The following is a 144,179-nucleotide window of genomic DNA, read 5'->3' as shown; positions in this document are numbered from 1 at the left end:
TGGAGGACATTATGTTAATTGGAATAAGGCAGGCACAGAAAGACAAGTACTGCATGATCTCACTCATATGTAGACTCTAAAAAACGTTGATCTCATGGAAATAGAGACTAGAATGGTGGTTACCAGAGGCTGCTACAATTCAGGGGGAGGGCAGGGGAGTTGGGGAGATGTTGGTCAAAGGATACAAAATTACAGTTAGATAGGAGGAATAAGTTCCAGAGATCTACTGTACAGCCCAGTGACTATAGTTAAGGATGACATATTATATTCTTGAAAAATGCTGAGAGTAGATGTTAGGTGTTCTCACCACAAAAATAACTATGTAAGGCAATGCATATGTTAAGTAGCTAGATTTAAACATTTCACAATGTATATATACTTCAAAACATCCTGTTGTGCACAGTAAATACATAATTTTATGTCAATTTAAAAAATAAATTTTTAAAGAATTCTATAAAAATATTTTACTGCAGTGTTAAGTATTATTTCATTTCCTTCATCATATAAATTTTGTATAATTATTTTATAATTATAATTTTAATGTTATATAATATAAAAATTTATATTGCAATATTGTGCTAATTATATACTCATACTAGAATTATATTATAAAATCTAATGAATTTATAACTATAATATAAACATTAAAATTATATTATTACTTAATTTTAGCTTTAAATGTTTATATTTAATATAATTATATATTTATATTAAGCTATGTGTTATACTGTTATAAATATTAAAATCACATATTATGATTTATAATATTATATTTTAGACTACTATATGATAATATGGTTTGATATCAGTTATACATAAATTCTCCCAGGTCTAAGAATTGCTTATATTTTGGTTTATGTTTGTTTTTTATTTGTCTATTCAACTGGTATTTCTTGAACTTTCTACGTATCCCCACTCTATTCTAAGCACTGGGGATACAGTTATGAACAAATAGGCAAAGATCCCTGATCCCTTGGCTCTGACTTCCCAGTAGGAGATAATAAACACAATAATAATTAAATTTAGAAGGTAGTAAGTGGTATAAAAAATCGATTTCCTTAGTTTTCCATGTACTATGCTTAATTTTTTCCCACATGCTCCATCGTATCTGTCAAATGCCTACCAGTATTATTTTTTAAGTGTCCAGATAATCTGGCTTTAGGCCAGACGCGGTGGCTCACACCTGTAATCCTAGCACTTTGGGAGGCCGAGGCGGGTGGATTGTTTGAGCTCAGGAGTTTGAGACCAGCCTGAGCAAGAGTGAGACCTCGACTCTACTAAAAATAGAAAGAAATTATATGGACAGCTAAAAATACATATACATAGAAAAAATTAGCCGGGCATGGTGGCACATGCCTGTAGTCCCAGCTACTCGGGAGGCTGAGGCAGGAGGATCGCTTAAGCCCAGGAGTTTGAGGTTGCTGCGAGCTAGGCTGACGCCACAGCACTCACTCTAGCCCGGGCAACAGAGTGAGACTCTGTCTCAAAAAAAAAAAAAACAAAAAAAAACCCAGATAATCTAGTTTTAAAAGATATCTCTCCACCAGCAGAGAGTTGTACATTCATTGAGAAATTCCTCAATATCAATATATGGACCTTTTATCCAAACAAGAAACTTCTGGTCTCCTCCCTGGCTATAGGTGTCCTGAGAACCAGCCTGTCCTGAGAGGAGAAACCGGAAGCTGCGTTCTCTATGCTGTTTTTCTTTAAACCTGTTGTATTCAACCATGAGCTTCACCCCTGCCCTGCACTGTGAAATACCCTTCAAGCTGCAGTGCCATCTCAGAGGCAAAACTCTGCGAGGATGGGTGTTCATCCTTTAGGGTGCAGTATGGACACTGAGTCAGAGACCTGTGGGCCCCCGTAAGAATATACAGATCCGAGAACCAAGGCATAGGAACAGAAACAGCCCCACTTACCCTCATTCACGATGTCCCACTGGAGCATTTTGTGCTTCCTGTCCCCACAACTCTGGGCTCTACAGGGTCAAAAGCTCCACAAATGAGGGCACACTCTTGCCAGGAAACACAACAAAGGTTCCATTGAACTATAAGCTATGACTGCAACCTGGGCACTTTGAACTTATTCTGTCCAGAGAACAACAGACAAGAGCAGTCACCATCATGGCAGGGATAATAGACTCTATCGGGTAGAGGTGGAGAAAAGAAGACATATTGTGGAATTCAGATGATCCACTTGGATGTCTCTTAGTACTCCCTTGCCCAATTTTGACTGTAAGTATACAAGCACAACAGCCCCAAACAGAGAAGGATAGACTTCTCAGGGGCTCAGACCCCTCAGGAATGAAGGATTTGGGTCACACAACCAGATATGCCACCAAGGCCAACAGAAGCAATAGCTGAAAGCAAGGAAATTTATAATGGATAGTGTAAAAGAGAAAAAGTGAGTACCAGGTGCAGCCCAATACCACCTGCTGTGAGAGTAATAGGTCATCTCACTAACTTCCCCTTTCTAAGTGTCCCCTCATGAAGAGAGGCCACCAGTGCCCTGACAGAGCTACTCCTTGAACATGTGGATCCACATGGCACAAGGTGTAGACTGTGGCAGCCATGGACACACGCAGCTGAACTCGGCCTCCGAGAAATAACTTGCCCTTCAGCTGCACGGAGTGCGTTTAGGTAACAGCCTCCCACTGTCAGTGCCTTCAAGCTTTGCCCCAGCTTTGAGTCAAGACCATCCTTTTCCCAGCAGCCCAGAGCCAATGACTAAGCATTTCTGCCTAGGGTGGGGCTCTAAAGTGCACCCATTGATTTTGTAATCTACAATGTGGGCCAAGTGGTGCCCTCCCAATCCTGCTTCCTCCTCTCTTTTCTCACAGATGTCAGATTGCATTCTAGTCTAAAAGCTTCCCTGCCCAATTCTGCTTCATCTCCCTTTAATCTTCCAAAGGCATTAGCCCCTTCCAATACCCTCTTGCACTCCTATTTCAATCTCAGCATTTGTTTCCTGGAGGACTCAGCTGACACCTTCAGTCCAGAAGCTTCTGAATGATGTGGGATAAAGTATGATCAGTGGATCCCATAGTCACAAATCTCCCATCACACCTTTTTTTTTGTAAAGTATGTCCCTTGGTCCTATGTGATGTTATGTGGGATTCCATGTTGATGAGTCAAATATTCTGTAAGCCCACTGATGGTGGTTCTGCAGGTGGAAAGAACAAACCTGAAACCAGAATATGAATCTATTCCAGTCAAAACAAATTGTTGCTCTTTCCACAGTAGAGGGGGGTCAATGTAGTCAATTGGCGCCAAGTGCCTGGTTGCTCACCTTGAGGAATATTGCCATCTCTGGAACTCAGCACCAAACTCTTGATAGCAGTAGCAGCAGCTAGATCAGCCTGAATGTGAGAGACCCCAGGCTGATGGGTCCATACATAGCCCCATATCTTCCCCCATAGTTACTCCATTCATAAGCTCATTGCACGAGCACTGGGGTGGCCAAGTTATTCTATCCACTGGTTGGTTAATGACTCGTCCCTAGTAGATGTTTTCTGTTGCATACTAACTAGCCTGTGATACAAAGATATTCACACTTCATTCCTTACTCCCATATGTCCATCCACTTGCCTCTATACAAAAACTCCCTATCTCAAACCTTTCAATCTTGCATATTCCAGGTCCCAACCAAACAGCTAAGCCATTTGTCACTGCTCAAGAATTCATGTATATCCTTATCCTAGGCTGCTTCTCCTTCCTCACAGTGGGTGACCATTTGCAAAGCCCAAGGCTCTGCCCATAGGTAGTGTTTCTCCTTATCGTTATCTTTCAAAACTACTCTTGAATAGGGATGAGGTACAATAGCAGTTAATTTTCATTTGCACCAATATACCAGGATACCCATCCATAGACCAGGCTTGGATTTTCCCATGTTCACCAGCTGGTAGTAGGAAACATCCCACCAAGCCATGGTGTGAGCTGAGGGAGGGGCTTCACTGCAGCTCCTCGAGAGTCAGGCATAGCAGTTCTGGAAGCCCAGTTTAATGGGGACCATCATTTTTTTCCAAGCTTCTAAGACCCATCACAGCAGAATATAAGAACTGTCTTTGTCCAGGTGTAGTGGCTCACACCTATAATCCTAGCACTCTGGGAGGCCGAGGCAGGGAGGATCTCTTGATCTCAGGAGTTTGAGATGAGCCTGAGCCAGAGCGAGATCCCATTTCTACTAAAAATTGAAAAAATTAGCGGGGCACGGTGGTATGCACTTGTAGTCCCAGTTACTTGGAAGGCAGAGGCAGGAGGATTGCTTGACCCCAGGAGTTTGATGTTGCTGTGAGCTAGGCTGATGCCACAGTACTCTAGCCTGGACAACAGAGCAAGACTCTGTCTAAAATATTAAAAAAAAAAAAAAAAAAAAAAAAAGAAACCATCTTTCCAAGGTTCTTTCCAGGGTGTTAAATCCTGTATCAAGAGAAAGTATCCCATATTTTTAAAAAATATTCCTTATTCACCTTGGAATTCCATCCTTCTTAATCTAGCACCCTCAGGATTCACTCCCAGGCACACTCTCCTAGATTTTGATAGGCCCTGTAGCTCCTTTTGCATATAATTTCTTCCCTCCAACAGCAAGCTTAGCCTTTCCCCAGTGAAGTCATGCTGAGATTTGACCTTAGTTATTGGTCTGGTGGCCAGGAAGAGAGATGGAGACAGATCCTGAGATGGCCATTATTGTTCTGAAGGCACTTCTATCAGATGCAGCTTCTCCATAGTATTCAAGCAAGTGGGGGCCTCTGTCTTCTAGCAAAGGTGACTACTGCAGTCTCGGGAGTTCAGAGGAATCTGAGGATTCTACGTACTCAAGTACCTTCACCCAGCTATCTCCATCCCAAATCTCAGAATTTCATTCCCTCCCTAACAGGGATCTGACTTGGAAGACTTGGATAGGCTGAGAATTCAGCCTTTTCAAAGTTCTGTCACTCTTAAAATTGGGTCCTGTGATAGCCTTTAACTCTGTCATCCCTCAAACAGTAGGACATGAGGGTCTCTTTAACTGCTGCCAAGGAAGCCCTTTGAGTCTCACACTTTAATATGAGCAGGTGATTGATTGCCACGAACATGAAGGGCATTTAGCAACAGGCACCCAATTAAGTCCTTATAATACTATTGCTTTTGAACCTCTCAAATGCACAAATCACTGCATCTTCCACCTGTATCCCAACCCGGTTCACCACAAGTAAAAGGCTTAACAACTGCACAGTTGCTACAAACCAGGGACTTCAGTACTTCACCAACAACCAGTGATAGAGACTCATTGTTAGCTGCCTGGGAAAGGATCCAACTGCAGAATCCCTTAGAGTCTGCTTCCCAGGACTACTCTCCAGGCCCCAACCATCATAGCTCAGGTTCTTTAGAAGCAGAGTCTGAACCAGGGATGTAAATTCATGATTAAAATAAATATACAAATTTTAAAATTGGTAGAAATTCAAAATAAAGCATGCCTACTAATAACTTTACATAAGGCTAAGCCTAAAACATATCATCATTAATTATATCATAAAATTAATGTATTCTGTACATTCTAAGGATAAAATGTGCAAAGAAGTATTTTAAAGACATTTTTAGATCTGGGCAGGACATCAAAACAGCGTCCACCAAATTCCCCATCAACTAAATGTTTCAAACATGAGCATTGCTTTCCCAGATTGATACTTATTGGATTTAAAATATCTATTTCAAAATAAAGATATTGAAATGGGAGTTTTGCCCACCAGAAACCAAAAACATTATGCCCAACCATAAAAAGAAATATATCATTTTTACCATATGGACTTAGATGAATCCAAATGGTGCTACAAACTCAAAAACTTTAGCTATCATAGATTTTCAACAAGGAATCAAGTCTAAGAAACTAGGAATTAATAGTCAAGGAGAAAGTGTGAGAAACCAGTTATAAGTCCCATCCCAACCCATTCTACCAATTTTGTAACAGAATGCAAATGATTAACATAAATATATAAATTTAAAAATAGGTAGATATTCAAATTAAAGTATGCATACTATTAATTTACATAAGGCTAAACCTAAAACACCTCATAATTAATTATATCAGAAAATTAATGTACTCTGTAAATTCTAAAGAGAAAATGTGCAAATAAGTATTTTAAAGACATTTTTAGCTCAAATTTCTCTGTTTGAATTCATAAAGCTCCCTTCTGGTTTCCAATCTGTCATAAGAAGAAGTATCTAATTGACTGCAACTTCAGAATTGGTGGAAAAACAGAAACAGTCCAAAGGCCAATAATAGAGTTGAAATGCCTTTCTTCCTTACCAAAAAGTAGGTTTCCATCCAAAGATACAGGCTTTGGAGAATGCATTATTTATTTAGCACTGAGAATAGGGAAGCCAGGCTCTGTTCCGGAGTTTTCTTGCTTTCTGTTATCAAAATGACATTCTGCTTTATAACCACACTTCTACATAATAGCCTTGCTATTTCCATTTAAAATATTTAGACCTTTTTCTTAGAGGGCAAAAGAGGAGTCACATAGTGGAGCATTTTGAGCTGTTCAATATGGAAATTGGCCAAAGAAGATACAAATTCACACAGCTATTTTTTAAAAAATGACCTTGAGCAAACATTGGTATTTCTGTATTTCAGCTGTAAAGATCAGAAATTTCCAGCATTTATAGGAAGAGTAAACTTTGCACAACTCTGGCATACTCCCAGGGTACCAACTATTATCAGCATTTTGTCTGGTCATATATTAAAAAAGAAACATAGCAACTGAGGTTAAAAAAAAAAAAAAAAGAACAAAAAATAGAAAAATGGATATAAGCAAAAGTTTAAAACCTCAAAGTCCTAACAATAAACACCTAAGTCATTGTTGTTAACAAATGCTTTTCCAGTAAAAAAGAAAAAAAAAAACTAGAAATATTTGAATTCTTATACTCTAATCTCTCAAACAAAGACTATAGTATAGAAACTATAAGATATCTTTGATATCAGTGTACATGAGTACAGTTCATTCAAAAATAAAAAGGAAAAGCTTTTAAGAATCCCAGGTCTAGAATCATGGGCTTTAGAGCTGAAGGGGCTAGAAAAGCTAATTTACAGATGAGGAGATTCAAAATTGGGATCAAGGGAATTTGAGTTGGGTGAAAACTTCAAACCCACAGAGATTTAACTTGAATATTTCTTATAAAAGGTAATGCTCACAAGATAACCATAGTTGTTCTTTAACAAATTTCTTTGCATAGTAGATGCCTGTGTAAATTAAAAATTTCTTGGGGGCAGAGTAATTTTCAACCAAATATCAACCTTAACCACAATGCACAGGAATTGCTGGCTATCCTGTGAAATCTGGATCTAGATTCTTAAGTACATTCACCAATTCTTTCACAAAAAATGCTAGTACAAGCAATCTAGGTATCTGCCATTGGCATTTCAAATCAGTGGAGAAAATATCTGTCTATTAGATAAATGGTGTTGGAACAAAAGGATAAACTTGGGGATAAAATTAAGTTAGACTTCTACTTCATTAAAATTATAAAAATAAAATACAGATCAATAAAAAAGCTACATGTTTTAAATTAAGAATTCTAAATAAATATAGGTGATTCTGTTGATACTGATTACTATACTTTACTTGATAGCTGTGTCATGAAAAGGAAGCATCCATGTACAGACCTAGGAAAAGAACATCCCTATAGAAGGAACAATTAGCACAAAGGCATTAACACTGGAATGGGTTTGGCATGTTAAAGACCAAAGAAATCCAACGTGGTTATAGTGAAGAGAGCAAGCAAGAGAGCAGAAGAAGATAAGGCCCCAGGGCTAGGAAAGAACAAGACCATGTGAGGCAAGGACATTGAATTTTTTCTATATATAATGGAAGTTTTAGAGTGGTTTTAATCAAGGGTGACGTGATTTGATTTATGTTCTAGAAGGATCACTCAGGGAGATTAATAGCAGAAGTACAAAAGCAGAGTCAGGGACTATAACACAGAGAGAGATGATGGGGAGTTGATAAGAGCATGAAGGTGTTAAGTAGTTAGCGAGGGATTCCAGGTCTCCTAGGGACAAAAGGGGGTGCTGTTGCTTTGGTGCAATTGCCCCACCTGGGAAGAAGGCCCCCATCTTGGTCCTGCCCCACCCTATTCTCCCAAGAGACTGCCATATCTGGGGGAGGAGGAAATATCCTACGAATCTGCCAATCAACTTAGCTCACCAGCTGCAAAAGAATGCAAAGGACTCTCTAGCCCATAGGCCAAGCAGCATAGGTACCACAGAGTCTGAAAATTGATCTAGAACAAGCCACATGCATAGTTAAGACTCAGGTCATGCAACTCCCAACTGTTCAATCAAAGTGATTCCATGGTGACCTCTGAACCATGAGGGAGGTCCCAATCCAGGCACCATAAAACAAGATGCAGACCATAACCAGGCCCTTTTTTTGGCCCCTTCCTTTTGCTCACCCTTTGTTTCCACAATGGGTCCAGTCATCATCCACAGCACGTGTATCTTGCTCTGTAAACCTATATCTTGCTCTTGCTCTATGGTCCTGTCTTTCTCTCCTCAATAAACCTCATTTTCATGCTCACCTTATTTTGATGTGTCTGGTCATTCTTCAGCCATGAGTGTACCAAGAACCAACATTTCAGACTGAAATCTGACAAAGGTAGGAAAGCAATCCAGGATGATTCCTAAGCTTGAGCCTGGTGCCATTTACCTGGGGGGAAGGAATTTGCAGGAGAGGAGTTAATAGCTCTATTTTGGGCATGTTATATCCAAGATGCCTGTTAGACATCCCTATAGTAATGCCCAATAATCAGCTCCATATCTGAGTTGAGGAGCTCAGGGAAAAGATTTGCACTGGAAATATAAATCTGAGGATTCACCAACATATAGATGTTATCTAAAGTTAGGCCAGATTGTTGTCAAAACCACAAGGGGGTTTCAGTCTAGGTCCAGTTGCTCATTGCACAAAAATCCAATTATTGAGACAATGAAGATTGCCAAGGAAGAAAGGAATTTTTAATATGACAGATGTTGGGAAAATAGGAGAAGCTGCCTCAAATCCATCTCTCTAACTAAGGGATATCATGGGCTTTTAAAGGAGGGGCCATGTGCCTTGTGGCAGGTCATGGTGTATCTCACAAGGGGCCACATGCATTGGGGGCAGGTTTGGGGGGATGGTGAATCTTGGTGGCAGGAAGTCTGCTCTGGGACCTTCAGAATCTCAACTCCTGTGTCTTGTAGAAAATCCATCATTTTAGGCCAGGTGTGGTAGCTCATGCCTATAATCCCGGCACTTTGGGAGGCCCATGTGGGAGGATCACTTGAGGCTAGGAGTTCAAGTCCATCATTGCTGGGAAACAATTCAAATGGTCAAGTAGTTAATTAAGGGAGAGGATTATAAAAAACATATAAGGTTCATGGAGCTGGTTACAAGATCAGATAGGACAAGAATATAAATAAAAAAAGAGTAGGACCAAAGACTGAGCCCTGAAGGACTCCTGCTGGTTAGATGTCTAGTAGAGGAGAGGACAGAAGCCATCAGAAAGACTGAGAAGCAGGGCCCCAAAAGGTGGGGGAAAACAGACTCATAGTGTCACTGGAGCCTAAAGAAGAAAGCATTTCATCATCCATGTCAAGTGTTGTTGCAAAGTCAACTGGGACAAGGAGAGAGAATCGACAATTGACTCAGACATGATATAAATCATTGGTGACCTTGGTAAGTGTGATAAAGCTGATTCAGGAGAGGGCTTTGGATAAAAGCCCTATTCCAAAGAGCTAAGCAGGGAAAGAAAATGAGAACAAGACAGCAAGTATAGGCAACTCTTTCAAGTAATTTTGCTATGAAGCAGGGATGAAAATAGGGCAATAGCTAGAGGGAAACTTCAGCCCAAGGGATATTTGTCAATGCATGATAATAAGGCATGTTATGTGCTTTTGCAAATGATTTTTAATAATGTGCTGATTAACATTTATTCAGCATTTACTGTGCCAGGCACCAGCCCACACACTTTCTTGTATTGCTCGTTGAATCATGAAAATATCACCGTTTCAGCAGTGAAGTTACTGAGGCACAGAGAAGTCAATAAATGTGCCCAAAGTCACACTTAACACAAGTTACAGAGCCGTGATTTGAAAACTGGCAATACGAGCTCTCTTTCCCTGCACCAGGAGATACAAGAAAGACAGCAAGTAACTGTAGAAACAGTGAGAGAAACCAGGCTCCAGGACACAGGCAGAGGGATTGGTCTTATATACAAAATCTGATGGAACACAGAATATATGGATGCTGACACAAGTAGTTAGAATTTGTTGTGGGAACTGATGTTTCTCCTCTAATCATATCTACTACTTGTATAATTAAAAATAAATAACTTTAAAATATTATTAAAACTTTCCTGCCCTGAAAGGGCTTGGAGTCCCATAGGGGAGACAGATATGTTACCAAGCAAGTGGCTTATGTAAAGTGCTTAGAATGGAGCCTGGAACACAGGGACTTTGAAGGTGAGCTTCTATTAAGCCCAATGGTATAGTGTTACCTAGTGCTCCAGGTACTGAGCACAGTGGGGACTTAGAGCAGTCAATTCTACTGTGGGAGAAGCAGGAGCAAGGAGGTCACAAAGGCTCCCCCAAGACAAAGGACTCTTGAGTTTGTTTTTATTTGTGTTTTGAGACAGAGTCTCACTCTATTGCCCGGGCTAGAGTACCATGGCATCAGCCCAGCTCACAGCAACCTCAAACTCCTGGGCTCAAGCGATTCTCCTGCCTCAGCCTCCTGAGGACCTGGGACTACAGGCATGCACCACAATGCAGGGCTAATTTTTCTATTTTTAGTAGAGACAGGGCCTTGCTCTTGCCTGACAGGGTCTCGCTCTTGCTCAGGCTGATCTCGAACTCCTGAGCTCAAGTGATCCTCCTGCCTCAGCCTCCCACAGTGCTAGGATTACAGGCGTAAGCCACCTTAACACTTGGGACACACTTTGTAAGATGAATAGGTGGAGTTAAGTCAGCTGGGTGGGGTGGAGGATGGCAGAGAGCATTACAGAGAGAGGGAAAACATGAGCATTAAAGGGCTCAGAAGAATCCAAGCAGCTGTGAAACTGAAAGATCTACAAATAAAGGCTGAAATGTAAGTTGGGAAGGAGACACAATGCCAGAGAGAGAACTGGAGAGACAGGTAGGCGGGTCCAGGGATAAAGGGCCTTGTATACTCTGCAAAAAGCCCCATAATCGGATTTGCATTTCAAAAAGATTACTTAGCTCTAAAGTGGAGGGTGCAAAACTGGAGCAGGAAGACCAATTATTAGCATGATAGAAAGAGGATCTAAATGTATGAAGTGGCAGTAACAGAAGATAAAAATGGACACATACTAAACAGAAAAATATGAAGTATGCAATATTAAACAGGGGGAAATAGAGAAGGGTGAGCAGTACAATAAAATATAAAAGAAAAAGTACCTAGAAACAAGTAGATATAAGCTCCCCCCAAAAGGGCCTCTACCAAAAAAAAAAGTATACGGAGAGTTTTAAAAAAAGAAGAAGGAAGCAGAAGAGGAATAGGAGCTGAGGAAGAGGAGGAAGAGAAGAAGAAGAAGAAAAAGAAAACAGAAGACTGAGCAGTTACAAACATTAAAATGATATACAAAGAAGGGCAGCATCTACTTCTTACAAAGTTTTGGTCACAAAAACAAATCATTTGGAAGGAAATAAACTGGCCTTTGGGTTGTAGAAGGTATAACCAAGGAACAGCTAAGTAGGCGCCAAATATGAATGGCTGGAGCACCAAGCCACAGCCTTTGTTAAATATGAAAACACAGGAAATTGGAAATAGAATCTCATATACAAGTAGGCAACTCTGTGAGACTACCCAGAGGGAGTCCCAGATGGGAACCGCCAGTGTGTTTGAGAAGTTCTGGGGCACTGCAGCTCTTCTGATGCTCTGAAGGATTCCAATCTAGTCCATGTCCATAAAAACCATACCCACAATACCAGGCTTACTTTACTAGTTGGTCTCATTGCATGAAAGAAACCAAAGACAGGGAAAGAGGAACGTTCCTGCTCCTAATGCCCTGAGTGGTTGCCCAGAGACTGAAGTCATTTAAGCAACCTGGGTCAGAAACAGAACCAGGGACCAACAGCAGCACTGGCAGAATTGAAAAGAAAGAGATAGATTTGAAAGAGCTATGGAGACAGAATCTACAGGATTTGATGATTGAATGGATTTACAGTATGAGGGAGAGGGAAAAGTCAAAGTTGATGCCCCTGCTTCCAGCTTGAAGGACTCAGTGGCCATTTATGGGAATGATCGGCAGATTGGGGCAGGTAGGGGAGGAATATGCATTCGATTGGATATACTGAGTCTGAGAGGTTGGTGAGGCATCAGACATGCGGAACAGGACCTCACAAGAAGGTCTAGACATTTTCCCTAGAAAGGTGTAGGGAAAGTGGTTTCTAGACATTAGGACACAGGTGGCGTTAAGTCATGCAGAGAGTACCCAGGTGCGGCAACACTGCAAGGGCAGGCAGAGGGAGAGGATCCAGCGAAGAAGGCATCAGTCCAAGAGGTGGAAAGAGTACCGGGGAGGACTGGATTCCAAGGAAACCAATTAATGAATTCAAGGTCAAAGCTGGTTTAGTATGTTAGCTTTAATTTAGTCAATGGACAGAAATTATTTTGATAAATACATCACTGTTTACTTAACACAGCTGATACAAAGGAGGCATAATGAACATTTCTAACAAGAACACAAGCAAATCTCACTGTAGCAATAATATGACCTTCACGGGAGAGAAGATCTTAGAGACAAATCCTCTCCCTGAACTCTCTTCACTTGCAATTTTCTCCCTTGAACAATTTTGAATCATTAAGAGGCACAGCTTCTAATTAACCTAGTAATACCTCCTAATTACTATGTGTACTCAAGTCAAGACTTTGAAATCTCTCTAGATAGCTGTCATGAAACTGCAAAAAAATTCTGTTAACTATAATATGACTTTTATTAAAAATTGATACCCTAAGCATAAAAATAATAATAAAGACCCCCCTCCTCAATTCCTTCCTCATCACCTAATTTCATTTCTTTTGCAGGAAATGAAGTGGAGGAAAAAATATTAAGGATCCATGGGAAAAGCTAATTAATGAGTTCACCGTTGACCGTTGTTCTTGTAAAGAAATATTTTGTGCATTGAGTCTTTAGAAAGAGATACACCATATTTCCTTCTACTTTCAATAGCCTGAGAAGCCACAGGCAGATGCTGAAGGCACTGAAGTATGTGCTTTCACTTTCTGTAATGAAATCAGATTAATAAGAAGTGGGAAAATTTTGTACCCCAATTGGCATGAGATTTAAGTTTCCTCAACAGTAGAATGAAAGCATTAGATTAAATGATTCCAAAGTCCCTTCCACATTCAAAACTTGTATGATTTTATAACTACAGCACATGACACTTAGTGACAGCTATTTTCTTTTGAAGCTCAGAAGCCATCCATGTTTGCTTTCACAGTTTCATGCGACCTCTAAACAGGGAAGCTCAAAATATTCTTCTCCCCTACCTCACAGAGGACTTTCAAGTTGATAATTTCTGATGCAACAATTCTGTGATTTTTGAAAAATGTTAGGCTCCCTAAGATAGCAGTTCCTTTTGGTTTTTGCCTCAATAAACATTCAAGAGCAACAGTTCTTAAGATCTTCTCCAATCCATATTCCTGAGGGATATGATCCAATCCTGTCTGTGAAAGAGCACATATAGAACTGATTCTCAAAGTGCACAGAATGTGTGCATGTGAATAGAGGAGAGAAATGATAATATGCCCTCCTGTCTCCTCCCCATTTCTAGGCACCTGTGGGACATGCTTTCTTAGAAAGGATAGATCATAGATAAAAGGGCTCCTGAGAGCTTAATGGTTCAGCCATCAGTTTGCCATTAGGAAAGAGCTCTCTGACATTCACCCAAATCATTGGGGAACAAAAACAAGTTGCATTCCATTATCATTTTCATTAGCTTCTGTCCTCTATCCCATGCATACTTTGACCAAGAGCCTACTAAGGAAACCAGACATGAAGGCAAACTAAATAGAAATGTTAGGTAGACAGTGAGGCATTCCTGGTCTCCTAGGGATGAAAGTGGGTGCCTTGCCTTGGTGCTGCCTCGAGCAATTGCCCCACCTGGGCAGAAGGACAAGGGCAGGCCCCAGGACCCATCTTGGTGCTGCCACACCTTAACTTTGCCCTGAGCGACTGCCATACCTGAGGGAGGAGGGAACACCCTATCAATCTACCAATCAGAACTTAGCACTCCAACTGCAAAAGAATGCAGAGGACTCTCTAGCCCATGGGCCAAGTGGCATAGGTACAATAGAGTCTGGAAGTTGACTTAGGACAACCTAAGACTAATTATCATGTCATTAACTTAAATCTAGGTTGCAGTTCACCAGCCCCCCATGGGCTTTCAGAGAGGCTCATGGGAGATCCACATGCGCAGTAAGACTCAGGTCATATAACTCCCAACTGTCCATCAAGGTGGTTCCATGATGACATCTGAACCACAGGGAGGTCCCTATCTGGACAATGTAGAACAAGACCCTGATCACAACCAAGGGCTCTTTTGCTATGACAAGGGGTCCGGTCATCATCTGTAGCATATACATCTTGCTCTGTAAACCTGTGTCTTGCTCTTGCTCTATAATTCTATCTTGCTCCCCCTCAATAAATTTCACCTTGTGCTTGCCTTTCTTTGGTGTGTCTGGTCATTCTTCCACCAAGAGCACACCAAGAACTGAGAACACAGAACGAGATTGCCAAACCCAACAGAAATACGGTAAATATCTTTACGTCTTCCTAGCCACATGATTTTATTCCTAAACAAAAGTTTCACATTACATCAAAACCAGAGATTGCATTAAAGGGGGACAAGATATTATAAATCACTGCAGAGTAAATACCATTTTTGCAACTGAGCAGCATAAACAATGTAATACATATAAATAAGACAAAAACATTCTGTGATATAAATCCTATTACCGGACACAACCTTGAAAGCATCCTTGGGAGCCGCAGCGTAACTGGATCTGACAGCCTGCACTCAATATTTACATGCTCTGAAATTGTGCATTCGGCTTTCGGAGGAATTATGAATAAATTCTAAATAAAACCCTTTCTCTGCCGATTTGAGCCCAAAAAAAGAGGGGAGGAGCTTTGGATGGAGCTAACGATGTACTCACCTTGGAGTGAAAGTTTTTCCCCCTTTCTTTTGCTCTTTAGAGAGGAAAAAGAGGCAGGCAATAGAGAGAAGTGGACTGTGGGATGTTGGAGAAATGTGAGAAGAACAATGGCTCTGCATTTATGGAAAAAGTCTTTCACCTGGGGTCCTCACCATCAGTGTGGGAGGGTGCAGTTAGTCTGCAAGCTACATTTTAGTCTCTGGATCTGCAAATCCTGGTATTTTAACTCCCTGTGGGCCAACACGGCTCATCCTTTGGCTCTCCTGATACTCTTCTCCCCACCCCTGCCTCACAGTTCAATAAATCACACCTTTATTGAAGATATACTGTATGCTGAAAAGTACCTATCCTAGCCACCCTGACTATTGCACAGACAGACATTCCTACCTACACTGGACCGACTGAGGTGACTCCAGTTCCCTAGATTCAGTGGAATCCAAACTGTGAAAGAGAATTAGAGGAGGATGTAGCGGTATTCCTTCTTGCTAAAAATGAGGTTTGTACATGTGCTTGCATATTCATATTTGTGCCTGCAAACAAATATGTATATGTAGGCAAATACACATAAATATATAGAAATAACCACAATTATTTATCTCCTTCTTTTAAAAAACTCTGAAACACAGCCAGCCCTACCCAAGCACCATTTCAGGACATTTTTTGCTTTCTTGTGGTATCTTCTTCCCTTCTGCATTATCCTTAACGCTCATCTTACCCAGATTTCATCCGTACAGAAACGTTAAGAAAGAAATAACATCTTGTAACGTACTGTAATTTGTCCCACATTGGAACCATGAATATGCACTGTTTCCCTGAGTAATTTATAACTAACCCAAGAAGCATCTCTAACATTGGAGGACAAAGGACTAAAGACATCTGAAAACACTCAGCCATTAGTGTTATTCCTCTGCTAGCAGGATTTGCTAATTCAACCAAGATTACTTTAACAGGTTATAAGCAACTTTAAGAATTCCGGGCCAGGCGCGGTGGCTCATGCCTGTTAATCCTAGCACTCAGGGAGGCCAAGGTGGGGGGATCACTTGAGGTCAGGAGTTTGATACCAGCCTGAGCAAGAGTGAGGCCCGCCCCCCATCTCTACTAAAAATAGAAAAATTAGCCGGGTGTGGTGGCGTGTGCCTGTAGTCCCAGCTATTCCAGAGTCTGAGGCAGGAGGATGGCTTGAGCCCAGGAGTTTAAGGTTGTGTGAGCTAGGCTGATGCCACAGGCACTCTAGTCTGGGGAACAGAGGAAGACTCTGTCTCAAAAAATAATAATAATAAAAATATGTGATAAGAATTCCACTAAACTATTGTATTCTGCTTTTTATTTATTTTTTATTTTTTTATTTTTTTTTTTTTTTGAGACAGAGTCTCGCTCTGTTGCCCGGGCTAGAGTGCGGTGGCGTTAGCCTAGCTCACAGCAACCTCAAACTCCTGGGCTCAAGCGATCCTCCTGCCTCAGCCTCCCGAGTAGCTGGGACTACAGGCACATGCCACCATACCCGGCTAATTTTTCCTATGTAGTTTTAGTCGTCCATCTAATTTCTTTCTTTTTTTTTTTTTTTTTTTTTTTTTGAGTAGAGACGGGGGTCTCGCTCTTGCTCAGGCTGGCCTTGAACTCCTGAGATCAAACAATCCGTCTGCCTCGGCCTCCCAGAGCGCTAGGATTACAGGCATGCGCCACTGCGCCCCGGCCAATTCTGTTCTTTTTAGCTGAATCTTTAAGTAAATTTCCAGGTTTTTCAGATAGAAAATCATCTCATTCATCTGTCAAGGGTTAACTATCCAAAATGCTAACAGCACTTGTCAGACAGACCAAGGCTCATTCTGGTTTGGTCTTCATCCCATCAAAGCTTTGAAAAATGACAGATTTTAAAGACACAAACTTCCTAGGCAGGAAGTATGAAAAGACTGTAGACTGAGGATCCATCTTTCCAGCTCCACTCATATTCAACAACCAGAACTGTGGAAATGCCTCTCGATGAGCTCTGCCTTAGAAGAAAAATATTAGTGTCACAGTGGATAAGCCTTAAACAGCTCAGCCTCATACTGATCGCCACACTAAGGGGCACGTCATCATAGCAAGTCTCCTGTCAGGTGTCCCGATAGATGGGTAAGTATACCACACACGCACACACACACACACAGAGCTAAATGCATTCCAGAGGCATACACACTGTCCAAAAAGCTCATTTCTAACCACGTGTTGGGCTGCAGATTTATTTAGACTTTGCTCCATAGAATTTCAAACGTTTTTCAGCTGCTTGTCCATCAAATGGGAAGAAAAGTGCTTAACCTAAGACTTTAAGCTTTAAATCCCCATATATGAGAGAGAGAGAGAGAGAGACTGTCCTGTTTGCTTTTTATTGTATTGTTAAATTAGCCATAAAAGTCTGAATTTTCTATGAGAAAAGAATGGGTTACCAATAAGCTTTAAAGAAATAAAATCAAGCAATTGGAAGGAATCTCCCTAGTAAGTCCTGAGTGTTTTCTAGGGGCAGGGGGATTCACAGCCAGCGGGCAGAAGCAGCTGAATGGCTGAAGCGGGATTAAGGCGCTCAGGCCAACCCGGGAGAAGCCCGGGGACTGGAACGGGGACGGGGACGCGCGGGGTTTTTCCTCCGGCTTCCTGAATACCAAGCGGGAACGCTGCTGCCCTTTACGTGACCACCCTCCGATTTGCATCCTGATGTTTCTAACAGCTTAAATGTTTAAAAACAATTGTGTCCTTTGAAACATTTTGGCCACCAACAGGTGAATGTGATTAGCTAGACCGAAATAAGAAGGGGTGAGGGGGAGTGTTCTTTCCTTTCTCCGTATAAAACAACGGCTGTCCTGAATCACAAATAAAGTAAAAATGGAAATCTGCGGGTGCCCTGGTTACCTGGCAACCCAAACCCATGGGCCCGTCTGTTCGCATGCTAATGTCCCCCGCAGGAAAGCTGCAGTCAGAAGGGATCCCACTTATGCGGAGCCTCGCCACTCTGTCCGTTCATTCATCCCCAATTATTTGGTTTCCAAGTCAGTAACCCAGATTTCTTCGGCTCTAATGCTTGTCTCCGCAGGGAAGGAAGCTTCTGCTAGGGAATTTTCTATAACACCTTTTAAAATGAATCAATGTTTTGCAAACCTCCTGGGAAAAACTGTGTTAAAAGGAAAAAACATGGGGGCGGGAGGAGGATTGCTAAGGGCTGCCCTGCAGTTGCTTCCCGTCGCTCTAGGAAACGTGCAGTGTCATGCCTGTTTCGTCGGAAACCCACCGCCTCGGGCTTCACTGGAGAATTGCCTGTCACACTTCAGATCCATCTATAAATAACGGGCCCAAATTGGCAGCTGCCTGGAATAACAGCGACGGAGAAATACCGCATTCCACACCTTCACTCCCACTTCTGGAGGCTCCCGCCCCTCCCAGCGCAGGCCAAGCCCCTGTCAGTTACCGCAGGTTCCATTACTGGACTCAGAAATAATATTCTAGGATTGTTTTTGCTGTTGCTGTTTTGATTTTGTGGCTTTAAGAAATATTTTGGAGACTGCTCCAGAGCCACATGCGGAATTCCAAAGTAGAAGGCTTTAAAAAATTAACGTTTTTGCTCTCCTTGGAAGAAATATGCTGTATTATCTCCCTAGATTTTTAGATTAAATATCAATAATTCTTACAGTGATTCTGTTCATCCCCAACTAATCAAAACTGGTTTATCTGCTCTGTCTTTTAAAAATTTAGTTCTCTCAGGGCCTTATGTGTTCTACTGTTTTTATATTTCTATCAAAGGCTATACATTTTCAGTGAAAATCAAATCCAAATGTTTTTCCTATTTCTAAGCATATTTGTTGAAAAGTTTTATTAAGGATAGGAATTTTAACTACAGGTATTACAATATAGAAAGATAGTTAATTCCCCATAAGTTTCATTTATTCAATAAAATAGATTGAGAAACTAGCGTTATGTGATATTCTGCTAATATATACATACGTCTGTGTGAGATACAAAGGTGAACGCAGCACACTGTTCTTAGAGAACTTAAATTTTAAAGAGAAAGATGTTATGTATATATTTTACTATAATACAAGGAAAATATACTAAGTACCAAAAGAGACATGAGCAAAGTGTTATGAGAACCTTTTGAGACAGTCATTTCCAGTGCCAATGATGGAGAAGCCGCAAAGGCTTCAGGGAGAAAATGGCATTTGATCCAGTCCAGTGAATGGGTAGAATTTTGATAATAGAGATGGAAAGGGCATTCGAGATGGAGGAAATGAAATGACTGAAAGCATGGGGCAGGAAAGTGCTGGAAACATCCAGGAATTGGTCAATGGCCCAGTCTGGTCAATGCACAGGATACAGAGTTGTCAATTTCAAATGTGGTGTGTCCAAATCTATAAGGAGGCATTCCCCAATTCTTGTAATCATTCATTCAACAAATATTTACTGGGTACTCACTCTTTTTGGCAGGGACTTAAGAGTATTTAAAAGAATAATAGTGGTCAAGTGATGCCAAAATAAATTTTCGCAAAGTACTTTTGATGCAGGAGGTGCCCCAATAAAGGGAGGAAAGCCCCCTGAACTCACCAAGTGGGTTCTTGCCTTTGTGCAGGAAAAGAATTCAAGAGCAAGCCAACTAGCTACAAGGAAGGTTTGTAGAGAGAAACAGACAACAAATCCTACTCCACAGACAAAGTAGGGCTCCTCTCCCAAGCAGGATGGGGAGGGCAATAGTAAGGTTTTTAAATATTCAGAAGCCCTGTTAGGAAACAGCCTTATGTGACCAGCATTGTCTAAGGTCAGGTCATAAAGGTTAATCTGAAACTGCTGTCACAGAAAGGCAAGTACAGTTTGTAAGGCTTCTGGCTTAGTAACTCATTCATCTTCAGGTGGTTCTGAGCCTTTGACTAGCTGGCAACTCCCTTGCTCAGGGTGGTTAGGGTCTGGCATTGGTCAAAACGGCTGCACTCAGGCTCTCTCCACCTTCCTTTTCTGCCTTATCCCTACATTACTTTGCCAGAGTTGTTAATCAGAACTCACAGTGTCTGCTTTAAGATTACAATAACATCACAGTTTTGTTTTTTTTTTACTGATTGACAGTTTTCATGACATCACAGTTGATGTTGCTTAAAATATGCTGTGCATGTTTAATGTGACTCATTCATGAAGAAGTTTCATCATTTCAAGGGGACAACACAACAGCTTGTTGGAAAAAATTGGTTTAAAGCACAACATCAATATATAAGACATTGATAACATTACAACATCCCAACTACAGGCAATTGTACTTCCTAAAGTATTACATGAGGAGTTGAGTGTGTAAAGGGGTGAAGCTTAGCCATTGCATTTGGGACTGGCCACCATAACAATTCACTTAAAAGGTGGACATTTTACCTGAAGGGGAAGAAAAATTAAAAAGTGTAAGAATATTCTCAAACAATATTCTTCAACTTTATGGATAAAAAAATGAATAAAAACATTTCCTGGATCTACTTGGGGTTACTGTAAGGATAGGATGGGACAATATATGAGAGGTAACCTGTAACCTGCAGAGCACTAAACAAACATTAGCTCATTTTCCCACAAAAGTTAGTCTTTGCTGAGTCAGTGCCACTGTAACCCTCTCACTAAAATGGTCCCAGCATGCACAATAGGACACATATTGATGTTAATCCAAGTTAGAAGGCTATCCTGAATTATTTCTTGGAATTCAGAAGAGGGTTGGGGACTGTGTTGGTCACAGTCTGTCCAAGTAAGCAAGTAGCAACTGCAGGAGCAGCAAAACTGAGACAGTAGCTTTGAGAAGCTGCAAGCATTTGCTAGTTGCTAGGGAGCTTCAACAAGATGTGTCCCTGCTGCTAAAATTGAGTTCATGTGGCCTATATTATAAAAAATTAATCCAACTTAGGGCATAGCAGCAAAAGGTGCTTCTGGCCAAGTGGCTTGACAAGAGTCATTTGAGGTATGATCTTCGGTTTAGAGCCATCTCGTACTCAAATTTTGGCTACACTACCTGAGCTACCAAATGAAGCAAGGACATCAGGTCATCATAACTCATTAGATCATCATAATTGCTGAAAATGAGTTACCCAATATTTTCTAAACTATCTTTGCTGATCAAAAGGTTATTAAAGAAAGACAGAAACCAACAGTTATTAACTGCTTGCGTTATGCCACGCACTCTAATTATTATTTACACATTAATTATCTCATGTCACATCCAAAAGACAGATGTACCCCAAGGGATATGTGATTGAATGTAATGTTTTTGTATCTTGTAAGTTGTTGTAAACATAAATGTCTGGCTGGGACTAGCCTGCTGTCCCTGACCTCTTTTCCCGTTGCATTTTCTAGGACTTTTAGGAGTCATCCGTTGAGACTAGGACAGAATTGGGGATGCGGCAGAGTTGGGAAGACGTAGAACTGCTCTTCCAGGGCAGGCAGTAAGGACAGTCAGCAAACATTATTACTGAGGGCAAATAGAAGGCATTCATAGCAAACTGATCACGACACCATGACTTTCTCCAGGAGGAGAATAAAGGACACAGCGTTAGGATTCCACGCCTCCTTCTTGGGGAGAAGAAAGAGGTGGCTAAAACAATCACAGTAGATGTATTAAATAGCATGCAAATTAAAAGGGCTACTAGGACACATTCTCCAAATGCACATGGATAGACACAAAGGTTAAATTCACTTCATGAAAGAGTTTCCTTCCTTGAAAAATCCACTCAACGGAATTCCCTGGGTTGGCTCATACTAGACAAGGAGGTAGACCTTCTTGTTTGTAGGTACTGACAAATAGGCAGTCTGAGGATTTTTTTTTCATTAACTGCTTCTCTTTTTTATTCTTACCCACAAAAGACTTTCTCTTCCATTTTCAAACCAATGCTGAAAACTTAACTCCACTATGATAATGTTCCCCAAAAGTCACAAAGCCCAGGAAATGTATGAGATCTCTGAACCATACTGCCTTCTCCAAAATCAATATCCTCCTCCCCTCACTGGTTCAAGCATGCTTTCTTAAACACATTAAATCTCAGCGGGGTCTGTGAGTTGGGGATAGTCAGGAAAGGCATTTCATTTAAAGCACATGTTCTACGACATGTAGAAATCATTAATCAAAACCCACAATATGATTCACATAATGTTACTATCATCTCAAAGTATTTATTTATTTTTTTTAATTGAGACAGAGTCTCACTCTGTCACACTGGGTAGAGTGCAATGGCATCATCATAGCTCACTGCAACCTCAAACTCCTGGGCTCAAGTGATTCTCTTGACTTAGCCTGCAGAGTAGCTGGGACTACAAGGCACACACCACAACACCCGGCTAATTTTTCTATTTTTAGTTGAGAAGGGGTTCTCACTCTTGCTCAGGCTGGTCTCGAACTCCTGAGTTCAAGCAATCCTCCTGCCTCAACCTCCCAGAGTGCTAGGATTACAGGCCTCAGACACCAACCCGAACTGGTATTTCTTAATTATTGAACATTTTAAATATTTAGACTAACTAGAGACTAAATTTGAGGAATGTCCTGAATAGTAGCAAAATGGCTTTTCTAAAACTGAAGATTCCATTAAGAGATTATATTCATACATGTGTAGAAACTTTGTCCATTTTTAATTGTACCCCTGAAGGAACACAATATTCTTTTGTGAAATGGGTTTTAGGGCAGCATGAAGAGCAAATGAGCTCATACATGTGAAAGACTCTGTAAATGGCAGAACACAACACAAACCTAAGAGACTGACTCCCTTTCCATCTCCCCCATTCTTTAGGTAAGACTGACTCAGTGAATAAGGATGAACTCTGAGTCTTTCTCTCTCATAAATAATACAATGTCTCAATCACCATCACAGTTGCTAATACTGCTTTATGCCAAAGCTTTATGCTTGCATTTAAATTAGGTATGAAGTCCACAAACATAATTAGATTGAATAACACAAAATTGTCAACATTTGACCATTTTAACCTACAAAAATGATCATTTTATGTTCAACCAAAGCATTAGCTTTTCTTTTATGATCCTGTAAAATTACAGACACCATAAAAATAGCTATTATGATTCTGATAGGATTTGCATTTATAGAAGATGACTAAGAGCTATGTTGTTCCAAAGAATGGGGCCCTCCGTAAGAACTGGGAAGCAGATAAGAGCGGGGCAGTTTTAGCAACTGAGGCTGACTGGAACCATCATGCCAGGAGAGGACTAGCTACATAAAGTCATTCTCACACATAATACATCTTACACTGTGATTTGGAGACATTTGGCTTGCTTTCAGCCTGTAATGGGATATTGAAAGACTCTTTTGCTCTTATCTCAGAGTTTCAACTAAAACCCAAAGTGAAGGATAATAGGTGCTAAGAACCCCCACATTCTAAAGAGAACTGCCAGACATATCTCTGTAGAACTTATCAGTTATGCAGCTATCACCCACTACTCCCACCAGCCTGCATAAGTAATAGATCAGAAATTATAGAATTCCCATGTGTTACTGAGTTGTTGGCCTGGCAATGGATCTCAAACTGAGTGGAGGCTGGAAATGTGGGGAGGCGTTTTCTGGGGGTGCTATTGGCATTTAATGGGCAGGATCCAGCGATGCTAAATATCCTGCAGTGCAAAGGGAGAGCCCTGCTCAGCAAAGCATCGTCTCACCCAAATTGCCAATAGCTCTCCTATTAAGAAACACCAGCATAAGGTGACAGGCCTGTGGCTTTTCTGCTTCCCTCCAGGGACAAGTCTATTCTCCTATACCAAAGCCAAGTGACATGTGCTCAAAGAAAATAGTAATAACTGCAAGAAAACTGACATCCATTCTCCAAGTGGACTCTGTCTATGACTGAATTTGTTGGCCTATCTCTGTGCCTCTTTGAGCAGAGAATAAAAGGGAATTAACTGTGAGGAGGTGGCTGGCTAAAGAAAGAGCAGCAATGTAGTAGTCTGTCCTCCCACTTTTAGGTGCATCTCTTCCGGGCCAGGTGGACACCTTACCCAGGCTTGGGCTGTTTGAGCAGAGGGCTGCCCACTGGGGAATGAGGGAACTGTCATTAGGTGCCTGCCATACAGAGGATGTGGCCAGCCAAGGAAGAAACACAGGATTCCTCTTATGCAGGACACATTGGCCCCCTCCCCTTTCCTCCTCACAAACCCTAACACACTGGAGGAAAGAGGATTCCCAAGACAGGAAAAGGAGGAAGGTGCAAAAGGAGAAAAGGAGCGAGCCAGGCTCCCACAGCGCAGTTCCCTCACCAATGAGGCCCTTTGGGTCCCAGGCCAAGCCCGGTGAGAAGAGTTCCTCTCTTAGATGTGAGGATTTTGTGACTAAATAAATAAATAAGAGTTCTTTCTCTATTGGACACAAGGCTGATATTTTAAACCTATTAAATTAAGGGAGGTTGGAATTTTATGCCCGAAGTATTCACAAAGCAGTGGGATCCATCCAAAATGTTGTTGACATGGAAAATATTTCACAGCACATTGTTGATGACAAAAAAAAAAAAATGGAGAAAAGACATAAAAAAGACATAAAGCTGTTTCATAGTTGTATGTCACCAAACCTTGGTTAACAAGCAACATTCTCAGCTGATAACTTTTCTACATGAAATTATAAATGTAATCCTAATATATGAATGGAAATACTTTAAAAGTAACTAAAACTACTAAAAACATTTCGTAATAATACCCATCTCCAGGGCCAATAATTGCAAGCAACAAATAGATTTTAGCTCTTTAAGGCAAATAGTGAATTTACTGGAGACTAGAACAGGCTCATAGCGTTGATTCAGTCAATAAATATTTATCGAGTACTGCTATGCACCAGGTATTGTTCTAGGCGTTGGGACACAACAGTGAACAAGAGACAAAATCTCTTCCTTCATGAAGCTCAGCTTCTCATGAAAGAGTCAGACAAAATCAAATAAGAAAACTACCAAGCATAGTAGATGACGCTAAAATAAAAACTAAAGCAGGCATGGGGAGAGGGAGTTCTGTGTGGAGGGAGGTGGGTATTGCTCTCTGACATAAGCATGAACGATCGGAGAAGACATCACATGACGTTGCCATCTGGGCAAAGTCCTAGAGGAGGTGAAGGCACTGAGCAATTTTAACCGTAGATACAATGTCACCACCACTGGCTATTGCTGCCACTGCAGATGGACACTGGTAGGCTGTGACCACCATGAAATTCTAACCATCCTTTCGTCTTTGTCTCCCTCACTGATTCCATTCCCTTGCTCCAGGAAGAACATGTACGTGCCAACCCAGGACTCTGTGTCCCCCTGCCCTTGTCAGAGAGGGACAGAGGGATGGTGGGTTGCAGTTACACTCATTGAGGTTCCCCTCAAATTGAAAAGAGTGCATGGCTACCATACTGTTGTTTTCGAAAACCTACTCTGTGGCATTAGCCCACTTGAGACTCAATTGTGACTTTACGAGGTTCCATGGCTTGCTCTGCCAATGCCAGGTGGAGCAGGAACTCAGATTTAAGTCTCAGCTGACTCCAAAGCCTGTAACCCTAATCACAAAGACAACTGTGTCCCCCAGTGAGCAATTATTGCACTTGTTTTGTATTCTATTGCCAGGGTAGATAGGGCGGGACGGGGCGGGGGTGGAGAATGGTTGTCCCCAAGGTCAGTGTCACCAGTAGCTCCCTTAAAAGCATTTCACATCCAGGCTCACAATCTTCACTCTCATTGTAGGTGTTCTTCTAGCTTTCCTCACCTCCTGTTCTCTCTGCAAACAGCCAGCGAGTGGTTTGGCACTCTAGGTCAGCCTTTCCCAAAACGTGGTCTTTAGACAGCTGTATAAGCATCATTTGGGAACTTGTTAGAAATGCAAAATCTCAGACCCCACAGCCAGATCTACTGAATCAGACGCTGGGGGAAGGGTGGCAATCTTTGTTTGCACAAGACTTCCAGGTGGCTCTGATGGAGACCTGTGTTTGGGAAACACTGCTCTAGGTCATACTGCTATTCTGGGTGCTATGCCTTCTCAGCGTGGTTCCAGACACCTGAATGAGCCATCTCCCTCCCTCTCATCACACCCCTACTCATCTCTCAGGGACAGCCACCTGCTGACCCCCTACATGGAGCTCTCCGAGCCTGGGAAGAGGAAATCTCTGCCTTATAAAGCCCTTACCTCTAAAGTCTACATCAAGCCTATAAAACCTCAAGAGATTAAAATAAACATTCCTATAAATGCAAAGTGTATAGTATTATATTTTGACAACCAAAGGTAAAAAAGATACCATGATGGCTTGAATTATGAGGCCAGGAAGAAAAACCATGTCTTTTTCTCTATGTCTCCCAAGACATTGGCAGTGCTTAACATATATCCTTTAAATGTTTATCTACTTATCGGTTAAATAAGTAGTTGAATGCTAAGTATATTGTTGGGTAACTACTTCTATGGGTACAGAGTTGACCCACAATAAGGTGAAATCCATGAAATGGTGAGATGATTAAAAACACGGTTTTACTGAAATTTTTATAGCTTTTTATAAATGCAAATTCATACCCATGGGTATGAATTTCACACAGGTTTTTTTTGCCAAAGCAAAATGAGACTCCTCAGTTTCCATGGATTTATAATTCTCATAGGTGTTGAGAAAAACATTCAAGTATTCTTCCCCAATGAAATTTTACTTCATAATTCTTCATAATACAACTTTTTTTCCAACCTCTTCTCTCTAAATAGCTCCCACATGCCTTTTGACAAGTTAATTCCTTTATTAGCTTTTTTATAACATTTAATTTTTGTATTATAGAAACTATATATTCACTGTTGAAATAAATATTAATAGACTAATTTTCTAAAATCAGTAGTTTGTATTTTTTTCTAATTTTTATGATTTAATTTTATAATTGGCAGTATTTATCAAGAGAATGGAACCAGTTTGTAGAGATATATGCAAGAAAGCTATTTTGGACCCTCTTTTTCTCTAATGCAAAAATGGCAATCTCTATCCCTGTTTTTAAAAGATATTGGTTACCAATATTTAATACCATGCACACTGTATTTCAGTGAAAGTTTATGGTCCAGTTAGACAAAATATAGTTATTTAATATGTACTTAATATCTCACTACATAATGAACGAGGTCACATTATTGTCCAAACTTAAGTCAGTAGGTATAAAACTCCCTCCCACTTTTTCAAGGACTGAATAGAAGTAAGCAAGGTTCATGGATGTTACTCATGGGAAAAACCTGAAAGCAGGAAGGACAGGGGAGTAGGAGATTCAGTTTCTATTCATTGGTGATCCTGCCGAGCTACATGATAACTTCACCTTGCTGTTCACCGCTTCTATTGTTGCAATTTACTTAGCATCATCCCACTCCCTGTGTTAACAATAAATAGACTAGCAATTCTAATTAGATAAGAACAGAGTTCAGGTATAGCATTATAGGTATTTTTTTTTATATTTCGAACAAGCAAATGTACGTACTGTGTTAAGTTCCATCATCTTGATGTATCTACACATGCTTTGCTAGACATGTAATGAAAAGCAGGTTTGGCTACCCACCACTCAAAAGCCACACTCAGTAAAAGAGGGGTTGGTGGAAGGAAAGGCGGATTTATGTAAGAGCCGGTATCCTGAGGAGATGGCGGACTCATGTCCATGTCGCAAGGGCCATCTCCAGTTCCTCAGTCTGACAAAGGGTTTTACAGGGGGCAGGAGGCGGGGGAGGTGCTTGGGAGGGGCTGTGCACAGGGTCAGCTGGCCCAGTTCCTGATGGTTAGCTCGACCAATGGGCCCTCTGGGGGTCTGGCGGTGTGGCCGCCACCAGCCGGATTGCACTGGAATTGAAGGTTAACTGCTCAGCATTTTCCTCCAGGGGGAGTTCGGCAAACTTGGTTCTAGAGATAACTGCTCGGGTCCAGTTTCTGGAATTCTTAAACAAGCACATAATTAGCCATTGTAAAAAGGGTATTAGTTAGCTCAAGATGGAGTGACTGTTACTGTTACAGACAGACATGTTATTATTGGCACAAAAATGTAATTCATTAGATCAAACATGTAACAACCTCCAAAAAATAAAATAATTTAGCCTCATACTCACAGAGACAATGGATAATATAGTCTCAAACCTTTATTTTTAACAAACCCAGAGCTTCAGCAGCAAAGAACACAAGCGGAACCGCCTCTGTCAGGTAAGGGGACTCGTGACCGTGACGGCAGCAATGTGCCCCGGGTGTCGGGCAGCAGGAAGTCTTGGCAGCCTACAGACACCAGCTCAGGCTGAGGACTTCACGCGGAGGCCATGCCAGGAGCACAGGTGACTGGCCTTGCGGTCAACTCCACAGCTCTTGATGGAAAATACAGTCTGGGAAAAGAGGATGATTTTAAAATATAGCTTGGGTGGCAAATAGGGGAGCAGGAGTCTTATAAAAAATAAAGAGTACTCCATTGCCTGCTGCCTGAGTGTAGCAGACAGACCCTAGGGTGACCCCCAATAATTCCCACCTCTTGATGTTAATGCCTTTGTGAAGTCACCTCCATTTGAGCGTGGGTGAGAAATGAGAGAGGGTGTCAGTCTCGTGAGTATATCACACTAAAAAGACTCCGTGTTTGCAGGCCGGGGAGAGAGACGCCCTCACTAGCCTTCAGGAAGCAAACAGTCACACCGGGGACTGGCTATGGAGGGCCACATGGCAGGAACTGTGCTGACTCCAGAACCCAAGAGCAGTCTCCAGCTGGCAGCCGGGAAGAAGTGGGGTCCTCAGTCACTCAGCCACAAGGAGATGAATTCTGCCAACAACCTGAATGAGCCTGGACACAGATTCTTTCACAGGGAAGCCTCCGGCCGAGAATGCGACCTGCCCCACACCTCGATGGCTGCCTCGTGAGGGCCTAACCCATGTCCTGTCTCCTCAACCGTGATCATTGTAAAGTGAAAAATGTGTGGTATTTTAAGCCACTAAATTGTGGTACTTTGTTACGCAGCATAGAAAACTAATACACTGAGTCAGCATGGAATCCTTTTTACTTTGAATCAACCAAGGTTTAGTACCCTTCCTCTCTCATTTACTTGTAATAACTACAACCATCACGGTAAGATGCATGGGAGTTATCTATGCGAGGTTTTCCTCACTTCAGAGAAGATACAGTTTTAATTGAATGCCCTAGAGATACTTCTTAGCTCTTTCACAGAACTAAGGCTGGCCTCTGCCGGAAAGCAATGAAAGGAATTTAGTAAATATAGTCATGTGTCCTTTAACAACGGGGATGCATTCTGAGAAAAGTGACAGAAGTAGGTGATTTTGTCATTGTGCGAGCCTCACAGAGTGTACTTACACAAACTCAGATGATATAGCCTACTGAATGTGTAGGCTATGGTATAGCCTATTGCTCTAGGTTACAAACCTATACAGCATATCACTGTACTGAATACTGTAGGCAATTGTAACACAATGGTATTTGTGTATCTAAACACATCTAGACATAGAAAAGGTACAGCATAAAGATTTTTTTTAAAAGGTACACTTGTATAGGGCACTTACTGTGGATGGAGCTTGCAGGACTGGAAGTTGCTCTGGCTGAGTCAGTGAGAGGTGAGTGAATGTGAAGGCCTAGGACATTACTGTGCACTGCCATAGACTTTATAAACACTGTATGCTTAGGCTACACTAAATTTATTCTTAAAAATTTCTTTCTTCAATAATAAATCAACCTTAGCTTACTGTAATTAAATTTTTTACTTTGTAAACTTTTTTAACTTGACTCTTTTGTAATAACAGCTTAAAACACAAATACATTACACAGCTATTCAAAAATATTTTCTTTATATCCTCATTCCATAAGCTTTTTACTATTTTTAATTTTTTTTTAATTTTTTAAACTTTTTTGTTAACAACTAAGACAAAAACACACACGTTGGCCTACAAAGGGCTCGGATAGTCAGGATCGTCAAGTTGTCAACAGGCAACAGGAATTTTTCAGCTCCATTATAATCGTATGGGACCACCATTGCAAATGAGGTCTGTCATCGACCGAGACGAGACGTCATCATGAGGCACATGACTGTGTAGCTCTAGGTGTATATTAGGCTTATTTTAAAGAATGGAGAACTAGGAAAAACAACAATACAATCTGTGATGTACTCACTCTCTCATTCTATCTCCTGACCTCAAGCGATCCTCCTGCCTCGGCCTCCCGGAGTGCTAGGATTACAGGCCTGAGCCACCGCGCCCGGCCAGACTCTCTCATTCTATAAAGCAAAACCATGAGGATTTACTTAAGCAACAACAAAAACAAAAAAACAAAAAAAAAGTTAACTATTCTTCCAATATATGAGTCACAAAACATCTCAGAGCAAGAAAGAGTTCCAAAGGTATTTTTCTGTATAATTTTTGTATACTTTTTCATATAATAAATATATACAAAAACATATATTTACTAGGCTTGAGATACTACTGACAATTTTTCACTCATTCAACAAATATTTACTAAGAACAGTGTGCCAGGCACTTTTCTAAACACTTCTTTTTATTTCTTAGTGAAAACCAGAAAAAAACAGCAAAGAACGTTGCCATGTTCAGCAAGAGGAACAAACAATAAACAGCAAAAATAATAAAACAACCAAGTTGTATAGTGCATTGAAAGTGAGAAGGATGGAGGACAAAAGGGAAAGTAGAGAGAGGAAGAGACAGCTGAGCATGGGGAGGGAAAACGGGCAGGATGAAAGCGGGTGGTGAGTGAGGCCTCCGTGAGCAGGTGAGATTTGAGCAAAGGGAAGAACATGGTCAACCTGTTACCTGAGGGAACCACCTTCCAGGTGGAGGGAACAGTGAGAGCGAAGGCTCTGGGGCAGAAGCGCATCAAGCACTGCTCAAGCAACGTCAAGAAGCTACTTTGTGTTAGCCCGTAAGTTCCCAAACTTCCAAAGTTCCTGGCACCCTTAGTGTCTCAGCACCCCTAGGCCAAATAAATACATAACCATTCCTTTTATTAGGTAGGTGGGTCTAAAAATTCTAAGTATGTCCTAACAATTGAGTAGCCATTTTTAAAAATAATACACATAAATTGAAGGAAAAAAGTTTCATTTAATTCTTAAGTAAACACAATTACTTACAAATGAGGTGTTTGTGCCTCCTGGGTCCTGCACAGCCCCTCAGACACTGGAGTCAGATTGGACAGGGCCATCCTCATTAACTGTCCCACAATGATTTTTACTCAGTTCCTGATTTTTATCCCACCCATCTCCAAAAACTCAGTTTTGCAAAAATGCCATGTCATCTAAAGGAATGTAGTAAAATCTAATATTGAAACTCTAAAGTAGTTTGTTTGGTCTCTGATAGATGTTGCTGTTTCCCTCAAAAACGTAAAATATCCCAGGGCATCCCTGTGAGTTTGCTGTGCCAGCCTGGGGCAGGGGTCCCAGCATGGAATTTGGGAACTGCAGAGTTAGCACATACCTTAGCCTCTTTCCTTTTCTTGGACCAAGATACTTCTATTCTCTTGAGTAGCTTCTCTGGCTTCTTTTCTAAAATTTCTCCTTCCCAATTTCCTTTTTGAGTAGCCACAGACTGTCTTAATAAAGCATGAGTATATAGAGATATATATATATAGATATATATAGCCAGCATCTCATTATAGTAATGCAATCATTCAGAGGCCCATATCCTGGTGAAGGACTCATTTCCTTCCCTCTTGGGTTCCTTAAGGGAACTAACTCTTTTTGAATGTTTTAAACACCAAACAGATTGAAACACAGATTAACAAATTAAAAAGACACACAGCCTCACACCTATAAAAGATGGAAGGCTGGGAGGAACATTCTCTGTCCCCACAAAGATAATTCTATTCACAATAGAAGCCAATGATCTCTTATGCTAGAATTTGCTCTGATATATTACTCTAAGGCCTAACTGTTCCACTATTTTCAAAATCATTAACCGTTTGAATCATTACAAACTGTTTTTAAAGGGAAAAGGAACATTTTAGCCCATTATGGGAATTTCCAAGGACTGGGAGAAAACCAAGACTTTTAGTCTAACAAAAATTAGTCGTTAGCTTCCAGAGAAGGAAAGACTAGACAGCCTGTTCTCATTGTAAGAATCCATCATGCACCTCCATTTCTCCAAATCTCAAGTCACCTTCCGACTGCTCATGTGACACAGAGTCAGCGGCAGGAGGAATGCTGTCATAGCTCATTACCGACGCCACACACTGTGAAACAGAGCTGGTGGCAGCCTGGCATCCTCTCCCTCAAAGTGAGAATTAAATCAAATCGAATTTGCTTTATGCAGAGATAAAATAATGCAGTAGGCCCCTGTCCCCCTCCAAAATGAAAAGGTCATGGTTCTTAAAAAGTATAATGAGGGGGAAATGACTTAAATTGAACCTCTGCTTATCTACATTGTTGGCTAATTACAAAATTAGAGACCCACACCCCCCCCAACCACCACCACCCTGGCAGTCATCACGGTGACATGGCGCCATCTAGTGCCAATACTGTCTTAGGGTACTTCAGAAGCCCATGAGTAAAGGGGACCGAAAAAGCAATAAAATAAAATAAAATAAACAAATATTTATTGAGTACCTACTATATAAATACCATACGCCCAGTTTTTTCTTCACAATTCTTGGAATTGCACGAAGGCTTCCTAGGCAGGACTTGCTCTGACTTTTGTGGCAATTATTTACATTGCAGTGAGAGGAAGACAGAGACGCTCTGTGGGAAGTTTTGCCAGTGATTTCATCAACATTAAATACGAGTGTGGAGGCCGCTCGGCTTGAGCAGAGCCCTGATTACATTTACTGCACCTCTTCCCAGAAAAATATGGGGCTACTTAGCATTTATATTGCACTTTTCATCTCCAAACCACTTTACAGAACCTTTACAGAACCTCTCTGACTAATTCCCCCAACGCCTTTGCAAAGTAGTTATTACTCTCTACTATTAGCTCCTTTATGAAAGCGTTTGATGGCTGTTTCCACTGCATGTGAGTGAATTGCATTTACCAAAGAGAATTTCTCCAAAGACTCATGTCCCAGAGTCAAAGAACAATTACCATCTAAAACCTTAATGTTTTACAGAGGAAAAAGCTCATAATTAATTTACATAGTGAACATATTACCCCTTTCCTATTCAACGGTAAAACTGTAACAAAGGCAAACACTGTACCGTCAGCGTGAGACTCTTCCCTATTCTCTCACCAGTGCCAGCACACCGAGGGACTTGCCCCTAAAATAATAGCATCGTTGTGTCCTCAAAATAAAGAAAACCCAGGAGACAAATAAGATGGGCAGACTGCTAAACAGGGACAGCTTTATAAATTAGGACTCTGCGATCTATTAAGGAGCTGGCATTTTTTATTTAAAACGTAAGCATCCATCACTGCTAACTTCCTCACCTTTCATAAGCCAGCTCTTCCTTACAATATTTGGATTAGTGGTGTAATTTAGGACAAAAAATGGTACAGAAGTTGTCACTTTAATGAGTAATATTCACATTTTCAATATATAATTCAGGTTTGAACATCTTAATGGTGCTCTTCCCTTTTTTAAAAGAAAACAGTAAAAAAAAATACCATATTTTTAAAGACACAAAGTATATTTGCTACGTGTCTCCTATACACTATGTGAGAAATATGCTTCGAGAAAAAGGACCTACATTAAGACGCACCCCTGGGAGAAAGAGAAGACCAGGGCAGAAGAGTGAAGAGGCAGCGTCCTGAGCAAAGTGTAATGTCCGTGGTGGGAAAGGCCAGCACACAGCGACAGGGTCAGGGAGGGGCTGGTGCCCGCACATTCTTTTTTCTGTTTCATATTTATTTGTCTTCATCCGGGAGATAACCAGCCCAAGAAACACATATGACAGGCGTTTTAAAATGCACACTTTATAACTAAAAAAAATTTCACATTAGAAATAATCATCCAATATTTTCAGCTTTAAAAAATGATTATTTCATGATACGTGGGAAGCAGTAAGTTAGAATTAATGTATCACATGCCACTTCCAAAATCCTTTCTGTAGACCTAGGAGGATGTATTTGGTGATGTCTCAATGCCAGTTTTTTAAAAACAATCTCTAGTTATAACCACTTTATGTAAGGGGATTCATCACCATTCTGTTACCTAATGTATTTTCGTATATTTTAGGACTTAGGAAAAGAAGATGGTGTGAAATGGAATAACTCTAATGAGCACATTCATTAGGCCAGATTATTTTAGGGCTTAAGAGAAATCTCCCAACTATTCCCTAACATAAAACCTCATCATTTTCATTTAAAATAGATTTTATTTTAGATTGTTTGGGAAAGTGGAGGAGGGGTTCTTGTTCCAGAAGCAGAGTGTGTCTGTTTTGGAAGAGTTGGGAAGCTCAGGTAAGCAAGGAGGGAAAGGATGGTTCGTTTATGGTCTGTGATGCAGACAGAGCCACTAATACCGATAAAGGTTTAAAGCCACCCCATTGCCTACGAAGTGAAACCTGACCCCTTGGCTGGTTCACGTTGCAATCAGATGTGGCCAGAAAGCTTGGTTTCCTCTTTCTGTCAGACTGACCTGATCTTCCTGATCAACCCCCTCCTGGCTAAGTGGCACAGACCAGTGGTCCCCAATCTTTTTGGCACCAGGGACCAGCTTCATGGAAGACAATTTTTCCATGGATTGTGGGGGGAGGAGCTCAGGCGGTTCACAACATTGGCTAGTTTTCATGATCTCTTTTAGATGAATCAGACCCTTTGCCAGATATTCAGTCTTTCAGATTTTGCTCCCTCAATTCCAACTTCCCCGAGATGGCCACTGTGTACATAAAAGGGACGTACTGTGCCCTCCTGGCAGCAGCAGGAAGGGGTCCTCGGACCATCATGGCATCCTTAGGCCACTGCCTATGGCTACAGAGTGGATGGACTGACTGACCCTGAGATGCAACCAGCCACATTTGGCTGTTTGGGGTGATGTGAGAACATCCACCTCTGGTCCCAGTCATTTGTCCCCATCCTAGAGGTCCCCTCCACCCCGCGGTAATCTGTATTTTCTCCTTCCTTGTTTGTCGGGCCCCATCACAGTTGACAACTCCATGCCCTTTCCCTGGGGCCAATGGGAATTCCTGCATCCCTTGCTCACCACTCCAAGCCCATGGGAAACCAGAGGGATTGCTACAGACCTGCCTGGCCAGCTCTTCCCACCAATGCTGCTGAGCTGCCACCTGTGTTATATTAGTAGTAGCCACATGCAAGACTGCTTCATAAATCTTGCAGTACCCCACAGCATAACCAAGACAGTTTACTAGTCATCTCAGGCTCCTATGTACCTACTGAATAGTTCTGTAAGGTTTGATGCTTGATTTACTTAATCTACCTTCTTCCCTTAACCTCTCTTCTTTCTTTTTGTCAATCCTTCTCATTCTTTTCATAACAAACAAAAAATTTTCTAAAATTAGTCAGGCATGGTGGTACACACCTGTAGTCCCAGCTACTTGGGAGGCTGAGGCAGGAGGATCGCTTCAGCCCAGGAATTCGAGGCTGCAATGAGCTATGATCCCACCACTACACTGTAGCCTAGGTGACAGAGCAAGACCCTGTCTCATTAAATAAATAAATAAATAAAACCATTTTTTACACTGAATATTTTGCAACCATTCAAAATTTTGGAATTTTGCAAAAATTCACAATAGTTGAAATTACATTTAAATATAGCAGCTCTTTCTTTCCTTTCATTAACATATAGAATGTTGAAAATTTTGGTGATAATGCAGACACTTCAAGTGCAATCAAACTTTTTCCCACATCAAGTATTCAAAGCAATTACAGAGTTAATTTGCAGAGCCACATGCATTGTTAGAGCAGTTATTCTTCCGCTAGTTTTGACACCATAAAAGGGCTCATCTGCTGCACATGGACAAAAGTATCTGATATATGGAAAAACAGCCCCAACTAGGTCCATTAGGAGCCCCCACCAGGCATCTCACCTCTGAACTCTGACCAGAGGCCCTCAGGCTGCACTCCATGCTCCTGAGCACCTGGCAGATGAACCCCTCGCTCATTCCCAGCTGCATCAGAGGCCATGTGTCCACAGCGAGTAACAAGACATCCCACCTACCAGCCGGTTCCTGAAGTCAACCCAGGAGTGGAGCATCTCCTAGGCCATGCACAGGAAGAGTGCCTGGTTCCATTCTGCTCAAGCCCCAGGCAAACTGTTCATGTCCAGAGGCTCCCAGCTACGAGCCACAGTTACAATCAAAAGGCATGGCCACCTTGGGACAGGCTGGGCTTTTGTGAAGACCATGGGTCAGGAGATGCCTGTAACCCAGTGGTTGCACCCAGCTTGGGAAGCTCTGGACTGTCTTGTTCTTGATTCCACTTGGGCATTGAGCCTCCAGGCCTAGAGGGGAATCTTTCAAACACTTGTAGTGGAATCCTGTGATCTGAGCCCTCTGGGCTCTGTTCTCAGCTTATTAAAGGAATTCAGGGCCGGGCGCAGTGGTTCACACCTGTAATCCTAGCACTCTGGGAGGCCGAGGTGGGAGGATCGCTCGAGGTCAGGAGTTCGAGACCAGCCTGAGCAACAGCGAGATCCTATCTCTACTAAAAAATAGAAAGAAATTATTTGGACAGCTAAAAATATATATAGAAAAAAATTAGCCAGGCATGGTGGCACATGCCTGTAGTCCCAGCTACTCAGGAGGCTCAGGCAGGAGGATTGCTTGAGCCCAGGAGTTTGAGGTTGCTATGAGCTAGGCTGACACCATGGCACTCTAGCCTGGGCAACAGAGGGAGACTCTGTCTCAAAAAAAAAAAAAAGGAATTCAGAAAGTTCTCATTTTAAGACAAAACTGGTCTTGCTGCTAAATCTTATTTGAATGTCACAAGCTAAATATTAACAGTTGCTTTGCATTTGCATTCTAACTTTAAGAATTATAATGTCTCTGTTTTCAAGGACATTGTATGCCTTGACTGACTATGGAGAAGACCAAGAACATGGAAATAAAAAAGAGAAATGTGCTCATTACTATAATATCCTTTAATACACTGACCTTGGTACATGGGCATTCAGTGCCCTCCCTCAAATAGCCTCAACCTAACTTTCCAATCTCATCTCTCCCTACCCTTCTCCACACAGGAATTTGGCCAACCTAGACAACACAGCATTCTTTGAACAGATACCCTCTTTGCTTGCGCTATTCATTCTGCCTGGAAAGCCCTTCCCTTCCTGCCTCCACCCACTTAAAAAAATTACCCATTTCCTTCAAAATCCGTCTTCTGCTGAGTCACTCACCATATTTACTAAACTTGATGTATCGCTTTCCCCTCAGAACTCTTATAGCATTGGCTCATCTCTTCTGTACGTCTGCTTTACCTGGTGCCAGAGGTGGGTGTGCAGGGTCTTCCCCTCACACTGGCTCACGACATGCGTGAGAATAGGGATGATACCCTGCTTCTGTTTGTGCATACTCAACCCTTACACACTCAAGTTTGGAACAATAAGAATAGCAATGTCAAGTAGAAGTAAGTTTAGCTACATATAAAGAAAAAATATTAATACATAAAAGAAAAAATAATAGTAGCTTAAATACAAAGAAAATATTCTCTGACAAAAGAGAAGTCCAGTTATAGAGTCACTTGCCTGCCCTGGTCAGGCAGCCCAGGGCACGGATTTTTGCTTCACAAAGTTATCAGAGACTCAGGCTCCCCTTAGTTTCCTGCCCTGCCATCCTCAGAATCTGATTTACATCCTCAAGGATACCTTGAGGTTGCTCCAGCTGTCACATATGAATTATAGGCAGCAAGAAGGAGAAAATAGGAGAAAGAATAAAAAATGCATACCTATATCTCCAAAAATAAAATCTTGAAAAAGAAAAAAAAACAAGCCCACACACATTCACAATCTACCTCACAGAAAGAGAAGTCAAATGAATTATGCCCACTTTTTCGGGGGTGAAAGAACACGAGGGGAACCATGAGAACCAAAGGATTCGAATTATTTGGCTTTGATACTTTTAAATTCAGATATGAAACAAATAGAAGGCTAGAAGACTACTTGCAGCAAGAACTTTTTTTTTGTTAATGTCACTCCCTCTATGCTAGCAGCAAGAATTTTCCACCCACAAAGGAGGCTCTCTCAGCTGCAGGAGCAGCCAGTGGGAAGCGAGGGGCCCAGAGGCTGGTGGGATAGCAGCCTCTGCCCTCTCAGCTGAAAGAACCCACTGCAGATTTGGGATGCGAGACCAGAGGAAATCTGAACCCCACTTCCTACACCCCGCAGTGGTAGAGCACACAGGGTGACCAGGCAACAGGAGCTGCAGACAGCCCCACTGAGTTCTCATGACCCCAAGGTCACGTGGAAGAACATCAAAAGCTTTTCTTGACCTGAACCTATGGAGGCTCAGTATAGCAAAGAGGGTCCAAGGACCTGAAGAAGGCTCGATGTCAGTCAAATCAGAAACAGAGAGTATTCTTCCAGAACTTGCCTTTGAATCCATTTGGGAAAGCCCATGTTTCATGGATGCCAGCAGGGATAAAAGCCAACAACTAAAACAGGAAAGGATGAGCCAACAGACACCAGTAGGTACCAGTGACAACCAAATGTAGATGCCCCTTCCTCCTGGGTGTTGAGAGAGTCCCCAGAATTTAGATGCAACCTCCCTGTAAAAAGAAGCAGGACATCTCAGAATAAAACAAATGGAGCTCAAGTTAAATGTTAAATTCAGTTTAAAACAATTAAGTTGCAATTTTGCATATATATGGTCTTTAAAGACCATGCCCATATTGTTAGTGATAAAAGTAACTGACCAGTTATTCCAAGACAGGGGATGATAACATAATGGTGTGGCTGAGCTGAGAAGGCTTCACAAAGTGCTGGATCTGAGCTAGGAGAACTAATAATTTACTCTGCTGACAAGGTGGGGGTCACTGGAAGACCTTGGCAGAAGGCCCTTGTACACAGAAGTGGTGGCATCTCAGGTGAAAGCAAGAGCCCTCTGAGAGAAAGGGTCTGGTCTGCTTGGATAATTCCCACCTGTTTCCTTCCATGGGTTTGCTCTATTCACACTTCAGGTAGGTTTGTGTTATGTTGTGATTATTACTTTAATATATAAGTATTACCTCCTTAGTAGTATACTCAATGGTTCTAGAGAAAAAGCAAAATCTTGGTGGAATAAACAAAAGGAAGTGCCTTGGACACTGGCTAGAACAAGTTAAATACTTCTGTTTATAGAGTCCATTTGGGCATTATGTCTCCCTAAACTTGGAAAAAGAAACATGGTCAAAGAGAATGCACGAGCCCCACAGCCTGATCTCACCTGGATGGGCAGCAGACTGTTCCAGACTAATTTCCTTCGGGCACTGTTTAGGTGATGTTCCCGCACACTACCCTTCCTAATGAGCTCAACAAACCCTAGTGGATTTGATTTGCTTTGATCTGACCCTTTGTCATCTGACAGGTGTGGAGATCTGTGGAGAAAACAGAAATACTTAACATTATAAAGTGGTTACTTCCCATTGGAGATTTAGAGCACTGTAAGTATTTACATAACAACTGAAAAATATACCATCCCCAAGTTACCAAAGGTGTGGGAAGGTGTGTTTTCATCTAGAGCACCTCAGCTTTAGTGGCATACCATGGGCACGGTTGACAATAAGCACACTGTTGTTGTCATGGAGTAGTCATTCTTCTCCTAACTTTTCCTGAAAGGGGTCAAAGAAATAGTTTCATGTACACACAGGCACACGCACTCACAGAGATGCCAATTTAAAGCCACACTACATTGAAAATGAAGACAATCTTGAAATGTACTTCAATGGGATATAAGACACTTGGAAACGTTATCTTTTGAAACATTGTAAAGTGAACATTTCTTTGTACTACCTGTCAAAATCCCTAAAATAAGAGTAAAGAAATAAGGAGGTTAAACAAAAAAAGACAAAAGGACAAAGAAACGAGAGGAAGACAATGGACAAACAAGGACAAGAACATTCTTGATGAGAAACAGAGGAATGAGTGGTCATTGACTACTATTTGTGGTTGTGTAACAAACTACTCCCAAACCTAGCAATTTAAAACAATGGCTTTTTTATGCTCACAAATTTTGGATGTCAGGAATTTGGAAAGGACATGGCAGAGACAGCTTGTCAGTTTATAATGTGGAGAGCTTCAGCTGAGAAGAGTCAAAAACTGGGTGATTCAACAACTGGGGACTAAAACTATCTGGAAGCTTTGTTACTCAAACATCTGGCAATTGATGCTGGCTATTGTTGGAACTTCAGCTTGGGCTGTCACCTGAAACCCCTGCATGTGATCTTTCTATGTGGTCTGGGCTTCCTCAGGGCATGGCAGTCTAGGATCTCTTACATAGCACCTCAGGGATCTGAAGATGACTGTCCCAAGAGAGTTAGACAGAAGGCGTATCATCTTTTCTGACCTAGCCTTGGAAGACACTTACCATGGTTTCACTGTACTCTACTGGTCAGTCACTGAGGCCAGCCCATATTCAAGAAGAGAGAACAGATCCCCACCTTTCATTGGGAGAAATATCAGAGTATTTGCAGACATGTTTTAAAACCCCTACATCAACTTAGCAGAATGGGAAAAGCTGAAATTTTAGAGTTTATAAAGGAGAATGCAAATGAAAACAAAGCAATCCATGCTGTAGAACTCCAGTACATCTCGGGAATTAAATACATCAGATACCAAGGGAAGAATAGAATGCAGGGGTGAGGGGTGAAGCTCAGAACAGGAGAACTGATGAGCCTCTGTATAAGGAGCACTTAGACCCCCAGATCCTTTCCCCAACTTGTACAGTCAGACCACCAACCCATTCTCACCCCAGCAAGAGGAGGAGAGTTTGCTCTCTGGAGCAGTTCTTAAAATGTGGAGTCCCCAAGATACTTTCAGGGGATCTACAAGGTCAAAACTGTCTTTATAATAATATCATAATGCTATTTGTCTTTTTTACACTCATTACCATATAGGGGAATTTTCCAGAGGATACATGCAGAGAAGATATGAGAATCCAGCTGTCTCCTATTAAGCTAGACATTAAAAAGATTTGCAGAAATGTGTAACAATCCTACCCTTTTCACTAAATTGTTTGTTTGTTTTGGAAAATATTTGGAGTGGACCAGAGGAATGCTGTTTTTTATTATATATTATTGTAATATTTGACTTTTTTATTTTTTATCTCCCAAGATCATTGAGTATATATGACTTTTTAGACTATGTACATGCATAAAAATCTAAGGTTATGATAAAACTAAAACATCACTATTTTGCAACCACTGACATATTAATAGATCCAGGCATTGATCATCAAAGATTGCTAATGTTAAAAAAAGAGAGACAACAAGACCATGGGTGTTTCCTGATGGAACAGCACAAAACCACCTCTGAAGTAAACCTGCCCCGAGTCAAATCTGAATCTGAACGTGATCAAGACTCTAGATTCCTTTGCCAATTTCCAGGAAATATAGAGGATGTTAAGTAACACCACCGGAATATATCAACAAAACCAGACTGTAAAAAACTGTACAGAACAAGCAATTCAGTTTCTTTAACTGGAAAAAGGGGGATGAGAGAACTGGAGGAGGAGAAAAGCAACTTGAGAAATATCTTATGTATCCCCAATCTCTAGGAATGGGCTCCCAAGCCAAATACTCAGAAAAGGGAGGGTTTATTTCAGTATAACTACTTGGAACCAAAGATACCCTTATGTCAACATCTCAGTGATGACAAGAGGTAGCATATTTCACTTTCAGACAGTTCATTATTCAAGAGGAGCAACTTCTACAGGAAATGCCCACATATGTATACCTAGAAGCCAAACCATGTGGTCCCCAATATGGTCGTTCAGATGCATCCATTCTGCCTTGTTGAGGCACTGTGCAGTGCCTGTCATCTAACCAATTATCACACTGGGACAGATTTCATTCCATGCAGGGCCTGTGGCCAAGAGAAAATTCCACAACAAAAAGGAAAAATGCCCAAAAGATAGTTTCTAAATAGTAATTGATTATGACCAGCAAGACTAGAATACAAGTATTCTATCTATAAGAATAAATTACAATCAATCAGCACCCCTAAGCATTAAAATTTAGCTTTGAGGCAGAATCAAATGTTCAGTGACATCAGCATACATCCATATATCTGCACCCTTTACACTAACCTAAATCAGTCCCTACGTGCTGTTTCCCCTGATCATAGCCATGGGTTCAGGGATGAGCATTTAATACTATCGCTGCCGGTGAAGCACCAGGAGTTGTTTTCTGATACTTCTGGGACAGAGCAGTTGAAGTTCTGTGGCCACAAGATCTGGCACTGCTGCTGTCTTGCCCCCAAAGGACCAAGCTTGCCTGAGAATGGAGCCCAAGTAATGGGGAGCAGAGCTGACAGATGGAAAGAAACTCTATCCCATTTACATTGTTTGATCCTGTAATTGAGTCATTGAGCATTCTATTAGGACATTTCAGTCAATCATCTATTCACCAGTATAGGGGAGGCCAGTGGAATTTGTTTGTCACAACTGAAAAAGTCCTCCATGATATAAAGATAAAGTATATATGAAGCAGAGGAGGTTTCACTTTAGCAAACAATGGCCTGCCAAGCTGTTACCCCAGCCCAGCTACCCAGAGTGGAGACATTTAAACCTGAATCACAATTCTCCCCCGTGGCTGTGATACCTTTGTGGCCAGAAGCTAGCATTTATCAACTTTATCCTTCATATTAGCATCTGCCACACTGCTACAGCAGCATTTAGTAATATATGGTTCACTAGGGCTGCCGTAACAAATCACCACACACTGGGCGGCTTTAAACAATGGAAATTTATTCTCTCACAGTTCTGGAGGCCAGAAGTCCAAAATCAGGGTGTCAGCAGGGCTGTACTCCCTCCAGATCCTCTAGGAGAGATTCCCTTCCATGCCTCTTCCAGCTTCCAGGGGCTATGGGCATTCTTGGGCTTGCGGGTGTCTCGCTCCAATCTGCCTTCATTACTATGTTGTCGCCCAATGGGTCCCTTGCCCACTGCCCAGATAAAGGCCAATATACTGAGACAGCAGGAGTTGCAGCAGAGAAAGAGGTTGACATTGCAAGGCACCAGGGGAGGAGATGGAAGTAATTTCTCAAATCCATCTCCTGGAGAATTTGGGGGCTGAGATTTTTAAAGGTGGTTTGGCAAACAAAGGGCTAGGGAATTGGGTCTGCTGATTGGCTGGGGATGAACTCACAGGGCTGGGAAGCAGAAATTGTCTTCTTGGCTGGGACAGTTCCTGGGTAGGAAATCAAAAGACTTGTTGGACTGGCAGCTCCCACGCATGGCCACTGATCTGGTTGACAACAGTCCTCCCTAATGCAGAGTCTGGAAGGTATCTCAAAGACTAGTCTTAGGTTTTACAACAGTGACATTATCTATAGAAGCAGTTAGGGATGTCACAAGTCTTGCAACTGTCAGGATGTGACACTTAAGGAGTGAACAGTTACAGCAGTAGAGAAGTTAGAGAACAATGGCTGGTTAACATTTAGGTATATCTACACTTTTGTAGAAATCAGACTTTTATCACTTTTCCTGCCCTATGGTCTTACATTGTTTTTTCATAGGCAGTTTCAGCTACAGGGCTCATATGGCCTTCTCCCTGTCTCTCTGTCTAATCTCCTCCCTCTTATAGGGGCACCTGTCATTGGATTTAGGACCCACCCAGACAATCCAGGATAATCTCCTCATCTCAGGATCCTTAACTTAATTCCATACCCAAAGACTCTTGTTCCAAATAAAGTAACGTAGAACATGGACACATCTTTCTGGGAGCCACCATTCAGCCCACTATAGGTAATGAATGTCCTTAAAAACTCATCACAGAGCATGAAGCATCTTCTTGAGGAAATACTCTTTGACATGGTGGTTCCCAAGCTGCTTACACCAGAAACACCTGGGAAACTCCCAACACCAGGTGGCAATCAATGTCTACTAAATGGCAATGTCTGAGAGGGAGAAACAGGCATCAGCAGTTTTTAAAGATTCGACCAGGTGATTCCAACAATGTTTTGGAAGCACAGACTTCATAGAAGTTGTTTCTGTATCTTTTCTCTATCTTCAAGTTCAAAACTCTTTGATTTACTTTTTGTTTATTTATTAAAACTCTTAAACCCTTCCCTTATGGTTTCTTTATTAAAATGAAGGCATTTATAAAAAGAAAACAAAAGAATACCTGATTAGATATTTGCTTATGGTTTCCCTTTGATCACACTTATGAGGACTTAGGAATTGCTCTCACCCCAGGGACCCATGAATTTGCCAGTCCTTCCCCGCTATACACATCTCTGCCAAAGGCAAAGGCAAGCTGCCTTGAATTTAATTCCTTTGAGTACAGTTTTATAACCATTGGATTGCATGTCATTTTCAAAGAATTTAAAAGGAATGATTAAACAGTTAAAGCTTTAAAGTTTATAAAATATTAACCTCAGAGAAGAAAAGAAAGTGATGGAGTTTTGAAGGAATATCGATAACGGGTATAGAAAAGAAAAATTCATGTTTCTTATATTTCGAGAGAGATGTTTTGAAATGCTTTCAAATAAGGTCAATTACCATAGAGAGTCTTAGGGTAGAGCATTGGTCCTATGACATCATATACTGAACCAATCCCAAATGGTTTTCTATTCCGATTTAGATTATGTTGCTTTGTCTCTTTCCTTGGATGTCCTACAAAAGGTCTCATGTCTGAGAACTTGTCACCTCGAGCACTGGGAAAATGTAGACACATTGGGAATGTCCAAACTCTGCAAAGACAGCAGGACTGACCTAACTTTGTCAAAAAGTCCTTTTAGTACGTTGATTCAGCTAAACAGTTTGCATCTGATAACTCCTTTTTGAAAGTTACAAGCTGCTTTAAAACCCCTAAGAAAAAACAGCTGAGCATGTGGATGCATATAATGAGATTTTATGACATCCCTGAAGCCGACTTCTAAGTCTGCCATCCAGATAAGATGTCAACAGATCTACATGCCAGAGTCAAGATCAGGCATGTGGATCCAGATGACTGGGCTTCACCATGTGTTTCTAGTCCCATTCCAACTCCAGATAGAGAGCATTTCTAAAGGCTGCAAGTGAGATAACTTATTGCCTCAGTTTTTAACCCGTACTCTGACGCATTATATGAAAAGTCATTTGAGCTTAGAGGTGATATGACTGTAATGGTTAATTCTAGGTGTGAACTTGACTGGATTAGTAAGGAATATCTAGAGAATCTGTAAAGCATTATTTTTGAGTGTGTCTGTGAGGGTATTTCCGGAGATTGGTGTGGGAATCTGGTTGGACTAAGTGGGGAAGATCTGCCCTTAATGTGAGCAGGCAACATCCATTCACCTGGGGCCCAGATAACAAAAATAGAGGAAAGGCAAATTGGTCTTTCTCTCTTCTGGAGCTGGGATACACTCTTCTCCTCCTGTCCTTGGACATCAGAACTCCAGGATCTCTGGCCTTTCTACTCCAGGACTTACACGGGTGGCCTCCCAGGCTCTCAGGCCTTTGAACTTGGACTGAGTGAGCTACACTACCCTACACTACATTCAGTTCAATCTTGAAATAAACCATTCATTAAAGCTCTGCATTTTCTCTAAGAACTTGGGAGCAATATTACCCACAAATGGTTTATAGTATCACTTAATTTCCCACTGAAACTTTAGGAAGATAACAATACCAGGAATGAAATGAAATAATATATGTGCAAGCACCTAGCTCAGTGCCTGGCACAATGTTGGTGCTTAGTTGAATTTGAAAAATAGTAATAACTTCTTTTATTAAACCAGTTATAAAGCATTTTTATGTACTTGATAGTGGTGTTGCCTGGGATGTAAATTTGTCTGTCTGTTTGTTGTTTCATCTGCTTCTAGGTGCCCAGCCCATAAGAGTCAATCACTCCCAAATATGCTTAACTCCTACTTGGGGAAAGGAAGATATACATGGGGCTCCTATACCTAATTAGCAGGAAGTGAACTGAGGGGATGCAGCTCAACTCTCCCTTAAACTCCAAAATTGTAATGCTTCAGAAATTGAACTAGTCTAAGATTGGGCAACAGGATGAAAAGAAAATAATATGAATTGACTCTCCTGATCCCCAGACCCAGTTCTAGCCATAATAGGATTTAAAATGCTAAAAAGCACAGCAAGCCCCATGAAAACAGGCAAACTTACATCACTAATTTAAGGAAAGAACCGTGGGCTCCTTTCACATCATTTCCACTCTTGGTGCCACCCTGTGAAAGAGAATCGACATCTATACTGATAAAGGCTTGTTTTTTCAACGGACTAACCCTTAAATGACAGGCTTAGATTATGAGTTCTTTATGGAAAAAGCTTCCCAAGCAGATGTGGGATTCCTCCTTATTCACAACTCACTCAGCTTATTGGCATACTTCTTGTATCTCCTCAACTGCTTCAAAGTTTTCGTTTTTGATTTAGCCCTTTTGCTTTAAAGCAGGCTTTATTTACAGTCTGCTTTCAGCATTATTTATTTTTCTTAATGTTCTTTTCTAAAACACTACTGTTCTAGATTTACTCCACTTTGGAGTACATTTTTTTATACTTTATAACTGATTAGGTAGTTTATTTCATTTGTTTGCTTTTGTTTTCTGATTTTAAGTTTAGTGAAAATAAAGTCTAACATTAGGGAGATAACCTGGTATCCTCTCATTATCCAGATTCTTATTTCAGAAGCCTCTAGAACTACACTAGAGAACATGCAGGCATAGAAGAGATAAACTGCAATGAAGTCACCACTTGTGCAGGATCTATAGAGAAGATAGAGACATCAGAATATGTTCAGACCTTCTCTCACCACAAGAACACTCATTTTCTAAGTGCAAGGCATCTTCCTTTATCCTACAACTGTATTCTCCCCTTCTTAGAACCATTTTAAGGAAAGATTAGAAGATTTGGCCAGGGGATCTAAGCCTGTGTTGGGATATGCCTTCAACACTTCAACAACTCTGCCTTAGCCTTCACTTCCTGCTTGTACAGAGCCTCAGCCAGAGGTGAGAAACTCAGGCCCTCTCTGATATCTCTTAGATATTCACAAAGGCCTACACATGCACATGGCCTTCCAGAGTCTAAAGAATATGTCAGAGCTTTTCAAAGCTGCCTATGGACATCTCATTTCCCAAATTTTCCTTTTACGTTTCTGGCCAGGCTTGTTTGCCCCACCTGGTAGCCTAGCTTCAGACAGCTGAGATAGTAAACAATTCCCACTGATTGTTCTTGACAAATGCCTTGGGGATAGATTTTTTTCCCCCCAGAGATCAAGCGCTGAGTCTGATTAAGGTAATGACCATTCCATTTCTCTCGCTAATTGTATTTTGTTTTGAAATATACAGTTATTTTTACTTATGTTTATATTTATAAGTATGTTTATGCTAAAATGTAATTAGTAATTTTTAATAAAGTAATAAAATTATTCTTATGTTTTCACAGTTTGAATACCTAATACATTAAATATCAATAGACATAATGCACATAAACAAAACCTCTTTAGGGTCCTCAATGATTCTTAAGACTGTAAAGGATTTCTGAGATCAAAAAGTTTGAGAACTACTGGTTTAGCTGAATATAAAATTCTAAGTTCAAAGGATTTTTCCTTTAAAGTTTTGAAAATGCTACCTCATTGTGTTCTTTTTTTTTTTTTTTTTTTTTTTTGAGACAGAGTCTCACTTTGTTGCCCATGGCGTCAGCCTAGCTCACAGCAACCTCAGACTCCTGGGCTTAAGCGATCCTACTGCCTCAGCCTCCCAAGTAGCTGGGATTACAGGCATGCACCACTCTGCCCGGCTAATTTTTTCTATATAGATTTTTAGTTGGCCATATAATTTCTTTCTATTTTTAGTAGAGACGGGGTCTCGCTCTTGCTGAGGCTGGTCTCAAACTCCTGACTTCGAGCAATCCACCCGCCTCAGCCTCCCAGAGTGCTAGGATTACAGGCGTGAGCCACCGCACTCGGCCCTCATTGTGTTCTTGTATCTCATGTCATTAAAGAGAATTTTGTCATTAATATTATTCTTGTTTCGTTATGAGTGATCTCTTCTTCCTCTCCAGAAGCTTTTAGAATTTTCTCTGGTTCTTTGTTGCTCTTAAATTTTAGTATAGTATACCCAGGTGTAAATTTCTCCTTATCTATCCTATTTGGTAATCTATAAATTCTTTCTACTACTTCTTATTCTTGAATATTCTCCATCATTATTTCTTAAAATATTTACTCTTTGCTTATTTTTTTCTCTCCTTTGGAGCTTCCTGTTTATGGTACAGATGTTAAGACTATTCCTTCTATATTCCATCTCTTGACTTTTTATTTTTATTTTCTATCTTTTTGTCTCTGCCTAAAAGAGAGTAGGAGCTCTCTAGTTCATTCTTTGTCATTTTTTGAGTTCTGTTTTTATTCAATTATTTCTAGTATTTTTATTGTGAAACATAACAAACATAGAAGAAAACACATAAAATATAAATATCTAGCTGATCAAATTATTATAAAGTGAATACTCATATAATTGAATATTCATGGGCATGCAACCTATGCAGTCACACAGGAACCCACACTTACAAGGGCCTCATGCTTGTTTTAATTTTCTGCTATCTCTGTCTTGATACTTTAAAATAATTTCTAAGCCAGAGGCCCTACATTTTCATTTTGCACTGGCTCCACAAATTGTGTAGCCCATCCTGATCATCACACTTTTCAAGAGGCAGAAAATCTGCTAGACTTCAGAGCCCCCTGACATGTCCCTTACCAATTACAATCTCTTCCTCCCCCAAAAGATAATATCTATCCTGACTTTTATGCTAACCACTTCATTACTTTTATTATAATTTTAAGACCTATGTATAATCCTATATACTATAGTTTCATTTTCCCTGCCTTAAGGAATGTCTCACATTGTGCCACATCAATAAGGTGGAGTATATTTAAGTCATTAAAATTTTAATTATGAAAATTACAAGGAATAGATACAGGGAATTCTCGGTTCCTGACAAGATGGCTAATTCTCATAGGCTCTGGCTTCCTCTCGCAACCCAATCTTGAAGATCAAACACAGAAAAAAGCCATAAATGGAACTAGAGAATTAATGTAAAAAGAAGAGGAAAAAAGCTACAATGTGACAGACATTGAACTACAACGGTGCACCTAATAGACAGGGGTCCTGCACAGCTCTTGAACAAATGATCACACAATGTGTACGTGTGATAAATGTTGAAGGGAGAAGTACCTGGTGCAATAAAAGCACATAATAGGGATTTGACCAAGCCTGAAGTATCTGAGAAGGATGCCCAGGGCTAACTTTTGCTCTGAGGTCTGAAAGATGAAGAAGAGTTACCTAAAGTGAGCCCTGCTGTGAGACAGCACATCACAGCCGAGGAATTCTCAGAAGGTAGTTTGTAGTACGTGAAGAGTAGGTGACAGATAAGCCTGGAGAGATATCCAGGGGCCGATCACACAGGCTTTGTACCAACAGCAGTGATTTTAAGTAGGCCTGTTGATGTGATCCTGTTGGTTCTAAATGATCACTTGAGGAGCAGAGTATGTATTAGAAGGGGAATGTGGAAATGGAGAGACCAGTTAGATGGCTACTGCAGTAGTCCAGGCAAGACACGCTGATGGCTTGTCTACAGCAGTGGCAGTAAAGATGGAGAGAAATAGATCAATTGGAAAGATATTAAGTAAAACAATCAGAGAGAGTGGTGAGAGTTGAAGTAGAAGGATGCATCCAGATCAAGAATAGCCCTCCAGTTCCTGGCTTATGCACCTGAGTGAACAGTGGAGCCATTTGCTATGTTGTGAAACCCAGAAGGAGAACACATGGGGCCTGGGAGCCCAAATAATGAGCTTGGTTCTGTTTTAGACATGGTCATTTAAGTGTCCTTTCAGACATCTCCTTTGAGATCTTGAGAAGGCATCGTGCACCTCAAACCTTCACATGGCCTCTGATCACACTTAGGAGTTTATTATAGAAAAAAAAGGAAAGAAAGGCACAAAAATAATATTCACTTCATATACAGCTTTCTTACTCCTTTCTCTATTTTCCAAGGAAAGTAATGATGCCAAAGTCACTATTCTTACTAGGACAGCCTCATTCTCAGGCCATGCCTCTAGTCTGAAGGGAACAAAAACCTATAATCTCCTACAAAAATTCCCAATCTCTGGACATTAAATAAATAATAATAAAAGAGTTAATGCAAAACAACTTGCAGGAGCCCTTTAAAAAGCATTGTATAGATTCTTAACTCTTATTATTGGGTGCCTAAAATTGTATTGAACATTGGGTAATTTGCTGAGAGCGATGAAGACACTCTACACAGAGATCTTTCTTGCTAAAGAAGAGTAATTAGTAGACAAATACGACTTTTTACAGCAACAGTTTTTCAAAGACAGTATGTGGATCACTTTTCCTTTCAAGGCTGCAGATGTGATTCTGTGTGAATTTAACACTTAAACATTAATTATTAATACTCTCAGAGTTTTCATTATATCACCATACTAATAAAGCATGATAACTTCCGTAGCCTCAGTGATCAGTGTTTAAATGAAGACCATTCCTGAGGGGGTGGAGGGTAACCAATCTAACTGTGCTAGTATGCCAGCCAAGGTTAAGCCAAGCTCTTCTTTTGTTTTAATAGCATATCCCTTATAGAAACATACATTTCTTACTTGCTGTTTCTGTTTCTCCTTTCATGATACATTAAATTTTCTTAACACCAATTATTAATTTATTAATTATGGCCAAGCTAAAACCTGTTAAAAATGCCCAGAGGATGTGTACTGCAGGTTCACAGCTGCAGATTCAACAGAGTTTAGGAACTCATTGCCAATGAATTAAGAGGCCTGCCTCCATATGCTCAGAGGCCATTGTTTGAACCAAAAATAAAATTTCTAATTATTTCCATACATAAAATGTCCAGCAGAATGCTATGCTATGTCAATTTTAAGATTATAGAGTAATGTAACAGATATCATGGGTGGGCTACTGCCGAGGAACAAAGTCCTTCAGTGAAGGGGTATTCCTTTTGGCATTATCACATTTCATTACTTACGAGCTCTTATCATTGAAGAAGAAACAGTAGGATATTATTGGAGTGTCTTCTCTGCCCCAGACTCTGAACCAAATATTTTCCAGAATATCTTGTTTAATCCGCACAAAAACTTTATGAGGTGTATATTATCTTCATTTTACAAGGGCAAAACTAGAACATATTTAAAAACTTTCCCAAAGTCACACAGATAAATAAATAGCAGCACCACAAGTTAATACCTTATATTTAGAATTCAGAACCTCCATGGGAATAATGATAAGGAACAGCTGGTAACCTGTGTGCACTTGAAATCCTAGAAGTGGAAAGAAAAATTGCCCACTGACAAAGATTTGCAATGACATTTTGACCTCCAGTGAACTCTTGATTCTCTTAGGATACAGAAAACAGAAATTACTGAAACCATGGAAATCTTGGGAAATGCTTTAAATTTGTTTGATCAGTTTCTTTTCTTACTTAGTATAAAGAGTTGTTTAGGTTGCAGAGAACTAATGACACAGGATCTAACATTAACTATAGGAAAACACTAATCAAAGTTGGAGTAAGCAATGAATATGAACAAATCATTTCAGAATTTCCTCTTCTTACTCTTTCTCTATGTCCAAACCAGGGAGCAGACATTTCTTCAAAGCATAATTGCATTGGATAGTACCAGAGTTTCATAATTTCTTTCTTTTTTGATCATTTTATTGTCAAAACTACTCACTTCAGAAGACCTTAACCACAATCTCCATTTCCCTCTCCTAGAGTTTTTGAATTTGTTTAATTTTTTGGATTTGCCATTGAAACTCAGGCTCCCCTATTACATAAATTTGAATAACTTGGGATATTAAATGTAGAATTAAATGTGGTGAGCCCTGAAAGAATTCAGTTAGGTAGGAAACCCCAGAATATATTTTATCCTCTTCAGGAATACTAATTATGTATATGTTGAGTCTTTGTAACCAGTCTTCTTTGTAGCTATATCTATCATCTTCTCTGTAATTGCTCTCATTTCTTTTTAATTTCACCCTCTGTGATTTTTTTTCAAGTCTATCTCATGTCACGGTCCCTGTTTTCAGCTGTGTCAGGTTTTTTGTGTGCTATTGCTAATTCAGTTTTCATTTATTTCTTCCTCATTTTCTTGCATTAGCTCTGCTTCCTTTCCATTTCTTTATGTTGTCTAAGCGCCTCTCATTTTATTTCTTTTATCATTGTCTTTAATTATTTGACATCTGGTTTTGGGTTTTTTTGGTTTTTTTGTTTTTTTTTTTTTTTTTTGGAGATAGGATCTTACTCTGTCACCCAGGCTGGAGTTCAGCGGCATCATCGGCATCATCATAGTTCACTATAACCTTAAACTCCAGGACTCAAGCCATCCGCCTGCCTCAGGCTCCAGAGTAGCTGGAACTACAGGTGTGAGCCACCACGTCTGGCTAATTGTATTTATTTTTTGCAGAGATGGGGGAAGCACTATGTTGCCCATGCTGGTTTCAAACTCCTAGTCTCAAGTGATCCTCCCATCTTGGCCTCCCCAAATGCTGGGATTACAGGCGTGAATAATGTGCCCAGCCTGTTTTATACCTTTAAATGTATTCTTTTCCTCCTAGTTTTTTTTATTATGGATAAAATTCAAACATGTAAACAATTTGAAAGACCAGCAAAATGAACATCCATACCCACTACCTAGATTCAGAAATTATTAACATTTTGCCATATTTGTTTTACCTTTCTGTCTGTTTCATGTATTGTGAACCATTTGAAAATAAGATGCAGACATCATAACACTTCACCCCTAAGTAACCTCAGCATGTATCTTCTAATAAGGACATTCCCTTACATAATCACATTACCATGACTATACCTTAAAGTAAATAATAATTTTCTGTTATTATATAACAAGTTCTATACATACACTAACTTTTTTGCAATCATCTAAAAAATCTATTTCATATTTATTTTTCTCAAACCAGGATTTAATCAAGTGTCATGCATTGCATTTGGTTGTTATGTCTCTTCAGTCTCTTTTATCTAGAAAAGTCTCTTACTTTTTGCCTCATGACACTGACTTTCGAAGAAATATGGCCAATTATCTTATAGAATGTTTATCCTTGTGGTGTCATTTAACTTCTGCTATTCCTTTATTTACTCATGGTGAATCATCCTCGTATTTCTGTATAAACTCTATTTGGACATAAGGCATTCTTTTATAATGTTCTGCAGGGATTCTGGTTTTTAATATTTTATTTAGGATTTTTACATCAATATTCATCCCTTAGTCTCTGGTTGATCTTTCAGGTGTAGGAGTGAGCTGAGAAATAGCTAGCAAGCATCCTTAATATAAATTATTCTCCTATAAAACTGATTAATCCCAACTGTGTAAACATATTGATTCTGTGAGGGTACTCTCTTAGCATCCTGGCCATTCTCAAGGTTACCCTAGTCTGTGGCCAGGTCATAAACAATAAAGACTGTGGGGACACATGGTCTCCTTCCAACATCATCTCCCTTGACATTCCTTGGAATAGAAATGTGCCCCCATCAAGGTTCTCCCTGTTTCTTCTTGATCCACCCACAGGCTTAATCCTTACTGCAGTTAAAGGTTAATAATAAGGCTCTTTTTTATCTACTAACTTACATTTACAATATCACAGGATAGAGGAGGCAGCTCTGAACATCTATCTTCAACTAATTTGTTTCAAATGATATTGCTTCTAGAAGATATTTTTCAGTCTGTGATGTGGAATTTAGCTGTCTGCTAGTTTCACTGTGGATATATATTTTTTCCTCTCTATTTGGTTCTTTTGGTTCATGTCTGTACATTTCAGGAAAAGAAATAGGCAAATTTACTCTCCTTATATCATCTTTCCAGAAACCTCTCTAATTTGAATATTTAAATTCTTTATTTAATATTTGTTAAATATTGAATATTTATCAAAATATTGATTAAATATTGGATATATAAATAAGCAAAGCTATACACTATTGAATGTCAAAAATAGGATATCAAAAATGCAAACATCAGAGCCAAGTGTGGTGGCTCACATCTATAAAATAATCCCAGTGACTAGAGAGGATCACTTGGGCCCAGGAGTTCAAGGCAGCAGTGAGCTATGATTGTACCACTGTTGGATCATAAAATCCAAGAATAGATACACTGAAGAGGGCAAAAAGAACAATTTCACTTTACACATGAAATCTCTCTCCCAAGTTGACATAGCTCAGTGCCAAGGGAGGTACCCTTGACCCATGATTTCTTCCACAGGGGAAAGTGAGAGCACAGTGAGTGAACACCCAGCTCCCTCAGTCATGTAGGATGCTGCCCCAGAGGCCCACTTCATTCTTACCCTACCGAGAATACTGAGGTAATCATGGCTGAGTGATTGGGAGAGACTGGAAGCAGGAAAGAGAAGCTGTAAAATCTACCAAACACTCCATGAACTCCTTCAGGAAGCCTCCCCACAAGCTGCTAGGGATATCTTGACTGTGGACCCCCCACCTTCACCAACTGGGCACATCAAATTCTCTGCTCACTTCACCTTCCCCCAGCTGGATCCTCAAGTGCACCCCCATGAACAGCAAGTGCAAGTGTCTCACACTGACAGCCACCCCAATTCTGTGGGATTGGGACGAAGCACACAAACTTGATCATTTTGGTGCACCATCCTAGGCAAAACAAATGGGAGGCTCTCAGCATTTGGCCTGGCTTTATAGGATCAAGAAAAGACACACAATCTTAAGAATCCACCTCCATCGATCAGAAGGAATATGAGATGTGGAGCAGGCACATCTATCGAAAAAGTTTGAGAGAACATCAGAATTCCTAGCCAGGTTGCTTTTTGAAGGCATTTCTCCCTGAAGACAGTTAGTTAAGACTGAAAAAGGTAAATGCTTGTTCAAATGCAAAAACAGCAATGCAAGACTTCAAAGAACATGAAAAAATCAAGAAAACATGACACCACCAAGGGATCACAATAATATTCCAGTAACCAACCCCAAGGAAATGGGGATCTAATGAATTGTCTGACAAAGAATTCAAACTAATTATTGTAATGTAGCTCAGCAAGCTCAGATAGACAACTTGATGAATTTAAAAAAATACAAGAACAAAATTAAAATTCCAATAAAGAGAGAGAAATCATAAAAAGAACCAAACAAAAATTCTGCAGCTGAAGAATACAACTAATGAAATAAAAAATGCAATAGAGAGCATCAACAGAAGACTTGATCAAGCAGAAGAAATATCTGTAAACTCTCTAAGACAGGTCATTTGAAAATATCTAGTCAGAGGAGAAAAAACAAAAAGGAAAAGGAATGAAGAAAATCTATGGGATTTATAGAACACCATCATAAGAGTTGAATTTGTATTGTAGGAGTTTCAGAAAGAGAAGAGAAAGAAAGGAGCAGAAAATTTATATAAAGAAAAAATGGATGAAAACTCTCCAAATCTGGGGAGAGAGATATGGACATCCAGGTACATGAAGCTTAAAAGTCTGATCAGGTTCAACCCAAAGAAGACTTCACCAAAACATTATAATTAAACTGTCAAAAATCTGAGACAAAGAGGGAATCTTGAAAACAGCAAGAGAAAAGTGGCTGTTCACATAAAAGGGAACAGTTATAAGGCTATTGGCATATTTCTTAGCAGAAACTTTGCAGGCCAGGAGAGAGTGGTGTGATACATCTGAGTGTACTGAAAGAAAAAAACTGCTAACTGGGAATACTTTACCTGGCAAAGCTGTCCTTCAGAAATAAAGGACACATAAAGACTCTCCCACATAAACAAAAGCTGAGGAAGTTCATCACCATTAGACCCGCCTTACAGGAAAAGCTAATATGAAAACGTTTGAAAGTATAAAATTTACTGGTAAATTAAGTGTAGAATCAAATCCAGAATACTGCAACACTGTTATGGTGTCATGTAAATTATTTATGTTTCTAGTATAAAGGTTAAAATAAAAGAATATTAAAAATAACTATACCTATAATAATTTTAATAGATACACAATATAAAAATGTAAATTATGATATCAAAAACAAAATGTGGGGCAGGGGAGTAAAAGTACAGATGTTATGCCTATAACCAATATTAAGTTGTTATCAGCTTAAAATAAACTATTATAACTGTTTTATGTAAGCCTGATGATAACTACAAAGCAAAAACCTATAGTAGATACATACACAGAGAAAGAGAAAGAATCAAAGCATATCACTGCAAAAAATCATTAAATCACTAAAGAAGACTACAAGAGAGAAAGAAAGGAACAAAAGATCTAAAAAAATAGCTAGAAAGAAATTAACAAAATGGCAAAATAAGGATTATTTATAAACAATTACCTTAAATGCAAATGGATTAAATTTTCCAATCAAAAGACATAGAGTGGTTGAATGGATTAAAAAAAAAAAACCTTAACTATATGCTACCTACAAGAGACTGACTTCATCTTTAAGGACACACATAGAGTGAAAGTGAAGGGATGGAAAAAGATATTCCATACAAATGAAAATCAGGAAAGCAACATAGCTATATTTATATTAGACAAAATAGACTTTAAGTTGAAAACTGTAAAAAAAGAGAAGAAAAAAAGACAGAAAAGGTCATTATGTAAAGGGGTCAATTCATCAAGAGGATACAACAATTGTAAATATATATGCACCCAACGTTGGAGCACCTAAATATATAAAGCAAATAACAAATCTGAAATGAGACATACAATAATAGTAGGGGACTTCAATGCTAACTTTCAATAATGGATATATCATCCAGACAGAAAATCAATAAGGAAACACTGAATTGAAGTACACTACAAATCAAATGGACCTAACAAACATGTACAGAACATTCCATCCAACAGTAGCAGAAAACACATTCTTCTCAAGTGCACGTGGAACATTCTCCCAGGATAGATCATATGTTAGGCCCAACAAAACAAGTCCTAACAAGTTTAAGATTGAAATCATATCACGTATATTTTTCAACCACAATGGTATAAAACTAGATATCAATATCAGGAGGAAAACTGGAAATTTTACAAATATGTGGAAATTCAACAATATACTCCCACACAACCAAGAGGTCAAAGAAATCAAAACCAAAGAATATCTTGCAACAAACATAAATGGAAAAACAAGATATCAAAACTTATGAAATGCAGCAAAAACAGTCCTAAGAAGGAAGTTTATAGCAATAAACACCTACATTAAGAAAAAAGAAAGGTGGTTTGAAAGATAATGGAGTAGGAAATACCAGCCTTCATCACCGTATAAAAAAATCAAGTATAGGCAGCTATTCACAAACCAAATCGGCTCTGAGAGGGTTCCAGGCACATTGAAAAATCTTCAACATCAGTAGGGCAAAAACATGGAGGATATCCACATAGAAAAGATGGCTGGTGAGATCAGCATACCTGACACACCAGGAGAGGGCTAAGAACAAAGAAGAAAGACAGAAACTATCTGTATCAGCCAATGCGGTGGGAACCACTGTGGTCCCCAATGGCCTGTTCTGCAGAGGACATCAGCATCTTTTCCCACTGAGTAACCAACAGCCAAAGAGGGTGACACAGCTGCACACCCCTGCACCCAGCAAGAAGCAGCCGCTGTTGAGCTACTTCAGGAAGAGAACTGCCACCTTTTCCAACCCAGGGATATGACTCAAAAATACAACGAAAGCAAAAATAGACAAATGTGATTACATAAAACTGAAAAGCTTCTGCACAGCAAAGGAAACAAGCAACAAAGAAAATAGACAATCTACAGAATCAGAGAATATATTTGCAAACCATATATCTGATAAGGGGTTAATATTCAAAATACATAAGGAGCTCAAACAACTCAACAGTAAGGAAATGATTAAATTTAAAAATGGGCAAATAGAAGGAAGCAGAAGCCAGAACATTAAAGAAGAAGAATAAAAGATTTCTGAAGTTCCAAAACAATAAAAAAAATAAAAATGGGCAAAGGATCTGAATAGGCATTTCTCAAATGAAGACAAATAGTCAACAGGTTTATGAAAAAATGCTCAACATCATTAACTGTCAGGGAAATGCCAATCAAAACCAAAATGGGATATCACCTCACACCTGTTAAAATGGCTTTTATGAAAAAGGCGAATGATAACAAATGGTGAGGATGTGGAGAAAAGGGAACCTTTTATACTGCTGGTGAGAATGTAAATTAGTATAGCTATTATGGAAAACAGTGTCAAGTTTCCTCAAAAAATTCAAAATAGAACTACCATACGATGCAGCTATCCCACTACTGGCTATAAATCCAGAAGAAATAAAATCACTATCTCAAAGAGATATCTGCCTTCCCATGTTCATTGTATCATTATTCACAAGAGCCAAGATACTGAATCAACCTAAGTGCTCATCAACAAATGAATAAATAAAGAAAATGTGGTATATATACACAGTGGAATATATTCAGCTTGAAAAAAGAAGAAAGTCCTGTCATTTGCAACAACATGGATGAATCTGAAGGACATTATGTTAAGTGAAATAAGCCAGGCACACAAAGACAAATACCTCATGATCTCACTTGTACATGAAATCTAAAAAAAACAAAAGTCAAATAACACAAAGATAAAGAACAAAATGGTGGTTACCAGAGCAGAGGTGGGAAGGAGGAGATGGGGAAATGTAGGTCAAAGGATACAAAGTTGCAGATATGTAAAATAAACAGGTCTAGAGATCTAATGTACAACATGAGGATTATAGTTAATAATACTATATCATATTTGGGATTTTTTGCTAGTAGATTATAGGTGCTGTTGCTACACACACAAACACACACACACAGAATGGGTAACTAGTGAGATGATTATTAATATGTTAATTTACTTGACTATAGTAACCATTTTACTGTGTATATCAAAACATCATGTAGTACACCTCAAATAAAAACAATAAAAAAAGGAAATCCTGACATTAATGACAACATGGATGAACCTAGAAGACGTTATGCTAAGTGAAATAAGCCAAACACAGAAAGACAAATACTGCATGACCTCACATATATGTGAAATCTGAAAAAGTCAAATTGATAGAAACAGAGAGTATAAAGGTGGTTGGTTCAGGGGCCAGGGAGTGGGGGAAATGAGAAGATGTTGGTCAAAAGGTAAAAACTTGAGGTTATAAGGTGAATAAATTCTGGAGACCTAATGTACAGCATGAAGGCTACATTAATAGTAATGTATTACATACTTGAAATTTGCTAAGAGAGTATATCTTAAGTATTCTTATCATTTCAAAAAGTAGCTATGTGAGGTGATGAATGGTAGCTTGATTATTCACTTGGATATTAGGTTAACTAGCCTGAATGTGGCAATCATTTCACAATGTATATGTACATCAAAACACCATGTTGTCCACCTTGAATATATACAATTAGTATTTGTCAATTATACCTCAAAAAAATTGGGGAAAAGAATCCTATCCCAGCATGCATATTCTTGGATCACTCCTGGCACCAAATGTCACAGGTTGGGTCTGACGCTGAGAAAAAAGTTTAGCATGCACAAGTGTTCTCATGATAAATACCTAAAAAGGGAAGCAAAAGAAGCAGAGTTGGTCAGACGGAGAAGAGGAACTGAAACGCAATCTCAGTGGAGGTCCCAGTCATCTCCACAGAAATTCTTAAAGCTTGGATGACCCTTCAGAATTATCTCAAGTGGGGGTAAGAAGGCTGAGCCCTTATATCCCAGACACCGATCTGTCATTGGATATGGGCCACCCTGGGAACGGGGCATGGCTTGGGCAAGGCAGTTCTCTTCCACCAGGGCAATATCTGCAGGGGTCTGACATCTGAAGGCTCTCTGCTGGCAGCCCACCCAGAATTGGAGAAATAAGTTCTTCCTTCCTAAAGGAGTATCTGGGTGACAAATCACAGTGTTTATCATAGAAACTATGACTAGCAGTGAAAAATGATTTTTTATGGTTGTGTTTTAAAACATACATACAAATACACAATAAAAATGTCAATGTTCAACTATTACATAAGTGCCTAACAACTTCAACTATAAAACCCTCAATTTAACCTGGACAGTTAGGATGAGGATTAAATACAATTGGAGATATGAAGTATGTGCTGTCATGCCTAGCACTCAGTAACATTTTCAAACTAAACCCAATAAAACTTGACCATTAATGTTCCAGTTTGAAAATTCACACATAAATCCAACATCATAAACAAATTTTATAAGGAATTTTATATTATAGAATTTCAATGAAGTTTCTGGCTGAACAGGTCAGGGTTCTGGCTGAACACAGATGGAAAGAACAAAGAGATTTTAATGACGGGTCTGTGCACAAAGGAGCGGGCAGGGTTGAGGAAAAGCCACGAGAGAGAATGCAGTGCCCCATGACTAGCAATAGTGGGAGGCTCTACCACCCCTGGGCCCGATGGGGCAAAAGAAAGGAGCAGGAAGTAACTGGAAACCAGAGTCCTGCAGCTATAGGAGACGGGGTCTGACAGGAGCTGTGACCTTCAGTGGAGGATCAAGGAAACAACCAGTCTACCCCGTGACCCTGCCAACAGAGACATAGGGAAAGAAATTCTCCAGCTCTCTCTCCTCTGACCTATCCACCCCTTGCTGGTGCCTCCCATTGGCCAAAACCTACCAGAAAATCAGAGGACATGAAGATCAGCATCCTGAGGCACAAGGAGTGTGGACCTGTAGAGACAACGGTGACTGTCCATTATAGTGACCTTCACAACTGCTCATGGAAATTTAACAGACACAGTCGTGAGTTTTACATACAGCCAGGTATGTTTATCAGTGCAAATGCAATGGTTGGTTTATAAAGGCCACTTTATTAATTTAATATTGTTAGTCTTGGTGGAAAGAGGTGCAAACAATGGGTAGTTTGGTTCCTGTCTTGGCTGGGGTGTGGCTAAGGACTGAGGAACAAAGAGAACAGGGAAGTGGAGAAGAAAAGACACAGCAATATCTTTTCAGGACTTAGGCACTTTAAGACCTTTTTTGGGGAGAAATTTGGATGGTTTACCCTCCAGAAAAATGGGTCCCAAACACATGCCATGGCTCCTTTCAGTGCCTTGGTTTAGTGACCTGAACACCAGCGATGCTACAGAACTTGGCTTCCTTGAGAAAGACTCACTGCTTGTGAGAACCTTCCAGCCACTTTTCCGGGGCTTTCTCTCTCTTCAGGTCTGGGGACTCCAAACCCCAATATTTATAAGCACATCTCTTCTGTGTCATCAAAACTCCTTACACAGACATTTATAGGGTTACCATTAGTTCTAAAAATAACACACTGCATATAATTGTAAGAAATGTCTAAAGCCGACCAGGAAAGGGAAGAGGGGAGGCTTATGGCACAGAGAAGGGCTTTCTGTGCAATCTCCTCCTTCACCGAAGTCCTCCTCAGCCTCACCAGGGACCCCACTCCCCAGGAGAAGGGCCGGATTTTAAGTCATGGTCATAACTGAAATGTATGTGTCTCAGAGTCACAGGAATCTAAAGTACCACCAGTACCACCCGCAGCCAGGGGTGCAAGTTTAAAGTGTGTTAGGGTTGACAGAGGAGGGCCCAGGCTCCAAGGGTTCTTTCCACTCAGGACATCCTTTTCATTTTACAAAGGGCTTTTTCCAGTCAATGCTCTCCCTTAAACTCCCAAATTCTTCATCTGTAAAACAATGAGAAACAGCTATGCTATTTGTAAGACTCCTTCCATCCCTAAAATGACTTTGAGAACGCTCCATTTAAACCACTGTGCTTTTTCATTTCATAGCCATAAAGCTCATGATTAGTGTTTGAAAATGCGTACAATATCGCCGTCTAGTGGACAAAAGGTAGTAATACAAGCAACGATACAGACAAATGAGTGAACTTTCAAAAGGATAAAGTAATTACGTAGAACTTACCAGACAGTATCTCTCAACTTTTTGTAGACTCCCCTTAGAGAATCTAATGAAAGTATGGACCCTCCCACCTCCAAAAATGCAAAAGGCATATATACCAAATTTCTGCATACAATTTTAGAGAATATATAACCCTTCGCAGCCCTCCACAATCATATTCATGGGCCACAGTTTAAGAGTCTCAACTGTATACATTATTTCAATCATTATTTAAAAAAGGATCCTATAATAATTAGGAATCAATAGATGTTGTAGCACATCTATTGTCTTTTTAAAAAATCTAACCGTAATCTAAATGCCCTTCCCATTTTGGGAGTTACTTCATTGTATGAAGGTTGGTGGGAGGCAGGATCCCACCTACCATGGCAGAAGCCAGATGCTCCTTGGCAGGAAGTGCATTTGCTCCAGTCAGACTTCGATTCTTAAGAAGGCAGCGCAAAGACATAGGGAAGCCTGAAACATTACTAAAGAAAGAAGTGAGAATTCAGCACCGGCTGTGTCCAGTGGCAGCAAAGCCAAGGGTGAGGTCCTGGCCTGATCTATCCTTGGCCAGAATTCCATCTACCGACCCTCCTGCCACTTTTGATACCTGCTTCTTCAATCCCATCAATTCTGTGAACTACTTTACATTCTTCCAATAAATTCCTTTACTGCTTAACTCAGAACCTATTACTTGCTATCAAGTTACATGGAACTTTTTGATTCATACACACATCAGATTCTTAAGGGTGCCCAGAAAGGCAATTCTCATTAAATGTAACATATTTTATCATTTATTTTATCTCACATTAAAGCAAAAGACTAAAAATAATTAAAATTTCTAGAAGCCACATCTTCTCTAAAGATGATCAAAGCATTGACAGCACATTACAGCAACATAGTCCAAGCTTTGCAGTGCCCCTCTCTCACCTCATGAACCTACACTTTGCTTTTATACAGTCCTCAAGGATATCATTTCTTGTTTTATTATTTTTCCCTACCTTACACAGCAGAATTTGTTTAATATAATTCCAAATCCTTTTTGGAACAAGAAAGTATTTCGTATATTTCCATACTCCCATGATGGCTTCTGATGATTAGCCAAGATGAATTAAGAGTCCACAAAACATGTTTTTAGAAAAAATAAATTCTAATTGTAAAATTGTTTTTTAAAAAAACATATTATTACGATATGAAAGAGAAAGAACCACCAATATTGAAAACAGCTTCTCTTTTTGAACCCATACAGACTAGGCCCTATTTTTCAAAAAATTGTTTCTTTGATTTAAAAAATCAATTAAAAAAAAAAAGGACCCAGAATAGCTAAGACCATTTCCATACCCAGATCATTCTGTTTAAGGAACTATACGTTCCACTTACAGCAAAGCATACTTTTAAAAATGAGTATAATTTTTCATATCCTTTCATCTATTAATACTGCTCACTCCTAGATATCGGTCCTAATGAAATCATTTAAAACTAAAAAAGTTGATAATATAATTCACATTAAGGAAACATAATTGAAATTATAAATTTTATGATAATACATGAAATGTATTGAATATTATATAACCATTACTATAAATGAATCAGAAGTCTGCAGTAACATGGAGGAAACAGTGCCATAATTTTAAGTGAAAAATAAATACAATAAAATATTGCCCTACACTATGAGAGACTGGGTAAAATTCATATATGAATATGGAGATAAAATAAAAACATGAAAAAATAATAGTGTTCATGAGTTAAAGAGGTAAAATTTAACAGTGAATTTTCCTATTGTTTTATTGCTTTTAGTAATTTCTTTAACAAATATTTATTAAATGCCTAATAGGCATTGTGTGAGAAACTCAACATATAAAATTGAAAGATTCCCCATCTCCAAGGAGTTTGTATAGTCTGAGGACAAGGCAGAAGGAGGAAGACATGAAAACAATTATAAACAATGTGATAATTACTATAATGAAGATATGCAAAAGCAGTGAGGAAAAACTAATATCTAGTAATAGAATATGTAGATGTATGTTTAACTTTTTAAGGAAGTACCAGACTAATTTCTAAAGTAGTTGTGTCATTTTACATTTTCATCAGCTGTGTATGAGAAATCCAATTCCTCCATATATCTTAGTAAACACTAGGTAAGATCAGCCTTTTTCATTTTAGCCATTCTATTAGTAATAGATGTATAGTGATACTTATTGTGGTTTTAGTTTGCATTTCCCTAATGACTAATTGTGTTGAACAACTATTCATGTACTTATTTGTCTTCTGTATATTTTCTCTGGTGAAATATCTCTTCAAATTGTTGAATTTTTTTTTTTTTTAAACAGGGTCTTGCTCTGTCACCCAGGATAGAATGTAGTGGCATTGACACAAGAAAGTGATTCCCAGTGCTGAGAGATGTTACCAAAAGCTTGGCCCCTGTTCTCAAGGCCACATCAGAAGAATGAGAACAAGTGGTTTGAGGGGAAGGAAAGAGAGGTTTATTACTTTGCTGGCAAAGGAGGAGGATGGATGACATAGAAAACAAGGAAGTCAATTAGCACGATGATTGATGCAGAGACAAGCACATGACCAAGCGAGCCAATGAGATCCAATGAGGAAACTAGCGAGAAAACATTGCTTTTTCTATGGCCCACAATACAGTTTATCATGATAAATGTTCTGTGTGTACTTGGAAAGTATGTGTATTCTACTGCTGCTGTTCTATAAATGTTGGTATGTTCTATAAATGTTAATTAGGTCTGGTTGGCTGATAGTGTTCTTCAAGCCTACTATATCTTTGCTGATTTTATTATGCCTACTTTTCTAACAATTGTTCAGAGAGGGGTATTGACATCTGACTATAAATGTAAACTTGGCTGCTTTTCCTTGCAGTTTTATCAATTTTATGCAAGGTATTCCTGAAGCTTTATTAGATCCATAAGCATTTATATTATGTTTTATATATTTATAATATCCATTGATGCTTTTAGCATTTCTAAATTACTGTCTTTATCCATGGTTATATTCTTTGCTTTGCATTCTCCTTTGATATTAATATGGCCATTCTAGCTTTTTTAAAATTAATATTAGCATAGTATAAGTTCTTTTATTTTTTTTAACTTTTAACCTATTTGTGTCTTTATGTTTAAAGTACATTTCTCGTAGGCATCATGCAGACAGGTCTTGATTTTTTACTCCATCTGACAAGATCTCCCTTTTAATTGGAGTTTTTAGACCATTATATTTAATATGATTATTAATTTTGTTAGGTTTGAGTCTATCATCTACTTATTTTCTATTTGTTTTTATTTTTCTTTTTGTTTCTATTTGTTGTTTCCAGTTGTTCTTTGTACCATTTTTCCTCTTTTCTGCCTTCTTTTGGATTTTTAGAAATCTACGTAGTAAGAACAGGCACTATTTTCGGCCATTTGTAAGCACCAGTCACTGTTGTTCTCTTTAGCCCTTTCAGATGGCTCTTCTCCTGACCTCAGGTAGGTTCTGCGTGCATGCACTGATCAGCACTCTGCTGAACACTCCAGGGAGACCCTCTGCAGAGCTCTGGTGTTCTTTGTGCAGTTCTCTCATCTCTGGCCTTCTGTTCTAAGAGCTCTAGCTGCTTTGGTTTCCCCACTCTCAACTTTGTCTTCTCAGTTTAGGAACGATCTCAAGTTCTGCTTCTATTACCCCTCCCTGTGCTATGGCCTAGAAACTCTCTCAAGGCAGTAAGCTTGGGCAACCTTGGGACTCATCTTATTTATCTCCCATCTCTCCCTAACTACTGTCCTTTGTTGTCTGATGTTCAGTGTCTTGAAAACTGTTATTTCATGTATTTTGTCTTTTTTTATGTTGTTTCTGGCAAGAGAGTAAATATGGCTCATGTTATTTCATCTTAGTTGGAAGTACATGTCCTCATTACCCAGTTTTAATTCTAAAGCACCAATAATCAAGACAATATTTGTGAAGGAACTGACACATAGATCAATGGAACAGAATAGAAAGTCCAAAACAAAAGGCAAACAAACATGGCCAATTGACTTTTTAACAAAGTGCAAAGCAATTCAATAGAGAAAGGGCAGTCTTTTTAAAAATAGTGTTGGAACAATTGGACATACATATGCCTAAAAATGAACCTCAGTCTAAATCTCATAACTTACACAAAGATTAACTCAAAATGGATCATGAGTATACATATAAAACTATGCAACTTTTAGAAGGAAACAGAGGAGAAAACCTTCATGACTGGAGGTTAGGCAAAGTGTTCTTAGGCGTGACACCAAAATCACAATCTATAAAAGAAAAAAATGAGAAATTATAGTTCATCAAAATTTAAAACAACAAAAAATACTGTTGAGGGAATGAAAAGACAAGCTACAAAGAAAAAATATTCGCAAATCACAGATCTGACAAAGGACCTATATTCATAATATATAATGAACTCTCAAAACTCAACACTAAGCAAACAAACAACTTTTAAATGGTCAAAAGACTTGGACAGACATTTACCCAAAGAGGCTGTATGAGTGACAAATAAGTACATGGAAAGATGTTCAATATCAGTAACCATTAGAGAGATACCACTTAAACCCACAATTACATACTATTGCACATCTACTAGAATGGTGAAAATAAAAAATACTGACAATAGTAAGTGCTATTAAGGATGTGGAGCAACTGGAAACCTTAGACATTACTGGTAGGAATGTAAAATGCTATAGCCACTCTGGAAAATGACAGCTACCACTACTAAAAGGAAAAGAACTATTGATGTACACTATAACTTGGGTGAATCTGAAAGGCATTATGCTGAGTAAAAGAAGCCAGTGTCAAAAGGTTATATATACTATATGATTCTATTTATATGACATTCTCAAAAAGACTAGAGTGTCAGAGAAAGAGCAGTGGTTGGCAGGGGTTAAGGGTGGGGAGGATGCTGTAACCACAAAGATACAGCACCAGAGAGTTTTTTAGGATGATGGAACTGCACCCTGCTCGAGAAGGTTACATAAATCTGTACATGCATTAAAATTCATATAACTATATCCCTTAAAAAAGTTGATTGTACTGTATGTTAATTTTAGAAGTTAAATGTTAAAAAAAACTTTACAGTAAACCTAACACTAAATGGTGGCTGATTGTTTGAAGAGACATTCTGAGAAGAGCATTCCAGGCAAAGTGAAGAGCTATAGCAAGTCTCTGAGGCTGAAATGTGCCTGGTATATTCAAGAAATAGTGAGGAGGTCAATGTGGCTAAAGTGGAATAGAGTAGAGGACAGAAGGTCAGATATATAATGGGGGACCAGATCACGTAAGGCTTTTAGGCATTATAAGAACTTTGGCTTTTGAATGAAATAGGGACCCACTGCAGGGCTTTGAGCAGAAAATACCAGCCAGTTTAATCTTTTAAAAGGATCAGTCTGACTTCTCTGCTGAAAATAGATGCACTGTGGGGTGGGGAGGACCTGAGATAGAAGAGGGAAGACATCTCAGGAAGCTATTTCAGTAACCCAGGCAGTTCAGAGTGGTTGTGACAGATGTGGTGAGAAATGGCTAGAACCTAGATATAATTTTGAAGGTAGACCCAAGAGAATTTTCTAATGGATTGAATTGAATAATGAATTAAATAAAGGAGTCAAGGATGCAAGTTTTCTGCCTGAGCAACCAAAAGAATTGAACCAATATCAACTGAAAATAGGACAGCTTTGGGTAAAAAAAGTTGTGGGGAAAGAACAGTAGTTTGATTTTGAGTATGCTGTTTGAGATTTTGACAGCCAAGTGGAGACTGCACATTTGGCTGGAAAGACCAATATACATCCAGTGGCCTTAGGCATATTGACTGCACTGTGTGGTCCTTTGCATGGAGAGGAACTGTGGAGAGTTCTGGACCATAGTCGGGATTTGTGCTCTAAGAAGTTCATTCAAACTGGATGGTGTGGTCACTTGTTAGTTACCTGTTCAGCTGTGATATTTTTGTTCTGGTTTTGATTCAGGAGTGAAGCTTATTCAATTTACTCATCAAGACTTTCTCTGTCTCAGGAAATAAGATTTCAAATGGTGAAGAATGACTATCTGAGGGAAAATTCTTAAATGAACCTGTCTTTTCTTGTAGGACTCATTCAAGATTATTCTTTTCTCATCGTGTATCTTTGCTGTACTCGTTAGTGAGGCTGAGTTGTTCAGTGGATACAAGGGCATGTTACCATAATGCAGCATCCTGACTGAGAACAGAAGGTGGATGGCTGTTGGAACTCTAAGCTACTCAGAAAATCAGAAGGAACAAATATAAATTGTGGGTAGGGGGTGGGAGATGTACAAACTCACAGAAGAATAGTTTTAAACAAAGTACCGGATAATCTGAAAAATGATGGCAACTGACACTCGCCTGTGAAAATATGGAGTCCTTGATTTAAGAAAGCAGAGTGGAAATATCAATGAGAATGGACACCAGCTCCAGCTGCAAATCTTTAATGTTCAACTATGAAATAAAAATATAGATGTTTTCAATCACAAGATGCCTCTTTCTGGCCCTTCCCATTCCCCCAAATGGAAATTATCATCAGTAGTACTATTTTGGATTCCAAGTTTATATGTAAACATATATTTCACAGCCTACTCCCATCCCAAACCTCAAACCCAAATAACCTCCAGTTAAGTTGTTAGCTAATAACGAGACCAACATGCAATAGGTTGATACTAGATCCAGGGAAGTAAATTTTTCACGATAGATCTTTAGACACCAGGATAAATAAACAAGGAAATATCTAGAAATGGAAGCCTCTCAGTGTTACAGCTCTTTTAGAATTTGTCTAGCAGTCTAGCAGGTTTTCTGGTCCTCACTGGAACACCCCCCACCCCACCTCCAAAAAAGAATTAGAAATGGAAGCTTCTAGTATCCCCTCATAAATTATATAGTATTTGGAAAAATCATGACAAAGATGCTATCATTCTTGAAAATGGGACTTGACTAATTTTCCTTTTTGTGCATTAATTGATGTTAAAAATAACAGAGAATAAGAATTAAATCTTAGATCCATAACTATGTGCAGTAAGCAGAGATAATTTAAATACATATATCATTCAAACAGCAAGTTGGCCTTGTCCTGAGGGTTGAGGGAGTGGGAAGTGGTACATGAGGGACCCTAAACTTTTTTGAAGCCTCTGCAATGTCTTCACTATCTAATCATAGAGTAATTGCTTTGCCACTAAGTATTCTTTCAGAATGGTAAGAAGTTAGGCAATAGTGGCTTGAAAAATTGCTTAGAACAGGAATTTTTGTACCATTTTGTGGGCTTCTTATTCTTACCATTAGATAGTCAAATGTTAAAACTTCCTGGTCAAAACAGATCTAGTTTAAAATAATCTACCTTACAAAAACACTCTTGATCAAATAATGTTTTTCTCTATTCATCCATTCACTTACATAACCTCTATGAGAAGACATTTATATTTCCTAAATATCAGTATTTTCTCTTAAGTGTATAGCGGATTCTTGTGTCTCAAAGCTAATTAAAACATGAAGAATCTGTTTCATATGCTAACCAAAGGATTCTACACAGGTAACTCACAAAAACTTTTGCAGTATACTAAACTGGAAGCCTGTTTCCAATACTGACCGACCATGATACACTCGAATAAATGGCATTTGCTCTTTTTTGTTACTATGGACATAGACTCAAAAACCTGTTCCCGTCACACATGCACACAACACATGTACAGATATGCATGAATACACTTGCATTATTCTAGGCTTGATCTTTCATTTTGATAATAAAATTAGTCATTTTTTTCAATTGGCTAAATGAGAACTTTCTGAATTTAGTTAAGTGTGTCAAATACATTGATAATCTTATAAACCATTCTTTACTTTCAAATCGATATCAGAAGACTTAAAAATATTTATCAAACATTAATTCACTGAATTTCAGTGAGCAGATAAAAGTGTTATCTTGACTTGATTTTATATAGATAAGTGTATGTATAGGAAAATATATAGAGGGAGGAAAAATAAAGAAAAATTTCTGCAAGAGCTTGTCTCCATTAGCATATTATGCTCAAACGACTTGAATTTTATACAGAAAGACTGTGAAATGAGAATATTAGCATATAAATTATTTCCTACTTTCATTTTAATTTAGAATATGCATTTTTTCCCAAAGAAATTGTCAGCTGCCTAAAGTACACAGATGGAGAATCCAGGAAGAGTTAAACTGAGCACCCTCAGTCCTTTCTCCCAAAATAAACAACCCACTAAGTCATTCTTCCTGCCTTTCTTAGAAACTGAAGCAACAGGTATGATCTTTGAACACTCATTAAATACACAGATACTTAGACTAAGCCAGGCTTCTGATTAGGCAGATTTAGCACAGATTCATCATCAGATGACATTCCAGCCTAACATCCAAAATAATTGAATCTGCAAACATGTCTTCTCAGACAGAACATCTTCACAAATTGAGTGGTGCAGCATGACAGACAGGATCAACTCCATTAATCAGTTTGCTCCCTGTCCTTGAGATTGGTTACTCTGGTTTTCTTCTACTTTATGAACAATTCTTCCTGCCTCTCTTTCTCTTGTCTCTCCTGAGGAGAAATACATTCCCTCCCCCTACAGAATTCCTGCTTGAGCCATAAAGTGACAACACCTACCTGTGCAGAAGTAATGAGAAGAGTACTTCTGCCTTTGTTCCTTCCCTCCAGAAGTGACACTCTCGTTGATTTCCGAAGTGATCGAGTATGCTCAGCTTTCTTCCTGGATTTTCTTCTCAGGGTGACCTGGCCTCAAGATGCACAAAAGAACTTCCTTGACAACTGGATATGTGGCCTGTCCCCGTAGGTAAGGTCTGTGACAGTAGAATTAAGTTTAATGGAGGAGGAATAGTTTGCATATATTAGAAAGTCTGTGTTGCCATGAATCTGAGTGATGTTGATCTTCACTTCATCAGCAATGAAGCTAATACTTTTTATCTTTTCCTACTTTATTTCTCAATTGGCTTTGAGCTTAGTAGAGAAAAAGATGTGAACATTCCCCCTGCCCCCCAAATCATGTTTTTAAATATCATCTCTGTGATGATGAGTATCATATATACACCACCTTGAGCATCTTCATAGTCATATCCTTATTGCAATGGGACTTGCAGTCTTCTCTGTATTATATACAACATAATATACTTTCCTGCATATTATGAGGGTATTCAAGATAGTCTCAGGAAATACTGTTTTCCACTGTAATAGAAGCTCCATCAAGGGAGAATTTGTTTACTGCTGTTATTCTAGTGCCTGCAACAGTACGTGGGGTATAACAGGAATTGAGTATTTACTTACTGAATAAAAAAATAAATGTACATCAGGGATCTACTACATTGCCCACTGTGTGTTAGGCACTATTAAGCAGATAATATTAAGCACTTATATTTGTGTAGTGTTAATAGCTTTCTAAGCACTCTCATTTGATCCTTCTAATAATCCTGTAAAATAGATAGGGAAGATACTATTTTTCACTTTTAAAATACAGAAATTAGAGGTCAGAAAGATTAAATGACTCATGTCTACTGTTGGAGGTTGGCTTCACATGCAGGTATTGTAACTCTAAATCTAGAGTTCTTTCTTGATATAACATGGTACCTCTTGCAACAAGGTCAATGCTATGTTAAATATCTCTACTTTCAGTATTCAAATCACCTCTGTTGTTTTATTGCACAAGATACATAATGTGACTATGTTGTGTTCATGCATGTGAACTTTTAAACCTATATCTTCTTTGATTTTATCAATCTGTTTCAGTATGACCCATGGCCCCTATGTATCAACATTACTTGACATACCTGCTAAACAAGATTCTTGAGCCCTATTACAAAACTACTGACCTAATGATCAGACCCGTGTATGATCAGGAAATATTTCTAATAGGCACCCCATCTGCATACTGAATTTTGAGACCCACAGATTGAACGATCATTTCTTAGCTTTTCTTACAAACACTATCTTTGTAAAACTCTTACACAAAAGTTTGCCAGGTAGCTATTATAAACTATATATTCCCAAATATACCTTGTCCTTTTCCAGTTCTTCACTATGGTTTTAATTTTCTGTCCCAATCCTTTTACAAATTCTATCTATTCTAATAGTCATGCTCAAATGTAACTCCATCGTGAAAACTTCAATAACAGTCCTCCTCTTAAATGTCTTAGCACTTGGTCTTTATCGATGTAATCATACAATACTATACCAAATAAAATTGCTGTCTGTATGAATATAAGCTCCTCCTGGACAGAAAGAACAGTACCTGATATATTTTAGTATGTCACTGTAAATAATAATAAATAAATATTTATTATAAATAAAGGATGATAAACTGCTCCCAGCAAATTAGTGAAAACAAATATTATATTTCTCTGGGAGATGAAAGAACTGATGGAAACCAAATGTCTAAGGTACTACTACTTCAAGGAAACACCTGGGCAGTATTTGGCAAACAGCAGATACTCCATGTTTTCTGAATGGATGGCTCCATTAGCTGAATGAAACTATGAACTAGCTGACAGAAAAGAACTACATTCTTCAGAAAAGTAGAGTTAGTTACCATAATATCGTACTATAACTTTCTCCTGGGTGTTCAGACAAGAACTTTATGTATAAAGTTGGAAAAATATGAACATTTAATTACATTTCTTCATAACACATAGAAATGTTTCAATATAGTTTGCTTCCTATTTGTACATTATTTTATTAACATTTAATAAATATTATAATAGACATGTCTCAAATTTTTGCCAACTCCCTACTAAGGAAATTTGGCGAGGAGAAGTACTGATACAAAACCATCTCCTTCTCTATCAATTTGGTATTTTTCAAGGTATTTGAAATTCATTAATATCTCAGAAGATATTATTATTACCTTAGTCCTATTATAAAGCATCAGAAGATCTGAATAATTTAATATAATTTCATTTAATAAGTATATTTAAAGTTCATCTCTTCCAAAAACAGTATTTTAATTACATTCAAATTATATTCATTTTAAATATCGACAAACCCATCATTTACATACAGGGCTAGATATTACAAAACAGATGGAAATTAAAATAAGTTTTATTTTTTAAAAGTCTTTCCAAATTTAGAACACTGTGAACTACTACATACATACTTAAAAAATGTATACATTATCAGGAAAACACAAGTTGCTCCAATAGGAAAAGAACTATAATACATATACAATGGAACATAATTCACATAGGCTCAATTTACAGGTACATCTCAAAGTACAAAAAAAATTAGTAACTACAAATACAGGAAAAAGTCACACCTGACACTCTAGACTAATGCACCAATATACTGTATAATGTTTTCCCAGAGAAAGTGGAAGGTTTCTCAAGATTTTATGCTGACCCATGATTTTTCACTTCTTTGTTCTCAAACATAGAACCAGAGGACTTAGAGCGGTTTTTTTTGTGTGTTTAATGTAGACTCATGTTTGAGTTTTCTTAAATAACAATAACTGAAATGCATCATGAGAAATGCTATCAAACCTGTTCTATTTAGAACTCGGTAACTAAGACATTTCTTGCATTTTTCCCTGTACTTCTAATTTCCCTTCAAAAAGTCTCTAAGGAAACTTCATAGACAGTAGTGGTAAAGAGATCAAACCAAATATTTCTGAGATGGCAAAGAAATATGAGACTTGGCACTAGCACAAGTTTACAAAAAAACTATCCCCCATTTATTAAACCATATATTCAAAAAAAGGAAAATCATATCTTAAAATATAAGTCAGAGAAAACAGACCACCTAGAAATGAAGAAGGCATTTAGAATTGTGGTGCTTGTGGGCTTTAGTTTGGAAGACATGCAGCAACCAAACTACCAATAACTACTGAGCATTTTTGTAAACTTACATAAACTTGTTTAAATTTTAACCTGTCTAAATCAAGTTTCTGTAGCTAACACAAAGAGGTCATAATTACTGTGCAGAAACAATAGATGTGTGAAGGTTGTTACATGGAAGGAAGAGGTCTGGTATACATCAGGTTAAGAGGCAGAAGTAGGAATAAAACTAAGCATTTAATCTGATCTGATCAAAGGCAGGGAGAAATTCTTTGCCTTTCTTCAGATTTTATACCATATATCATAATCACAGAAAAAGAACATCCCTCCTTTTTTCTTAATGTATCTCAGGTTAAAAATGGTAGAATGAATATCCCTTAATAAGCATACACTATGTTTAAAAGGGACATTTTTAGAATTTAGTTGGTTGTGTTTGTTTTTTAATGGTAAATCTTAAGCGTTAACTCTTGTAAAATGGTGCTCAGAGGTTACTCGGGCCTTTCTTAAACAATTTATTTTACATTAAAAAGTCATCAATAAAAGTTGTAATTCAGTGGGGTTTGTTTCATTTTGTTTGTTTTGTTTAGACACAGGGTCTGGCTATGTTGCCCAGGCTGGACTCAAATTCCTGGGGTCAGGCAATCCTCCCACCTCAGCTTCCAGAGTAGCTAGGGCTATAGGTGCACACTACCACACCCGGGGTGGCTATTCAGTGTTTTAAAGAAATGAAATGTTTAACTTCAAATTAAGTTTGTTTAAAATAACTGCTATTGTGTCAAATAATGAAACTACTACTATTTCATTCATTACAAACATTACATAATCATTCCCTATGATCACTATGCAAATTTAAATGATCCCTTTTTCTTGTATATGAAGATGGTGGCTCTGAAGCAACACTCTAAACCAGAAAGGCCCAATCATAACACACAACCCATCTCTGTTTTTGGAAGTCAGTGCATTCAGTGGTTATAAACAGGCATGATGTTTTTTTTGCCTCTAAGAGTTCTGTAGGATTAAAAAAGAAGAAGAAAAGGTAAGATAAATAATCTGAATGTTATACTAATCATCACAAATACTGCCAGTATTCAAAGTAAAGTATGGTATAACCTGAGTGTCAATCAGTTGTGGCTTTTTCTCCCAGCGGAAGGCGTTCCCATAACTGGAGCAACTGTTCACCAACCTGAGGTTCTAGTTCCTAAATAAATCAAGTCAAAATAAACATAAAAAGAACTGGATTGAAATTTTTTTAATCACCAAAATCTATACTGATGAAAATGTAAGAAAATCACTTTAAATTTCATTTTCCTACCAGAACATGCAAAATCATATGGTATGCATTTTTCTAATCTTTTACTTTAAGGTTTATGGAGTTGACTTCCAGACTTAAGACTGCAGTTATCCTTGTTTATATAGTGGTAAATAAAAAAATAATAAAAGGAAAAAAAGACTGCAGTTAATATGCAAATATGTCAATTTTTGTGACAAAATGGCGACAGACATCCATGGAGTCCTTCTAGAACTTTTTCTATCTGGAAATAATGGATTTTGTTTCTAACAGAGATTTCACAAAAGCATTCAGCTGGAACTTCCAAAGGTTTACTGTGAAACCTAGCATGTTAGATGTTTTAAGGTTTTTTTCCAAGAAACTATCTTAGGTGACTACACATTCTTATCTCAGAAATTATTAAACTTAATTTCAAAATTATTATAGAATAAAAATAAAAATATTCTTATACAATTGAAAAGAATACCAACAGTCCTCCTGAGGCATGGATACCTCTGATAAACACTTAAAAAGCACCCGAACACTTTTCATATGGTGACCTAAAGTGAGTCACACTGGTTCAAATAAATTACTAGCTGCACAAAATTTAGCTTAGGCAAAACTAATTTGAGTCTATTTTCTCCTACATAAAACTAGACTAATAACTCATTTTATTAATAATAAATAAATACCTTGTAATGTAGTTAGCACAGTATTTGGCCAATATATATTAATTCCCATCACCTTAACTAGCTTAAAATGCATGTAAGCAATATCATGAAGGCAAAGCAAAACATAATAGAAATAAATCAAGCCATTACAATATATAAAGGTTATTTACCTTACATAATAAAGCCATAGAGAACTTAAATACTATTGTCATCTTGAGACTTTAGTCAAATTACCTCAGAATTGCACTCAGTCTTGATCATATGTTTAGTTAGTAAGACAACAGGAGCCTCTATGAAGTAACTTACAAAATATTTTATATATGCAATGACAGAGAGAAGCCAAATTTACAAAATGTTAAAAATGCAATGAGCTATCAGACACCTTTGCAAGTAGGTTTTTAGCAGCTTTTTACATATCTGAACCACTGTTTCCCATGTGCATATAAAATATAAAAATTTGTATTCCTACTTTTTCTCCTCAAAGCATTGAATAACGGCAAAAGAAAAGTAAAAGAAAAATTTTTAAATGTCATTGTATACCTGTCCATCTCTGCTTATCTGGACTTTCTTGTTGTCATTCCATGGATTGAGTAAATGGTGTGCAAATTGAAAGGGAAGACTTTCTTTTCGTATCCACTCCACCTTAAATACTCCTCCTAGTCCAGCTGAGCCCCAGTCCTGGCTCTTTTCCCTTCCTATCTCAGAAGACATCCTAGAAAATCCCTGTGAATAAAATAGGAGGAAGGAATAGAGGTGAGGATGTATTAAAATGTCTAAATTCAATTTATCTGATAAGGCTGAGTTTTTTAACCTTTAAGGTAAAGATGTAATATAAAAATAACAGATACCTAACAAAAAAAAATAAGCTACCTATTACATTTTTATAAAAGGATTTATTAGCAAATCTTAGAGAAAAGACCAATTTTAGCCTCCTAATATAATTTCAAATATTAACAGATGATTTCTAAATAATGTATCAACAGTTCGAAGTCTACATTTATTTCAAGATAAATGAATAAAATCTAACCCTTAAGCTTTTATTTCCAAAAATTATAATAAATATCAAATAGTAAATTCATTATTTTATAAATTCAGATATACATTAAGTCAAGATGAGTTAAGAAACATAGTTCATCTCTTGATTGTCAATACTAACTTCCTTGGCCTATTTAAATAAATATTTTAACGAAAAGTCAAGCTTCTTATTACTTTTAATCCACTTCAGAATTCGTAAATCTAAAGTTCTCTTCAGAAGGCAAAACTGCTGTGTTCAGAAGAAAAGATTCTGGCAAGACAAGGCATAAACAAAGGTATCCTAGTTCTATCATCCCCTTGAAAAGATGCAATTTATTGCTCATTCTCAATCAAACAAAAAGCATTTCCCACATTCTAATGTAATAAAAAGTAAAAAGCCAGGTTTTTTGTTTGTTTGTTTGTTTGTTTGTTTGTTTGTTTGTTTGTTTTAAATCTCGGTCTAACTTAAAGCCAGAACAACCCCATTTTACTGTTTCAGGATGGCTCACCTGGAAATGTCCAGATCCTTGAACAGAAAATACCAAGTAAACCATACTGCTTTCCCAAAAGGCTCGATTTAGCTTCCGCTCATTACTAGGGGTTGTAGACCAGATGCCCTTCTGCTGAGAAATTTCAAGGTTTCTCAAATTGCTACTCTTCATTATGAAGTATCGAATAGGCATGTTTGGTCTTGGTGAAGGAGATTTTGAGCCCTATAAAAGAATTCATAAGTTCTTGAAAGGTAATTTGACCTTTCAAAACTAATATGCTCTGTTTATATAACATCTTCATAAACACATAAACCAAATATTCAATAAATGCAAATAGGTTTATCATGCCTGAAAATCTATGCAAGCCTCAATCAAAATAAACTTACAGAGCCAAAAAGAAGTACTCATTTTCAGAGCATTCAAAACCTCTTATCAAGAAAGGGGCTAGGCATGGTGGCTCACGCCTGTAATCCTAGCACTCTGGGAGGCCGAGGCAGGTGAATTGCTCGAGGTCAGGAGTTCGAGACCAGCCTCAGCAAGAGCGAGACCCCGTCTCTACTAAAAAATAGAAAGAAATTATCTGGCCAACTAAAATATATATACAGAAAAAAAAAAATTAGCCGGGCATGGTGGCGCACGCCTGTAGTCCCAGCTACTGGGGAGGCTGAGGCAGTAGGATGGCTTAAGCCCAGGAGTTTGAGGTTGCTGTGAGCTAGGCTGACGCCACGGCACTCACTCTAGCCCGGGCAACACAGCGAGACTCTGTCTCAAAAAAAGAAAAGAAAAGAAACAAGAAAGGATCCTGGAATACCAACTTTGATTTATACTTCAAATATACTTTCAGAAAGCATTTTAATAAATCTTCAAAATCTAAAAACAAAACAAAAATCACTTTAACTTACTGCCTGGAAGCAGTTTTCAGGTGACAAAGAAAAACACAGAATCCAGTAATCTCACTGAATTGTGAAAACAGAGATTGGAGTTTAGAGACTAAGGCGGCTAGAATTTGCATGGCAATCAATGTACTAGATCAGAAGGGAGTTGCACAGAAAGCACCAGAGAAACTGCAGAGTGGTCCCCTACCGGGTTTTGACTAAGTACTGTCCTGAATACAAGTGAGAAAACAAATAATAATCTGAGGCTAGGTAAAGATCCAAAGGAAAGCAGTCGATCAAACTCAGAGCTCACCCATGGCTGGGAATATTTCATATTATCCTCAGACAGAACAGAAAGACCTTGTAATACATAGAGCACTGGCCGACAGAAGGGTCAAACCATAGTACTGGAACTAAATTAATACCAGAATAAAGACTGCTCTGGACCCACCCTAACACTGCTTAAATGCAAACCTCAAAAGGATTAATTAAACTGATCATCAGAACTTGAGCATCAGAACAAAATCTAACACTATTTAATGGAATACAATAAAAACCTGGCAGCCAAACAAAATTACAAGAGATGCAAAGAAACAGGAGAATATGACCTATAACTAGGAAAAGAAGTAATCCACAGAAAATGATTCCGATATGACAGAGATGATATAATTAGTAGACAAGAATATTAAAGCATCTATTATAAATACATTCACTATGTTCAAAAAGGTAGAGGAAAACACGAACATAATGAGGGGACAAATGAAAGATATTTTTAAAAGACCCAAAGGGAACTTCAGAGATGAAAATATAATATTTGAAAATACATTAGAAGGCATGAACAGCAGATTAGACACTAAAAATAAAAACACCCATGAACATAAAGACATAACAATAGAAATTATCCAAAACGAAGCAAAGACAGAAAAACAACTGAAAAAAATGAAAAGAGCATCAGTGACCTGTGGAACGACGTCCAGTGGTCTTATATCTGTGGATCCTGAGTCCCAGAAAGGAGGATCTTCAGGCAGAAGTAAATGATAGAAGATGGACAGTCATATGAACACAAAACAATAAAGAGCACAGGACTGGTAAATATGTGAATAAATATAAAAGACATCTTTCTGACTTTTAAATCTTGGTAAAAGATAACTGACTATGTAATGTAAAAATAATACATTGTAGCATTTATATAGAAATAAAATGTATGAAAACAAAGAACTGAAGTGTAAAAGAATACTGTTGCACAGTTCTGAAAACTACACCTGAAGTGGCATAATATTGATTCAAGATATACTAGCATAAGTTAAAAATGGCTTTACCAGTGAATTCTATAAAAGATTTACAGAAGAAAAAATACCAAGTCTATACATCTCTTCTAAAATATTGAAGTGAAAGGAACACTTCCCAACTGATTTTAAGAGGCTAGCATTACCCTGATACCAAAATCATACAAAGATAACACAAGAAAAGAGAACTACAGAACAATCTCTCATGAACAAAGATCCCTCATTTAACAGTATTTTTGATTTAACAAAATCAAATCCAGCAATATGTAAAAAGGATAACATCGTGACCAATTGATGTGTAAACATTTTTAAAAATCAATCAGTGAAATCCACCATATTAACAGACAAAAAAATGCCTTCCTCCTAGGATCAAGGAAAAGATGTCTGCTCTCAGCACTTATATTCAACATTTTATTCGAGACTTAGGCTAGAGAGATAAGGTAAAAAATAAATAAACAGCAATGAGAATGAAAAGGAAAAAAGAAAAACTACTTTAATAGATGGCATAATTATCTCTGTAGAAAATCCTAAGAAATCTACATAAAAAGCTAATAGAATTAATAAGTAAAGTAAGGTCATGGATACAGGGCATATGTACAAAAATCAAACTTATTTCTATATACTAGGAATGGACACCTGGAAATAGAAATTTTAAAAACCAACAGTATCAATATTAAATACTTAGGGATTAATTTAACAAAAAAATGTGTAGTGCCTGTACTGGGAGATTCATACAAAACATTGTTGAAGGAAATTAAAAAATATCTAAATAAATGGACAGATACACCATGCTTATGGATTGGCAGACTAAAAATTGTTAATTGTCGATTTTCTTCAAATTAATCTATGGACTCAATGCAATCCCATTTAAAATACCAAAATTTTTTCTGTAGAACTTGAAAAGCTGACTCTAAAGTTTATGTGAAAGCACAAAGGACCTAGAATAGCCAAAAAAATTTTGAAAAAGATGAACAAAGTTGGAGGAAAAACATTAACTGATTTTAAGACTTACTATAAGCTACTAAAATCAAGTCAGTGTGTCACTGGTAAAAAAAAAAAAAATACAGATCAATTAAACTGAGTCCAATAATTAGACTACATATTTACGGTCAAGTGATTTTTGACAGAGGTCCTAAAGTAATTCAATGGGAAAAAAAATGTTTTTCAACAAATGGTACTGGAACAATTGTACAGGCAAAAGCCAAAAAATGATACATCCACTATTAACAAAAATTAACTTGAAATACATCATATACCTTATATCTAAATGTAAAAGCTCCAACTATAAAACTTTTAAAAGAAAACAAAGCGAAAATCTTTGTCATCTTGGGTTTGACAAAAATTTCTTAGGACACAAAAAATACGAATCATAATAGAAAAAAATTGATAAAATGGAACAAAATTTAAAAAATTTGCTCCTCAAAAGACACTGTTAAGAAAATGAAAAACAAGCCATAGGTTGGTTGTTACAAAAAATTTGCAAAACATATATAATTAAGTCTTGTACCCAGACTATATAGAAAACTCTTACAATTCAATAGAAAAAGACAACCAATGAACAACAAAAAAAAAATGAACAAAAATTTGAACAGACATTTCATCAAAGACCACACACAGATGGCAAATAAGCACATGAAGAGATGCTCAACATCACTGGTCACTAGCGAAATACAAATTAAAACTACAATAGGCTATCAGTATATATCCATTAGAATGCTAAAATTACCAATAAAGCCAAATATTGTCAAGAATATGTAGCAAATGGAATTCTTTTTTTTTTGAGACAGAGTCTCATTCTGTTGCCTGGGCTAGAGTGCCGTGGCATCAGCCTAGCTCACGGCAACCTCAAACTTCTGGGCTCAAGCAATCCTCCTGCCTCAGCCTCCCAAGTAACTGGAACTACAGGCATGCACCAGCATGCCTGGCTAATTTTTTTTTTCTGTATATATTTTTAGTTGTCCATATAATTTCTTTCTATTTTTAGTAGAGACGGGGTCTCGCTCTTGCTCAGGCTGGTCTCGAACTCCTGAGCTCAAACAATCCACCCACCTCGGCCGCCCAGAGTGCTAGGATTACAGGCATGAGCCACCACGCCCAGCCTTGGAATTCTTATAGATTGTTGAAGGAAAGGCAAAATAGTGCAGCAAAAAGCTGGGTGGTTTCTACAAAGTTAAACTTATGATTATCATACAACCCAACAAGCCTACTCCTAGGTGTTTGCCCAAGACTAGAAAACATATTTACACACAAAAACTTGTACTCAAATGTTACAGCAGCTTTATTCATAATAGCTAAAAAATGGAAACAACCCCAATGTCCATCAGCTGGTGAATGGATGAGCAAATTGTCATTTATTTATATAATGAAATACTACCCAGAAATAAAAATAAACTAGTAATACACTCAATAATATGGGTGAATTTGGGTGAATTTTAAAAATATTATATTAAGTGAAATAAGCCAGATATAAAAAGCTTACATACATATGATTCTATTTAACAGAAACTCTAGAAAAGGCAACTCTAAGGAACAGAGAGCAGGTCAGTGGTTACCAGGGGCTGGGGTAATGAAAATGTTTTGTACATGACTGTGGTACAGTTACATAACTGTATACATTTGTCAAAATTCACTAAATTATACAGTTTAAATTGGCAGATTTTTATTGTGTATAAATTATACCTTAACTAAAGTGTTTAAAATATAAACCCCAACCCCCCAAAACCTAAGAATGCAAATCTATAAAAACCTTCCTTTTCTTCTTATTTAACAAGAGGACTTCAGCAGACATATTCGCCAAAGCACAACAGGTAGCTAAATAACCTCTAATCAAATACTTACTCAGCTATTAACAATGCAGGAAATGTGAAAGTCATCACATTCTGAACATTTGAAGTCATTCATATTACAAATTTTTTAAAAGACAAATAGTTTTCAATTCTATATCAACATTTGCTACCTCTGTACCCCCATCTTGTCTTAAGGTTTTTAAATATAAACTTTGAACTGCAGAAATCAATTAATAATTGAAAGTAACCATTGTTTTCAATTATGAAATTATAAACCAATATTAATTTAAATTAAGATAATCTTTTCATTATTTGTTTGAACAAAAAAGGTTCTAAAGAAAAAGAAAGGAAATAATGAATTGCCTTGATACATGCCATTAGTGAATGATGTTAGTTTTAAAACACCCCAAGACATTAATAACTAGAAATATTTGGCACGCAAGAAAAACTTAAAACTTTACTCAAAGTGTCTAAAGTTTGCCAGCTTCAACTTATATCTAGAACAGAGGCCACAATTAGAAAAGTAGAATTGTTTTATAATTTTCTTTAACTATATAACATTAGATGTGCTACAGATTTGTTCTTTACTACATCTACTCTAAGATACTCTACCTTTCCTGAGGATGGAGGAGAAGGACTAGCACAAGGACTTGGGTAACTACTGCTGTCTGTAGATTTCACAGAAGATTGATCTGATCGGTCATCAGTGCTTCGTTTAGGATGTAAAATTCCTCTATCTTTGTACTTTTGAGGTGGGTGTAATGCTGGAGATGGAGATTTCATCAATACTCTTGAGCAAACAAAAAAAAGAAGCAGCAAAGATCAGTTATATATAAGTTTACAAAACAAAGAAGATGCCATTTCAATCCAAAGTCCCAATAACATTATGATTTATGGTATAGTATTTTAAAATACTAGAGTCAGCAGATATAGATTTCTACAACAGTACTAAATTTACAACTAACCAGATATGTGATCCTGAGTAAGTCTGTTAACTTATCTAAGCTTTAATTTCCTTATCTGTTAAATAAAAGTACTAGATTAGATAAACTCTAAGACTCTTCTAAATTTCTATGAATAAACGCTACAAGCTTGGCAGTTGGGAATATTATCATTTTTTAAGAGTGTGGGTCTTTGTGGGACAACCAGACATTATGCAATATAAAGTTCACAACACCAACATTGAATCTAATCAGTCCCTAAGAGCAAACAACCAGTTTACATGAAATACATAGTGTATAGGAATAAATGGTGCCAGGAAAAAACAAAGAGACAAATCCAGAATGTGAGACATCTTACAGTGTCACTGACCTAGTTTCTTCAAATAAGTCAATAGAAGAACTATTCTAGAACTAGAATAGCTCACAAGAGACTCGAGAAACATGACATTCTAATATAATACATGAGTCTTGTATGCTTATTCAAACAAATAATTTGAGACAACTGAGAAAATAATTTTACTGGGATTGGTCACCACTTTGGTTATGTACGAAAAATCCTCCTATTTTTAACAGATGTATATTTAAATAAATATGGAAGGGTAAAATGACATGAAGTGTGGGATTTACTTTGAAATATATAAGCAAAAAAAAAAAAAAAAAGGAAGAAAGCAACCAAGAAAGAAAAAAGAAAATTTTGATGGATAAACCAAGTAGGTGAAAATCTTGATAACTGTCAAATCTGGGCTATGGAGTTCATTATTGTATACAATTTATTTTTGTTGTAAGTATCATAACAATACTTAAAGAAATTTAAAACAAAAAAAGTATAGGTCTTCAATAATTCATAAGTTTCCAGAGAGTCTTACTATGTTCAAGACAATAAAGTAGCTTAGCCCTACGATTTGCTTCTTTATCAATAAATATCTTAGATCCAAAATTCTTTGACAAATAAAATAAAATAAAATATCTACAGCCTAAACATGTTAACAACAAAATATATAATAAATACACACCTAAATCATTAACAAAAAATTGGTAAGATGCATAAAAAAACTTTTCAGGGGTATTTCATCCATTGAACTGAGGTCCAATGAATTACCTAGATACAACTGCTAAAATTCCATGGTACCTAATTAACCTGAAATTTGGGTGACAAATTAATGAGACTAAAACCTTATTAAAATAAAAATGATGTTGTCAATAGAACTAAATATTAGTTTCATGGTTTTCAAATTCATCTTTTGCTGTGATATCTACTCTAGCTTTTCTCTCTCTCATATTAGGCTTCCACCTAAATTTTCATTTAAGGGAAACAAAGAGTCCTGACATAAAGTGGCAAAGTTATCTCACTTTCCTTATAGAAAATATGTTTGTCCTCTGCCATCAAATTATTATTTAAAGACATAAAAATAAGCATTGGTTTAATTTTAGGATGTGATATAGGCAATTTCTATTATTTAATAATTTCTACAGTCAAGTAAATAGAGCTTTTCCTAAAAGAAATTACGTTATCTATAGGTTGCCATCCCAGAGTGAAAACTCTAACTATAAATACCTTTTTTCCAAGAAATAATCCCACAAAGACCATAATTTCTCCCTTTAAAAATCAATCTTCCTAAGAGTCCCTACTCTATTCCTCACATTCCTTCATTCCTTACATGAACTCCAGACCTTATCTATGAATAACACCAAAAGTCTCAAAGTGAACGAAATTCTATGTTCTGCTGTTCAACAGGTAAGAGAATGAAGATTGCCAGGCTATAATTTGTAAGGAAATGAAAAAGATTGATCCTGGTGTTACATTTAAAAAATGAATTTATAAAATCATTAGTTTCTAAAGTGTAACCAATATCATACTTTATAGTTCTTATTCTTCAATATTTCCCAATTTTTATCAAATGAGTATGTATTACTTCTAGAAAGGAAAAATGAAGCTTTATTTCCAAATATGTCTTTACATGCATATAAATGCATGCGTACACACACACATATATACATATGCATTTATACACACATCCATATGGTGGTATTAAGGATCTAAAAGGTCTTTTACAGGCCAGTCTAAGTATCACACTACCACATAACAATTTCTGTGGAAATGTATTCCCATATTCTAAATTAATGCTCAAAAAAATTTAGAACAATATTTTCAAAAAGTAGGGAGTATCTAAGTAGAAAATGTACTTTTTGGTCTTCTCATTTCTCTCAGCAAGGTCTAGACCAGAAAAGAAAGGTTGAGGCACATACATTACAGGATTTTCTTGGAAAGTGATTGAATTAGTTTGAAAAATGTAAAACCTAAAGAACTTGGAAACCAGTATGTTTTATTCCTCTTTAACTGAAGTTTTAAGTGATATCCAAGCCTTTATGCTTCATTCAAATATGCAAAATCAAATCAAAAGAACCCTACCTGATCCCTGAAAAACAATAAGCATCATATAATATCTTTTATGTTTCCACTGTTTCTATTTTCATTTTTTTAACTCATATCCTTACCACAGAGACTTTCTACCAATATCACCAAAAGCAGCTTCACAGGCCAGAAAGTTGTCTTTGCTATCAATTCTAACATGGTTTAAAAAAATTTTTTAACTGATATAAAGTAACTTAAATTTGATTCTAACAAACCTTTTGTAACCAGAAATTTTCTGAATCATACCAATGATTTATTATAATCACTATATTACTAAAACGCATTTTTTACATAAATAATTCAATATGAGTTCTCTTAATAACAATCAACAAACAAACATCACCACATCTAATTGCAAAAGAATGATATAAGAATTTGGCTAAACTGTAATAGAAATGCTGTCAGATGACAGTTTACATTTTTATTATATGCCCCCCCAATAAAATATAAACTCTCTGAAGGGTGAGATCTTAACTGTTTTGTACACTGCTATATCCCTCACTCGAGAACAACAGGCATTCAATGTCTGAATGAAGTACTCTTCTGTAGGAATGCTAGTCAGAAGTGTTGATATCAGATAAGGCTTATGGGAAGTTGTTCTTTCAAATGGTCATAGTACTTCTCACTACAGGGTATCTAGGAAAAAATGTTACTTGACATATATCAACTAAAATATATACTTTAAAAACATTTCTAACAACCTAAATTTGTGAATTCTAGAAATTTAACACTTTGAGTTTTTCCTCACAAATTGCCTTATTGAATAACTCAGAGATACCACAGATACTCATGGATACCACAGTAGCTTAAAGTCCCTCATATTACCTTAATACTTAGAAGAATTTGGTTTTACAAGTAAAAAATGTTTCCCAGTTTATTATAACCTTTTTATGTATCTTAGATTATAAGGAAGTAGTGTTTTGGTTGTTTTGTTTCGTTTTGTTTTGTTGAGACAGAGTCTCGCTCTGTCACCCCAGGTAGAGTGCAGTGGCACCATTACTGCTCACAGCAACCTCAAACTCCTAGGCTCAAGTGATCTTCCTGCCTCAGCCTTCCGAGTATCTGGGACTACAGACACATGCTACCATGCCCAGCTAATTTTTTCTATCTTTGGTAGAGATGGGGTCTTGCTCTTGCTCAGGCTGGTCTGTAACTCCTGACTTTAAGTGATCCTCTTGCCTTGGCCTCCCCAAGTGCTACAATTACAGGTATGAGCCACCACACCCGGCCTATAAGGAAGTAGTTTTAAAATATTATAAAAACACTTGATTCTAAGATAAATAATTCACTTTCCTAGAGAAAATGTCCCACATTTTGACAAAACAGTATAAATTTACCTTTCTGTAGTAGTAGACTCATCAGCAAATTCAGTATCTGCTGAACTTTTCCTACTATTATTTGACCTCCAAGATGACGCCAAAGGAAGTTCTTCTGAAGACATAGGCCTTGGCCTTTGGCCAATCCCAGATGGTTGCTGTAAACCTGCGGACTGTTCCTCAGTGCTTAAAACAGCTATAATTGCTCTTATGGTAGCTTCATCAACTTGAGACCAAGGTTTAGATGGTGCTCTCATTCGGCGTAAAAATAAGCTATGCCACTTCTGCCTAAGTTGCAGCAATAAACTGGCTGCCTGTAATAAAACAATTTCCTCAGTTCAAATAGATAAATGTAAGATGTATATCGCATATACAAGACACCTATTTGCTTATTAGTTAAGGTCTGCAACTGTTTTCAAAGAACATATTTTACATCTCATATAATTTACTATTAATTTCACTCTTTTTATTGTATGAATAAACTAATTTCTCATTTACAGTATTCTAGGTATTAGAAACATAAAATCAAATGCAACAGTCTAATAAGAGAGATAGTAAACAATAGTTATGGTAGAGAAAGATTAATACTGAGAAAGTAGCAGCAAGGTAAATAAACTACATTTAGTTCTATTCATACTATTAATTTAGTGCCTGCAGAACATCCAAATGATGATGTCCAGAAGGCAACTGGATTCATAGAAAAGCCTAAGCTAGACACATAAACTTGGGAGTCATCAGTGTATAAATGGTTACTAAACCTACACACAGAGATAAGGTCCCCAGGGATTGTGCAGAGAAAATAAGAAAAACAGAGTAAGGCACAAAGCGCTAAAGAACTTAAAATTGAAGACACAACACATTTAAAATACAAGGCACAACACATACAGAAGTTTCAGCAAAACAGCCTAAGAAAGAATGACTACAGAGGATGAAGAATAATCAGCAAAGATTAATGTCACAGTAACTAGTGACAAAGAAGTCAGGAGAGGAATAAGGAGGAAGAATCGAGAGGGGTAGGATTTAAAAAAATGAGGTTATGGACAGTAATGCCAAATACTAAAGAGAGGTCACATTTCTGAAGGACAGAAAACTAGCTTTGACAACATGGAGGACACAATTGACCTTGGTAAGTACAGTTTCAGTGAAGTGAAGGGTTGATGGGAATGGAAGTGATGAATGAATGGATGGTATGAAGGTAAACCTAGCCCGTGGCAATGACTGACAGCTTGGCCAACCCCCAAAATGTATATACAATGGTGTTTAAAAGCAGAGACAGAATTAAGGGAGGCTTTGTCCAGAAAATTTTTAATCTGAGCAGAAACATTCATCTCTCCCAATTCTAAGGTATATGGAAAGAGAAAACAAAATGAACTCATATCTTTCTTTCAGAAACAGTTACACGAAATAAAGGGAGTTCTTGTACACCTAATACTTTTCTATATATCTAGAAATACTCAAATATTACTGCTATGGTTTGAATGTTTTGCCCCCTCCAAAAATTCATGTTGAACTTAATTTCTTTTTTGTTTTCTTCCCCCGAATAGTAAGTATGAACTTAATTTCCAATGCAACAGTAGTGGGAGCTGTTGGCTTCTGAGAGGTGATGGAGTTATGAGGGCTCTGCCCTCCTGAATGGGATTAGGTGCCCTTATAAAAGGGCTTGATAGAGGGAATTCATCCCCTCTTGACCTTCCACTTTCTGCCATGTGAGTATACAGCATTTCTTCCCTCCAGAGGACAGAGGGTACAAGGCATCATCTTGGAAGTATAGAGCAGCCCTCACCCTATGCTGGCACCTTGATCTTGGACTCACCAGCCTCTAGACCTGTAAGGAATACATTTCTGTTCTTCATAAATTCCTCAGTTTGAGGTATTCTGTTATAAGACCACAAATAGACTAAGACAATTATCTTCCTTAAATATTGAGCCACTCCTAAGTTCTTCAAGTCCTCTGTTGGAATAAATCCCAGTACTGCAGAAAATGCACAAAGGCCCTATGAAGACTTGAAAACAAGCTGTATTCTCTAATACTAAGGGCTCAGTATTGAAGATAAATTCTTTTTCATACTGTGTATCAATTCATACTATCTAAATAAACTTATGACACTACAAAAAGCAACTTACCTCTGGCTCTAGTTTGAAATTGAGCCACTCATCAAGCTTCAAGGCTGCCAAATTAGCAGTAGTTCTGTCCTCCATTTCACTATCACTACTGTCATTGGGAATGCCATCCACTGTCCAAACACATAACAAAAGAAAAAAATCACTTTTACCACCTTACATTATAGCAAAAAAAGTAAGTAGAACAGATATTCTCTTTATATGCAAATCCTCCTGACATACTAAAAATTTGTGGGGGGACGTTCTCCAAACCGAAAAGATGACAAATTAAATCTTACTATTTAAAAGCAGGAAAAAAGGACATCTTGAAGATTACAATCTCTAATCACAATGCAATAAAAAAAGAACTTAAAAACTAAAGTACAATCTTTAAATAATAACTGAAGAAGAAACAACATAATTTAAGAAAGGTATGAATATACTATATATTAAGAACTATGGAATGTATTCAAAGTAATACTCACATAAATTGGTTACAATTTATCACTTTGTTGCCTGTGCTAGAGTGCGGTGGCATAATAATAGTTCACTGCAACCTCAAATTCCTGGGCTAACGTAATTCTCCTGCCTCAGCCTCCCAAGTAGCTGGGACTACAGGATCACACCACCATACCTAGCTAATTTTTCTATTTTTTTTTGTAGAGATAGGTTCTTGCTCTTGCTCAGGCTGGTCTCAAACTCCTGGCCTCAAGCTGGTCTCGAACTCCTGGCCTCAAGCAATTCTTTCACCTCAGTCTCCCAGAGTGCCAGGATTACAGGCATGAGCCACCGTGCCAGGCCAAATTGTTACAATTTAAAAAAAAGAAAAACTATACAGCTAAATTCATCTTAGAAAAATAGAATAAAACCCAAAGAAAAATAGGAGAAAACTGAAAAGAAAAAAACAATTGATAAATTAGGAAAAAAAGGCAATAATAGTTAAAACTACAATTCAGTTCTTTGAAAAGACTAACAGACAACCCCCTCTGTATATTTAATAAAGGAAGAAGAAAGCACAAATCTATCTATAAAATCAGAAGTGAGAATAAGATTATAAAACTTAACATAGGATGTATTATAAACTTAATACAAAACTAATACAAGCTAGAGTCAGGTACAGTGGCTCACACCTGTAATCCCAGCACTTTGGGAGGTAGGAGATCCCTTGAGGCCTGGAGTTAGAGACCAGCCTGGGCAACACAGCAAGACCCCATCTCTACAAAAAATTAAAAAGTTAGCTGGGTGTGGTGGCACATGCCTATAGTCCCAGCTACTCAGGAGGCTGAGGCAGGAAGATTGTTTGAGCCCAGGAATTCAAGGTTATAGTGAACTGTGATCAGGCCACTGCACTCCAGCCTAGGTAACAGAGTGAGACACCATCTCTAAGAAAAAGAAATAAAGAAAAAAAAAACCTAACATAGCTAAAAAGATATAGTATCACTCCACTGAAACTACTCTGCCATGCTGCCAAATACAACATTTTCAATCCACATTTTTTTTAATTTCTCAAAGTAACATTCAGCAGAGCTGACCACTCCTTTCTGGAAACATATTTACCTCCAACACTGCAGGAGGTAACAACACTGCCTCTACTCAAATTTACACATTCTCCTCAGGAAATCCATTCTCATGTCTCTAATTATCATTTATAATCTGGTGACTTCCAAATTTGTAATTGTAGTTCAGATCTCTTCCCTGAGCTTCAGATACGTATATTCAACTAACCGCCTTCTGAAAAAGTGTCACTTAGGATGCCTTCACCATCTCAAACTTAACATGCCTAAAACAGAACTCTTGACTTCTCCCCTATACAACCTGCTCTTCCCAGTTTTCTGGATCTTAAATAACTGGCATCATTATTCAGCAAGCTACTAAAACCAAAAACCTGAGAGTTATAATTGACTCCTCCCTCTTTCCCTTATATCCACATTCAATTCAGCAGTTACTAGCACCTCCAAAATAATTTTGAATCTACTTCTCTTCGTATCAGCTGTCACCACCCTAGTTCTGAGCCATCATCAGCTGTTGTGAGACCACTGCAAGAGCCTCCTACCAGCCTCCCTCCACTCTTCTATTCTTGGCCCTCCAGCAACCCACCCCTTAGCCAAAATGAGCTTTTTGAACACAAATCACATCATGTCCCCTCCCTTACTTAAAATCCTTTAATGGCTTTCCTTGCATTTACTATGGCCTACAAGTCCATGCCTTTCTTTCGACCTTATCTCACTGCCCTCACCCACTGATCAATGTGCTCCAATCACACAGCTTTTCTGTCAGTTCCTAGATCATTTCCTAGCACAGGATCTTGGGGCTTTCTGTCTTTCTCTACCTGTGGCACATTTCTGCTTCTTTACATAGCTGATGTCTTCGCATACTCTAGGTCTCAGTTTAAGCCTATTCTCCTCAGAGAAACTTGTCTAGGCTCCCTTTTAAAAGTAAGTCACACCTAAGACGGTCCTCTTTGTATTTCCTTGATAGCACCATGCAGATTACTTACTTTATTACTGTCTATCTACCCCTACAACTGTGTAAACTCCTGAGAACAGAAACACCTTGTCTTCTATTACATCCTCAATGCCTAGTATAGTACCTGAGATATAGTAGGTGCCCAATAAATATTTGCTGTTATCACTAGATAGCAAAAAATTAGAAACCATCAGGATGTCCAACTACAAAGGAACATTTTAAATGCATTATGCCACTTCAATGTGATAGATTGTTTTGCAGTCATTCGTATTATTTAGGTCATTAAATATGAAATGTTCAATTTCAAATCAAAAGTGTTTCTTATAGCTCAAACAACCAGCAGTACACTTAATCAAAGTATGTGCCTAAACTATTGACACAGTTTTGCCATCTTAATGGTAGCTTGTTTATGCCAGCAGCAAAGAAGCCAGGAGAGCAAGTGGTGATGAAATCACCAAAGGCATTTTTCATAGCCTGTTGAGAACTGAGTATTTTTCCTTATAAGAAGTGGTCCAAAGCCTGGAAGAAGTGGTAGTCAGTTGATGCAAAGTCTGGTGAATACAGTGGATGACAGAGTTTCCAAGTCCAACCTCTATAGTCTGAGCAGCGTTGTTTGTGAGACATGTGGTCAAGCATTGTCTTACAAGAGGATTGGCTTGTCTCTGTTGACCAATCTTAGCTACTTAATTGCAAGCATCCTCATCATTTTGTCCAACTGGTTGCAGGAGACATCCATTGTAACTGACTGACCAGGTTTCATGAAGCTGTAGTGGATAATACCAGCACTGGACCACCAAACAGACACCATTAGCTTTTTTTGATGAATATTCAATTTTGGACTATGTTTCACCACTTCACCTTTATCCAACAATTATGCCAAACACTTGCACTTGAATCTGTTTTTCATCACTCAGAACAGTAGGTGTAGAAACAGTTCGCTTTTACGTCATGACAGCAAAGAAAGGCAAGCTTCAAGACAATTTCTCTTCTGGCGTTTGTTTAACTCACGCGGAACCCATCTATCCAGCTTCTTTACTTTGTCAATTTGTTTCAAATGGTCCAATATTGTTGCAATAGTAACATCAGACCTTGCTGCTAATTCAGCTGTAGGTTGAGATGGATTCGCCTCCACTACAGCTTTTAGCTCATCATTATCCACCTTAGTCTCAGGTCACCGAAGTGGCTTATTTTCAATATTAAAATCACCAGAATGGAACTTCTCAAACCATCAACGACGTACTCTGTTCATTAGCCACATCCTTCCTAACGCTTTGCTGATATTTGGAGCTATCTGCACTGCACTGGTTCCACAGCAGAACTCATATTCAAAAATAACACGGATTTTTGACTTATCCATGGTTTCACAAAATTTGCTCTAAAAAAAAAATTTGAAAGATAATCACAAGCCAAAACATGCGTTTGAAAGACCGAGGATGTACCTTCATAATAAAAAACTCAGAAGGGTCAAAGTGGAAAGTCAGAGATATCAATTGTTAAACTTAGTACTTTAGGAAATCGGACATTTCATACATAATAACCTAATATATCAAAAGGGAGCTACAATTACATAAATTTTTGTAATTTCACAATGTGGTTTAGCACAAAAATTTATTTCAAACATATTTTTATTTCCTTCATAACACATTTACCTCTAAAGGATGAAGGTTCCTGAAGAGCATTACTTGCCAACCTAGCTGGTCCACAGAATACCAACACAGTGACAGGGGTCACTGCTGAACAACATCTGATATTAGCTATTCTATGAGCTCTGCTCATTTCATCATAAATGAGCCAATCTGTGGGCAGTGCCTGAATTGCTGCAGCTTGACCATTGGCTGGAGGAATCTATTAAGAGAATAAATAAAAAAAACTGTTAATTATAATTATCACCTAATTTACTGGGAATACTTTGAAGATATAAAAAGTTCCTTGATGCAACTGATGATGTATATTAGTACCCAAGCAAAAATTAAAGCAAGTCAATGCTGATGTATTTTGTATAAAAGTCTTCATTTCTCAACACGTTATCTCTTCTAAGATTCAAAGTTTTGTTCCAATGTTTAATTATATGTATATAACTAATTAATTCCTTAAAGCAGGTAGGTACTTGCAACATTTTTTATTGATTTTCAACTAGCTCAATCAGTTTCTCCTCAAGCACTAAGAACATTAAAAATGTTTTACCTTTTTATATTGAGGCTGACTGAGAACTGAAGTGGGATGAAATCGTACTTTTTTCTCCTTTGGCCCTGTCAATACTACATTCTCTCTGTCCACGTGGACTAAGTTAGGATACATGCCTGCCACCAATGCAGCTTTAACAACAGCCCAGTTCTCAGAGTTTGTGTTAACATCTCGAATGTCACCACCACCTCGTGCTCTAACAAAACCTAGAAAGGAGGAAAAAAACCACACCAACTTTTTCTATTGTGCAAAAGGTACTTTTAAATTTGTGTATTTTTTACAAAGAAAATTGTATAACTCACATAAGTTTAATGACATTTAAATTCCAGAATAATTAATAGACTCTCTTCTGGAAAGTTGTTTAAAGTATAGAACCAATGTTCTAAGAAAGCGTAGATCTGCTCAGGCTAGAGTAAGTACAAGATTTATTGGGAGTTCAAGGAATCCTTAAAAAACGTATATTCTTGCAGTAAAGTACTTCATAAGCTGCTGCCAGAAACATACTAAGTTCACAGCTGGAAACTCAAACCATTCTTCTGACTGGTATTAATATTTCTGTTACAACAGACACTAATTCTGGAGGTGAAATCAAGTAACTATATAGTAGTTCTTGCCCAAATTTCATATTTCCCAAATTTAAGGCAATTTTTAAATCCTCTGGTTCATTCCTTATATCACTTTGGCACTTCAGCTAATCCACAGATCCAGACTCTGGTACTTTTTCTTTTATCACTTCAATGTACCATGATTACTCAAAAAAAGAATTCAAAGAAGCAATTCTAAAAGGAAATGACAACACTGGCATCCTCTTCACACAAAAAAAAAAAAGTCAGTGTCTTCAAGTGATTACCACTTGTTTTAGCCTTCCAGAAATATAAAGATCAACATTCATATCAATATATTTAATGTTCTATGTCATGGAACTAAATAATTGCTCATTCGTAGTGATAAAAGAAAATATAGTAACCATAAGACTAAATTGCTCTTTGCAAAAAATATAAACTGCCTACTGCCAACAGTATTAAAAGGGTACTAAAAAAATTCTGTTTACATAATTCTTTTTTTTTTTTTTTTTGAGACAGAGTCTCACTTTGTTGCCCGGGCTAGAGTGAGTGCCGTGGCATCAGCCTAGCTCACAGCAACCTCAAACTCCTGGGCTTAAGCGATCCTACTGCCTCAGCCTCTCAAGTAGCTGGGACTACAGGCATGCGCCACCATGCCTGGCTAATTTTTTCTATATATATTTTTAGTTGTCCAGATAATTTTTATTTCTATTTTTAGTAGAGATGGGGTCTCACTCAGGCTGGTCTTGAACTCCTGACCTCCAGCGATCCACCCATCTCGGCCTCCCAGAGGGCCAGGATTACAGGAGTGAGCCACCGCACCCAGCCCTGTTTATATAATTCTTAACTGCAGCTTCTGCAATATCATGTTTTTCATCAACAAACAAAAGTTGAGGTCATGAAGAAGTCTTCAAATCAGTTCATGAATATAAGATATACAACATGATAATGTCAGAAAATTAATAGGAGATGGCATCAGTTAACACAAGAAATACGATGAGGTATGGGCAGGGCACTCTCAGTGGCATAAATAGGTTCTTTGGTGGAAAACTTTACCTGATGCTCTAAGTTGACCAAGCAACTGTGTTCTCATGCCTATGATTATTTCCATGGTAGCTTGTGAAAGAAAATTCTTTTCACAAAAGGCTCGCTCCCACCCATCACTTCGTGCTTTCTGCCATGCCTATAAAAAAAATAATTACATAACTAGATATTAATATATATATATATTACTTCTTAGGCAGTAACTGAAAACACTACACTAATTACTGAAGCTCAAGTCTTATTCTAATTTTTCCATAAAATCTAAGATTTTATAATCAAAAAATTTATAATTTGTTAATTTATACTCAAATTCTATGAAAGACATTGAATTTACAAAATCCCAATGAGAACTAAGTGTCAAGTAACCTAAATGACCAGCTATGTAAAAATATTTACCTTCTCAGATGTACCTGCTAAATTTATTCCACAAAAGTGTAGAAAGTTTTCAATTAAGCTATCATAACACAATTGTACCTAAGAATCCTGCCACTCTAGGCCTCCAAAAATAATCTCTATATCAACCTTGTAATCTGTCTGAGAACGAAAAGTAGGATCTCTAGAAACCACCTATATGCAGTATAAAAAAAGCTCCCATTTGAAAATGGGTTCTCTGTGGAATATAACTGAAAGACCAGAGCAGTAATTTACTCTCTCTGCTTTTGAAAGAGCTAGGAAAAAAGCAAAAAACAGGAATTTACTCCAAATCTCCCTCTCCTTATCTATCACTCAACTAATCTACTGTAATATATGGTATCTAATACAGCCAATTAAGAACAATGAATCATCCATTATTCAGTAATACAAAAGGGCTTGCAATTATTTTTAAAAATTATGTATGTCTCAAAAAATTCCTATATGCCTGAAAGAATACTTTCTACATAAACAAATTTAGATTTTTAAAAAATGTATAGGCACAGCCTATATTCAAGAGGACTTAAGGATAATAAAATGTCTACCTTTGTGAGAAATAACATATTCTTTCCCACATTAGCTGAATTTCTAAATTACATTTCATTTCTCTTCCTCAGAGAGTCCCACTTTCCTTATCATTTCTTTCCCATTTATCTCTTTCTTCAATTTCTCACTGCTATTATCTAAAAAGGTCTTAAGTGATTTTTGCATTTTGCTTTATTAAATTAAGTTCTTAGGGCTGGGCGCGGTGTCTCACACCTGTGATCCTAGCACTCTGGGAGGCCGAGGCGGGTGGATCGTTTGAGCTCAGGAGTTCAAGACCAACCTGAGCAAGAGTGAGACCTCATCCCTACTAAAAATAGAAAGAAATCAGCCAAACAACTAAAAATATATAGAAAAAATTAGCCCAGCATGGTGGCGCATGCCTGTAATCCCAGCTACTCGGGAGGCTGAGGCAGAAGGATTGCTTGAGCCCAGGAGTTTGAGGTTGCTGTGAGTTAGGCTGATGCCATGGCACTCTAGCCTGGGCAACAGAGTGAGACTCTGTCTCAAAAAAAATAAAAAATAAATTAAGTTCTTAGGATAGTGTCTTGAGCACACAAGAAAAAAATGTACTCTAGAAAAGAAATCAATAAATGGATATTAAATTCAAATTAATTTTCTTCCAAGCTTTGTTCTATACACTCTAATAGATAATGTTTCTTAACTAAAATTTTAGAGTGTTTCTTATCCAAAACATGATCTAAAGATAAGAAACTCGGTATTTAAGAAAAATACAAGTATAAATATAAATAAATATATACACACATACACACATTATTCCTACCATAAAGAGAAAATGGGGGGCAAAAAACAAAGTAGAGAAAAACTCCAATAATTTTAAGATATTAACAGCAAGAAGTTATTTTTGGGGACTATTTATAAATTATAACTTCATAATGGAATTATCAATTTATTATTTTTTAAATTGCTACACTTGCCCCAGAAATGTGTTTAATCAGCAGCATTTTCAGAAACAAAACAACATAGTACCTGGAAGGCTCTCAGAAGTGCCATATGGTCACTGAAAGTTCCTGCAGTGAAACGTTTCCTACAAAGCATAGCTGCACGTTTTTGAGAGGCTTGAGTAGGTAGTACAAAAGGATCTCGATAAGCTAGCGTGCAGGCAATTGTAAGGATGGGGTCCAGACACTTTAAAACAACAGCACACAGGACCATTTTACCAAGATGTGGTTCTACTGGCAAGTCAGCCAAATGATACCCAAGTTCAGTCAGATCTTCCCATGCATCCATTGCATCTATTGTCTAAATAAAAGGATACAGAACAGAATTTGACATGAGCAAAAAATATGTTTAACCCAATCACATACTTTTTAAAAATTCATAAGAAATAAGAATATATATTTTTTCTTTTGCTATTGCCAGAACATATTTTTAAAAGGAACTATACCTACTCTTTTACCATAATTACCACAAAAATATTATTCAAAGTCATGATCATTTAAGATAATTTGTTAAAAGTACTAAATTAGTTAAGACATATTCTCATTCGGTTTAAATTTCAAGTTAAAAAGCCAGGTAAAATAAAACTGTTAAGACACCAACCTTAAGCATTTGTACAGCATTTCTTACAATTAAAGCTGGTGGAGGTTCAGGTGCTTTCATAAGGAAATCAGCGATGGGACAATTAACTGGGGCTAGCAGCTTGGTATGTAAACAAAGTTCCTATAAACCAAACAGTAAATAATTTTGAAAAATTAAGAATATCATAATATTGACTTTTATATTTAAAGAAATCATGAGAACTAGTTCCCAGACTCAGACTAGTAGAGTCTATGATTAGTATGAACAGTAGAAGGAATAATGCCTCTTTATAAAAGATGAGCTTATACCTTGTCCTAGATGCCAGAAACTGAACTCATCAACTGAACTCATCAAGATTACCAGTGCCCCCATTGTCAACATCTCCTCACACAGTTCTTACACATAACAATCAGAGTCCCTGTCCAAAAACTAAATCTTTTTTTCCCTTTATACTTACTACATTCTAGAATCTTTTATCTATTCAACAAGTATTTAAGCGCTTCCTAGGTGCAAGGCACAATGCAGCAAGTTGGAGAAAAAGAAGAGGACAAGTATCCACTCATGGAGTTTACACTGTAGTATGGAAAACAGACCTTAAACAACTAATTACATAATTAACTACTTAATTACAATTGTGGTAAGTGGTGGCCAGGCGCGGTGGCTCACGCCTGTAATCCTAGCACTCTGGGAGGCCGAGGCAGGAGGATCACTTGAGGTCAGCAGTTGGAGACCAGCCTGAGCAAGAGCGAGACCCCATCTCTACTAAAAAATAGAAAGAAATTATCTGGACAACTAAAAATATACAGAAAAAATTAGCCGGGCATGGTGGTGCATGTCTGTAGTCCCAGCTACTCAGGAGGCTGAGGCAGGAGGATTGCTTGAGCCCAGGAATTTGAGGTTGCTGTGAGCTAGACTGATGCCACGGCACTCTAGCCCAGGCAACAGAGTGAGACTCTCTGTCTCCAAAAAAAAAAAAAAAAAAACAAAACAAAACAGTTGTGGTAGGTGCTAAGAAGGATACAGGGAGCTGAAGAAAACAAGATTTAACCAAGTTCAGGAAAGGGCAGGAGAAGAAGGCCATGGGCAGTTAATGATAGTTTTCCTGAGGAAATGACACTTAAACTAAGATATAAAGATTGAGTAGGAGTAATTATAAAAGAAATAAGGGGAAGGAATCTAAGGATAGGGGAAGGCATATGTGAAAGCCCCAAGGAAGAAGAAAACAAGATGTGCTTGAGAAATTAAAACTACTGGTATGAGCAGAGAGGATAAATGGCAAGAAATAAAACTGGAGATGAAGGCAGGAACAGGTAATTTAGGTTCTTGTTAAGAATTCTAAATTTTATCCCAGTGGAAACAGGAAATAGCATATAGACATTGGGAAGTGTCTCAGGTATATGGATGTCAAAAATATGATACCGTGTCTCTTTAAAGGTTTGGAAGCCAGCATCTAGCCCAACACACCAAAGAATCAAATTAATGCACTTGTGATAGTTTTCCCTAGAAGCTACAATGGCTGTTCCATAAAGTTAGAAAACTTAAAGAAAAACAATTAATAAAGGCCAGAAAAATCTTAGTGAACTCAGTTCCAAAACTACCAAGGTAATCTCAGCATCTTAAATTGAGATTTTGATATTATCTTTTGGACCTTAAATCATTTGTTTTCTAATCCTATTGAGAATTTAAAAGGTGAACACGATGTAGTTGAGACTCCTAAAATGTTGCTTAAAAAATATAAACTGCATCATAATTTAAATGTATTCAAATAATTCTTTAAAATGTTGAAGGTTTATAAATTAAATTTTCTTGTATAGAAAATATCATTCTGTTATATACATAGCCACCCTCTATAGTATGTATTTTATAATTTTGTTTTAAAAAATATTGTTTTAAAGTCCAATCAATAGCAGTTCAAATGGCCCCCCTCCTCTCTCACCTACGAAAAAGCCTTTTAGAATTAAATAAGTTTCTACCTGTAATGGCATTCTCAAAAGTTCTGGAGTCTGAAATTCCAACATATTCTGAAATCGGAGTCTACTGAACAGACGGAAACAAATTCCAGGTCTACATCGCCCTGCCCTTAAAAATAAAATACAAGATTAAGACTTAAACAAGGAATAAAGGTTATAATAAAGAAACTACAAAAGTAATGTGATTTAGGAGACAGAAAAATGAACCAGAATCAGGACATTTGGGTTTGAATCCTTATTCTGTCACTTATCCTCTATGAATTCTTTTGGAACGCATTTCACCTATGTGAGACTCAATTATTTCATATATAGAGTGAGATTCACGAACGACACCTACCTGATATACCTTCTAGGGTTATGGTAAAAGTCAAAAGAAATAATAGGCTGGTCATGGTGGCTCACACCTCTAATTCTAGCACTCTGGGAGGCCAAGGAGGGAGGACTGCTTGAGGCCAGTAGTTCAAGACCAGCCTCACCAAGAGTGAGACCCCATCTCTACAAAAAAATAGAAAAATTATCTAGGCATAGTGGTATATGCCTGTAGTCCCAACTACTTGGGAGGCTGAGGCAGAGGCATCGGGTGAGCCCAGGAGTTTGAGGTTGCAGTGAGCTGTGATAATGCCAAAGCACTCTAGCCTAGGAGACAGAGGCAAGATCCTGTTTCAAAAAAAAAAAAAAGAAAGAAAGAAAGAAAAGAAAGAAAAGACATACATATGAAAGGAAGTAAAAAACAAAGCATGAAAAAATATTTGGTAATTAAATTCAATCAATTTTACTGAGCTGATTTCAAGCACTGTGTTTAGGACCAGTAATCAGAGTTGTACAAATTGTGCATTACACAACTCAAAGGGAGTGTCATTTATCCCATTATCATAGAAACTTGTATAATTTTATGGAAGTAGCAGAAAAATACCTTGAAGAAAAGCAATCTCTTAAAATCACTCAAAGTTTCTGTATCAGCTAATGGCAGGGCTGAATATGCTAAGTAACAGGGATGTCAAAATATCTCTGTCTTCATGGAGCTCACAATCCAGAAAGGCAATCGTAACTGTAACACAATGTGATAAGAGCTACAAAAGCTGACATTATTGGACCACTCCTTCCTTCATCAAATATGAGGGAACTTCAAAAAGTTCAAGGAGAAATGAAATTAAAACATAAAAATAAAAAATAAAAAATATAAACTTTATTTCTCATTATAAGGGCCATCCAGGTCAAGACACTTCTGTAAACAATGATACCAGCCATTTAGTCCACCTCTAAAAAACTGAGGGTCTTGGGAATTTAACAATGTCAATGCTGTCTTTTTTATATTATTAACTGAAGAAAAATGAGTGCTCTTTAAAGATTTTTTTAAGATTAGGAAACATAAAGAAGTCACAAGGAACCAAATCATGACTATAAGGCAGATGCCTAACGATTTCCCACAGAAACTCTTAAAAAATTGCCCTTATTTGATGAAAGGAATGAGCAGGAACATTGTCAGGGTGGGAAAAAAAAAGTCTTTTGTGAAGCTTTCCTGGGTGTTTTTCTGTGAAAGCTTTGGCTAACTTTCTCAAAATATTCTCATAATAAGCAGATGTTATTGTTCTTTGGCTCTAAAGAAAGTCAATAGGCAAAAGCTGCCTTGTGACCAGCTTTTGCTTTGACTGGACCACTTCCACCTCTTGGTAGCCATTGCTTTGATTATGCTTTGTCTTCAGAATCATATTGGTAAAGCCACGTTTGATCTTTTGGTTACAATTCTTCAAAGAAAATGCTTCAAGATCTTGATCCCACTTATTTAAAATTTCCATTGAAAGCTCTACTCTTATCTGCAGCTGATCTGAGCATAACAGTTTTGGGACCCATCAAGTAGAAAGTTTGCTTAACTTTAATTTTTCAGTCAGAATTGTGTAAGCCAAACCAACTGAGATGTCCATAGTGTTGGCTATTATTTCTGCTGTTAATCAGCAGTACTCCTCAATTAGGGCACAAATAAAATTAATTTTTTCCTCACAAATTTATGTGCATGGTCTGCCACTGAGGGCTTCATCTTCAACATCCTCTCATCCCTTCTTAAAATGAGTTATGCATTTGTAAACTGCTTTCTTTGGGACATTGTCCTTCTAAACTTTTCATAAAGCATCAATAATTTCACCATTCTCCTACCCAAGCTTCACTATAAATTTGATGTTTATTCTTTCTTGCTCATATTTGTTTGTATTAAAATTGGTTAATTTACTGGACTCCAACATAGACTGCAACATTTGCCCCACCTCCAACTGTACCCATCAGACTATAGTTTACTCATTACTGTATCCATAACAACATTTGTACAGTGAAGGCTTTCAATAAATATTTGTTGAAAAAATGACAATGAAAATTTCTACAATTTCTGATCTTTATGTCTAATAACATACTATTAACAGCATGTAAGTCCAGCTCAATGTATCAAGCCACACTTGGTCATTAGAGAACAAATGACACAGTAACAACAAAGCCCTCAGGGGCATTCTGTGGAGTTACAAAGTACAGAAATGATGCATTATGAGTCTTCAGTATGTAAGAAATTCTTTTAAAGTCAGCATTTTGATGTTTTCTTGCCAGTTAAAAGCCAAGAGAAATTAATTACTGAAAAATTATACTTTTTAATTTTACCTTTTTAAAAATGAAAAAGTAACCCAAGCATATAATAAAAAACCAAAATACAAAACAAATAAAAATCTCCTTTCTCCAAAAACCTACAAAAACCTCCTTCTGAGAGTCAACAACCATTAATTGTTTTTTAATGGTACTCCCAGACTTCTGAATGCATGTCTGTCTAAATACATAAACATATAAAAATCTTTTTAACACAAGACTACCAGATGCATGTACTACACCTTACTTTATTTAATTAACAATATATCCTAACAAATGTTGGCATGGATGTGGAGAGATGCAAGCACTCATACACTGTTGATGAGACCGCAAACTAGTACAACCTCTATGGAAAGTAGTATGGAGATACCTCAAAGAGCTAAAAGTATAGCTACCATTTGATCCAGCAATCCCAGTACTGGGTATTTACCCAAAGGAAAAAAAGGCATTCTATAAAAAAGACACTGTACTCAAATGTTTGTAGCAGCACAATTCACAATTGCAAAGATGTGGAAACAACCCAAGTGCACACCAATACATGAGGGGATTAATAAAACGTGGTATATGTATACCATGGAGTACTACTCAGCCATAAAAAAGTAGGGTGAACTAATACCTCTTGTATTAACCTAGATGGAATTGGAGACCATTCTTCTTTGTGAAGTATCACAAGAATGGAAAAACAAACACTACATGTACTCACCATTAAATTGGAACTAATTGATTAACACTTATGTGCATGGAAATAACATTCACCAGAAATCCAATAAGTCGGAGGGGGTAGGTGGGGAGGCGTAAATTCACACCTATCAGGTACAATGCACACAATCTGAGTGATGGACATACTTATAACTTTGACTCAAATGGTACAAAAGCAATTTAGGTAACCAAAATGTTTGTATATTCTAAAATTTATATATTCTAAATTTATATATTCTAAAATTTAAAAAATATATTAAAAAATACATATATCCTGAAAACTCATCCCACATAAGAACACATAGATCTACATCTTGCCCTTTTAAAGCTACCTAGAATGCCACTGTGCAGCTATTAACATAATTTATTTAATCACTTCACAATGATGGACAGTATACTGTTCCCAGACTTTTCATTATTACAAACAATGCCGTAAAGAACATTTTTAAGCACACACATGCAAGTATACACAGGATAAATTATAAGTGGAATCCATAAAGGGCAGATTTGGATACAGTTTCAAATTACCCTCTGAAGAAATCACATCAATCTAGACTCCCATCAGCAAAACATGAAAGTCAATTGGCCCATGTTTTTGCCATTATGTTGCGTGTAAGCATTTTCAACAAATGCCAGTTTGATAAGCAAAAAATAGTACCTCCTTAATCTGCATTTATTTTGGTATATATGAAATGCTACATGTGAGATTATTGTATTAACAGGACATGCATGTTCTTTATTTTAGTAAACTGCCTATTTATGTCCTTTATACATTTTAACTGGATTTCTAGTCTTTATATGATTTTAAAGAGCTCTTCTTGTATAATTAGAAAATTAGCCCTTTGTCCCATATTGCAAATGTTTAGAACTTTTGCTTTTACTTTTTAAACTCCTCACATCTTCTGAGTATGGATTATACTAGGCAAAAGTTTTTAATTTTAACATAACCTAAATTCAACTTTTAAAAAATGAAATGTTCTGCTTTGCAAAAATAATATAAAAATTACAACTAATGTGAAAACATTTTATAGACAGTTGGATATAAAATAAACATATAATACATATGAAAATGTTTCCATTTTATAGGCAATTGAATGAAAGTACATTGAATATACATTACCTGCCTTTTCGCTGTATGGCACTAGCTTTGGAAATCCACACCATTTTTAACATTGTAACAAAATTCAGTGCATCAAAGGATTTCTGTAATATTTAAATCTTTATGTTAAAACATAAAAGGTATTTAAAAGGAAACAGCAAACAATGTTATCAACATATTTTAACATGACAAGTTTAACTTAAAGTCCCCTCCTGATAGAATAATTACAACAAAGTAGTGATTTGTTAAAAAATCCAGATTTTCAGGTTACAAATATTCTAAGGGGAAAAAAACAAAAAAACTAAACTCAAAAGAGCTATAAAACTTTCCTATTCTGTGCTTTGCTGAACTATTTGTTGCTCTCTGCTATAGTTGGATAATGACAGCCACTTCTCCTAAGACATTGAGAGACTGGAGAGAACTGATCTATTCTCTTGAGATAATTTCTCTATCAGATTTACATCATTGTGGGGAATAGGGAAAGACAGTTTCTGAAATACTTTTCAGGGAACTGACCTAGAAGAGTAAGAATAACAACAATCACTAATCTTATCCCAAAGTGAAGATTTTTAACCCCTTCCACTTGAACTCCTGCTGAGCTACTAGCAAGTTAGCCTATCCTGAATGTTACAGAGAAAGTTAAAAAAAAAAAAAGCACTACCCCTATACTTCCTCAAAGAACCTAAAGTGTAAATTTACTGTTACAGAAATATTTTAAGGAAATATATGCTTAACTAGAATATACACTTCCATCGTTCAGTGACTTACACTTTCCCCTTCATAAAATAACTATATAGAACAAATAAAATGTCCTCATAATAGTTTAATTAAAAGATTTTTAGAAAACACGCTGCTTAGTTTTTTAAATAATGTTACATTTGTCAATTTTGTATGTAAAATAACTTTTGATGCTATTCATGTTTAAATCATGGTATACTTGATAAATAACACCTAAAGGAATTAATTTCCAAAATATTCAAAACTCACCTCATCTGCTTTAGGTAATTTTAGGGCAATAAAATCTGAATTGGCTCACCATTCAGATTTTTAGTGATAATACTCATTACTGTCCTATTATAAAAAATTAAAATTTATCCCACCTTTATAGTATCCAACTATAATGCATATGGCCAAATTTTATAATAAAATTTTATTTACTGTAAAATATTCCTTTAAATTACACTCAAAGATTATAAAGCAATTAATTTTTTTTCACATTCAAAATGATCACTTATATCCACTGAACAGATAAAATTTACTTTCCACACATGAATAGTATCTCTTCCCTTGAAAAATCAATAACCTCTATCATTTTCATTCTTTCAGTGAATGCATCTACCAAAAGTTAGGGGCATGGAACATTGATAGCCATTCCAATACTCAAAGGAAATATCATAAATGCTGCCCTTTTTGAGTATCAGGGGTTGACATACTGATTTTATAAAGGACCAAATAGTAAAATATTTTAGGCTTTGAGAGGGTCTCTGTTGCAATTACTGGAATCTGCCACTATAAGTGTGAAAGTAGTCATAGACATAAGGTAAAAGAGTAGATATGGTTGCGTGCTAATGAAACTTTTTTTTTTTTTTACAAAAGCAGGTGATGACTCCAGTTTGGCTGCTGGCTATAGTTTGTTGACCCCTGGTTTATATATTTGTTTGCTTTCTTTCAGCACGGTTTTCTTGAACTAAATATCTTTTGAACATCTACTATATGTGAGGTACTAAAGTTATAACAATGAACAAGAAGGACATGGTCCATGACCACGTGTAGGAGAAAAATACACAAAATATGCAATCTAATTCCCATATTGTGTGACAAAATCTTCACTATAACTAGCCAAATGCTTTACATTCTTCCTAGTATTTGGTGAGCAGAAGCCAAATTTTTTATATCATTTGTTAAAACAAAATTGATTCTATATACTGAATTATTTAAGGTAGAATATTTACTTTAGTGAAATGAACATTTACTATGCTAAAGTAAATCTATAAGCAGAAATTTTCCATTAAAGTGAATTCTTTTTATAAAACTATTTGTTGGAATGGAACTTAACCTTCATTTAAGTAAAAATACAACTTAACCATACATACCTCTTTCACCTTACCAGAATCAATAACAAAGACAACATCATTGACTGTGATGCTGGTTTCAGCAATATTGGTGGAAAGGATCTGCAATAGGATATTACTTTAAAGTTAATATGAAAACAGAATCAATGACTAATAAAAATTTTAAAAAGAAGATTTTATGAAGCTTACTATTTTTCGAACACCTGCAGGTGGGTTTTTTAATACCTTCTTTTGATCAGATGTTTGCATATTTGAATGAAGCATAAAGACCTGATATCTGTTGATAATTGAAAGAGAAGATATAGTATAGTACCTATTAGTTATTTTAAGCAATAAATATAAAGCTTTAGCTTTTACCTATGTGTATTGTCAGCAAACCGCTTGTCATCAAACAGGATTCGATCCCTCAGTCCAACAATTTCATCATATCCAGGTAGGAAAATTAATACTGCACCTTGGGGAAGAATGACTTTTTAATACTAAATTTCATTGTGAAAACACAGGCAAACAACAGAAACCATTATAAGAACCTACTACCATGTGTTTTTGAGTACTGGTAAACTATCATACTTACAAAATGACAAAAGATCATTCACACAATACTATCAATACAATTATATAAAAACTTGTACACTCAAAATATTAATTTTGAAATCGAAGTATATATTTTGTTCCAGTCCTTTTAGACGATATTTACCAGCATCACAACTATGGCAGATATTGTATAGAAGATGCATGATTAAATCCAAGTCTACTTTTTCATCATCAAAACTATGATGATAAGCTTTCAGGAGCTCTCTATCTTCAGCACTGAGGTCACTCCCATTTGTTTGAACCAGAGAACTTTCATCAAGATTTCCAAATTCCAGTGAAGCACTGAAAAAAAAGACCAAGTCAATTTCCATTCAAAAGAATCACCCTTAAAGGCCAATGATTCCCATTTATGTCCTTCTTCAAATTTCCAATGTACACTTAAAGAGAGTTAAGTGACATTTTATTTCCTAGCTATAACATAATTCATGTTTTGGTTATTTGGGGCACAAAATAAAATTTGGTAATGAATTCTTTTAGAAAAACACAGTCTGAAGACAGTTCTCCAATGTAAATATGCAAATGGCCTTATTATAAGCACATGAAAAGATGTTCAACATCGTTAGTCATCAGGAAAATGCAAATCAAAACCACAGTGAAACACCACTTCACACTCACTGGATGACTACAATCAAAAAGACAGATAATAACAAGTGCTGGAGAGGGTGTGGAGAAATTAGAACTCTCTTACACTGCTGGTAGGAATATAAAATGGCGAAACCACTTTGGAAAACAATGTGGCAGTGCTTCAAAAGGTTAAAAGTATAGTTACTATATACCCTAGCAATTCCATTTCTAGGTGTATATACAAGAGAAATGAAAAATTATATCCACATAAAAATGTGTACACAAATGTTCACACCAGTATTACTCCTAATAGTCAAAAAGTGGAAACAACCCAAATGTTCATCAATTGACCAACAAATAAACAAACTGTGGTATATTTGTTAGGTAGATGGTGAGGGATTCCCAATCTCCTAGGGACGAAAATGGGTGCTGGTGCCCCCATCTTGGTCCTGCCAAACCCTGATTCTCCATACCTGGGGGAAGAGAGACTACTCTACAAATCTGTCAATCAGAACTTGGCACGCCAGCTGAAAAAGAATGCAGAGGACTCTCTAACCCATGGGCCAAGCCACATGGTTACCATAAAGTCCAGAAAGTGACCTAGAACCAACATGTGCAGTTAAGGCTCAGGTCATGTGACTCCCAACTGTCTAATCAAAGTGGTTCCATGGTGACCTCTGAACCACAAGGGAGGTCCCTACCCAGACACTGTAAAATAAGATGCAGACCACAGCCAAGCTTTCTCTCTTTGCCCTCCCTGTGGCCTGCCCAGCTGCAACAATGGGTCCAGTCATCATCCATGGCGTATGTACCATGCTCTGTAAACCTATATCTTGCTCTTGCCCTATCATTCTATCTTTCTCCCTCAATAAACCTCATTTTCATGCTTGCCTAACTTTGGCATGTCTGGTCATTCTTCAGCCATGAGCGCTCCAAGAACCAATGGTTTCAGACTGAAACCTGACATATCCATAGAATGAAATATCATTGTCATTTTTAAAAAATGTCAGAACATGGATGAAACTTTTATGCAAAGTGAAAGAAGCCAATCACAAAAGACCATACACCACATGAATACATTTATACAAGATGTCCGGAATAGACAAATCTATAGAAACAGGAAGTAGATTAGTGGTTGGCCTAGAACTGGGAGGGTTGGGGGAAATAGGGAGTGACAGTTAATGGGTATTGGTTTCTTTTTGTGGTGATGAAACTATTCAAAAATTGACAGTGATGATGATTGCATAACACCATCTCCACAAAAAAAAAAAGAAAATTAGCTGAGTGTGGTGGCACATGCCTCTAATCCTAGCTACTTGGAAACCTGCACCAGGAGGATTGCTTGAGCTGGACAGTTTGAGGTTGCAGTGAACTATGATGACACTGTAGCCTGATTCAAAAAATCATTGAATTGTGCACTTAAATGGGTGAATTATATGGTATGTGAATTATATCTCAACAAAACTGTTAAAAACCAGGAACTTCTGGTCATCATTTATATTTTCAAAATAGGTTTTTTCTAATTGTTCACTGTTACAAAGAACATTCTGATGAATAGTCCACATTAAAAAAAACTCATTGGATACCAGCTTAACATGACTATTAGGTAATTCTATACTAAAAATAGGTTGATTATGCTATTTTCCAAAAGCCAGAATCAGCATAAATTACTGAAACTGCCTTGCTTCTTCATCCTGTATGTAAAAATATAAACTAATGCCAGCACTAGTAATTAATAGGATTTCTAGGAAGTTCAGTTCAGCCCAGTCTTTTTTAAAAAGAGCTTAGCAGAAAAATAACATAAGATTGTTTTCAACAGGGAAAATATTAATCTTATATAACCTTATAATTGCTGTATTTTGATATTTTGAATGTCAAGATCTAAATTTTTTTTTTTTTTTTTTTGAGACAGGGTCTTGCTCTGTCATCCAGGCTAGAGTGTCATCATAGTTCACTGCAACCTCAAACTGTTCATCTCAAGCAATCCCCCTGGTGTAGGCTGCCAAGTAGCCAGAATTAGAGGCACGTGCCACCACACCTGGCTAATTTTTTTTTTTTTTTTTGGTAGAGATGGTCTAACTGTGTTGTCCAGGTTGGTCTTGAGCTCCTGGCCACAAGTGATCTTCCAGCCTCCCAAAGTGTTAGAATTACAGGCAGAGCCACCACACCCAGCCCTCAAGACCACTTTAAAACATTTTAAGTTTATTGTTTCTTAAATGAAGGTAAATGAAGAAGACACTGTATCTCTATTTAAAGCTATAAACTTTATATATCAATTATCAATAACCTAGCAAACAATATACTTAATTTTAAATACTTGAAATTTATAATTGATAATGTCATGATAGTGTCTACTGAGATTTACTTAACACCATAAGAATGTCTTGAACATTCAAAGTGTTAACACTAAAAGGATTGCCAAGTTCTAGGTGCTATTACTGAAATGATACAAAACAAACTATATCAGAAATAGCATTTGGACCTACCAAGAATTTTGAGACTCAATGACACAACTAATTTCACACTTCAAACATTTATTTCTTCTGTCTGACACTACATATATAGAATTAAGTACAAAAACCCTGGTCAAATAAATTATTTTTTATGTTCTTGAATAATAGATATTCTAATACATTTTAACTTCAGACTCCATTTTTTTTCTTTTTGAGACTCTTATAGGTTGAAAACCATATATTTTAAAATACATTAAATACTTAAAGTTGTATTTAAATATCTAATCTAAAATCTACATAATTTATGTAAATATCTAACCTAAGTGTATCCAAAATCTCTTAAGTATCTAACAGATAATTAGTTTATAGGATTTTTAAAGTATTGCCCTTCTGATTTTTCTCTTTTTAAAAAAATCAAAGTAATACATATACAGTGTTAATAAACAAATGGTTTTATAGAAGTTATAACAAAAATCCCTAGTCACACTGACTAGGACCTTTTTCCAATTGTTTTAGCCATTTCTTTTAGCATTTACTGCCATATATCCACACAACATACATCATCTGCTATTTATTGGTTTAACAATTTAGTCATTATGTGTGAACCTCCAATCAATGAAAAATGAGGTCACCACCCCCACTTCCCTATACTTTCAACCTATACTGTTTCCTACAATGTTCATTAAATCCTCACTCAGCCTTTATTTTGACTGTGTAAACATTTACTGCTTAACCAAATAGTGAACAGTGATTATACCTCCTTTCTTCTACCATTTTTTGCTTTTCCCAGAGTAATTACTGTCTAATTTTTATTTGCTTAGTTTTCTGTGAACTGGTAACTAATCTTTCCAAATTCTCCAACAGATTTGTAAAGCTTTTTAATATAATCAAAAATGCCAGGTAATTTTTTCCCCCTTAGAGATCTCCCTCCATTAAGGAACCAGGCCTATGATAACAGCTGTTATCATAATACTCCTCTGTAACAACACCCTGAGCATTCCTTTCACCTATCCCCTAAGTCATATCTACGATGTTGTTCTCCATTTTTTTTTTTACTTCCTCTTTTATGTGGAGCACATTCTCTAACAGTTTCCTAATAAAGGGTACATAGGAAGCAAATTTTCTTATCTTTTTTCTATGATTTTTCATCTCCTATCTTTCCTATTTTGTAAGCAATTTTCTCAACTTTACTTGCAACACTTTTGAATTTTTTTGTGCTATCATATTGTTAATTTACAAGAGTTCTTTCTTGTTTATTTATTCATTCAACAAATATTCACTGAACATCTATATCCAGGCATTGTTCTTGAACAAAGGAAACAAGATGCTTACTAAATTCTAGTGGAGAGAAGAGATAGATAATGAACCAATGAAAAAAGTAAATATGTACATTATATACTATATCAGAGGATAGTAGAGGTTACAGATGAAAGAAAAAAGAAAGAGTAGAGCAGCTTAATAAGGATGAACAGTGCAGGGTAGTAGATTTAATATCGGATCAGGTAAATTTGGGTAGGCCTTATGAAGATGAAATCTGAACAAAGATTTATATTCTGTTCCTTTTTTATAACATACTACTTTAGTTTCATGAATGCAATGGCTTCTATTACAGTTTTGATTTCTTGGTACTTTTCCCCTTCAAATTCCTGGTGACCCATCCTTGGCAGTTTGTTCATTTTTAAGAGTAAAGAACCAATGTGCACAGGTAGGGACTGTGAGTTATCTGGTCTAAAGAGTCATTTCATTGAAGGAACACCAAACTGCTTATAATTCTAAATCTTTTCTCTACACGTGGTCTATTTTTCCAGGAAGAAATTTTCCAGTTTTCTGCCAAAGAACATAAACTTCAAATAGGAAAAGGTGGCAGCGGACAGCGAGGAAGTGAGTGAATGGTATCTCAATTTTCAGTCTATAAACTTTCACTTAAGCCTTTTTGTTGTTTGATACCACACTCCCACTCACCCACTGTGCCTGATTACCCAAGTTCAAAGCCTCTATGGCTAATTTTTTAATAAACTTCCATTTCCTGCCAAGGTAGGGAAGGGATATCATCCTGATGGCAGGGGAGAAGGAGATTTGGAGTTCATCACAGAGAATACCAACCAATTCTGCATTTTTTTTTTTTTAGCCCTTTCTTTCACTGCTTCATTCAAAGGTAGTTGAATGGGCCTCTAAGGAGTTCCAAAGCTAAAATGAGTTTGTTTCTCATTGGCACTGTGAGTTATCCTAGTTCTGTTAAGCCAATTGTTACTTATCAATTAGCAATCTTTCATTCAAAAATGTATTAACATCTTCCATCAGTTCTTTGACTTTGTCAGTTTATACCTTTTATATTCCTTCACTGTCATTTTAGTGAGGTTTCAGAAAAACGCAGAGATGAATACTTGTGTTGTATTTACCACATTTAACTAGGAATCTCTCTTCTGATTTTTCAAAATAAAATAAAAAATAAGGTAAATATTATAAGATGATAGATCTCATTAAAAATATTTAAAAAATCAAATGGAAAAATTCCTCAGAATTACAAAAAAAAAATCTCTGGATAAGAGACAATAAATAGCATATATTTTTATATTCCATGATTTACATGACTAAGCTCTTTTTAGAAAGACGGTAGGATTAATTAAAAATCATATAGTTTTACCTGTAAGATTCTAGAAGATCCACAATTTCAGTCTGCCCAAAGTGTTTAGCCCAATCTAATGCCATCCTGCCAAAATTCAAAGATATCAAATGAAGACAAATGTTCTCAAAATTATAAAACTAGTCACTCTAAATTATTTATTGACCCATTAAAGTACAGATGTACCAGCAATTATTAAGCAATAGCTTTTAATTATAAAGATAAACACAAGAAATCAAAAAAGATATGTGTAGCTATACAAAGATATACAAAGAATGGATGCAGTTTAAAATTACCAGCCATTTGATGCTTTACTATGGACATTGGCTCCCATGCTAATTAACTGTTCTACTTGACTTGCAAAACCTCGTCCTGCAGCAACCATCAGAGCTGTTGCACTGGTTTCACTATGTCTGTAATCAACTAAAAAAAAGGAAGAGATAAATAAAACTTAAATCTCCAAACTACTTAAAATTTTAATTTTTTTTTTTAATTTAAATGGCAGAATTGAGTGCCAGAAGAATTAACCTGGGACTGTTCGTTCACTTTAAGTACATGATAACAGCATTATATAACCCTTAACTCAGATCATCCAAGGAAATCTGTTATTGATATGCCCTTAACAAAAATAGGATACAATAGAGACAATAGTTGGAAGGTAGGAGAAGGAAAGATCATGTTTAAACTGTTTTAAGCTCACCTATATAATTAAAACAGAAAAGGAAGCTACTAACTTGCAGAACCCTTAAATAATCTTCCTCAACCTAGATATTGGCTTGTTCAATAGATAACCTCAAAAGGGAAAATTTAATTCTCCATATACAGTATGTATACTCAATTACCTCATTATTTAATAATACTCTAAAACATGGTATCCATTATCAATATTAATCAGTGTTTTTTTAAAGTGGGGAGGGGACTTACAAGAGAATTACCTCAGGATTTTTTTTTCAAAGAATTTGTTTTTTTAGAACAAGTTTTAGATTTACAACAAAACTGAGAGGAAGATACAGAGATATCCCATATACCACCTACCCCTACACATGCATAGCCTCCCCCATTATCAACATCTCCCACCAGAGTGAAACATTTGTCACAACTGATGAACCTATATTAATGCATCATCACCCAAAGTCCACAGTTTACATTAGGGTTCACACTTGGTTTTGTACATCCTACAGGTTCGAAAATACAATGGCTTTCTTCTTAATATTGATAACGGCTTCTCTTGAAGAAAGCCAAAGAAAAATACATGATGGCATGTATTTTTATTTTTTATTTTGCTTTTTTTTTTGGAGGAGTTGTTTGTTTTTTGCAGATAGCCATGCCTTATTCCTAGATTCAGACTCAGTAGGTCTGGGATGGTCAGGCATTTTTAAAGAGGTCTATAATTGATTATGATCTGTACATACTCCATGAGAGTTACTACTTTAAGTGACTATTCAATTCATGGCCTTGGAAAATAGTACCAAACTGTGTGTATTTTGAGCAAAGGGGTATGAATAAATGTGGAAATTTAAAATGTCTTTAATATTCCTCCCTTTAAGAGGTGGAGCCTACTTCCCTTCTCCTTGAATGTGCACTGGACTAAGTGACTCACTCTAATTAACAGGATAAAATGGAAGTGGTGGTATGCAACTCTGGAGACTAGGTCATAAAAAGTAACTACAGCTCCCTGTTTGCTCATTCTTCTTCTCTGTTTAATCACTCACTCTTGGAGAAGCCAGCTGCCATGCCATGGAAAAGACCAGATGGCAAGTAACTGAGGCCTTCTGCCAATAGTCAGCAACAAACTAAGGCGCCTCTTTACCAAAAGCCATGTAAGTGAGCCTTCTTGAATGCAGATCCTCCAGCCCCAATAAACCTTCAGATGACTACAGCCTCTACCACTAGCTTAAGTGCAAACTCATAAGAAACCTGGAGCTCCTCTCAGATTCTTGACTCTCAGAAACGATTTGAGATAATAAATGTTTTAGGCTGCTAAATTTTGGAATTATTTGTGATGCAAAAATAGATGACTAGTATATGAAATATGACCATATAGGAATATGACAGAGAATGTCTAGTCTTACTAATTACTAGCTGCTTCTACAGGATCACATAGGGAAAATGATGGTACTAAAAGGAAACCTGTGATGGCCATGGTTTCCTGAATCACAGGAAGTATTTTCAACTCTGGTGCCAATTAAGAGTTGATATTTTTTAGAAAAGAAATAAAAAGATGGGAAGTGAAAAAACTGTTTATAGAGCTACCATAATATTTTAGTTTTCCTCACATGGTTTAGGATATCAGAATACTGAACTGAGGGAAATGCATAAACTATACATAAGAGGAGAGAAGAGACCTGGGTCCACAAGATGACCATTATTGAAGTAATAGTCTAGTGTTCGCTAAAAAAAAAATCAAGAAGAGAACCATAAATATTTTAAAGTAACAAGTCTCAGAGTTCGAGTTAATCTATTAATTTTCAAGTAAGACTGCTAAACTCTCCAAAGTAAATATTTTTTAAAATAACAGAATGAATGCCAGAAAACTGGAAATGAATAAATATCTACACTTTCAAATGCAAAAAATTACTTTTCAAAATGCAGATCAATTATTTTTCAAAAAATGAATGATGAGCTTTAAAAAAGTAGATCAAGAGAAGCTAAAATACAATTACAAAGAACAAGAAATGACAAAAGATTCTCATTTATTTCTTAAGAGGTCTGTTAGACTAGAAGATGTATAAGATTATAACTGCTTGAACATTCACACCCAAATATTGACCTAAACCCTCTTGTAGCATACCACATGCTTGGTCGCTGACCCAGGCTCCTCAAATTAATAAAATGAGAAAGCTTATTAATATAATAGATAACAATCAGAACTTTAAAAAAAAGTTGTTAAGCAGAAAGAATGGGCCAAATCTATAAGATAAAATTTTATTTGTTTGTTTGTTTGTTTTTGAGACAGAGTCTTGCTTTGTTGCCTGGGCTAGAGTTGAGTGCCGTGGCGTCAGCCTAGCTCACAGTAACTTCAAACTCCTTGGCTTAAGCGATCCTACTGCTTCAGCCTCCAGAGTAGCTGGGACTACAGGCATGCGCCACCATGCCTGGCTAATTTTTTCTATATAGATTTTTAGTTGGCCAGATCATTTCTTTCTATTTTTAGTAGAGACGGGGTCTCGTTCTTGCTCAGGCTGGTCTTGAACTCCTGACCTTGAAAGATCCACCCGCCTCGGCCTCCCAGAGTGCTAGCATTACATGCGTGATCCACTGCGCCCGGCCTAAGATAAAATTTTAAAGGACTTATTCCTTTAAATTAATAGAATGTCTCAAGCCAAAAAACTCAAAACCACAAGTACATGATACAGGGATTACTTTAATAAAATCACATGGTAAAAAATAACTAAGAGTTTCAAAGACAAAATGAATCAGTAAGACAATGGGGTTGGCAAAGAGCTATACAGACGACAGGCTGAGTTAATCTAAGCGAAGAGTAGAGGCTTTTAGGTTAATAGACGTACGCTATCTTAAGATGGTCACTAAGAGATTAATACTCAGAAATGGACACCAATGCTCTTCAAAAGGATAAAATAGAATATGTCCACAGAAGGTGGACCAAGGCAGGAAGAACCATATACCATGTTATGTTAAAGAAGAACAGAAATAATAGATATAGTGAGTCCAGTAAACAAAAAACCTAGAAGTCTTTCAGGCATAAATACATACTGAATCTCTTCATTATCACTCCAGCAGCAAAAAAAGGCAGAAGTTATATAGTTAGATTTCACTTCAAAATATTAAAAAATTAACAATTAAAACAATCCAAATTCAAAAGAATATCCTCAAGAAAGGTATTGATCTTCCTGTCACTAAACATGTTCAAACAAATTACCACTTGGTAAAGATGCTTAAAAGTAGTATCATTATTCAACAAATATTTTTCAGAACTTACTATGAACCTCTGGGGATACAGAGATAAGAAAAGTAAAAGAGACAAGGTTTCTGCCTTCGTGTAGCTTATATTCTAGTAGATGAGATAGGTAATAAAAAATAAAAAATATATGATATCAGTTAATAAAAGTACAATAAAGGGTAATAAAGCAGGGTAAAGAGAAATAGTGAGAAAAGGGTACAATTTTAGTAAGGTGATCAAAAAAGCCCTCTCTGAGAATGCAATATGTAAGCAGGGACCTAAAGGAAGTAAGCATTGGGCCGTATGAGTATCTGGGGGACAGTTTTCCAGGCATAGGAAACAACAAAACAAAGGCCCAAAGATGGGAATATGTCAGTACATATAAAGAACAGTAAGGAGACAAGTGTGCCTACGGCATGAACAATAGTGTGGCAGAAAATGAGATCAAAAAGGCAGCCAGAGACCCAATCATGAAAAGAACTTTAATTTTTTTTTTTTGCAGAGATGGAGTCTCCCATGTTGCCCAGGCTAGACTCAGGCGATCCTCTTGCCTCCACCTCACAAGTAACTGGGGACTACAGGAGCACCCGGCTCAGGAGTTTTTTTTATTCACAGTGTAATGGGAAGCCTGGGAGAGTTGAAAACTGGCAAGTGACATGATCCAACTTTCTTTCTGAAACGATCGATCTGATTGTTCTATAGAGAACAGACTACAATAATGTAAGAACAGAAGCAGTTAGTGGGCTACTGCAATAACCCAGGAGAGAAATATTGGCTTGGACTAGGATGGCAGCAGTAGGGGCAGTAAAATGTGGTCATATTCAGGATTTATTTTAGAAGGTAAAGCCAACAGGATTTGCTAATAGATTATATGCAGAGTATGAGAGCAAAGTCAAGGATGACTTTCTACATGCTTTGCTGCATGTAGCAAATTAGCAACTAGGTGAATGGCAGTGACCATTTACTAAAAAGGGAAACACTAAGAAAAGAACAAGTTGAGAGGAAGGTAGGTGGGGGGTTGCCGGGAGGGGATCAAACATTGTTTGGGACATATCCAATTTTACTCACAGAGCAGATATTGACCTGGAGCTATCAAGTAATCAGGTATGTTGAAGTCAGGAAAGGGAGCTCAGGACTGGAGATGTAAAATTAGGGGTCATTTAAAACAGGTATTTAATGCCATGACTATGTGAGATTCACATAGGGTGAAAGTATAGATAGAATTAAGGTCTTAGGTATTGAGGCCTAGGACATTCCATATTTAGAGGTCAGGAGAAAAAGAAAAATCTTGTGAAGGAAACCAAGAAGAAGTTAGAGCCAAGAAAATGAGAAAAAGCCAAGTATGGAATATCCGAAGTTGACTGATGTTTCAAGAAAAGAGTGATCAATAATAATTACAATAATGATGCTGAGGGGGTTAGGTGAAGGGATTAACTCCTTGATATCTAAATCTTTCTTGGGAAGGGGAGATCAGTGTATGTGCACAACACATACACATGAAGTATTTTTGCACACAATTGTCATGTATTCACAGACCTCATGAAAATATGATGAAGATATTAGGTTAAGAATCCCTGATTTAACACAATATTTATTAATTCTACTATGCTAATAAGATCTTGATTTGTGCACTTTAAATATAATAAGTACTCCAAAAGAACAAATTATTCGTTGGGAACAAAAAATGTAGTGCATAAATTTTGAATTAAACTACACTCCCACCATAAATAACTGCAAGAGTAATAAAAAAACTTTAAATAAACTTACCACTAACATTTTCAGTTAAAATAAGGTGAAAGACCTGAGCAAAGGCATCAACATCTTTATGCAACCATATGTCAGAAAGACAAGCATCCATTTCCTTTATTAACCACGGTTCAAGGCAATTCACATCTTTTTCTGTCTACAAAAAAAAAAAAAAAAGAAAAATTACAAATTATGTAACAGCCTAATATTTGCTTATAAAGAATGTAAGATAGCTACAATGTCCACAAGGACCACTAACCATATAATACTACGACAAAGACTTTGACATAAACGTTTCTCATTTCATCACAAACATTATCACTCACAATATATATCTTGTTCTTACCTTTATCTTTCATCTGAGAATGAGCTTGTCAATAAAGGACTCAATAAAGGCACAATGATAACCAACTATGTTTCTGATAGGATGTTTCTAAATGTATCTATATACCAGAGGTTCTCTCTCCCGACTGCACATCAGAGGAAGCCTCACCTGGAGCTTTTTAACACTGATGTCCCATTTCACCCCACAGCAAGTGCATCAGAATCTCTGGTGGTGGGGCACATATGGTGGAGCACCATAGTCCACAGGGCTTTAAAAGCTCCTCAGATGATATAATCTACAGCCAAACTGAGGAACCACTAATTCACATGGTCAAAATATTGTGCATTGACCCAAATGGGTCTTCCCTATACTAATAATTTTTAGTCACAATTTTTAAACATTCTTGAAAATTATTTTTAAAAACCCATGAATAGTTCATTCTGATGCATTAGAACTTTAAACACTGATAGAAAACTGCAAGCATATCTGTATTATTAATACATATCTTCTCATGCTCAAAAACAGTTAAATTCCTTTTCTAAAGAATAAAAAGTTGCTCTGAAAAATCTGTTGTAGTCAAAGATACACTAAGAGAATTACCCTTCCATTATCCAGTAAAAAAATTATAATCTCATAAAATGTTCTTTAACCTACACAATTTTCACTCAAAATATCAGCAGGAAACCAAGGAGGTCTTACCAACTGACTGAAGACAGCATCACCACCATCATCCAATAAATCATACTCTTCAGTCACCTCTGGAACAGTTCTCTGCCTCTGAGATTCTGGCTTGAAAGTATTCTCTTGAGCTGAGTACCATTCTGTAAGTGTGGTTTGTTGTTTCTCCTCTAAATTATCAAAGAAAGTATAGATAAATTCGTTCCTTTTTGAAATGTATTACTTTAAACAAATTAAGTGAATCTGGTTATCAGTTTGCAGGTACTTTTTAAAAATATATAAAGAACATTTAATAAAATGTGTTATGCTGAACCACATGAAACTGCTTAAAAACTTCATCTATTCATATATTAGTAATAAGTTTACTTCTAAGTAAGACAAGAATTAAAACAGTATTTTTATCCATATTATAAATATTGTTTAAATCAATGACTAATATTTATATACCACTTTGCAGAAAACCATTTGTAGAACTTCTTTCACCGTGCTAATTGTTTAAGATACCACAATTACACACAATTTTCATCTTCAAAAGTTTCATGACATAGGAGTTTTACAATTTACATATCAGTGATTCAGCATTGCCCAATGAAATAGCCATTGTTAATTACATTTTTCAAGGGGAGTTAAGATATCTGTCCAAGGTCATACAGAGTAAACCAAAAGTATTAAAGCTTGAAGCCAAGTCTTTTTTTTTTTTTTGAGGCAGAGTCTCACTCTGTTGCCCAGGCTAGAGTGCCGTGGTGTCAGCCTAGCTCACAGCAACCTCAAACTACTGGGCTTAAGCAATCCTACTGCCTCAGCCTCCCGAGTAGCTGGGACTACAGGCATGCGCCACCATCCCCGGCTAATTTTTCTATATATATTTTTAGCTGTCCATATAATTTCTTCCTATTTTTAGTAGCGATGGGGTCTTGCTCTTGCTCAGGCTGGTCTCGAACTCCTGAGCTCAAACAATCCGCCCGCCTCGGCCTTCCAGAGTGCTAGGATTACAGGCGTGAGCCACCGCGCCCGGCCCAAGTCTTCAATAATGAATAATCTAGTTAAAAGTAAGATAAAGGAATCTGAACCCTAATTCAAAAGCTGAGATATAGTATAACATAATAAGTGATGCATTAATAGGTAAACTAATGCTAAATTCAAAGTACAGATGAAATCCCACAATATCAAGATGTTCAAAACATTCTGATCAAAGATGAGCCTATTATTACTCAAATGCTACCTTTTTTACTCCCTCCTATCCACTTCCCTCTCCTATCCTATAAGATATGCTGTAGGCAGCCAGCATATACTTTTTTGCCTCCTTAAACAGACACATTCAACCTCTTCAACTCTGGTATTCATTTCCAATGTCTCTCCATAGATTATAATTTGAGGACATAAACCAGAATGCAAATGTACATTTGGGACAATATTCTAATATAATGTTACATAATTAAATACACAAGAAAAACACTTTCAAGTGTCCTTGTACATCCATTATATAAGGCTGGAGTATGCCAAAAAGTCATTATCAGTAGCATTTTATATTTCTTTAATTAAAAATTTACCTCTCTGTTTTTCCTTTTTGTACTTTAACATTTCTTTGTTTGTATATCCAGTAGTTCTTAAAATATCTTCCAGAAACATTTCTTTTACTTCAAATGGTCTTCCCTGTACTAAAAAATAAAATTTTTTAAAAAACAGTCAATTTGCACCTTAGAGAAAATTCACAAAAAACATGAGAGTCCCAATTCAATGAATCTAAGTGTAACATCCAAAAGCAATTCCATAGTTCAATTGACTCTTTAAGATATGGTCCTTAAAATATAACTTTGATTTATAGACAACTGTATATAATAAACCATATTTTTATTTTAGACAACTGTTCATTTGTTTGTTTGGTTTTTTTGCAGTGTTTACGAACTATTTATCATGTGTTTGGCATCATGCTAGGCACCAGGAATACAAATGGTAAGCAGAAACAGAGCTATAATACTTCCTGCCCGCCTCAGGCAAGCTAGCAGGGGAGACAGATAGTAAACGAATAATCCAAAATATAAATGTAAAAATGGAGTTGTGAAAAGTCCTGTAAGAGAGTTTTATGAGAGAGAAGTACAAGATATCATGACAGTATGTAATAGGGGGATTTGACTGTCAAGAAAAGCATCATTACTGAGAAAATGGGGAGCAAAAGAAGGGGATAAACAACATAACCAGGATATATGGAAAGGAAAAAGTGTACAATGAAGAAAAAATGAGCATGTGCAAAGTCTCTGTGTTGGGAAGGAGTACAATGTTTTCAAGAAAAGAAAAAGGCCAACTAGAAAAATGGTGGGAGTTGGTGAGTGGAGAGGGGATTACAGTTTAAAATAAGGCAGAAGAAATAGGTAAGACCTACTAAGGGTTTAGGTCTTTAACCAGAGATAAAGGTCATTCAAAGATTTAAGCTCAGGAGAGTGCTCAGTATCATCAGAATTGCACTTCAGGAAAGACCAGTCTGGCTGCAATGTGGAGAATGAATTTAAAAGACAACATAATGGATACATCAGACCAAGCAGGAACTATTGCAATAGTTCAGATCAAAGAGAACAATGACTTGAATGAGTTGGTGATAGTGAAAATGAAAAAGAAGCAGACAGATTCTAGAGCTAGTCAAGAGGTAAAGTCCATAGAACTCAGCATTACATTAGATATGGAGGAATGATAAAAAAGAAAGTGTCAACTATAGTTCTTGGATTTCTGGCTTGCAAATCTGGATAGATGATGATTTCATTCTCTGAGGTAACAAGGAAAACTAAAGAGGAGAATAGGTTGTCTGGTGGGAGATGGGGTTTCATTTCAGGCATGTCAAACAAGAAGTACCAAAAAATGAGCTTTCAATTGTACCTTTCAATTGATTTTATGTGCCTGATCATCTAGGAATATCATGAGAAGTTAAGAAGAACTTACAGGTTTGTGACTTAGGTGGAACTAGGTATGATTAACCAATACAAGAAGAGAACCAGGTTTTGTAGAATAGATTAAATATTCAGTTTGGGGCACATTAGAAATGAGCTACTTGTAAGATATCTAAATCCAAAGCTCTGGAGAATAATCTAAATTAAAAATAAAGATTCAGGAGTCATCAGTACAAAAGAGAAAATAGAAGCCAAGAGCATGAATGAGAGCTTCCAAGGAAACTATGCATCCATCTCCAGTACCTAGCAGAGCATAGCACGGAGCAGGAAAGAAGTTGGGAGAAGGAAGGAAGGAAGAGGGAGTGAACAGGAAAGAGAAAAGGAAATGGATCAAGAGAATAACTCTAAAAAATACCAAACATTTAAGCATCATGCAAAAGAAGAAAAGCCCAGAGAGGAGACTGAGAAAGAGCAGGCTATATTGTAGAATGAGACTCAGGAGGTAGTGTTGCCAAATAAAATTATGAGATCTGAGTATTTCTCTCTCTCTCTCTCTCTCTCTCTCTCTCTCTCTCACACACACACACACACACACACACACACACACACACACACACACACACAAAGGACCAATAGAAATACCACAGAAAACTTAAGTACAATTTTTGCCTAAAATCTGAATATTAGGCTTGGCAATTAGATCAATGTCATAACAATACTGGTAAGAACTCTCAAGTGAACAGCCGCATACACTTCAGAAACATAAATCATTTCATCCTTTTGAAAAGTAAAATGGCAAAAGCTGTTAAAATTAAAAATAGTTATACTCTTTTACTTAGCAATTTCACCTTCAGGAATCTAGCTCTAGAAATAAGAGCAACAGTATATAAGGATATATGTAACAAGGACGTTCATTATAATGTTGTTTATAGTGGGGGTTTGGGGAGAAGAGATGAAGGCCCAACCTGAATATCCAAAAATAAAGAAATGGATAAAAGTACAGTACATCCATAGTGCAAAATACTAAAGCAGATGCTTAACATAATGAACTAGATCCAGAGTTACTGAACTAGAGAACTGTTTGTGATGAATAAAGCAAACTGCAAATAATGTATTAGGCAGGTGCTCATTTTTGTAAAACCCATTTTCGTAAACCTTATATATATGTATATATTTACATATGTTTGTATGAGCATAGACAAGGTAAGAATGGATATATACAATGCTTTTAACATCTGTAGTATCAGGATAGTAGGACATGGAACAAAAGAGGATGGGGAGCTGGCCGTAGTGGCTTATGCCTGTAATCCCAGCACTTTGGAAGGCAGAATCAGGAGGATTATTTGAGGCTGGGAGATCGAGACTAGCCTGGGCAACTTAGCAAGAGCCTGTCTCTACAAAAAAGAAACAAAAAATAAAAATAACTAAGAAACATCTAAAATAAGTTTGTTGAAAAAATAAAAATTAAAAAATTTTAAAAAGAGGATGGGGCAACTATGAACTTTCTCTCTTGAAGTAAACACAACTTTTGTATTTTTTGAAGAGGAATTTATAATTTTTTTAAAGATCAGTGGTAAAATCTGCTTTTATTAAAGGACAAGAGCAAAAGTTAATTGTCAGCATATTCAGAAGTGAATCTGAAATAAACATGGGAATGAAGACTACTTTTTTCAAGGAATCTACCAATAAAGGGAAGAAGTTATAGGACAAAATTTAAGCAGGGAACACAGGGTCAAAATAAAGCATATTTCTTTTTAAGATTAGAGAATTGGGCTCATTACACAAAAATGAAAAGCTGTAGATGGAAAAGGAGAGGTTGAAAAGAGAAAACTATCAAGCCTATCTAAGGGGAAACAGAAATGCATGCCCTCTACTTCAGAACATTCTCCAGTTTCTGTCAGAATAAATATAATCAGGCTCAAAAGTATTCATAAAAATTATAAATCTCACAATTTTAACTTACTATATATCACTGGACAACTTCCAAAATATCTTATAAAGAGATTTACATCCAAAGCAGCACTAGAAAGAATTAGTTTCAAAGTTGGGTGCTTTTGCAACAAATCTCTTAACTTTGTAAGTAAAAAATCACTAAATCGATCCCTTTCGTGCACTTCATCCTGCAATAAACAGAAATGAAATCATGGAATAGTTAAAACTATGGATGACTAAGTCTTTAAAATAATGGCACTAATTTTGGACTAATTCAAATTAAATGTGGACAAGGCCAATCAACATTAGTGAAAATTTTGTACTATAGACAATTCAGAAATAATGAAACATTAACAACCTACTGTGGATAAGAAAGTACAGTTTTCCTTCAGTACCTATGGAAAATTGGTTCCAGGACCTTCCCCTATATCAAAATCCATGGATGCTCAAGTTCCTGATATAAAATGGCATAGTATTTGCACATAACCTATACACATTCCTCTATATACTTTAAATCATCTCTAGATTACTTATAATACCTAATACACTATAAATTATACAGATACTTGTTAAACTGTATTTAGAGAATAATGACAAGAAAAGTTCAGTATAGATACAATTTTTTTTCCCAAATATTTCCAGTCCTCAGTTGTTTGAAATCACAGATGTGGAACACACAGATACAGAGGGCCAACTGTACTGCCCTTATTTCCCACAGAATATAAAACCACACAAACTATAATAAATTCTAAATAAGTTAAGTCCAATTTAATGTACTTTTAATATATACAAAATCTATTTAAATATGCTTCTGTTGCATCAGGGCTCAGGTGCACCCTTTGGTTTGGGTACATTTTAAAAGCTGCTTATTAGAAGCCCATAAACCTTAATCTAATTTTTTTCTGAATTAAACTAGATAAAAACTTGTATATATTTTTTGAGACAGGTTCTCACTTTCTTGCCTGGGCTAGAGTGCAGTGGTGTTATCATAGTTCACTGCAACCTCAAACTCCTGGGCTAAAGCAATCCTCCTGCCTCAGCCTCCCAGCTAATTTTTCTATTTTTTTGTAAAGATGAGGTCTTGCTATGTTGCTCAGGCTGGTCTCGAACTCCTAGCCTCAAGCCATCCTCCTGCCTCAGCCTCTCAAAATGCTACGATTACAGGTGTGAGCCACCATGCCTGGCCTATAATTCTTTAATATAGGAGTAATTCATCTACTTAGCTCATCAGCAGCTAGTTAATTTAGCAACTTATCCATCATGTTAAATGACTATAAAGTATACCTCTATAACTGAGAAATATATGACAATAAAAGAAGGATCAGATGACCAAGTATAGAGATAAAAGGAAAATCACCATTTCCAGAAAACTCCAAGTACATGCATCATTTTCATATATGAAAACTGTATTTTTAAAACTACCTACTTATTTTATTTTCCCCTAATAAAATCTGATGGTTTTATTATATCTTTATTTGATAAAAAATATTTATTTCTAACAATTATAGACAAAAATAATAACTTGATAACAGCCTGTTCAAAAGAATAAACTGATTCTCATTTTTATGCTATTCCAAAAACTGTAATTATGTATTTAAATTTTAAGCAATCTGAGTTACATATGGCAAATTCAGCAATAGTCTTACCACAATAACATGTGTCACAGTTGACAATGTACTATCACCTGCCATCAATGTACGAAGCAATACCCCATTAGTGCAAAATGTCAGAAGTGTCTTTGGAGAAACCCTTTTTAAAAAATCAAAATAAATTGCACAATTAAAAATCTTTTATGTAATTAAAACATGATCACAATAAATGCTGGTCTTATACACACTTTAATAAGTATTACTAATATAATAGTGTACTGGTAGGTACAGTTTACTACCAAAGTTATGTGATTTTGCAAGATTACATGAGATTGCCTGACAATAGACTTTTATTAACTAAGTGATGTATTTTGTTAAAGAACCTAGATAGCCATTTTTAAAAAAAAAAAAAGAAAGAGACCTTTAACACTTTTTGCTTGGGTAAAAATATATCACAAATGAAATCAGGTTTTTTAATCACCATTGAGAACAAAGAAATAGTACTACTTATCAAGAAGATATTAAGGTACTACAGGTTGAGTATCCTTTATGCAGAATGCTTGGGACCAGAAGTATTTCAGATTTGGGATTTTTTTGGACTTGGTGATACTATCAGTTGACCATCTCAAATCCAAAAATCTGACATCCACAATGTGCCAATGAACATTTTCTTTGAGGGTTATGTCAGCACTCAAAAAGTTCCAGATTTTGGAGCATTTTGGATTTCAGATTTTTGGAATTGGGATGCTCAACCTATATTACTGCTAATAATAAATTCAGTCATTAACATTTAGTGAGTGCTTACTCTAAACTTCACACCAAACCTGCATCCTAGGTGCTTTCATTAGTCTCACTGGATGAGAAAACTGAGGCTCAAAGATGGCACTTGATCATGAAATAAAATTTTTATCTATGGTCCAAACTCTTTCAAACTATTAACACTTGTTCAAAATCTCTCTAAGTTTAGACATGATATCAACATCCTGATACAGACTTACATGGGGCAAAATGATGATCTAACTTTTCAACTAACACATCCTCTATTTTTAGTGAAATATAAACATTTAGTCTTTTCTAAGCATGATAAAAGATAGGAGAATTGTCTTTACCTGCTTTCTAATCGGATCTGATAACCAATTGTTTGACCAATCCTTTCCCTTCTCTCTGCAGCAACTCTTTCAGCCACAGCAATAGCTGCTAATCGTCTTGGTTGAGTACAAAATATACGGCAAGGGATACCATTTTTAAAGCAATCATCTAAAAGGAACTGAGGAATCTGAAACAAAAGTGTTAAAACACTATAAGATGACATGATTACATACCCAGAAAAATCCAAGTGAATCAAATGAAAAACCATTAAAACTAAAAAAGTTCTACAACCTGTCCAAATATAAAATCATAAAATCAGTAACTTTCATGTAACTGGTAACAATAATCAGCTAAAAAATGTAATTTTAAAAGATCTTGTTCACAAAAGAAACTAAAACTAAAATATCTAAAATAAAATTTTCCAAAAACATTTAAGGCTTACATGAAGAAGACTGCTGAAAATGCTGCTGAAAAATGTAAAAGAAGACTTGAATATATAAAGAAATATGCTATATTCCTGGATAGGGATAATCAATATTGTAAAAACGTTAATTCTCCCCTAAACTATTCTATAAAGTCAAAGGAATGAAAATAAAATTTCCAATGAGAATTTTTAAATAGTGAAAAGCATAAAGAAAATAAAAATAGCCTATAATCCCAGCACTGCAGGTATTTTCTATAAATAAAATTCAAACAGGACGGAAAGATTTAAAATCAAAAGTAAAAGTCTTACCCACCCATTCCCCATGACCACTACCCTTAATCGTCTCCAAAAAGTAACTACAGTTAAGTTGCTTATGAAATCTTTCAAGAAAAAAAAAGTTTACACAACTCAGAATATCTATGTATATGTTTTTTACTCACATAAAGTGATTATTGTACTTAATGTATGTAATTTTCAGTTTTCACTTAATATATCAGCTCTACCTAACCCATTTTAACAGCTACCTATTCTATCTTATGGCTATGCTGTAATTTCACAATGACTACACATTTAAGTAATTTCCAGTGTTTTTAGGTTTGTTATTGATAATGTTGTTTACTACTATGAACAATGTTGCAATAAACATCTATTTCCACATACTTTTGCAAAGATATATGGACTATTATACATCACTAGCAGTGAAAATGCTGAGTCAAAGAGTATATAAATTTTTTATTTAGATTAAAAAATGACCAAGTTACCCTCCAAAACAATTTATACTCCTACCAACAAAGCCTATTTTCCAACACCCATACAAATACTCAGTATTATCAATTTTTTTAATTTCTGCCAATCTGATATTTGAAAAACATAATCGTTTTGATTTTCATTTCTTTAACTGTGACTAAAAGAGAACATCTTTTCATATATGTCTTAGCCCCTAGGTTTTTTAACTTGACTAGTTCATCCAAAAGCATAAATGCACAAGAACTACCAAGAAATATTTTAAAAGAGAAGATAAGCAAATTACAAAAAATCAAAGATAAAGAAAATATCCTGAAACCCGCCAAAGGAAAAAAATGCCTTACCTATACAGAAGCCAAGATAAGAATTCCATCTGACTTCTTAGAAACCATGCATGCAAGAATAAAGTGGAATGAAAGTGTTGAGATAAAAAACCCCACCAACCTAGAATTTTGTAACTTGCAAAATTATCCTTCAAAAATGAAAGAAAAATGAGGGCTTTCTTAGAAAATTGAGGGAATTTCAGCCAAGCACCAGTGGGTCATGCCTGTAATCCTAGCAGCCTGGGAGGATTGTTTGAGCTCAGGATTAGGAGTTTAAGACCAGCCTGAGCAAGAGTGAGACCCTATCTCTACTAAACACAGAAAAATTAGCTGGACATCATGGCTTGAGCCTGTAGTCCCAGCTACTTGGGAGGCAGAGGCAGGAGGATCGTTTGAGCCTAGGAGTTTGAGGTAACAGTGAGCATGGTGACACCACTGCACCATTCTACCCATATCCCAAAAAAAAAAAAAATTGAGGGAATTTGTTGCCAGAAGACGTGCCTTGCAAGAAATGTTTAGAAAAAAAAAAAAACTCTTTAGAAAGAAAGAAAATAACATACACCAGAAACTTGAATCTTCATAAAGAAAGAAAAGCACTGAAGAAGGAATAAGTGAAGGTAAAATAAGAACTTTTGTTTTTCTTATTCTTAATTAATCTAACAGATAAATTTGCTTAAAATAAGGCCAGGTGCAGTGGCTCACGCCTGTAATCGTAGCACTCTGGTAGGCTGAGGCGGGAGGATGGCTTGAGCTCAGGAGTTCGAGGCCAATCTGAGCAAGAGTGACAGGCCGTCTCTATATAAAAAAAAATTAAAATAAAAAATTAAATAAAAAGTTTGTTTAAAATAACAATAGTAACAATGTATATGATTACATATGTTTATGTATATCTTTTCTGTGTGTGTGTACATATGTATGCTTATATATAAGTGGAATGAATGACAACGATGATTCAAGAGACAGGAGGGAAGAATTAGGATGATTTTGTTATTTAAGGTATTCACATTACCTGAAAGTCATATAGTTTACTTGAAAGTGGACTTGGTTTAGTTGTAAATGTATATTGCAAACTCTGAGATAACCACTAAAAAAGGTAGAAGATAATGAAGAGGAATATTATGCCCGTATTGTAAACTACAAAAAGCAAAACACAAGATCCTGGTACAGGAGTAGATAATGAGATTAAAGATTAAAAATGGTATCTTAAATCAGGGGGGAAAGCATATATTATTGATAAATAAAAGTTATATTTAAATTAGATATTAACATGATGAGAAAAGTAAGATTTCTACCTGATATGATACAGTAAAATAACTTCCACATGGACTTTTAAAACTACAAAAGTATTAGAAGAAAATATGTATAGGAAAAGTAGAGTGCAGCGGAGCATGCCTGTAGTTTCAGCTACTAGTGAGGCTGAGGTGGGAGGATCCCTTGAGGCCAGGAGTTCAAGACTGCAGTGAGCTATGGTCACCCTTGTAAATAGCCACTGCACTCCAGTCTGGGCAACACAGCAAGATCCTGTCTCTTAAAAATTAAAATAAATTTTTTACAAAGAATGAAATATTTAGAGGACATTTTTCTTTAATCTTGGGTTAGGAAATGCCTTTCTCAGTATGGCCCAAAGCCCTAAAAAGATTGACAAGTTTGACTAAATAAAAATTTAAAATTACTAAATAAGATATCATAAGCAAACCTAAAAAGTAAATAAAAAATAAGGACAAATTAAAGATGTTTAATAGTCAATAGGCATGTATCCATAATATATAAAGTGCTCTAAAAAAAATTCAAAATGATTAAGTCAAAAGAAAAATAGAACAAGGAACTCACAGAAGATAAACAAATAGATAAGTAAATAAAAAGATAAGAATTAAGGAAATGCAAATTAAAACATTGTTGTTTATCAGCTTGATAAAGGTTAAAAAAATTATATCTATTCTTGCCCACCATTTAGAGAAACAGGAACTTTCAATACCATTTTACTGAAATACAGTAACTCTTTTTAAAGTTATTACACAATATCTAGTTAATCTAACTATTCAAATTTTAACTGCCATATCCCTGATCTGGCATTTCCACTTTTAGGAATTTATCTTACTGAAACACTCCCACAAACAAAGAAATATTAGGATACAATGTAAGAAAGTTAAGTACAATATAAGAGTAAAGATTCCTGCTCTGCCACTTCCTCACTATATTAACTAGGGTAGATTAATATCCTTGAATTTTAGTGTTTATTTCTCATTTGTAAAAACAGATAAAACCTACATGTCTTGGGGTTATTGAGAAGCTGAAATGAGACAACCCTTGTAAAAATTCAGCACACAGTAAACCCATTTTTTATCATTGTTTTTTATACCATTACAACAATGTTCAGGAATACTATGCAGTTGTTTAAAAAATGGGGTATCTAGGTACCGACATGGGAAAACATCCAATATCTGGCAAGTGAAAAAAGCAAATGCAAAATGTATGTATGCTATTATCCATGTTTGTTTTTAAAAATAAATATAACAGTGCCGTAAAGTGAACAAAAACAAAACACACAACCCCCTCCAAAAAAAAACCCCACAAATATATATTCCCAGTTTCTGACAATAATGCGGGGGGAAAGAGTAGCAGGAGAATTAAAAATCTTTCACTTTCTATGTCATATTTTCCATAATGTTCAAGTTTTATATAATGGACATGAATAAAAAAAAAAATTCAAAAAGCACTTAACTTTATAATACCATTAAAGGCAAGATGAAACTGGCTAATGATACTACTTTAACTGTTTTATATTTCACAGAACAGAAACATTAGTATTTTACTTTAACTCCTTAAACAAGATACCCATTAGATTAATAGTTTTTTCCTGAAAAACAGAGTTTAAAATATTTAACTACTAATTAAATTCTCAAGTATTCTTTCATATCTAGTAAAATGATACACATAATTGTGAAAATGGACATCCATAATTCCAATATACAAATATCTAGCAAAGACATTCAACTAAATAAAAACATATTTTATTGAAACTTCCATGATCTCTATTCAATATAATTTAAATTGCTATAATTAACAACCTAATGACAAAATTTACTCATATTAAAACAATTATAATAATCTAAGACATCTGAACTCCAACTTTTTTGGAGTGACTTCATAGAATTTCACTTAATCATAAAAGGACTCATGCTGAAGAAAAATGTTACATATTATCTTCAGATAAAAACTTTTAATTATTTAGTTTTACAGGCTCAAGTTTTGTTTTTTTTTTTTTTTTTTTTTTTTTGAGACAGAGTCTCACTTTGTTGCCCGGGCTAGAGTGAGTGCCGTGGCATCAGCCTAGCTCACAGCAACCTCAGACTCCTGGGCTTAAGCGATCCTACTGTCTCAGCCTCCCGAGTAGCTGGGACTACAGGCATGAGCCACCATGCCCGGCTAATTTTTTTGTATATATATTTTTAGTTGGCCAGATAATTTCTTTCTATTTTTTTAGTAGAGACGGGGGTCTCACTCTTGCTCAGGCTGGTCTCGAACTCCTGACCTCGAGCGATCCACCCGCCTCGGCCTCCCAGAGCTAGGATTACAGGCATGAGCCACCGCGCCCAGCCCAGGCTCAAGTTTTAAGGACAAAGAACTATACTTCTATAAAAATGTTTAAGTCCTACTAGTAAATAACTGGTAAAGTTTATAGTTAATCTCTCCCACCACCTTGCATTACCTATTGACTAAGTTTATTAAACCAACCAATATAACCATAGGAAATCTTAAGCAATTGTCAAAAGCAAATTGTGTCCATAAAAGAAGAAAATGTATAAATATATTGACTATTTAATCTGAACCTCTATCAAAAGCAAAGTAAATTTAGTACTGATGCTCAAATGCTGCAAGTTAGAGAATATAAACAAGGTCACATTGTGCCATACTTACTACTTCCAATCTGTTGCCCTATGAGTGAAACTTCATGATAATGAGGTACTTTGATTCTAAATATCCACATTATATCATATCGTATTAATTCCATTCCACAGTCAACTTTATATTAATAATTGTTGTTATTGCTTTACTTTGCTCCTATATGCAAAACCCTATGCTAGGCATGTATAGAGTTTATCTCTAAATCTCACCTTGAAAGATAGTAATTATCAGCCCCATTTTACAAATGAGTATGACAGCCCACAGAGGTTACAAAACTGTCCTAACAGTTGAATTTTAGTGTTTATTTCTCATTTGTAAAAACAGATAAAACCTACATGTCTTGGGGTTATCTCCAACAAGTGAGGAAACTGGAATTTGAACCCAAGGCCAAAGTCCATGTTCTGTCCATGATACCAAATCATATCCTCCTCTGTTTAAATAAAGGCCAATGCACTAGTTTAAAAATAATTTAAAATATTTCCTTTCTGCAAATTCTCAAAATGTACTCCCAGTAGTAAATTATTTTTGAAATACTCATTATTAAAATAATCATAAGTTTCTTTTTATGTTTTTAAGACATGTAGTATAAATTCAGTATAAAACTACAATATGGGATAAAATTTTTTTTTCTTCTATAAACAACAAAAACAAACAAACCTGTGTGGTCTTTCCAGATCCAGTTTCTCCTACAATCAAAACTACTTTATTTTCCTTTATTATTTTAACAATTTCTTCTTGTTTTTCAAACACTGGTAAAGACTGCCTAAAAGAATCAAATTCAGATTCTCCTCTTTTCACTGGAATCTGAGGTATGCCATTGTTGAGTCGCCCACTTGTCTTGCTCATTTCCCGGTTTTCTTTGAAAATGAATAAAGAACAAAAAATGTATGATCAACATCGAAAAAGTGTTAAAAATATAAGTAATTTCTAATGCAATTTCTTTCAACACTCAGTCTATATAAAGTTAGCAAGCAATATCTCAACTGTCGTATTCCTACACTTACTACTCTTATGGAACACATTATATATTTCAGTATCAATTAGAAAGCAAACCTCTCAGAAGTATTTCTGGTGCATAATGTTTAAAAATTAATCATTCAACAGCTATTAAAAACAAATAATTCTGATAATCAAAATGATTTTCAGGCTTGCTGTAAGTTTCTATCAATAATGTCACAGAAAATTAAAATTTTATAGTAGGAAATAACATGTATTATACTTCTAAGATCTGTTATAATACATACAATACACAAACACATTAAAAAAAGAAAATACCCCATATGTGTTTAAGTTATACAGGTAAGATTAAGTGATCAAATAAAACAATGTGTCAATAAGGTCCTAATGTTTAACAAATTTCCTAACTGAGTATTGCAGCCAACGTCCATATTTAACTAAACAGGCAGAAATAAAGAAGAGGCATGATCTTCACATAGCTCAAAATATTTTTGTGTGCCTATATTTAAATTTTAAGTTCCCTGCCTTTTTTTTTTTTCTTATTGCAAAGTATTTGTTTTGGTCATATAAAGTTTAAGTTCTTTCAAAGGATCACATATTTTCTACATTCTGCCAACCTAGTCCAATAGACAATTATAATTATGCAAAGTCCATCACTACAGGCAATAAAATAGTTTTCTCACTAGGGACACAATTTTCCCATATAGTAAAATTACAACTTCATTTTATAATCTAAATATATTATTATCTACCTTTGAGTAATTTAATATACTGAAGACTCTATCCTGTCTCTTACCAGAAGCTAAAGCCCCAATTCAAAATCTCACTCATTAGTGTGCCATGGCAGCGTAATATAGAAAGTCCAGAACTTGTAGTCAAATCCCAGCTCTGCAGTTTATCAGCTGGATGAGTGGCCTTGACCAAATTATTTAACTCCTCTGAGCCTCAGTTTCTTCACCTGTGAAATAGGGGAAATTCTTACCTTGCAAAGGTTGTTATGAGGCCCTATAAAGGATTTAGTATACTGCCTAGTACACCGTAAGTGCTCAATAAATGGTAGCTATTATTATAACACTTAAAAAAAAGACTTGGTTCAACTCCATGACATGCCCTAACACTGCATTTTGTTCCAAAATTTTCACAACTCTTAATCATTTCTAAAAAACTGTTCAAATTGAGAAATCTTATTTCATCCTAGTTTTTAAAAATAAATCTAAAATGGAAAAAGAACAATCATCAAGTAATAGATAGGGTAGACAAGGAAGCTCCCCAGAAAATACATACCAGCTTCAACTGCAAACACATTTCCTCTTTCTGTCTTAGGCAGAAGTTCAGTACGCTCTTTATTGGTGACAGGAAATCTTTGAATTAGGCTCCTAACAGCATGTTTTGTATTATGAGTCAAATTACAGGTCATCATTGCATGAGCTGTTTCTGATCCATCTTTCTTCTTCACAGTTAGGTATCTATTTGCTCCCTTTCTGAATATTAATAAAAATCATTTATTTACTATATATAGTCAACTCGTTCACACATGACGTATGCCTACTTAGAAAATACGTCTCAAGTAAAACAACGAAAAAAATCAAAATGCTTTGGGATAAGATGCTGAAAGTCCCAAAAAAATCAGTAAAGAGAGGTTTGGGCTAAAGTGACTATTTTCAATTAAAATTTCAAAGAGCTGCAAATCTAAATGTAATCAGCAAAAAGGGCTTACTTACCCATAAGTGTTAAAGTTTGTCTTAAGCAGAATTCATGGTAGATGAAACATTACCACCTAACACATGCTGGGAAACATACAGGGGGGAAAAAATAATCTGAACAATTAGAACCTAAAAATGATAATGAAAAAGTTATGGTTCGCTGTTCAGACTGATATGTCCCATTGAATGTTTCCACAGTATGTTGGTAATGTCACACTCCCATGAAAACCTGTTAAAAGAGCCAAGTTTAGTGGCTGGACCAAAAAAGCATAAATCAGATTACTGATAACTATTTTCAGATGCATTTTTTTTAAAGCTTCTGGTTCTACCCTTCAATAATAAGGTAATGATGATTTATAACTGTTCTAGCTATTTGCTGTAGGTATATCTATATCTTCAACTGGTCCGGGACTGAGCATGTCTTTTATAACTTTTGCAGCTCCAAGAGTACTGGGTATAATGTTATACATACAGGAAGTCCCAAATGTGTTTTGAATGATTTAATAACAAACACCTATAATCCAGCAATGTAGTAGTGGTTAAAGCTCAGAGACCTGGGTCTGAATCCCACCTCTACCACTTACTAGCTCTGGGACCATACACAAATTATTTAATGGCTGTGAGCCTAAGATGATAATAATACTTACCTCAAAGGATTATTCATATAAGTAAGATAATACAGTATCTACCACAGAATAGACTCTAAATAAATGAAAACTATTATTGTAATTATAGTCAGAAAAAAATCATTTCTTAAAGAAGTTACCAAAATATTCTATAAAATGTTTTACCATTTGTTAATATCACTATCATATTATAGAAATGAGCAATTGTTAATATCACTATCATATTATAGAAATGAGCAACATAGCCACAAACACAATAACAATTACATGTATAATTTTATAATTTTCATTAGATATAAATTTTGTCAACAAAATCTTCACTATAAGAATGATATTAAAGTGGGATTAACCTACAATTTTAGCATTTAAGTCTTCTAAGTGAGGCTTTCAATTTATCAAGATTTTTAATTTCTGGAAACTCTTTATTGAATGCTTTAATGAATTATAAGCTTTCTATGCTATCCTCCACTCCTTAACAAGTGCTTAGATGCTTAAAATGATGCTACAAAGATGAAATAGTAAAAATTTAACCTGATTCAGCAATTTTGGTTATTTTCATGATAAACCAAAATTATTGGATTCTAGAAATGTTCTCTGTAAGTAGTTCTTTTCCCATGAACCTTTCTGAAACTTTAGGACAGTCATTATAGACTCAATCATTCATTCCCCTTCTGTAACATTCACTTCATAAAATTTTAACTACATAAAGCAGAAAATATGCTGAAATGAGCATTAGAGCAAAAGTCAGAGGGCTAGTGTTCGGCTAGTAATAACCTTTCAACTAACTAGTTATATGATCAAAAATAAATCATTTTACTTCTTTAACACTGTATACTGGTTAATTTAAAAGACTTCAATATTTCTAAGAGCTCCAAAATGCTTTAATTTTCCTAAAAATCATCTTGGAAAGGTTTTGCTATATTTCACCTTTAATTTTCTTTTATTTATTCATTTATTCGATCATTCATCATATGTAAATTGAGCACCTACTGTACACCAGGCACTATGGTAGAAACTAGGATTACAGAGTTGAGTAAACTATATTATTCTCTTTCTTCAATTAAGCTCACAACTAAAATGATGGGTCAGATCGATACCTTCCTAACAGAGGTTGCCTAATATAGCATTTATGTATAAAAATATACTCACAATAAGCAGGTGTGAGTATTTAGCCATTACCATTTAAAATTTACTGAATTCAATTTGCATACAGATAGTAGGGCAGAAAAATAACATCAACTTAACAGTGTTTATGTTTCAGTAAAAGATTCTACTGTGGCTATTACTGCTCATTTCTACCACATTCAGCAACACAGTGACAATGCTATCATAAAAGAATTAATGACATTTTTGGTAAACTATTTATCTCATGTTGTAAGGAATGAAACATTCAGAAGAGATATGTGTACCATGTAAACTAACACTGAGATCTCATCGTGCTTTCATACCAAGGTAATTAAAAACTATGCTTTGATGGAAAACAGATGAATCTCCTTTATAAAGCAAAATTACAAACTAGCTGCACGTGTGGAAAAGATGCTAGCTAAGTGAAATTCACAAGAATTTTTTAAAAATAATAAAGGCAAACCCCAAATGCAACTTTTAAGTATAAAAGTAAATGTAATAAAATTATAGATAAGAACATCATAACCTCTAACTTTCAAAGGGTAAAAGTAACCAATGCATGCTATAATAAAGTTTTGGCATTTTCCATGGCTTTTTCCTTTTATATTAGAAAAATGATGTAAATAATCATATTTGATGCAATTCTAATAGTAATCAATTTATCAATTTACAAAGCATGTTACTGAACATTTAGCTCAGATATAACCATATGCCTCAATAGTCCCTACTCCCCAAGTCTGACTACTTAAAAAACTCACAGTCACCAAAGAGCTAATGTCTCCAAAAAAAATGATAGGCATTCATTTGATGCCTAGCAGATACTTAATTCCACATCCCTTTCATTTATACTTCCATTAGGCAGACAGGTGCAAAGATCTAGCTCTGAACCATTTTCTCCCCCAATACTCTAATACACAATTACAAATTTATTAAAGTTTGCATCATACTAATTTGCATTTTATGATTACCTAAAAACTAATAAATAAACCAACCAGTTAACTTTATGTTGTCACTAAATTGAACACAGTTGCTTTCATGCCATGATGACTATTTACATCTGTTCTTTTTCTGGTCTTAATGAACCATAAGCAACTTGGAGATGAGACCTATCTGATATTTCTGTTCTAACTCCTCACAGCACCTAGTACATTGCTATGAACTCACTGTGAAGATCAGAAATTAATTAGCTAAACAATTGTATTCAAATCTTGGGTCTACCACTTACTAGCTGTGTGATCTTGGGAAAATTTACTTAACTAGGCTTTAGTTGCCTCATCTGTTATATAAGTACCAAATATTAGTAACAGAATCTACTTACAAAACTTATAAAACTGTTGCTAGGATTAAATGATAATCCATTTAAAGCTCCTAGCACAATGCCTGTTGCAGAACAGCACTTAATAAATGTTAGCTCCTTCTTCTAGAAGGAATGCAACCCTGCTGACAGCTTGATTTTAGCCCATGGGACCTGTGTTGGACTTCTGACCTCCAGAACTGTAAGATAATAAACTTTTGTTGTTTTAGCCACTAAAAACAAAAAAAGTTAGCTCCTGTTATTATTGGACACAGCAGTGTTTATTTTTCAATAGATGTCTAAAAATTCACTAAGAGAGTTCATTACCTTAAAGACATTCTTCCTGTTTTAGCTGGGGAAAGAGAAGGTAAATGCAGTATGTAACTTTCCAAAACAGGAGGCAAGTAAGGTAGTAACCCAAATTTTAAAAGGGGTGCTTCCTGGTAGGTTGGAGCCTTCTGGTCAGGGTGAATAGAGTACTTCAGTATCTATTAAGCAGTGACTTTAGCAGTCACAGAGTAAGAAATCTGTACTTGGAAAAATATACTTTCATATACTTTGTACTTTCTCATTCCACAAATTTTTAACGGAGGTTCATTCTGTAAATTGCATTTTGTATACCTTGTACTAAGAAAAATAGAAAAGAGATTTTTGTTTTGGTTATGAACAAACCAAAAAGACTAAGAAAAGTGTGCTCTTAGGACCCAAAAGGAGTGACCTCAGTTGAGGAAAAAAGTAAATGAATTATGAGGTGAAATTTTTGTTATGTGAAATCTGACTAGAATTTCAAAGACAACTTTAGGACATATTAAAGATCACAAAATGGGGGTGTTACTCCAGGAAGAATGTTTCACTAAAAGATGAATAATTATAAAAAAAGAATCAAAACCAAAGTAAATTCAACTCTTTAGAAGAAGATGCAAAATCAAATCCATCACAAATGGCTTCATTTTGAAAGAAATAATATCAAAAAGGAAAAATTAATCAGAAAAAAATTATAAATTATCATCTACAAAGTCTAGAATCTATTTTTAAAAACCTTACATGAAGCCCAAAATAAACTATAGAATCTTAACTAAAACAAAGAGATTAACCCCTTTATACTTTACATTTAAGAAAACAGGCCTTCAAAGTGAAGAGACTTGACCAAAGCTGGAGAATGAGACAATGAGAGACTAAGAGTAGAATCCAGGCTTTCTGTTCTTTACTCCACACCAGGTGACCTCTCAGATATGTACTAAGGAACCATTATACCTGGCACACACGTGCACACACACACACACACACACACGCACACACACACAATTTTGCTAAATCAATGAAGTTAATGCTAGGAGATTTAAAAAAACAAAAAAATCTTTGCCAAAGAGTAAACAGAAAAGCCCATGAAACTCAGGTACAAATTCTCATATAAATGAAAAAGAAGGTTTTGAGAGAAGTACATTCAAAGTGATTTAGTTCTTTATATGAAAAGAAGGAAAATCATTTGAGAATCACAAGGACCACTAAATAAACATTGCACAAAGTTTGCTCAAAGATGCAAAGGGGAGGGAAGAAGCTAGGATATTTTCTAAAAAGAGGGTTTGGGAGCATTAAGGTTATAGGTATTAAGGACTAGATAAGTAGGCAGACTTTCCTAGTTTCTCTTAGTATCTCTCCTTTTCCCTCTCATTCTCTCTCTCTCTCTCTCTCTGGCTCTTCAATGTTTCCTCATCATCCTTTTTTGTTCTGATAACTTTTCTTGATCTCTCCTTCTCCAGGTAGCTCTCCATTCTGGATCATTCCTTAAATGACTATGTTACTGAACAGAAATAGAAGTAGTCTATTCTAATGGACTGCTTTTCTAAGAGTAATTTCTAACAATCATTTCTAAGTCAATTGTTTAGAATTCAACACCCATTTAACCACAGAAATGATGCAGCTACAGAACGGTACATTTATAAAAGGTGTTTTCCAGTGCAGGCCCAAAACCTCTTATCTGCAACTCTTAACCCCAAACAGCACTGAAAACTGGAAGTTTTTTCATAAGTCTGCAGTAACTTTATTTAGCAGCAAAATCTAATTAAATTGACATGACTTATTAATAGTCTTTATCTTGGTGTGTGCAGTCATACACTTTCCAGCAAAAATATTAATGTGACTAAAGGTAATGGCCATAACTTATTAGGGGTATTACATAACATATTGCAAATATACCCTTATACCTTTCTAAACTCTGAAAATCTGAATCTCATATATTTGGCCCAGCTGTTTCTGGATAAAGTATTGTGGCTCTGCATTATATTTTTATATTCAAGTGCAGCATTTTACTTACCTAGTGGACTATACTATGGGCATGCTCAAGCATCTAACCGCTGTCCTAGACTGGCCTTAGTGGTGTTCAAAATGCACATTAAGCTAAATCCCCTGTCTCAGTGAATAATACATCACTGTAATGGGCATTCATATGCAAGGTATTTCCACATCCACTAGTTTCACCTTAGGACATTCCTATGTATTTATTAATATTTTTACTTAATAAAGTTTTATTTTCTCTCTTCTTAACTTAAAAACAGGTAAGCTGAAATTTTATCTTTTTCTCCCTCTATATCAGTGGTTCTCAACCTGAGTTAATTTTGTTCCCCAGGGAATATCTGGCAATGTCTTGAAGCATTTTTGGCTGTCACAAGGGGGGTTGGGAGTGTTAGTGGCAGGTACGTATTGTAGGATGCTGCTAAACATCCTACAATACACAAAATAGAATAAGGAATTATCCAGCACAAAATTTAAATAGCAACAATACTGAGGAACCTTACTTTATATTGATCCCACCATTCTTATTTACAAAATGAAATAGCTCCACAGAATTTTAGAGTTTTCCAATTTAGATGGCTCAATCGCCTTTCCCCATTTATAGATCAGCAATCCTCCAAAATAAAAATACTACTTCTCCCTGTTCCATTTTATCATTTCTAATCATCAGATTCTTTACTTGGTAGGAAAGAAATAATGGACCTATGTTCTAAAGCTTACCATTACAATAAAGTAACAGTAAAAGAGGTAAGTACTGTAAATAATTGTACCTATTATCTTTTGTACATCCATTCTTCATAAAGAGATCTAGTTTCCAAAAAAATGAAAATATTTTTCTCAATCATTTAAACTTTAAAAAAATCTAAACTATTTTTTCTTACATTGTAAAATTTACCTTTTACAGGTAAAGCATTCACAGTATACCACCCCAAACTATGTCATCCTGGCATAAGGATTATTTTGAGCTGAAGGAAACTGAGAAAAAGCAGACCCAAGAAAAACTCTCTGTCCTCTCTCTCTTTACCAAGAAGGACAGGACTATTCTCAATGACAGAGACCACTCTAGATTTTTCTGAACCAAGAGATAGCACCAGAGGAAACTACATAACCAATTTTGCTAAAACAACCCACATCTTCCATTAGTTTCCCCATATATTTACCTTCCCACAATCTGCAGCATCTAGAAGCTCAAAGAAAGCTTTTTCTTTCTCTTGTCACTTTTTTACAAATTTATTGTTGTTTATTAAGAAGCTTGTTGTTTATTAAGCTCGAAATTTGAGTTACTCATCACTAAGGTCACCCCTGTGTATGTGGATGCACATTTTAATAAACTTGTTTGTTTTTCTCTTGTTAATCTGTCTTTCATCAGTTTAATTTGCAGAGTCCCAGCCAATGAACCAAAGCTGGGTGCAAGAAAGCTTTTTGCGCGAGTGAGGTAGAAGGACAGAAGGAAGAAGAAATTCAATTCGGTACAGACCTGAATCAGTTTACCTACATACAATATAATTAAGAATGTGAAGAAAAGCTATCAGCTTACCCTTTACTTTTAGAGACCAAACCAAGAGACTGACTCAATCGATGAATAAAGGCTCTTTCAGTACTGGTCAAAGAAGAAGGAAATTCCATTTCTACATGAAAAAAAAAAATAGTAGTACCATTTATAGATAAACAATTTCCCTTCAAGTAATAAACACATAAAGTGTGAAAAAATATGTATGTAATCAAATGTATTATATTTTATGTGAATAGTTAACTTATATTTCATGTATTTTATGTAAAAGTTAATAAAACATATTTTATTAATTCAGTAACATGTCTACCAGAATTCTGATATTAATAAAAAGACATCTAGGTATTAAACCTAAATGTTATAAAGTACTCTGATGTTCACGAAAGACGACTACCTCTTATTTATGCTGGAATCTTGAGTTGATATAATGACTGAATATATTAGTCCTCAATTAACAAATTGTTTATTTCCTCCAATGACAAGGTATGCTCAAGCACTATGAATTCTCAACACGAAACTCCACTGCTTTTGCTTTCAAACCCGTGTAAAATTCACATTTCACTATTTCAGACTGGATTTGTTATTTTGTAGCAGTTGTTATTACACTGCTAAGGATTCACCTTCGCTTAATATAAGCTCAGAATCACTCTATTCAAGTCATTCCCCGTTTTGGACCGTAAGCTTCCAGAGTAGCAAGTCCCCTATGAAGCCAGCAAGTTGGAATGAGCACTCAATATACTGTACAGACCTCCACAGGTCACCTGCTGGTTTTGCATGATGTGACCCAAGACAAGCTTTCTAACCTTAAGAGGTGTGAAAGACGCTTCATATGCCAAGACAAGTTTAATGTATTTAAGTGCTTGGTGTGACACTCCTAGGATTTAAACGAAGCACTACACAATGCCGGAGCATTTACTTATCTGTTTGATAGCCTTCTGCTCTTCCACTTCTGTAGCTTAAACGTGCCTCAGTTAAGACTACACCCCGATTTAAAAAAACAAATTCTTTTTAAGGATAGGCGCTTACTAATACCTATAAAGAAAAATGATGCTGGGAAGAACCTGGGAAAAGATAAATTTCCCGCTTGCGAGCAACGGGACCTTTTCGCCTTCGGACGCCAGGCCAGGGCCCCGGAACCCGCCGATCGGTACAACAGCTTGCGGGTCTTTACAACCCACGGAAGGGTCAACAACCGCGCCCGGGCCCTGCTCCCACCTCCGAGGCCCCGGGAGGGCGGCCCAGTCTTCCCTCCCTCCCTCTGCTGAGGCGGACCCTTCACGCCAGGAGTCCGGGTTTGGTGGGCGTGGGTCGCGGACGGAGGTGGGGACGGCCGGCAGGGTCCGTGTCGGGAACCTCACCTCTCTGGTCCCCGTATCGGAAGCGCTCCAGGGCGATATTGACTGCGATCTTCACCTCCTCATCAATCCGAATGTCCTTCAGCCCCTTGGCCCGGACGCCGCCCCCAGGGCCACACGGCGCCGGGCCGCCCCCTCCGCCACCGCCGCCACCGGCAGGAGCTGGCGGCCGCGGGGAGACGCTGCTCGGCCTGGACATGGCCCTGAGGAGAGGCTCTCCCCGCGCGGCCGCGGCCAGACCTGCCGACTGACAGCCAGTAACAGGGACAGCGGGTCTCGGGGGCCACCGCCGACGGCTCCGCGGGCGGCCTGCGCGGGGCCGGGGTCACCAGAAAGCCCCCAGTCACCGCAACAGCTAGAGAGGCACCGGCGCCACTAAAAACCCCGGCGAGGCGGAGAGCGCGGACGTGATGACGTCACCAGGGCCGCCAGCGCACGTGACCTCGGCGCGTCGGCCGCTGACAGAGCGGCCTCTGCAAGCCCGGTGGAGGCCCCCAGGGGACCTGATGCTCTAAGTCCGCCTGCACTCCCTGCTAAGGGCCTCTCTGTCATCCTTTATTCTGTCACTCATTGGCTCCTTTAATCCCTCTTAGTTCCTTCAGTAAGCATGTCTGGGCTCCTCCTATGTGCCTCACACTATGCCATGCCCTCGATATACGTTAAGCAACCAGACAAGGTTCCTGCCTTCATGGAGTTCATACTCTAGTAGGAGCAGGGTTGCCAGATACAGCAAATAAAAATACAGGATGCCCAATGAATTTGTGTTTCACATAAAGAATAATTTTTTAGTATATGCGTTTCCCATGCAATATTTGGGAACAGATCATAAAAAATTATTCATTGTCTATCTGAAATTTAAATTTAACTGAGCATCTGTATTTTATTTGGCAACCCTAGATAGGGGTGACGGACAATAAACGAATAAATGATTAAATGCTAGTTGTAAGTGCTATATGATATGATGGAATAAGGAGGTGGGCCTCTGCGGGAAGAGTTATGAGAACTTCCACTTCCTTACTTACAGTCTCACTAACATAAATCTAATTCCGACCACCCTAACTGCTTTTACTCTGGTCTACCTATTAATATAATCATTCTCCAGAGAGCAACAAGAGTGACCATTAAAAAAAAAAAGGCAGATAGGATTACACGTGGACATAAAGTCCCTCAGTCACACTCCATTGCAACTTGGACAAACCCTGAATTCCTTACCATGCCCTTCAAGACCCTGCCTGATCTGGCCCCTGCCTATCTCCATGATCTCATCTCCTACCACGCTCACCCTCACTTACGATGCTCAAATGGACTAATTTCTTTCTGTCTGTTGAACACTAAGCTCCTTACCATCTGGGGAATTTT

The 144,179-nt window shown here is 36.9% G+C and overlaps 1 protein-coding gene, 1 long non-coding RNA gene and 1 pseudogene across 3 annotated transcripts; 1 reads left to right on the top strand and 2 right to left on the bottom strand.

Moving 5' to 3' along the window:
* Window positions 1-38,615: 38,615 nt before the first annotated feature.
* Window positions 38,616-59,580, bottom strand: LOC123648449. Its single transcript, XR_006738628.1, has 3 exons — window positions 59,560-59,580; window positions 39,414-39,564; window positions 38,616-38,757 (listed from the first exon to the last, which is right to left on the bottom strand). It is a non-coding gene; the product is annotated as an uncharacterized LOC123648449 (long non-coding RNA).
* Window positions 59,581-68,773: 9,193 nt separating this feature from the next.
* On the top strand, window positions 68,774-68,843 carry LOC123648728 (annotated as a pseudogene).
* A 5,746-nt stretch (window positions 68,844-74,589) lies between these two features.
* Window positions 74,590-143,196, bottom strand: YTHDC2 (YTH domain containing 2). Of its 2 annotated transcripts, XM_045566241.1 has the most exons (30): window positions 142,824-143,196; window positions 141,493-141,583; window positions 134,200-134,396; window positions 132,616-132,815; window positions 126,582-126,748; window positions 125,530-125,632; window positions 123,915-124,071; window positions 120,623-120,730; window positions 119,094-119,242; window positions 118,091-118,226; window positions 112,719-112,845; window positions 112,444-112,509; window positions 106,886-107,064; window positions 106,546-106,642; window positions 106,378-106,465; window positions 106,210-106,290; window positions 104,138-104,220; window positions 99,700-99,805; window positions 97,748-97,867; window positions 97,175-97,447; window positions 95,243-95,369; window positions 93,624-93,829; window positions 93,089-93,284; window positions 88,998-89,107; window positions 86,895-87,187; window positions 82,816-82,993; window positions 77,275-77,478; window positions 76,292-76,474; window positions 74,924-75,011; window positions 74,590-74,821 (listed from the first exon to the last, which is right to left on the bottom strand). In XM_045566241.1, exons 1-29 carry the CDS (start codon window positions 143,017-143,019, stop codon window positions 74,931-74,933), a joined length of 4,302 nt encoding a protein of 1,433 aa, XP_045422197.1. In that variant the 5' UTR covers window positions 143,020-143,196; the 3' UTR covers window positions 74,590-74,821; window positions 74,924-74,930. The 2 variants fall into 2 exon arrangements, with proteins under 2 accessions (XP_045422197.1, XP_045422198.1); XM_045566242.1 differs by lacking the exon at window positions 77,275-77,478.
* Between the last annotated feature and the right edge of the window lie 983 nt (window positions 143,197-144,179).

The sequence above is a fragment of the Lemur catta genome, chromosome 12 (assembly GCF_020740605.2).
Source record: "Lemur catta isolate mLemCat1 chromosome 12, mLemCat1.pri, whole genome shotgun sequence".
NCBI lineage: Eukaryota > Metazoa > Chordata > Mammalia > Primates > Lemuridae > Lemur > Lemur catta.
The sequence above is the reverse complement of the archived record's forward strand: the minus strand, read 5'-3'. Positions and strand labels throughout refer to the sequence as shown.

What these genes read in the sequence shown, in the direction of transcription:
- YTHDC2 (XM_045566241.1), bottom strand. Translation starts at nt 143,019, where the DNA reads ATGTCCAGGCCGAGCAGCGTCTCCCCGCGGCCGCCAGCTCCTGCCGGT. An exon ending in GATCTGGAAAGACCACACAG is followed by an intron (nt 126,749 to 132,615) that starts GTTTGTTTGTTT and finishes CTTTTGTTTCAG; the next exon opens with ATTCCTCAGTTCCTTTTAGA. An exon ending in AGTAAAGCATCAAATGGCTG is followed by an intron (nt 112,510 to 112,718) that starts GTAATTTTAAAC and finishes GAATTTTGGCAG; the next exon opens with GATGGCATTAGATTGGGCTA.